Here is a 121,230-nt window from a genome sequence, read left to right as displayed (position 1 = left end):
CTCCCCCCTACACTCCTCTTTCTTTTATCAAAAGAACAAACCTTGTTCATAGTGTTCAAGATCATTGGTTTCTTTTGTTCAGATTTCAATCACGTTTGCACCTCTTTATTCTCAAGAACACAAACAAACCATTCAATGTATCAATGAACACACTACACTTCCTTTGTGGGACTCTGTCTCTTGTAGGAAATAGGGTGTTAACATGTTCTATGCTATCTTTGTGTGTGTTTGTGTGCTGCACAAACACACTGTTCAATTGAGTGGATAATTGTTTAGTACAGACCTGTAAGCTTATTTCCTTTATAAACGCTTCCTGTTTTGTTTTGTTATTACTTTTGTATTGCCCTAGTTCGTACCATTCATTCAGAGGCCAAGTCATAAAATGCAAAATTTGCAAGATTTTATGACTTGAAATTTTGCGTAAATAAGGTAGCTTTTAATACAGGTATAATAGTCATTTCCAGGGGGGGGGGGGCACTTCCATTAATGAGTGGATACCATGTGCGACCATGGGGTCTCGAAAAGCACCCTAAACATGTATTTTCCATATTCTGAAAATGCACCCCTTAACAAGTATTTGTGTGTTAAACCCTACCTTTAATTGGAAACAAAACAATACTCTTGGAAAGTATTCCCTGAAATGAACCCCTAAACAAGAACAGCGATATTTTTCATGTCGGGTCCATCACAGTCGTCGGTTTTACACACCACTTGGTTTAGTATGGCCCCACCTTCTACAGCTCGCACAAACTGGACTCTAAACATGTAGAGTTGGGGCGAAAAGTACATCCTTTATAAAACATTTTGTTTTATAATCCTCGCAAATTTGACCCTAAACATGTAGCTTTCCTAGCGAAATAGATACCCTTTTTTTTCATTATTTTTGTGTTTTTGACACCCTTATCACATTACGTACGTAACGTGCCCTTTCTTGAAAAAGACATCCTACTTAGTTTTCAAAGTGGGGGGGGGGGGGACTGACCATGCTAAAAATCACATTCATATGGTCATTTTTGTCTCACCTGCGAAGCAGAGTGAGACTATAGGCGCCGCTTTTCAGACGGCGGCGGCGTCAACATCAAATCTTAACCTGAGGTTAAGTTTTTGAAATGACGTCATAACTTAGAAAGTATATGGACCTAGTTAATAAAACTTGGCCATAAGGTTAATCAAGTATTACTGAACATCCTATTAGAGTTTCATGTCACATGACCAAGGTCAAAGGTCATTTAGGGTCAATGAACTTAGACCATGTTGGAGGAATCAACATCGAAATCTTAACCTGAGGTTAATTTTTTTGAAATGTCATAACTTTGAAAGTTTATGGATCTGATTCATGAAACTTGGACATAAGAGTAATCAAGTATCACTGAACATCCTGTGCGAGTTTCAGGTCACATGATCAAGGTCAAAGGTCATGTAAGGTCAGTGAACTTTGGCCATGTTGGGTTTCTTTGTTGAATAACCATCATATCTCTAAGTTTATTGGTCTAGTTCATAAAAAGTGGACATAAGAGTAACCATGTATCACTGAAAATCTTGTGTGAGTTATAGTAGTTTTCAAACCCAGCACTGCTGCTATGTTGAATCGCGTGATGCAGGTGAGACGGCCAGAGGCATTCCACTTGTCAATATGTTGTAGCTGAGGACATACTCTTTCTAATTTGATGTCTTCATTCAGTTTTAAAGGAATGGATCATCCTGAAAAATGGCGAGATATAGAGTCATGTCATTTTCGCTCATTTTGTGTGCAATCTCTAAGGGAAATTACTTTTTCTCAAAACTGTATTTTACATTCCTCTATTTCGCAAGTCATATCTCCATTTCTATTTGTTGGTTTTCTCTGAGCTTGGAGTATGTTGTAGCTGATATTGTAAGCTATCGTGGTCTCCATTTTCTGATCAGATGCCGGGATCATGCCCGTATTTCACTTGCAAAATCGGATTTGAGATCCTCTTTAATTTTATAATTTGCTTATGTGTAAAGTCTATGGGAAACAGTGAAGCTCAATTGGGAAGGCATCAGACTTGTGTCCTTAGGGTCCACGGTTCGAACCCAGGGGACAGGGTGAACATGAGAAATTGGTTTTTCTTTTTTTTTTCTTTTCAAAATTCTACAAATAGTCAATTATGACCATTCTAATGTATATACATTTGTAAAATAAAACATTGGACAATAAAAGAGATTAAAATCTCTTTTAATGTACAATATGCACATGTAAATTTACAATGTGTGTATGACCTACACTTTTTCACACTACTTTCTCATTTCCCTCTTTTTCAAGAGTATTCAACACATTCTTTTCGTAAGAGAAGTTCAGTTTTCATCATGATGATCATATTGATCTGAACAAACATGCTGATTGTCTTCGTGATCATGAAATCAGACAGATCACCTAATTCGTCCTCATGATGAATTAAAATTCTAGTTTATATTTATTTTTCAGTGCATTTTTAGGATGTAAATGATGCCATAATAACAAATACTGTTATTTAAAAAAATTGAATGTTTTAGGGTAGTTAACTCTCCTAATAAAAACAATAATAATCCGCTTTTATATAGCGCTTAATACATGGAACGACGTGTCTAAGCGCTTTACAGATATATTATTACCCCAGTCATCAGATTCAATCAGTCATTCCCGCACACATCGTGGGCACATCCTCCACTCCCAGGGGAGTATTCTCCTGATAACATCAGCCATCTGCTTTATTCAGAGTGTGTAATCTCGGTTCAGGAGATTTTAGGGATATTAATTTCGACCTCTGAAGTCTGAAGTCATGAAAGCAGAGAAGTTCTCTGGAGAGCTATCATGTTGGTTTTTTTTCCCCGGCAAACTTCGCCAGGGAAACTGTCGGTTTCTCTGAAAGTTCTCCTGTGTTCCTTTCGCACTCAACACTCTACCCATGCTGGATAGGTCCATTGCCAACTTGTCCACTCACCACTAGGTCTACCTTTAAATAGTCTATTACCATTCTGTCCATCACCATTTTGTCTATTACCATTTTGTCTCGTGTAATAACCAGTTTGTCTAATACCCATTTTCTTTTCATTCATTTTGCACAATTAACACTTTAGTTTAATTAGACCAAATGGTATAAGGACTAAATGTCTATTGGACCAACTGGATATTAGATGGAAGGCATTAGACTAAATTAAAGTAGACCATGTGGTGAGTAGACGAACTGATGATAGACCAAATGGTATTAGACAATTTGGCAATTCGACAAATGAGCATTAGACAAATTGGAAATAAACTGCTGGAAAAACTGCCAGGTTTTAGTAATGAAATGCGTGTCTGGCTGGTTGTTGGTGGTGGGTGTGGTCAAGAGGGCCATGAAAAGGACCCTAAAACTTGGCTATCCTAGCTAAAAAAGTAACCATGCATGAAATTTGTTAGATTTTATTGCGCATAGCGTCAGGGTCATTTGAAAAATAATGCTAGACTTTTTGGTGGTGGGGAGTAGCCGTCAGACACGCAGAAATAGAAATTATAAATCTCAAGTGGTCTGATTGAGTTTTCTAGCGTGATGCAAAACTCAATAGGATCAGAGCAAACGGTAATGCATTTTGTTATGTGCTTAGTTTCGAACTTCAAACCCCTTTGGACATATTTTGTTTTACTGAAACCATGATGCACAATACTTATGAATGCAGGTGTAGAAAGGTGCTAATGGATGGTGGTTGGATAGGGTTGGGGTAGGGACGTTGGAGGGGGTTGAAGGGTCGAGGGAGTACCTCATGAGGAAAGGTAAATCTAGCTTTGAAGAGAGGGGGCCCTTTTAATGAGGACGTCCCCATGTTTGTGCACATCTCTATCTGCCCATACATACAGTAGTTCCCAGGAGAAAGGAAACCAGGATTCCCATGTCTTTTTTTCTTCAAAGGCAAATGAATTTACATAATCATATAATTCAATTTTATTTTGCTGCCTATTATGTGACAGATACTTCACCCATTAATGAGCAAAACGAGTTTGAATTTTTCAAAACCAGGTTGCCCAAAAATATTGGACAAGAATACATACATGTAGTTCATGATAAGAAGAACGTGCTTATAATATTTGACAATGGGCCCATTAGCATTTCTTTTGTATTCTTCGTATTTTTATCTTATTTGTGAAATAAAGATTGAATTGAATTTGCTCACTGATCCCTAAAATGAGAAAGGATTCAGATTCAAAAGTTTTCTGCGCAAAGCATTTTTGATATGCCTCAGTAGTCAATATTGTTTATAATCTGCCATACTAGAATGATTTGCTAAGCTGTAGGTTTCAAATTAGAGATGAGATTCCACTCTTGCCATGAGTATCAATTTATAGTAAAAAACATATTCTTTGATAATAGTGAAATCTATCTCTGAAAATTGGTTTCCTTTATTGTGGGATGCACTGTATATTTTACATCATGCGCGTTGATGTCTTAAGTGATCAGGTGAATAATCAATTAATTCTTCCAGTCATCGGCACTCTAACTGCAAATCTGGATGTGTCATTTTACAATAAATTATTAGATGAAAATAAGATATGGACCAAATTTTAAACGCCTCTTTTCAGAATATTTTACTCTGAAGTGCTGCGGAGTATGACGAATGACCTCGAGTTTGATTATATGGGAACGTGGTGTAAGCCTTTTGACGATTTTTGTTGGGGTGTTTTTTAAAGCACCTTTGCTCCAGCAAAAGTGCTAATACCGGTAGTTTGAAAACAAGCACATGAACTTCCAATTTTTGTCTCACCTGCATAGCAGAGTGAGACTATAGGCGCCGCATTTCCAAAGGCGATGTCAACACCAAATTTTAACCGAAGTTTAAGTTTTTGAAATGACAGCATAACTTAGAAAGTATGTGGACCTAGGTCATGAAACTTAGCCATAAGGTTAATCAAGTATTACTGAAAAGCCTGTGCAAGTTTCAGGTCACATGACCAAGGTCAAAGGTCAATGAACTTTGGCCATTACGGGGGTATCTGTTGAATTTCCATCATAACTTAGAAAGTTTATAGATCTGATTCATGAAACTTGGGACATAAGAGTAATCAATTATCACTGAACATCCTGTGCGAGTTTCAGGTCACATGATCAAGGTCAAAGGTCATGTAAGGTCAATGAACTTTTTCAATTCAATTCAAGGTTTATTAAAAACATGAGTTGCAGCCAAATGGCTGAATTGGTCATGTATTGCAAAGTAAAAACAATTAAAAGACTCATTACATATTTCAAACATTCAAAAGCAGTAACCTTCAGAGATTGATGGTAAGTTTTTTGGAGGAGGTAACCAGGTACTGAATGTTGGATGTTTGGTTAAAGACATTGTGAAATCCAGGCTGAGTTTCTCCCTTCTGTATTCCAGAGTAGGAATTTTACATGATACTGATAGGCAAGCACTGGCATAATCTGTGTAGTTTGGGCCCAACATGATTCTACAAGCTCTTTTTGAATTTGCTCTAAACTTCTTAAGCCAGCCTGACACTTGCACGATTTTGTGTCACGCATTGGCACGACTCAAGTCGTGCCAGTGCGCAAACTATTCGTGAACTGGCGTGAAGTGTGCGTAAACATGTCGTGACACGTCGTGGCTGCGTGCCATGTCGGGACAAGAATTTTGAAATGTTCAAAATTTTGGGCACGACAAAATTTAGCGACCGGGTCGTGAACTATGCGCAAACTGTTCGTGAGCTCGTCGGGATGATGTGGGAGGATGCGTGCCAGTGCGCGCCATGCCACGACTGTCACGAATAGTTCACGAATAGTTCAGCACGACACCGTCCGAATTGCGCAAACTCCAAGGTCGCAGGTATTTTGGCAATGTGAAAGCAAATTACGGGAACTTTTAGCCCAGTGTGTCGTTGGGCGCGGCGGCGTGGGTGGCTGCTGGGCTAGTGATTTTGAATCTCGCGCCTTGCCTGCATATGAGACCATACTGCGCATGCTCGTAACTTCGGGAACTTATCCTGAAGGATGTGTTTGGGGGCGGTGTGAATGCAGGAATAATTAACAGGTATTTTTTAGCCTTAAAAAGTTCTCGTAATTTAACAGGGATTCTTGTGATTGAGGCGGTTTGAAACCACCTAAGGAGTGCTGCTTATCAGAAAAGGATGAGTGCAAAAGAACAGAGAGCACAACAAAGGATTAGGATTTTAGGTAGGCCTTTGTCAATGTATTAGATTAGTTGGCTAAGTCGCATCTTAGATTAGTTGGCTAAGATGAAGAGTGAATAGGGCTAGACATCAATTCAAGTAAAGCAGGTAATCAGGTAATCAGATTATCAAAGTATTTACCAATACATGTAGTGTATTGTAGTGAGGTCATGACCTCAGGAGGGGTATCAGAACCTGACTGCTACTGTGGCGTTACACTGATATACTCAGTGAGCCAGTACTGCCAGCAAACGCCAACGCCGAGCCCCAGGCGGCGGAAAATAACCTGGCCAACTCAGGTAACCTGAGAGGGTAGTGGGATCCTGATGGAGAAAATGCCATCTAAAGGCGGAGGAATCATAATTGATCAACGGCATCCACAACTCACCAACATGCAACTGTGGCCAGCATGGTGAGTCAAGGCCACACCCCCTCAAGACTATGGCAGCACAAAGAAAGAAATGGCCCTCAGTCCCCAGCAGCTCTGGATTGCCCAGCTACGGGAGCGGCTGTGGTAAGGAAGGAGCAGAGGGTGCTAAGAATCTCTGGGCTAGGACAGGCTCCTTAAAGGATGTGACCATCTGTACATATAATGTACGTTCCCTTTTAGGAGAGGATAGGCTATATGAGCTGGAAAAAGAACTAGGCAACGTCATATGGGACATAGTCGGATTATGTGAGGTTAGACGCCGTGGGGAACATCTACAACAACTAAAAAGTGGATATTTGCTGTACACAAGGGGAAAGGAGGAAAGTAGCATAGGAGGGGTGGGTTTCCTTATTCACAAGACCATAGCATCCAATGTAATTAGCTACAAGAGCACTTCAGACAGAGTATCCCAGATTATCCTAAAAATCTCTAAGAAACAAACCATGAAAATCATCCAAGTATACCTTCCAACTTCTAGCCATGCTGACGAAGAGGTTGATATGGTCTATGAGGAAATTGCTAAACTACTTGATGAAGACAAAGCAAATTTTACTATAGTTATGGGAGATTTCAATGCTAAAGTTGGGTAAAAGGGAAGATAATAGTGAGATGATGCTAGGTAAATTTGGAATAGGCACTAGGAATGATAGGGGAGATCGTCTACTGGAATTTGCTTTAAGCAGAGGTCTTAAGGTAATGAACTCTTTCTTCAAGAAAAAGGAACATCGAAAATGGACTTGGCAAAGCCCAAATGGCACTACCAGGAACGAAATCGATTTTATTCTAACAAACAGACCGGACATCATTACAGACGTTTCCGTGCTAAATCGTTTCAATACTGGAAGTGACCACAGGCTTGTGAGAGCTAAAATGCATGTCGATTTCAAGCTAAAAAGAAGTAAACTAATAAGGAAGAAGAATGCCAGCCTAAATGTGGACAAACTTAAACAAGGTAGGGATGAGTTTCAACTACAGCTAATGAACAGATTCCAAGTGCTTCAGGATGAAGTACACCAGGAAGATATAAATGATATCTACAATAAATTTTCTCACACTGTCAAAACTTGTGCTCTTGAGATAGCAGGTATGAGGGAAAATCAAACAACACACAAGATCACAAAGGAGACACTCGATCTGATGGGAAAAAGGAGACAGATGATGGTATCAACACAGAAAGATAGCATGAGTATACAGAATTGTGTAAAACAATATGAAAATGTATGAAAAGTGCAATTCGCAGCTTCAACATAAAGAAAGTCCAAGAGACCATAACAAATAATAGCAGCTATAAAGCAACCAAACGTAAACTCTCCAGTGGGAAATCACAACTGATAGCTATTAAAGGGGAGGATGGAAGTGTTATTCATGACAGAGACCAGATAATTAATCATGTGAAGATTTTCTTTCAACACTTGTACTCCAGCAAGGTCCATGTTGATGCACCAATCATTGCTCTAGATGCAGATGAGGACATAACACCAGTAGGAGTAGATGAGGTTGCTAAAGCCTTACAAGAAATGAAGCGTGGTAAAGCACCAGGCAGTGATGAGGTGCTGGTGGATGTCCTTAAAGATGGAGGCGATGTCATCCTAGAACAGCTGGCCAAGCTGTTTACACTCTGTTTAGTAAAAACACAAACACCAGACAGCTGGAACAATGCAATCATAATCAAGAAAGGAGACATAAATCCTGGACTTTTCAAATCACAACTTAAAACATTTCTTTTTAATGAAGCACTCAACTAGGCCTTTCCAAATACTTATGCCATACATGTATGTAACTGATTAATGTTGATGTTGCCAATTGTTATTCTAAGTAATTCCTTATATTGTATAATTCTTATTTTTGTAAAGTGCATTGAGAGTCCTTTCAGGTCTGAAATGCGCTATATAAGAACTACATTATTATTATTATTATTATAAAGGATATTAAAAACTATAGGCCAATTAGCTTACTTTCAAACACCTACAAATTATTTACAAAAGTTCTAACAAACAGAATCACTGGAACTCTAGATTTTAATCAACCGAGGGAACAAGCCGGATTCAGAAGTGGTTTCTCTACTACAGACCATCTTCACACACTAAACTAATTATTAGAGAAGACTTGCGAATACAGACAACCCTTGTGTGTGGCATTTGTAGACTTTGCACAAGCTTTTGATAGTGTAGAATTTCAGGCAGTAATAACAGCCTTACAGGTACATGTACAAGGTGTGCACCATAGCTACATTAAACTAATTCAGGAAATGTATAGCCAAGCAACTGCAACCATTCACCTGCACAAAGACAGTGACGAATTCCCCATTAACAGAGGAGTGCGACAGGGAGATACCATTTCACCCAAAATGTTCAACGCTGCACTGGAGGAAATAATACGTAAAATAGACTGGGAAAGTACAGGGCTAAACATTGATGGCGAGTGTCTCCATCACCTAAGGTTTGCCGATGATATCATCCTAATCACTGATGATGGCCTCAAGCTAGAAAATATGCTTAACGATCTCAACACTGAAAGTAACAAAGTAGGGCTGAAGATCAACATGAAAAAGACAAAAGTAATGTTCAACAAATTTGCTATGGAGCAAAGAATCATAATGGATAATTCTGAAATCGAGAGAGTAGATCATTATATCTGCCTTGGGCAACATGTCAGAATGGATCATGAACAACTGGAAGAAGTTAAAAGGAGGACAAGAGCTGGATGGATTGCTTTTGGGAATTTCAATGACATTATGAAGAGCAATATGCCAATTTGCCTTAAAAGAAAAGTCTTTAATCAATGTGTTATACCGGCAATGACCTATGGTTCTGAAACCTGGTCTGTAACAAAGAAAATGGAACAGAAATTAAAAACCTCTCAACACAGTATGGAACGTATAATGCTAGGGATATCAAAACGTGACAGGAAAACCATACAATGGATTAGGAGCCAGACTAAAGTAATAGACCTAATCAAAGCAATTAAATCAATGAAATGGAGATGGGCTGGCCACCTTGCAAGATCACATGATAATAGGTGGACCAAACGCATCACAGAATGGAGACCATGGCTAGGATCACAAAATCGGGGTAGACAAAAATTGAGATGGAGCTCACAAAATTCATTGGTATAAATTGGATTGCGTCAGCACAAGACAAGCACCTTGGCACCAACTTCAGGAGGCCTTCGCCCTGCAGTGGGCTGAACATGGCTGATATGATGATGATGATGTAGTGAGTTTATATAGCAGTATGGCTGCTATCCAGTACTGGTAGAGTCTTTTACCATGAAAATGAAATCATCAAATATACTCCAATTTCACACAGTAATTCACAATAAATGGTCCTGTCAGTTCCATTATATCACTATAAAACTGGTAGCATAATCAATCTCTAAAGGGCACACATGAGTATTACAGACCCCCATTCACTCACATGTTATATCATAGCTCATCAAAAAATCATTAAAAATCAATCCCTCAATAGATTTTGCTTTAATTCACCGACATTAGTCATAATTAACAGTACATTAAGACTTGATATGTTAATCAGGTACTTGCCCAGCTCAATCAAAAGTTAAATGGCCTGAAATAAGACTAACCATAATTTCGGCCAGTTCATCGCCAGAAAAACCAGAACTGTATTGTGGGTAATAATGATTAAAATGAAATACAAAAGTGCAGTCTAGCCTTCTCAAACGCCTTGATTATGAAAGAGTATGAACATAGCATTATGTCTATCGTTTTTCTTTTGATATACAAACATTTGATCTATTTTTAATGAATTATTTTAATCAATAAAGTCATGTGATCTTTACTTACGCCTGTCCGGCATGCTTTGCGCGCGGTTGAATTTACTCTCATGTGCCCTAAAGTCAGCAGATCACGATGTAATTGACAATTCAATTGGAGCTCTCTAAAGGGCAACCTGACAGTTGGGTGCACACTCAGTAAATATGGCCAAGTTTGGGCATTTGTTGAATTAACATAACTTTGAAAGTCTTTTGGTCTAGTTCATAAAATGTGTCATGGACATGGACAAGAGTAATCAGGTATCACTGAACCTCCTGTACGAATTGCAGGTCACATGACCAAGGTCAAAGGTCAATGAACTTTGGCCATGTGGGGGGTATCTGTTGAATTACCATCATAACTGAAAGTTTATGGATCTGATTTATGAAACATGGACATAAGAGTAATCAAGTATTCTTGAACGTTTCGTCCGAGTTTCAGGTAACATGGCCAAAATCAAAGGTCATTTAAGCTAAGATAATGTCAATTTACTAAATGCCGCTTTTATGACGTCATAATGACCTTTTGTCCTTGAACTTGTTTCATATACGCATGACATGATACGTCCCCATATCTGATACTAGTATTACATTTTGAAAAAAATTGATAAGGAGTTTTTGGAGATTTAAGGGAACCAGAAAAGGGTGGAAAAAAGAGAAATTTGTACGAAATTAATAGTTGAATATATTACTGGCCAAAAATGAATGAATGAATTTATTTATTATCCAATGCAATGATAATACCAATTTACAAGTTTACAGACAATAATTTATGAATACATAAAAAAGCAAGGATAATAGGAACCAGAAAATAGCATGAATGCTAGTCAAGTCTGGCCCCTTCTAGTCTAGATAGATAGAAACATGTTATTAAATGAAAATCGTGAGTCTACTAATACATTCTAGCAATTACTACATAACAATTTAACAAAATTAGCATTTACATACATTTACATTTACATATGAAAGATATCTAAATGATAACAAAACTGCCATATAGATTGTATCAAAATTCATTTTTCCAACAGATGTTCGACAATAGCTTTACGAAAACTTGATCTTGATGGTTTCTTTCTGATTTTGGTTGGTAGCTCATTCCAAGAAGTTGTGCCTACATAAGATAAACACTCCTTTCCCAAAATACATTCCTTTATTGAACAGTCCTAAATTCTGGAACTCCCTTCCGAATGATATGTTAAAGACAGTGTCTCTTTAAATGCATTCAAACGTAAACTCAAACTTATCCTGTTTCAATCATTCCTATTATTCTTCACAACGGAACTAAAACTTCATTATCTTGATTTTCATCCTCACATTTTTAATTTTTACTGTTTTACCTTATTTTATATTGTTCAGTTATATCATCTTAATTATTTCACCAGATCAAGCTGGTTTGTTGTCAGCCCTTCCCATTCTAACTTTTCCTCCTTTTTCCCATTTACTTAATATGTTCTTATCTTCTCTTGTCCTGTCCTGTCTCTTGTTTTGGCTTGTCTTCTATACTATGTCTTGTCATTCCCTCTCTCTTTATTCTTCTGTCTAAAATGTGCAATCCTTCATAGCGGAGACCTCTGTGTGAATAGCATTGCATTTGGTCGGTGATTCATTCATCTGTACATCAGTCTGATTTCGACCTTTTTGTTCCTTTTTTTTTCTTTCCTGTATATTTATGCATTTCTGAATGAGTGACTGAGTCAACAATATTTTTATCTTTTACTTTACAAGCTTTGCTTTTAGTGGACCCCCTCATTTCCATTTACAAAGTAAGAATGTTCATCTGTAAAATTGCATCTGATTTATATTATTTTGTATTATGTTTTGAATGGAAATGAAATAAAGAATAGAATTGAATAGTAGATCTGTCAGTTGACAGATCACCTAAAAAAAGAAAAGAGAAAAAATTCTACTGAGCTAGAACGCAAAGCCTTTGCGTTACGCTGCGTATTGACCTCTTATCAGATCATATGTGTTGTGCTACGTTTGCCTCTATTCAGTCAACAGAATGTAGTTGGCTTGGCTGGTATACCGTCTGCCTTTCGAACCAAAGGTTGTGGGTTTGAGTCCAACCCGGGCAGACGACTGAATGAAGCCTGCATTGTGTGTAAACCTCTCTCTCTCCTGTTCCATCCCTCAGATCTGATGTTAATAAGCCCTGCATAGAGGAGAGTCATTACCTTTGCACAATAAGAATCTGCTGCACTATTGATATAAATAGGGAAACCAAGGTGTAGGTGATGCCAAAGAAATAATAATGATAATAACTGGACCAAATTGCAAAGGTATAAAGCCAGGTTTAGGCATGCTTGCAGTGCTATCCAAATTTATAATAATGTTAAACATGCAATAGGTCAAGGCAATTATGAGTTCACTCATGATAGCTTATCCACCAAAATTAATATCTGTCTGTAGATTCTTCTTTAGCCTGGAGTGTAGAAACTAGGCACAGCCCTACATGACCTTGTGACTTTCAGACTGAGTACTACATACTTTCCAAAACAGTATGTCTGCATAGAAAAGGAAACCCAATTTTGAAAGTACAGGCAGTGGCATGTCAAGTTGGCTCTGTTCCCATTATTTTATATCTGCATTGCATGCTTGCTATTTAAAATCAATTTCAGAGGAATTTTGCAATGAAAAAAGGATTTCCTCCCTAATAGGGTGATTACACTATCCTCCCCTCTCTCTCTCTGTCTCTGCATGAATAGTATTTTCAGCCTAGTACAATACAACTTGTGTATCAATGGTTTTAAGGAAAGCAAAAACTTATACTGTGTTTACACAGTGACACGGCTCGGGGGTTCGACACGCGAGCCGTGCTCAACACGGCAATTTTATGCTGTGTAAACGCGATCAGTGTGATCCGCGAGCCGTGTCGAACACGGCTTTTTTGATCCGCCAAAATCCTAGGTTTCAACCCGCGAGCCGAGTCAGACTCGGCAATTTTTTCGTGTGTAAACAGAAAGCCGTGTCGAACTCTCTTGACCAGGTCACTGCGCGCGCTTTCACTTTTGGCATTGTTGTTGTTCGCACGGACAAGATTCGATTCCGGCGGTGAATTTCCCGCGTTTAATTTGGGACGTCATAATTCTTCTTCCGATCGAGATCCGCGAGCCGTGTTGAACTCGCCTTTTTATATGTACGTATAAACGCGATCTCTGATCCCTTCTTCGCAGTGTTCAACCCGGCTCGCGGATTCAACACCCGAGCCGAGTCATTGTGTAAACACGGTATTAGTTGTAAAAATAGAAGAAAAAATATTGGTGAAGGTTAGAGGAAAATCCATGAAAGATTATAATTCAGAATTTAAAGTTTTGATTTGTTACAACATAAATGAGCAAAAAATGCCCTATGTGTTAAATATTATTTTAATGGTTCCTGATGCTTTATTGTTTTATTTTCTTTGAAGGAGTGGGTGTGAAGTCATTTGTGTATTGATAAACTGAACATACAATAAAAAACATTTTCAATTTTCTGAGAAAATGACATACAATACGATATGTTGGAAAACTACATGACATCACAAATCAAATAATTAAATTCAAATGTTTTTTTTCTGTGATGGATTTCCCTTCACCAGTATTTTTGTCTCACCTGCATAGCAGAGTGAGACTACAGGCCCCGCTTTACCTGCATAGCAGAGTGAGACTATAGGCCCAGCTTTACCTGCACAGCAGAGTGAGACTATATGCCCCGCTTTTCTGACAGCGGCGGTGTCATCAAGTCATAACCAAAGGTTAAGTTTTGAAAGTATATGGACCTAGTTCATGAAACATGGACATAAGGTTAATCAAGTATTACAGAGCATCCTGCCAATGAACTTAGGTCATGTTGGGGGAGTCAATATTTAAATCTAGCTTGTTAAATACCGGTACTCTTGAAAAACAAGAAATACAAATTTTGCGAATAGGTATACATGTGATAGTGTTATATGGATAAAAAAGGGGGATTCTAATATCTTTTATTGTGCAATATTTTAACTTTTATGCCTTGTAATGGTCATAAAGGACCATGTGCGAAATGTTGAAAGGAAAAAAAAATTACTCATGTTCACCCTTGGGCTCGAACCTGTGCACATGAACGCTCGAGACGCCTTACCGATTAAGTTACTGTATTTCCCATAGACTTTACACGTAGGCAAACTACTTGAATCTCAAACTCTATTTATGCAAGTTAAGTACGGGTATGATTACGGCATCTGATTGGAAAATGGAGTAACACTTGCAATAGTGCAAAATCTCAGCTATAACATACTCAAAGCTCAGCGAAAACTTACAAGAAATAGTGGAGGTATGGCTCACGAAATAGAGGACTGTAGAATCCAGTTTTGACAAAAAAAATCATTTCCCATAGAGATTACAAGCAAAATGAGCAAATAAGACATGACTCTATTAATTACCATTTTTGTCTTGCCCACCAGAGGTGAAGGAGAGACTTAGGGATCCAAATGTCGTCCGTCGTTTGTCGGCGGCCGTTCGTCACAAACCTAATTATGATACGTAACTCCACAACCGTAAGTTTCTTTTCGACCAAACTTGGATGGTAGGTGGGCTTCAGGGACCTGCATGTCATGCTGCAGTCGGAGGTCACATGTGTGGTCAAAGGTCATTTTCAGGTCAACGTTAATGTTTACATGCAAGACTCTTATGACACTTAACTCCGCAACCATAAGTCGTTTTTTACCAAACTTGGATGGTAGATGTACTTAGGGGACCTGTATGTTATGCTGCAGTCTGAGGTCACATGGTAAGGTCAAAGGTCATTTTTAGGTCAATGTTAAAGTTTACATGCAAGACTGTCTTATGACACCTAACTCTGCAACCGAAAGTCGGTTTTCAACCAAACTTGGATGGTAGATGGACTTGGGTGACCTGCATATTATGCTGCAGTCTGAGGTCACATGGTAAGGTCAAAGGTCATTTTCAGGTCAACGTTAAAGTTTACATGCAAGACTCTCTTATGACACCTAACTCTGCAACAGTAATAACATGGATGGTAGATTTACTTAGGCTACCTGCATGGTTTGCTGCAGTGGGAGGTCACATGGTAAGGTCAAAGGTCATTTTCAGGTCAACATTAAAGTTTACGTGCAATGCTCTCATGACAAATGTTATTCCATCGCAGTCATTTCACAATGAAGTTTCGATACAAATCTGTTGCCTGCCCTCGCAAATCCTGATATTTCTGGTTATTTTCATAAATGGGTGAGACACAAAATCGCTTTCGCTTTCTAGATGATCTGTGCTAGATACAAATGTAATAATCAGTCTAATAGTGGAAGTGTATAAAGAAAGTGTCAAATCATTTCTTCGCTAATTTTTGAGCTAATTTATGATTTTAGGTGTACTTTCATCACACATGACAAGTGGTATAGTAAACTTTCCATGTACATGTACTTATTTATCAGGGATTTATAATTCCCCTGGGACAGTAATAACTCAGCCCCAGAAAGAAAAATATAATATGAAGTAAAACTTTTGAAAAAAGTGACATATTAGCTATTTTATGTACAGTATTTGAGTACAGGGAAGAGTAGTCCTTGCCTGATATCACTATGACATCACATATGTGGCCAATTTGAATTCTCGATGGGTATAGTGATTACCAGTTTTTACAACTTTAAAAAAATTCATAACTTTCTTATATTTTTTGTCAGATTTTATTCAAACTTTCACCTATTAACTTGTCTAATTATTCTTTTCCCCCTGAAAACAAGTTTATATTTGGGTTGGATTCTTTTTAAAGCTTGTGTATAGTTTTGGTAAATCCACCAAAATGCACCTATCACTATTCCAGTTCATTGCTAGCTAATATGAATGGATATGCCCTATAACAGTTATGATGTGGAGGATATGAAATGAAAATGTGTTTTACAGGATAAATTTTGCGATTTTACATGGAAATTTAACTTGATCGGGTCACCCTATCAAATCAAAATATCTGTGTGTTTTTGTCTTTCAATTAAATCCTATTCCAAATCATGGAATGGGCTGAAACTTTTAAGATATGTTCTTTGTCTGTAACTTTTGGATATCTAATCACTAAATTTATAAGATAAGTGCTTGAATGCCCATTTTTGTCTCACCTGCGAAGCAAAGTGAGACTATAGGCGCCGCTTTTCCGACGGCGACGGCGGCGGCGTCAACATCAAATCTTAACCTGAGGTTAAGTTTTTGAAATGACATCATAACTTAGAAAGTATATGGACCTAGTTAATAAAACTTGGCCATAAGGTTAATCAAGTATTACTGAACATCCTATTAGAGTTTCATGTCACATGACCAAGGTCAAAGGTCATTTAGGGTCAATGAACTTAGACCATGTTGGAGGAATCAACATCGAAATCTTAACCTGAGGTTAAGTTTTTGAAATGTCATCATAACTTAGAAAATATATAGACCTAGTTCATGAAACTTGGACATAAGGTTAATCAAGTATCACTGAACATCCTGCACGAGTTTCACGTCACATGACCAAGGTCAAAGGTCATTTAGGGTCAATGAACTTTGGCCGAATTGGGGATATCTGTTGAATTCCCATCATAACTTTGAAAGTTTACGGATCTGATTCATGAAACTTGGACATAATAGTAATCAAGCATCACTGAACATTTTGTGCAAGTTTCAGGTCACATGATCAAGGTCAAAGGTCATTTAGGGTCAATGAACTTTGGCCGAATTGGGGATATCTGTTGAATTCCCATCATAACTTTGAAAGTTTATGGATCTTATTCATGAAACTTGGACATAATAGTAATCAAGCATCACTGAACATTTTGTGCAAGTTTCAGGTCTCATGATTAAGGTCAAAGGTCATTTAGGGTCAATGAACTTTGGCCGAATCAGGGGTATCTGTTGAATTACCATCATAACTTTGAAAGTTTATTGGTCTAGTTCATTAAACTTGGACATTAGAGTAATCAAGTATCACTGAACATCCTGTGCGTGTTTCAGGTCACATGTCCAAGGTCAAAGGTCAATGAACTTTAGCCGAATTGGGTGTATCTGTTGAATTACCATCATAACTTTGAAAGTTTATGGATCTGATTCATGAAACTTGTACATAAGAGTAATCAAGTATCACTGAACATCCTGTTCCAGTTTCAGGTCACATGATCAAGGTCAAAGGTCATGTAAGGTCAATGAACTTTGGCCATGTTGGGGTTTTTTGTTGAATAACCATCATATCTCTGTAAGTTTATTGGTCTAGTTCATAAAAAGAGGACATAAGAGTAACCATGTATCACTGAACATCTTGTGCGAGTTAGAGTAGTATGCAAAGTCAGCACTGCTGCTATATTGAACCGCGTGATGCAGGTGAGACGGCCAGAGGCATTCCACTTGTTTAGATTTAAAACAAGCATCGCCGAGAGAGGGCGCTATATATCCAAGATTTGAATATTTGAAATTTTCTCAGAGAAGTGCAGTTGGAAAAATATCTAACAGTCTCTACGCTTCAGTAAGACTGTCATATTAGATGATATTCGATTATCAATCACATTATTGACCCTTTACCAAAGCTATACACAGTCTTTGAATTATTATCTTTTTTTGCATTGGACTCCTCTCTCAGTTGTGCTTATAGGGGTAGGCCTACACTATACTAGTATTATAAGGTTCTTTGTTAACAAAACACGAAAAGTAAAAGAAATTGATCACAAATAGTGATAGACTGTGAGTACAATTTCTTTCATTTCAGATAAATTCATGCATTTTTAAGTTAGTTTTAATTTTGCAACTTACTGACAAAATTTTGCAAATCTTTTTCTCCTTTGATCTTCTCATAGAAGTTGAAGTTAATGCATTGCATGCATAAGTTAGGATTAACCTGTTCCTTTAAGGTATTCAGAGAGGTATCCCTCCTGTTTCTTACTCACTTTTTAAGTAGCCTCATTGAAGCAAACTGAGACCTTTTTGTAACCTGTCTCTATAAATACAAGTTCTAATATACATGTCCATGTATGCTTATTAGTTACTAGAAATGGGGCCAGAATTTAAAAGTAAAATAAATGGGTGATATGCTTGCCACCTGACAGTGATTTTTGCATTGTCCATTCAAGTAATTATCACAGTTTTACATAGTTATATGTATTTATTTGAGTTATATGACAGTATTTATTTGAGTTATATGTTGGTATTTATTTGAGTTATATGGCAGTATTTATTTGAGTTATATGTCGGTATTTATTTGCGTTATATGTCGGTATTTATTTGAGTTATATGACAGTATTTATTTGAGTTATATGACAGTATTTATTTGAGTTATATGACAGTATTTATTTGAGTTATATATTGGTATTTATTTGAGTTATATGTCAGTATTTATTTGAGTTATATGACAGTATTTATTTGAGTTATATGACAGTATTTATTTGAGTTATATGACAGTATTTATTTGAGTTATATGTTGGTATTTATTTGAGTTATATGACAGTATTTATTTGAGTTATATGTTGGTATTTATTTCAGTTATATGATGTCATATAACTGAAATAAATACCGACATATAACTCAAATAAAAACCAATATATAACTCAAATAAATACTGTCATATAACTCAAATAAATACTCAAGTATTACTCAAATAAATACCAACATATAACTCAAATAAATACTGACATATAACTCAAATAAATACTGTCATACAACTCAAATAAATACTGACATATAACTCAAATAAATACTGTCATATAACTCAAATAAATACTGTCATATAACTCAAATAATAATTTGAGTATTTATTTGAGTTAATATGACAGTATTTATTTGAGTTATATGACAGTATTTATTTGATACAAATCCCGATCAGTGTTTATTTCATTTTTTGTAGAAGTCTTCTTTTAGTAGGGTTGCTTCATCAGTTATTGGTATTCTTTTGTCTTTTGAGACCCAATAACAATACAAACATTACAAACATGAAAAGTAAAGATCTATGTTGAGTTAATATAAACAATTCAAGCAGGTATGAAAAGAAGATGAATTTAAAGGCTATTGTAACATCAAAATGAATGAACGAATGAGGAATCTGACTGGGCATTTCTTTAAAGAGTAAATTATTGCAAACTATGGATACACCAGTATAAAAAGAAAAACTTTATTTACCTATTTTTGTTTTGACTTTGGACAAAATTATACCTGTGCTTTGTGCACTGTGTGTATACATTTTATGTACAATTTGGAATTGTTTGAAAAAAAATTAACAAGTAGGATGAATTTTGATTTAGAAAAACAAAACATGTCATTTTATATTTCAAATAATTCCATGTACCATGGATGGGAACTCATTTTAGTGCATTTAGATTATTTTTGGTTGGAGTTCTCAGACTGGTTACACAGGAGTTCTCCGGTCACTCTTTTTGTTGCTTAATTACATCTTTATATTATTTAGGACAAAAAGTCAACAAAGCATCACAACAATATTCAAATAAAGGTGAAATTAATGCATTTATAGCAAGGAGTTGTATTCCTTCCAGAGGTAGATATGACCAAGTAATGCTAACCTTCACCCTATTTGTTTTACTTGTTCATACTTCTTTCCAATTTGAATTTGGACCTAGCCTATTGGTGTAGGCCTGTGATGCTATTCAAGTTTAATGCCAATATTTTTATTTCAAGTTAATTCAGTTTTCTGTGCATTTAACTCTTCATGCGTTACGTTCGCATTATTGCACATCCGTAGGCATGTTTCGTTTGCATTTTTGCACAACCACACATTTCCCATATATAGACGTCCCCTGTCCCATTGTTTTTTGAACAATTGCATGCCCCGTACGGCCCGTAGCGTGCCTAGCTACAATGTATAGCCTGGCGTTTGTGTATACGATACATGTGTACCGATTGATCGCGCGTGCGACATTAGTTTAGCGTTCAACAGATTATCGCAGTTTACAAATTACAGAATCGTTTAGTTTTCCTTGAAAATTAGTACTTATATCGCGTTTATTTTATTGAAAAATCAATACATCCTGATCACAGTCAGGAAGTTCATTGAAAAAGGAGAGGATAAAATCAATAAAACCCTCCTCACAAACAATACCATGGCCAGGTTTATTGTTAGGAGTCTGTGACTCATGGCACGAATGTAAATGAGACCCTTTCAATGGACTACAGTACCTTGACCAGGTAAAAATTTACTCATTTATTTTCCACTATATATGGGCTACTTTTATCAGATTATCATGATTTTGGTATCAATACAAAGCTTATGTAACGAACAGTCCGAGTGGATAAATAAAAATCATGCCACTAACACAAGAACCAAAGTAAAAGGGGGGCTAAATTTTGTTGGAAGTATTAGGAGAAAGCATTTAGAAAATGTAATTTACTATACATTTCTCCATAATTTATCCAATAAATTCATATACGATAAGAAAGCCCAGGAAACACTACAAGTTTGCTACACAACATTTTCTTTCAAAATGATCAGATAAAAAGTTATGGCACTCTAAATAACAGTGTATTTTATTTCGAACGGTGTACGTTCGATCTAATGTGAGAAGCCCGCCCCGCGCATGCGCCTTGCCACTTTCGCTACGTTTTTGTGTTTGCCACAACACTTAAAATTTTTACGGAGCTGGTTCAGTTCGAAATGTGCATTCCCTAACAATGCCACGGCATCTTGTTGGGTTTCATTCAGCTCAGGCACGTCCTTTAAGGAGTTCATAAGAGCAGTAATCCCTTTAACTAAAGGCCTCGGGCACCTCTGAATTTTCATATCAAGTGTACGGGCATGAGGACGCAGATTATCCCAAACCAACGGGTTAACTCGAGGAACTAGCAGGTGAGTGGAGTTAGCAGGTCTCATATACTTCTCGCATGTCCCTGCCAAATATTTTTCCTCGAGTGGGTGTGTAAGAAGAAAATCAACACTTCGTGCATGCTCAGATCCGAGAACGTCGCCTACTTCAGCAGAGACAGCGAACCTAGAAGCGAACCCAATTTCTTCCTGACCTTCATCAGTTTGCAGGGTATTTGCATCAGTTACATGTTTATTCAGTCTTCGTTTCTTGGCAACTTCTAGTATCCCATAATTAGTAACCATCTGGAATAAAATTATTGGAAATGGTTTTTTGACTGATTTGAGTAGGTATGGGTGTCAACATTTACCAAAAAAATTAGGAAGAATACGGGTTGGGGAAAGTGCTTTTTTTCAAGGTCAAAGGTCAATGACCTTTTTAAATATACTGTATCATGGTATCTCCCAGATAAAATACTTCCAAGTTGGTGATCATGGTGTCAAAATGCACAGATTCTTACAAGAAGATCAAATAAAATCAAATCAAGTACATACAATGCTTATTCACCGATGAAATTCAAGGTCAAAGCCTTTCAAAGGTCAATGACCTTTTTTACACTATATACCATATACGGTATAGTGGTATCTCTGAGATGAAAAGGCACAGGTTGGTGATCTTGGTGTCAAAATGCAGAGGTTCTTACAGGAAGATCAAATGAAATAAAATTAAGTCCCTAGAATGCACATTAACCAAAAACATTCAAGGTCAAAGCCTTTCAAAGGTCATCGACCTTTTTAAAAACTATACCATATACGGTATAATGGTATATCTGAGATGAAAAGGCACATCTTGGTGTCAAAATGCACAGATTTTTACACGAAGATCAAATCAAGTACCCACAATGCTTATTCACCAATGAAATTCAAGGCCAAAGCCTTTCAAAGGTCAATGACCCTTTTACATTATATACCATATACGGTACAATGGTATCTCTGAGATGAAAAGGCGCAGGTTGGTGATCTTGGTGTCAAAAATTCACAGATTCTTACAAGAAGATCAAATAAAATCAAATAAGGTACCTACAATGCTCATTTACCAATGAAATTCAAGGTCAAAGCCTTTCAAAGGTCAATGACCTTTTTACATTATATACGGTATAATGGTATCTCTGAGATGAAAAGTCGCAGGTTGGTGATTTGGTGTCAAAAAGCAATTTTTGCAAGAAGATGAAAAGGCACAAAATAATCATAAAGAATTAACCTTCACCTTTGATATCCAGAGTCAAAGGTTAAAAGTTAATAAATGTTTATACATCCATGCATGATTCCCCCCCCCAAAAAAAAAGATAGTAATTCATAATTATTATATTCACATCTTATTTGTGAATTATAGAAAGAAAGATACCTATTTGTAATGAAAACTTGGATGTTAAATAATTTCACTCTGAAATAAGGATAAATAATGGCGGCCATGGAAAATATATTTAAGGGTTAGAAGTCAATCAACTATATCAATAACGTCAGGGAATTTAAGTAGATAGGTCGATAACTTGATAACTTCATTGTATATAGTGATTCTGATGGGAAAAAGACTGACCTGCATGGAAAAGGAACACAAATTTAATAGTTGATTCCTTGACCAATGATGACGTCAAAATACAAGTTCGAGGTGAAATCGATATCAAACAGCACTTTTTAATATATATTGTAGTAATGCATTGCCAAAAGTGTAAAAAAAATCATGTATGATATAATCTAAAATGGTGAAGTTGTCTAAAGTAGGAGCATTTACATATGCATTTCATAAATCTAAATCAAGGTACTAATTTTTCTGTAGCAATAGGTCACTAACCTCAATTGCTACAATCAATACTATAAACTATAACTTAATCTGTAAATGGAAAGGATAGGCCTAACCCTAATGGCATGCATCATCTAAGAACATTTTCATATAGCCAGGGGCAATGATGATGAATTGAAATAAGGCAATCATTAGAGATGCAGCTTTTGTCATAGTAAATGAAGTTAAGTGTCTCAACTTCAGCAAAGAGTAATTAAACTTTTGAAAACCTTCTGACATTTTCAGGACTTTGATCTGGCCCATTCAATGAAAGCCTAATAACGTTCTGTCAAGGGATATCAGACCAGGGTCTATATTATTGCTGATATGTTGCATAGCTTGATTCTCAAGAACTGGACGTGGTGCTGTAGGAGTTTTGTTAGGTCATTGGATGTGTACTTTTAAGATATTATCTCCTTTTGAATTTCATTATCATATCATATGCCTAATTTGTGCATGATAACACTCAGTTATTGTGGACCAAATAATGATCCTTGTACAAACTGATACCTAGTAGAAATAGCATCATGGGTGACGTACGGCAGAGAGTAGGTATGAAGTTTTGTCCTGCAACATTAGCATCTCAAGAGATTCTGGCAGCTCGCAATGAGAGGTAATTAATAATAATACGGGAATTCATCTTTGTTGAAGTTGATATACATGCAGCTCTAATGATGGCCTTCACTTCATCATCATCCTTCTGCTGTTTGGAAATGCTCTCAGATGATGCTAGCTGTGACATGAGAGTTAGACCTATCCTACCCATTTTCAGAAGATTCTTGTACAAATCTTTGCATTTTGGCACCAAGATCACTAACCTGCGGTGTTTATCTCAAAGATACCATTATTATTATCTAATGTCAAAAAGGACATTGACCTTTGTCTTTGAATTTTAAGGGTGAATGTGCATTGTCGATACTTAATTTCATTTTATTTGATCTTCCTGTAAGAATCTGTGTATTCTGACACCAAGAACACCAACCTGCGCCGTTTTATCTTCGAGATACCAGTATATAATATGGTATATAATGTATAAAAGGTCATTGACCTTTGGCCTTAAATTTTATGGGTGAATATGCATTCTATGTCCTTAATTTTATTTTATTTGATCTTCTGATCAGAATCTGTGCATTTTGACACCATGATCACCAACCTGTGCCTTTTCATCTCAGAGATACCATTATACAGTATGATATATATAATGTAAAAAGGTCATTGACCTTTTGAAAGCTTTGACCTTGAATTGTATTGGTGAATGTCCATTCTAGGTACTCACATTCATTCTATTGTACCTTCTTGTAAGAATCTGTACATTTTGACACCATGATCACTAGCCTGTACCTTATCATCTCAGAGATACCATTATACAGTATGGTATATAATGTAAAAAAGGTCATTGACCTTTGAAAGGCTTTGACCTTGAATTTCATCGGTGAATGTGCATGCTAGGTACTTAATTCTATTTTATTTGATATTTTGGTAAAAATTTGTGCATTTTGACACCATTATCAACAACCTGCGCCTTTCCAATCTCAGAGATATCATTATACGGTATATATGAAAAGGTCATTAACCTTTGACCTTGAAAAAAACACTTTCCCCAACCCGTATTCCTCCTAACTTTTTTTTGGTAAATGTTGACACCCATACCTACTCAAATCAGTTGAAAAACCATTTCCAATAATTTTATTCCAGATTGGCTATTTTGAGGTCTAATTTAGGGATACTATTCAACCTGCTGATCTGGAGCAATGTCAACCGGCTGCATAGTTTCAGAGGATGCTTAAGTAGGAGGGTCTGGGTACCCCATCTCTATATGTACGTCCATTTGAGTAGATCTATCATAATCATAATCATGTTCTCCATAGTCTGCATGTTCATAAACATCCCCATAATCATATTCTTCAGGGTCATAATCATGCGTATGATCCCGCTCAAACCTGTGAGTACGTGCACCACCAGGCCTACATGTAGACTTTTGTTTATCACTCTGAGTCTGAGGTTTTGTTTGTGACTGTGAGCACAAAGTCTCTAACATAGACTTGATCTCTATCCGCTCCTCCCGGGAGCGTTTCAACTGCTCAAGTTTTCCCATCCTGCTTATAAACCGCAGGTTTATACAAACAGCAGGCTCACCAGTTTTCCTCTTTGTGCAGGGGCCCGCAGGCTCCACTTTCTCTGAATCCTTCATGATGTTTTGGTCGAAAAAGGAGAAATTTTCTGAACTTTTGTAGGTCCACAGATCTTCAAAAGTGTTATGGCAAACGCAAAAACGTAGCGAAAGTGGCAAGGCGCATGCGTGGGGCGGGCTTCTCACATTAGCTCTTCACTACACCTACTTCATAAAATGGAGATCAAACTTCAAACAGGTAAGTTTTCGTTTAATCTCTTCATTATACCGCGTAGAGGGGATCACTGCTAAAATAATGCAACACACAGGGGGTTTACAGGTGAATGTTCTGTTACCCACTCCCGTCCTTGTAAATAATAATTCAAGGCAGATTCAGTTTCATCACTCCTCTGACTACTAAAAAACAGACCTTCATCATTTGTGTGTAGCATCTCTTGGCATTTTGGATAGCACAATTGGACTTCGTTCCATGGGACTAATTTTTCAAGTGCCTAGTACCCGTCTGAAAACTTAAGGGGATAAAATGTTAGTTGCTCCTAGCCTTTTAGAATTCTTTACCATTCCAACTTAATGATTGTTACAATGATGAGACCTTCAAATGTGAACTGATGAAGACCCATACTTTCTGAATAATCTGTGACATATTAGGGAGCTGGTGCCTTTGAATGTTTTTTTTATAGATCAATAAACAGCACTGTACAAATGCTGTCCATCATCATCATTCCCAAATTCATAATAGTCTTCCAGGTTTCAATACATATCTCAATACATGATGGGTTGGGTTCAGTTTATGAATGTGACTTATGATGGGTACTGACATACTGTATTATAATAGTGACAGGTTGATGTCCAAAATAGTGTTGTCATGGTGATGGTTGCCAGATTCCTTGATTCTCCTGCTCTTAGAAGTAGCTGGAATGTAGCTTCCCAGTTTGGCTAGTAGTTGATCCATGCTGTACTCCTATGCTGATTGAACAGCTTGCAACTTTATTTGCATGTTGGTGACTGAAGCTTGAATACCTGAGTTGATATCAATAAAAGAAGTATAACCAGAACAGAAGACAGGGTTGAATATAATATCCAATATAATACTGAAGATAGCTTGTTGTTTACAGGTGAATAAGAATACAATGTCGAGAATTCAAACTTGGAAAGAATATTCATCATGATTTTCAGAAGTGGAAATTGAAATAAAGAGCACAAAATTTAGGTTCCAAAAATGGGTTTCATCAGTACAGGAAAGTTCAATAATCAAAGTAAAAATCTTCTGAGATGATAAGTGTACAAAAGAAATCAATCTACTGGTTCCCAAAGTTTTCCAGAAATAAGCATATTCACATGTTGTTTTTGTCTCACCTGCATAGCAGAGTGAGACTATAGGCGCCGCTTTTCCGACGGCAGCGGCGGGGTCAACATCAAATCTTAACCTGAGGTTAAGTTTTTGAAATGACATAACTTAGAAAGTATATGGACCTAGTTCATGAAACTTGGCCATAAGGTTAATCAAGTATTACTGAACATCCTTTTAGAGTTTCATGTCACATGACCAAGGTCAAAGGTCATTTAGGGTCAATGAACTTAGACCATGTTGGAGGAATCAACATCAAAATCTTAACCTGAGGTTAAGTTTTTGAAATGCCATCATAACTTAGAAAATATATAGACCTAGTTCATGAAACTTGGACATAAGGTTAATCAAGTATCACTGAACATCCTGCATGAGTTTTATGTCACATGACCAAGGTCAAAGGTCATTTAGGGTCAATGAACTTTGGCCGAATTGGGGGTATCTGTTGAATTACCATCATAACTTTGAAAGTTTATGGATTTGATTCATGAAACTTGGACATAATAGTAATCAAGCATCACTGAACATTTTGTGCAAGTTTCAGGTCTCATGATTAAGGTCAAAGGTCAATGAACTTTGGCCATGTTGGGTTTTTTGTTGAATAACCATATCTCTGTAAGTTTATTGGTCTAGTCCATAAAAAGTGGACATAAGAGTAACCATGTATCACTGAACATCTTGTGCCTCTGCCATTTTTACCTCTGCTATTTTTACCTCTGCCATTATTACCTCTGCCATTATTACCTCTGCCATTATTGCCTTTGCCATTTTTACCTCTGCCATTATACCTCTGCCATTTTTACCTTTGCAATTTTTACCTCTGCCATTTTTACCTTTGCCATTTTTACCTCTGTCATTTTTACCTTTGCCATTTTTACCCGGCACCCATTCTTCTTGGCACTCTTATCAGCGAACAAGATTCTTAGAAGTAGATATTTACTGGTCACTTTCTCGCCAAGATAGATTGGCTTTTGGACCACAACTGCATCTGGGAAGTTGAGTTTGTTGAGGATCATTTTGGTTTGGTCAAAACCTCATCAGAATAAGGGAGTTTATGAAGAATTACATTACATTCCCTCTCTGCCTGATCCTTACTCTCTTCCATGTACTTCTTACCTTTCTCCTCAACAAGTGCCTCAATGTTTTCTACCTTTGTAGAAGATTTCTCCAACATCATGACATGAGAAGTAAGAGCATCAATTTTCTTAACCAATTCTCCAATCAGACTTTTCACCACTTCAACAGAAGGATCCAAAACGGCTTTCTTTGTGTTTTTCTCAAGATATAAAATGCTATAATAATAATAATACTCAATATTTATAACGCGCTTTTCCCAAATGGCCCAAAGCGCTCACACTTTCAGTTAATATATTTATACAAACAAAAATCAGAATGCTTTGGAATAGTGTAAAAATGGGGTCCTCTCTGCGGCACATACCCACCACACATTACATACTGAGTGACCACCCCATCACAAAATAAAGTTTCATCACCAAGACAAGCACCCCCCCCCCCCCCCCCGACCAAAAAATAAAACTTGAAGGAAAATGAAACCTTTGGAACAAGATAGCTTGTGTGAAAACAGAAAAATCAAAGAAAAAGATCTACGAAAGTTTGAGAAAATTGAATAAATAATAAAAAAAGTTACAAGAATTTGACGTTTAGATCATTATTGTAATGTAGATCCTCTCTTTGACAATGCAAAAAAAGATGTGTGATATCACATGTGAACAACTTTCCAATTGCTTTTTTATATATTTCACTTAAAATGCCTCTTTTATCACATCAGTAGATCATGAATTATTTCTATTTTTCAATGATGATGAAATAAATATGCTACACCTATTTTTTATTCAAAATTTACAGATTTTCAAAGAATATATTTTGAATAAAGAGTTTGTATCACCATAAGAAAGAGCAAAAAGAGACATTTGGAGGTATCTTATAGTCCATCAAAGGGAAAGTACACATGTGACATCACACATATCTGTCGCATTGCCAATTGGAGGATCTCCATAGTATTAGTGATCGCAGTATTTAAATACTCATCACTTTTTCATTATTTGTTAGATTTTTCTCAAACTTTCTTTGATTTTTCTCTTTCCACACAAGCCCACTTGTTCCAAGGGTTCCATTCCCCTTTAAAGGCCAGGAAAGAGTGATATATTATATCATTTTGTGAATAATATGCCAAAATCTATCCAAAATTACATTTTAGTTTTAAAAAAGCTCAAAATTTTTGCCTGCTTGCTCGTATCTTTTTCAAACTTTTGTTCATCCACCATATCTGGCCCCCTGTTTGGCTCACTGACTGGTGATTTGTGGAAGGCACAGCTCAGCTGGCATTTGCAAGTTTACTGTCATTAACAATACACAGGGCCCAAGTTTTTTACTTCAGTTATTGGCTATTATTAAAATCTATTTTTGTACATTCCCATTAGCTTGAAGCACTGAAAATTTGGTTAATTTCCATTGGCTAAAATGCATTGACCCGTTGATCTTCATGATATTTGGTATTATTTGTTTTTATATGTTAATGAAAATTTTAATCATTTAGAAGTGGTTTTAAATGAGAAATGGAGTGGAGTTGTGCATTTGTTTCTTGTAAGGTTCATTCACTTAGAGAGCTTCGAGTGAATTTTTTCAGTGTAAAAGTGTAACATTTTCAAGAACTAAAGACTCTAATAATTCACTCCTTTTTGTCTCACCTGCATAGCAGAGTGAGACTATAGGCGCCGCTTTTCCGACGGTGGCGGCGGCGTCAACATCAAATCTTAACCTGAGGTTAAGTTTTTGAAATGACATCATTACTTAGAAAGTATAATGACCTAGTTCATGAAACTTGGACATAAGGTTAATCAAGTATCACTGAACATCCTGCATGAGTTTTATGTCACATGACCAAGGTCAAAGGTCATTTAGGGTCAATGAACTTTGGCCGAATTGGGGGTATCTGTTGAATTACCATCATAACTTTGAAAGTTTATGGATTTGATTCATGAAACTTGGACATAATAGTAATCAAGCATCACTGAACATTTTGTGCAAGTTTCAGGTCTCATGATTAAGGTCAAAGGTCAATGAACTTTGGCCATGTTGGGGTTTTTTGTTGAATAACCATATCTCTGTAAGTTTATTGGTCTAGTCCATAAAAAGTGGACATAAGAGTAACCATGTATCACTGAACATCTTGTGCAAGTTAGAGTACTTTTCAAAGTCAGCACTGCTGCTATATTGAACTGCGTGATGCAGGTGAGACGGCCAGAGGCATTCCACTTGTTTTCTTTTAATTATACAATTTTTTCAATTTTTACAGATTTGACAATTAGGACCAACATGACTGAATCATTAATGTTAAAAGAATGGTAATTTCACATGTTCAGTGAGGAATAAAACTCTGTTTCACAGGACAATGAGGAGAAAATTATAATGTTTCATATACAGTATACATGTAATAAAATACAAAAGAAATGGGTGATGTCATCAGTCCTTTCATTTACATCCGGACCAGGATGTGCATACATGTCATGTAAACTATTTTGTGAAATTAAGTGAAAATTTAAAAATGTCACTTTCTTATCTTACATCTGATTTTGATGTAATTTTCAGCATTCTTGTTGGATTTTTGTCTTTTTATTCAAATCAGCTTGTAGTGGGGTTGGATCTGTCCTTTAAGAAAAGTAAAGAAAAGAAAACAATTGTAATGGTGAAAAACAAAGTTTGGTAGCACTCAGCTTATAAAAAAGGCCAATCGTCTTGATGCATTCAAATTGTGTTCATTCCCTTGAATCCACAAATATTCAATTTTCACAAATGTTCAAAAAGAAATCATTATTTTGTCAAAACTAAAGGCACACTTCTGTTTTTGACGGAAACTACAGGACCATTTACTATTACTCTCAAAGAAAATTCTATACCTGTCATATCCTTTGTAAGGTTGCATTAGGGTAATTTGTACTGTATTATAGTAACCTTTCCAGATTAACTGTTTAACACTTATATAATATAGGATATTTATATTGCGCACATTTCCACCTTGTTAGGTGCTCAAGGCGCTCTTATATTACCCGGCTAAGCTAGGCGTTCATAGCGCATGTGTTGATAGTGTCGATTGATTGATCAATCAATCAGTATACCTGTCATATCAAAATAGAGCAACTATAAAGTGCAAAGGTTCATGGCAGAGAGACATAATATTCCATCTTGTCAGTGAGAAGAATGTTAGATGTTGTTCCTCCAGTCTAAAGCCAGAAGGTAATTATTTTCACAGTTGGATACAAGGCCCTTCTTTTTCTCCTTGGAATGTGTAGAATGGAGCTACCCAGGAATCTGTGATGGTTTATTTTCAATTGATCTAAAAGAAACTCGTCTATTATCATTTGGTCTACCATCGTCCACTATCCACATGATCTTATCTCTATTACGTCCACTCACCAAATCAGTTGTCCAATAGCCATTGAGTCCATATATAATTTGGTCCACTTGGACTAAGTGTGAATTGGGCAAAGTGAATGAAAATAAATGGATATAAGACCAACCAGCTATGAGATAAAATGGTCATAAACGAACTGATGAGATGAAGTGATGATTGGGCCAAGGTCAACGGACATTTAGGGTCAATGAACTTAGACCATGTTGGGGAATCATCGAAATCTTAACCAAGGTTCAGTTTTTGAAATGCCATCATTGAAGGACAAGTCCACCCCAACAAAAAGTGGCTTTTCATAAAAAGAGAAAAATCCAACAAGCAGAACACTGAAAATTTCATCAAAATCAGATGTAAAATAATACCTCTTTCAGACTGGCCTCTTCACTCTTAAAACAAACATGTACATTTATATGGAATTGATATTGTTGACAATTCAATGACCATTTGGGGTCCAAAAGACCTTCAAAAACAACTTTGTAATATCTAGATATTTCCACTACCTGTATAACAGTTGTAGGCTGGTATTTATGGTGCACACCTTTGTTTCATTTTTGTCTCGCCCACCAGAGGTGAAGGCGAGACTTAGAGGCCGTTCTCATTACGCTTTCTAAAACTAGTTTACTGGAAACCGATTCAGGAAACCACTTTGGAAGATCGCTTTGCTAGCGTTCTCACTTGATCACACGAAAGTGGTTTTCAAAATCACTTCACTTAAAGCGCTCTTGTTGCTATGGAAACGCTCTCAGTGGGGTGAGATGTTTCGCGCGAAATTCGAAACTGCAGCATAGGCATTCTACACCTGTTGTGTGGAGTAGCGCGCTCAAAATGTGCGAAGATCGCTTCCAAGACCGCTTTGACTGTTCTCACTACGCGTTAAAATAGTTTCCACTAAACTAGTTTCCAGTAAACTAGTTTTAGGAACGTAGTGAGAACAACCTCTTAGGGATCCAAATGTCGTCTGTCACAAACCTGTAATGACACATAACTCCACAACCATAAGTCGCTTTTCAGCCAAACTTGGATGGTGGATGGACTTGACGGACTTGCATGTTATGGTAAGGTCAAAGGTCATTTCAGGTCAACGTTAAAGCTTACATGCAAGACTCTCTTATGACACCTAACTCCGCAACCGTATGTCGCTTTTCAACCAAACTTGGATGTTAGATGGACTTGGGGGACCTGCATGTTATGCTGCAGTCAGAGGTCATATGGTAAGGTCAAAGGTCATTTTCAGGTCAATGTTAAAGTTTACATGCAAGACTCTTAACTCCGCAACCATAAGTCGCTTTTCAACCAAACTTGGATGGTAGATTGGCTTCGGGACCTGCATGTTATGCTGCAGTCAGAGGTCATATGGTAAGGTCAAAGGTTATTTTCAGGCCAACGTTAAAGTTTACATGCATGACTCTCTTATGACACCTAACTCCGCAACTGTATGTCGCTTTTCAACCAAACTTGGATGTTAGCTGGACTTGGGGGACGTGCATGTTATGCTGCAGTCGGAGGTCACATGGTAAGGTCAAAGGTCATTTTCAGGTCAATGTTAAAGTTTACATGCAAGACTCTTAACTCCGCAACCGTAAGTCGCTTTTCAACCAAACTTGGATGGTAGATGTACTTAGGCGACCTGCATGTTATGCTGCAGTCAGAGGTCATATGGTAAGGTCAAAGGTCATTTTCAGGTCAATATTAAAGTTTACATGCAAGACTCTTAACTCCGCAACCATAAGTCGCTTTTCATCTAAACTTGGATGTTAGATGGACTTGGGGGACGTGCATGTTATGCTGCAGTCGGAGGTCACATGGTAAGGTCAAAGGTCATTTTCAGGTCAATGTTAAAGTTTACATGCAAGACTCTTAACTCCGCAACCGTAAGTCGCTTTTCAACCAAACTTGGATGGTAGATGAACTTAGGTGACCTGCATGTTATGCTGCAGTCTGAGATCACATGGTAAGGTCAAAAGTCATTTCAGGTCAACGTTAAAGCTTACATGCTAGACTCTCTTATGACACCTAACTCTGCAACCGTATGTCGCTTTTCAACCAAACTTGGATGGTAGATGGGCTTGGGGGACCTGCATGTTATGCTGCAGTCGGTGGTCATATGGTAAGGTCAAAGGTCATTTTCAGGTCAATATTAAAGTTTACATGCAAGACTCTTTAACTCCGCAACCATAAGTCGCTTTTCAACCAAACTTGGATGGTAGATTGGCTTCGGGGACCTGCATGTTATGCTGCAGTCAGAGGTCATATGGTAAGGTCAAAGGTTATTTTCAGGCCAACGTTAAAGTTTACATGCAAGACTCTCTTATGACACCTAACTCCGCAACCGTATGTCGCTTTTCAACCAAACTTGGATGTTAGATGGACTTGGGGGACGTGCATGTTATGCTGCAGTCGGAGGTCACATGGTAAGGTCAAAGGTCATTTTCAGGTCAATGTTACAGTTTACATGCAAGACTCTTAACTCCGCAACCGTAATTCGCTTTTCAACCAAACTTGGATGGTAGATGTACTTAGGCGACCTGCATGTTATGCTGCAGTCTGAGGTCACATGGTAAGGTCAAAGGTCATTTCAGGTCAACGTTAAAGCTTACATGCAAGACTCTCTTATGACACCTAACTCTGCAACCGTATGTCGCTTTTCAACCAAACTTGGATGGTAGATGGACTTGGGGGACCTGCATGTTATGCTGCAGTCAGAGGTCATATGGTAAGGTCAAAGGTCATTTTCAGGTCAATATTAAAGTTTACATGCAAGACTCTTAACTCCGCAACCATAAGTCGCTTTTCAACCAAACATGGATGGTAGATTGGCTTCGGGGACCTGCATGTTATGCTGCAGTCAGAGGTCATATGGTAAGGTCAAAGGTTATTTTCAGGCCAACGTTAAAGTTTACATGCAAGACTCTCTTATGACACCTAACTCCGCAACCGTATGTCGCTTTTCAACCAAACTTGGATGTTAGATGGACTTGGGGGACGTGCATGTTATGCTGCAGTCGGAGGTCACATGGTAAGGTCAAAGGTCATTTTCAGGTCAATGTTAAAGTTTACATGCAAGACTCTTAACTCTGCAACCGTAAGTCGCTTTTCAACCAAACTTGGATGGTAGATGTACTTAGGCGACCTGCATGTTATGCTGCAGTCGGAGGTCACATGGTAAGGTCAAAGGTCATTTTCAGGTCAACGTTAAAGTTTACGTGCAAGGCTCTTATGACAACTGATATTCAATCCCACTCATTTCACAATGAAGTTTCGATATAATCCTCTTGCGTGCCCTCACAAATCATATTTCTGGTTATTTTCATAAGTGGGCGAGACACAATATTGCTTTTGCCTTGTCTTTAGATTTGGTAATTTATTCATTAAATGGTTTTATTGATTATACTTTTGTTCTTATAATCCTAGTAACGTATTACTTATCAGAATATTAAGAGTTTAGAAACATCTGTATGAAGCACCTTGATATGTAGTTTCCAGTAAACTAGTTTTAGGAACGTAGTGAGAACAGCCTCTTAGGGATCCAAATGTCGTCCGTCACAAACCTGTAATGACACATAACTCCACAACCATAAGTCGCTTTTCAGCCAAACTTGGATGGTGGATAGACTTAGGGGACCTGCATGTTATGCTGCAGTCAGAGGTTACATGGTAAGGTCAAAGGTCATTTTCAGGTCAACGTTGAAGTTTACATGCAATACTCTCTTTCTCCGCAACCATAAGTCACTTTCAACCACACTTGGATGGTAGATGGGCTTGGGGGACGTGCATGCTAGGGTCATTGTCGTCATGATAATTGTATTTAATTGTCAAATTTCTGTGTGAGCTCTATATATCGGAATTACGGATGACGAGATGGGTTTGGGGGATACATGTGCTCGGCTGCGCGACCCGCCGAACATCTCTAGTTAAAATATCCCAATAACATCTTTGTGCTTCCCAAATTATTTGTGTAATGTCATATGAAAATGTGCTATGGGACACATTAAAACATTGTAACTTTAACTTATGTTTCTGTGTAATTGGACTTGTATTGTGACCCATTGTCAGAAAACTACTCTGTATTGATCTCCCAAGTATACCTACATGTATGTTTGAAATTCTTTCACTGCCGTCTTAATTTTCAAAATTGCTACATTTTTTTTATTACAGGTTAAAACACATGTCATTTTCAACCGAGTGGGCAAGTGTGGGAGTAGATCTGTTCTGAATTTACTTCAAAGTTTAGCAAGAGACAACCATTTCTACCTCATATCATCTCTGACTTACAATGAAAAACGTCTGACATCAAAAAATCGGGTAAGATGAATTTTGGAGGAAAGGTTAAAACTTAATTTAGTGTGGGTTTGTAAAGCTCCCATGATTTCATATTTCAAACCCATAGTGCTTGAATAAGTTTCATTTTGACTTTTTCAATTAAAATTGATCTTTTAAGTTCACTCATGTTTAGGAACTCTTTGAAAATTAAGATCAATGTAGGCCTACATACTTGGGGATTAAAATGGGTCTGACCCATCATGACAAGGGAGTCTCCAAACTTTAACTGAATTCCATTTAACTGATTCAAAAAACTAGATTGCTTCACTAGTATTTTGATCATGATCTTCTGTTTCCATAAGCAGATAATGTAAAGCAATCTTGTTGCTATTAAAGGGAACATTTTCGGTGTGATCAAATGGCCAAATGTTTCCACAAAATTTGAAAAACATATGTGTGATTATGCAAAGTCAGCTAAGTACCTACATGTAGGATCTTTAAAAAAAGTTTAAAATGTTGAGTAAAGTTTACATTTACAATACATTTTCTTTATATACCATAAAGGAATTCAAAATAAACTTTTTGTATAGTGTTTCACCACGTACTTTTCCAAAGCCCTGTGGCAGCAGTCAGCGAGCCACCAACCTAATTGGCCTTGTTACAAAAAAAATTACAATTTGATTACAAATATGACTGAATTTATTTTTTGATTACTAGTAGTTTCTCTGGCCTGTGTTTTGAGCAAGAATGCTCCCAATTTGCAATTATTTTCATTTAGCATTTACTGATAGTTTTTATCTTGTGGAATACCTGAAGCACTGTATGAGTGCAAGCAGATCTCTGTCCTACCAGCCCTGTCAGTGCAACATTGTTTCATGAATTATTTAATGAAAGGGTGAGGTAAGATTTTGCAAGCTCAAAGGATATCTCAAAGCCAAATAGCCTGCCCTCAAATTTGAGGTACAAGGTATTTTCTGATCAGGAATTTAACAGTGATATACCTCAGTTAGAAAATACTGGGTATTTATTTATTTACTGGGTATGTGAAAGCTAAATACTTGTACTAACCCCAGAAGAAAATGTAGGGTTGAAAATAACAAGTTTATTTAAGGGTAGAAAATAGATGAAGTTCTAAATCAGCAAACTCAATCATTAGTCATCAAAACAAAGGGGAAATGAAGTGAAACTAGGAGACACAAAGAAATGAAACTGAAGTCGAAGAAATCTGGTGTTGTGTCTGTGTGTGTATGTTTATTAAAAATCACTTCTCTTCTTATACCATAGGCCTTTCTGCTCCACATCAAATTTTTCCTGAATGATTACTAAATATTTTATTCATCAATTACAAATTATGCCTTCAGTGCTAATTAGGAATCCTTTACTTATTTGTATACACTATGTATGATTTTTTTTTAATATGACACATTTGTATTATAATGTGCATATTACATAACTGTAAATATTTTTTTTGTACAAAAGAACAATTAAGTTGCTATAAACATGTAATTACAATATCAGAGGGGCCTACATTATACAAGCTCTGCTTTTCAGTTGGCCCTCTATCCCTTTCAATTATTTAGAATTAGATATAAATTTGATAATTGTCTATTGTAATGTTATAATATAATCAATTTTTGTAATATATACTTCAAATGTGATTATCTGTAACTATGTCCATAATTGTTTCATAATTGTAAATATAAAACTGAAAGTGGAAAGTAAAATAATTGAATTGAATTTGCTCGCGTACAACAAGATAAGTAGGCGTTGTACAATTTACTATAATAAATAGTGAACATTCCATCATACAATATTACCGGACTATTTGAACCCCAAATATACAATTATCCCTCGTGCAAGTCTATTTCACCTCGGCCGAACTCGGCCTTCGGCATCTGTGAAATAAACCTGCACTCGGGCTAATTTTATATTTACTTCAATAACTCCATACATCTACTTGATTTGCTAGTTCAGCCCTCTGGACTGCCATACCCGAAAAGAACTCCCAAGAATTAAAAAGCGCGAGCGCGCCCTCTCCCGTTCAGGCTTACTACCCATGAACACCGCGCAATTAGAGTCCATCTTCCTCTTTTGCTTTCGGCAAGCCATCTGTCAAGACGTGCTCAGATAAGTCTCCTAAAGCTCAAATCTTTTTTTGATCTTTGGTATATTCTTTTTGCTTATCAGTTGTGCATTCTCCCTTTTAAATTCAATCTTTCCGTTTGTGTGTTAGATTGTGTTCAGAATTTACACCCGGCGCGACTTTTTAGCGTGTTTTTTGGTGACACTTAAATTGTTTTCCTAACGTTTGGGTTCTTCACGCTGAAACACGTTCCACGGCGGTGGGTCCTTCGAACCCCCCCCCCCTCGTCGCGCCGCTTCGCTAGCGCGTTCGCGAGGCACCGGGTTTAGTCTGCCTACGTGGCAGCAAGCCTTCTCCTCCTGCCACAGTTATTGTTCTTCATGTTCAAAGTGTGGTGGTTTTTGGTGCCGTTTTTTGAATTAAATTCTAGACAGCCTTTACACTTTGTTGTTGTGGGTGTTCTTGTTATTTCTTTTGCAGGTTGGGATCTCCAACTCTGTTTTTTTCCTTGCTTTCCGGAATTGATTATTAAGATTTTCGGTTGATTATTGATTGATTAATTCTTCAATTCCTTTTTCCTTCTGTTCTGAATAAATTTCTTGATTGATATTTTATTCACAGGCGGATCTTAAAGCTCAATTCCTTTTCCTTTCTGTTCTGAATAAATTTCTTGATTGATATTTTTTATTCACAGGCGGATCTTAAGCTCAATTCCTGTTCCTTTCTGCTCTGAATAAATTTTCTTGATTAATATTTTATTCACAGACGGAACTTAAAGCCCTTTTTTTCTCTACTGGGATTGTTTAATTCGACTTACACAATTATAACTTGGTTGATTGGTTATTCAATCCCCCCCCAAAAAAAAAAAAAAAAAAAATTTTTTTTTGCAGGTGGGGTCTTCTTCCTGTTAGAAATTTTTTTTTTGACCTTTCCCAGAATTGTTTTCTTAATTCAATTCCCTCTCCCCTCCTAGTCTTATATTTTTTACTTCGACAGGCGGGCTCTACGATTCTTCTTTGAGGTTTTACTGTGTCGTTCTTCCTCTTGGAATCGTTACTAGAGACGTTCCTCCTTCCTCCTGTTCTGAATTTCTTTACCTTTCCACAGGAGGTTACGTTTTTCCTCTTGGAAATTATCGTAAAAATTCTCAATCCTTTTTCTTTGATTTCTTATAGGAGGAGAGAAAGACCACTCCGGTCTCCAAAGCGAGATCTTTGTAATAATAACAAAAAAAAAAAAAAAAAAAATTCTTGTTTTTTTCTTTTTTCAGGGTAGAGAGAGGCACCGATGAGTGGGACTAACACAGCCCCAGAGGACCTGGTGCCCTCCACGGGGACCGTCCCGATTGCAAGTTTTCAGAAATCGGCGGCTTCCCCCGGCGGCGGTGAGTATGAGGGTGCGTCGATCAGCATTCCGAATTTGCGGTCGGATGCTAAGAGTAGGAAGGCCGAGACTGTGGTGCCACGGTCTCGGACAAAGAAAAAAGTGGTAGCCAAGGCTTCCAAGCCTAAACCAGGTTCTGCCGCCGCAGCACCCAAAGGGCTATGCGACCCACCGGCTACCGGGTCACCAGAAGTCCGGAGGGAGAGTGCGGTTCTCTCCCCCCGGCACAGGTCAGGCTCTCTGTCGTATAAGTCGTCCTCCGTTGATAGCATCGGCAGAGATCGCCCAGCCCCTGACCGCGAGAGGCGTCACACATCAGACTGTGACCACAATCTGACCCCGTCAGATTCGGGTGAAGTTTCGTTGTTGGCGGCCGCCCTGCCAGGGGCGGCAAATCGTAAGAGACCACCCGTGCCTCTTGTGCCTTCTTCTGCTCCGGCCACGCCGGCGGAGCCCGCAAAAAAGAAGAAGAAGAGGTCGAAGGAGAGGTTGGCCAGCCCTGCTGCCACGGGCATTCCTCCTTCAGACCCTTGTGTCGGTGGTCAGATGTCACAGCTATTCATGCTGCTACATTCTGCTTTCGAGCGGTGCGGGTTCGCCCCACCCTCGACCTCTACTCACCCCGCTGGTGCCCCCGAGCATCAAGCGAGACAAGTGAGAGACAACCACCAGACACCCGGGGAATCCTCGAGCGATTCTGTTGAATCACTCGAGACCACCCCGGCGCATACTGGACTCCCTTGCCTCCCTGAGAGCCGGCCGAGAGGCCGTACGGCTCCTGCGGCTCTCGGAGCTCCTCCAGGGGAGGAAACTTGTCATGGCGACAACCTCCCGGATCAGAGGGAGCGAGACTCCCTTTACGAGGAGTCTCTCGAAGGCGAGGATAACCCTCCCGCGGTCGACTCTTCAGTAAGCGCTCAGGCGCTGCTTGAGAAGTATCTACCTCACATCTACCCTCCGAGCGGGGGTATTGATGAAGCAGGGGAGTCCTTATTTTTCGCCCCGCCGCTTCAGGCGTCGAAAGGCATTAGGCTGACCAAGGACTTCAAGTCGGCCTTTGAGAATGCTGCCGCTCTAGCCAGCTCCCCACTGGTTAAGGGCAAAACACAGAAGTCTTATGGAAAAGAGTTTACTTTTGCCCAGGAGGACCAAGAGGCATTTTTTAAGCCTAAATCGTTCTCCCCAGAACTCGATCGTATCGGGGCGAGGTTGGGGGGCCGTTTTTCCTCCAACCAGCACGCCACGTCGGAAAGGCAGGACGTAGCATATGAGTGTCAAACCCGCTCGGCCCTTCGCCTGACGGCTTACCTCGGGGCCCTAATGGCTCTCAGAGCTCAATCGGCTGATTTGGGGGTGTCGGAGGGTGACGGGGTCGCCTTAGACGAAGCGTTACTTTCTCTGATTGGCGACTTATGGATGCAATTATCCTTTTCTGCGTCCCTCGTAACCAATGCCCGGCGGGAGAGGGTGCTTGGCAAACTCGGCATCCCGCCCAAGGAAATCACTAACTTCCTCCCGGGCATTCCCCAAGGCAGCAAGTTCCTCTTCGGGGGCGTAGCGGCCTCCCTCCTCAAGGAGGAGGTCGACGGTCGCAAGCAGGCGTCAGAACTTATTAAGGAGCTCAGACCCAAGCGCCCGGCGGCTCCCACGACGAGGAAGCCTCCAGCTCCGAGGGTGCAAACCCACCCCCGCTCTGCTGCTGCCCGGAGGCGCCGGGCTCCGGCACCGCCGCCTCGAAACTTTCAAGTCTCTCGAGACCAGCGAGAAGTCAGAGGCAGAGGCAGGGGAAGAGGGGGGCGACCCAATTCGAGGGCGCCGCCCAAACCGAAGCAGTCGGTTTGACATGCTGCCCCGAGCGCTGGGCAAGGTAGGCGGGCGTCTCCGTCATTTTCTCCCGGCTTGGGAGGAAATCACGGAAGACGCATACATCTTATCCGTCGTGCGAAACGGCTTCTTTATAGAAATAGAAGCCTTCCCGCACGGCGCGATTCGCATCGCCTCACCGCCTTCCTCCACCCTCCACCATCAGTACATTGCGGCCGAAATCGCCGCACTGGTGGAGAAGGACGCGATAGAGAGGGTGACAGACAACCCCAATCTTTGTCTATCCCCGATTTTCGTCATTCCCAAGCGCTCGGGCAAATTGAGAATGATTCTCAACATGAAGAGAATCAATACGTTCATTCCGACCGAACATTTCCGGATGGAAACGTTAGCCACGATCCTCCCCTCACTGGAGGCGTCGGACCTGGCCGTGTCTCTGGATTTACGCGACGCGTACTTCCACATTCCTATCCATCCAGCTTCACGAGATCTGCTGGGTTTTCAATTCGACGGTGTGACTTACCGATTCCGGGCCCTCCCGTTCGGGCTGCGACCGGCGCCCCGAGTGTTTACTCGCATAGTCACCACCGTGGCAGCCTATTTGAGAAGCCAAGGCCTGCGACTCTTCGTCTATCTAGACGACTGGCTTCTTGTCGCAGACTCAGAGGCAAAGTTGCAAGCTCACCTCTCCTTGCTACTACGGGTGACTCAGAACCTCGGGTTCATGATCAACTGGGAGAAATCGGAGCTCACTCCTTCCCGCGTTCCCACGTATTTGGGCGCGAGGATAGATATACCGAACCAGCTCGCGCGGCCCAGCCCAGACAGGGTGCGGTCGATCACGTCTCTCGCCCACTCCCTAAGGGGGCGCAGTCACGTGAAAGCCCGCGTCTGGCTTCAGTTACTAGGTTATATGGCCAGTCTAGTAGACATAATGCAAGATTGTCGTCTCTACATGAGGCCCTTCCAAAGACATCTTCTCCGCTACTACAGCCCCGGGGTAGACTCACTGCAGTCTCGGATTCCTCTGCCACTGGCTATCCGTCGCAGTTTAGCGCCCTGGACTCGCCCAGCATTCGTGGCTCAGGGCAAGCCACTACAGACTCCCCTCCCGTCAGCCTCAGTGACCACCGACGCCTCGCTCTCCGGTTGGGGTGGCCACTGCGAGGGGGAGATGGTGTCCGGAGATTGGGCTTATCCAGGCGCTCTCCCTCACATCAATGTGTTGGAGATGCAAGCGGTGTCCAACGCACTTCGCCACTTTCAGCACAAGCTAATCGGGCGGACAGTGCTGGTCCGTACGGACAACAGGTCTGTGGCAGCATACATAAACAAGCAAGGGGGCACACGGTCGGATTCTCTCGACGCGTTGGCTGCGGGTCTCTGGAAGTGGTGTCGTGCAGCAGAGATTGTCCCGATTGCCTCGTACATACCGGGCAGGGACAACCTCATAGCCGACTTCCTCTCTCGGGGGTGTTGCCTCCCCTCCGAGTGGGCACTAAACCCAGAGATCTTCAGGTCGATTCTCCACCGCTGGGGGCCGCTGGACATCGACCTATTCGCAACAGCGCTGAACCGGAAGCTCCCAGTCTTCTGCTCTCGAGTAAACGAGACGGAAGCGTCACATCTCGATGCTTTCTCAATGAACTGGGGACATCAGAGGTGCTATGCCTTCCCGCCTTTCTCCCTGATCCCGCAAGTCCTCCGGAAGGTGAAGGCGGACAGGGCGTGGGTACTTCTCATAGCACCCAACTGGCCGGGAAGGGCGTGGTTCCCTCAACTACTGGAATTATTAGTGGGGGATCCTCTCACTCTACCTCCGACAAGTCAGTTAGTTTCCCAGCCCCTCTCGGGAATCAGGCATCCGCGGCCGGAGTCACTACACTTGACTGCGTGGCCGCTCTCGGGGAGGATGCCCGGGCCCTAGGTCTGTCGGATCGGGCAGCCAAGTTTGTTTCGGAAAGCAGGCGTGCTTCCACGTTGGACTTATACAACTCCAGACTTGGCATTTTTTCAGAGTGGTGCAGTCAACGCTCACTCGATCTTCGCTCTGCTTCGATTGCATCGATCGCAGATTTTCTGGTTGACCTTTTTGATAAAGGCAAAGCGATCGCAACTATCAGGGGCTATCGGTCCGCGATTGCAGCGACGCACCGCGGTTTCGCGGACGGCTCTTCAGTATCTAACTCGTCAGTCATTACGGATTTATTAAAATCTTTTTTCGTGAAGCGTCCACCAGTCAAATCCTTAGCCCCGTCGTGGAGTTTGTCTGCAGTTCTTAAGGCCCTTGCAAAACCGCCCTTTGAGCCCCTAGCGGAGGCTTCTCTCCATAACTTAGCTATCAAAACAGCGTTTTTAATGGCTATCGCTTCGGGCCAAAGGCGAAGTTCTCTCCATGCCCTGTGTGTTTCACCGGGACACATTCGCTGGGAGAGACGGGGTGTTAGGTTAATTCCGACCCCCTCGTTCATCGCAAAGAATCAAACCATGTCCTCTGGTTCAGTTGAAGTCTTTCTGGCCCCTCTGTCTAGTTTTTCGTCTATTTCAGAGGATAGATTGTGGTGTCCCGTGAGGGCGTTAAAGTGGTACTTGGATCGCACTAAATCGTCTAGGAGTTCAGATCAATTATTTGTAATTTCACGTGAACCCTTTTCAGCAGCATCCCGCGACACCATCTCTAGATGGATTGTTGAGGCCATCAACTCAGCGGGCGCGGGTGCGTTGTTGTCTGATACAACCAGACCTAAGGCCCATGATACTAGGGGCATTAGTTCGTCATGGGCCCTTTTTCAGGGCATTCCTCTCGAGGACATTTTGAGGGCCGCCTTTTGGCGCTCAACTAACTCCTTCACTTCTTTCTACTTGAAGGACATTCCGTCCAGCGAGGCGAGATTTGCTGCTTCGGCGCTTAAAGCAGCTGCGGCTTTTTCCCCCTCTCCCTAATTTTCGTGGTTTTTGTTTTTTAAATTTTCTTAGGCTTACAATTGAAAACATGCCTCCCTACGGTTTGAGTCCATGTTGGTCTAGCAAATCAAGTAGATGTATGGAGTTATTGAAGTAAATTATGAAAATACTTACCTGATTTTCTTATTTACGAGATAACTCATACATCTACTTGATACCCTCCCACCGACCCTCCGCCTTGCGTAGCAACATGTTTCAACGTATGGGCTTGCAAAAGTTGAGGAAGATGGACGCTAATTGCGCGGTGTTCATGGGTAGTAAGCCTGAACGGGAGAGGGCGCGCTCGCGCTTTTTAATTCTTGGGAGTTCTTTTCGGGTATGGCAGTCCAGAGGGCTGAACTAGCAAATCAAGTAGATGTATGAGTTATCTCGTAAATAAGAAAATCAGGTAAGTATTTTCATAATTTGTCGTATATATAATCTGGTATATTGTACAATATTTATATATATATACACACACACACACATCCGACATTGAGGTGTCCCGTATTTGGACTGTCCAAATCCGGTCACCCTGGCTGGTTGAATTTGTTTCTAGTATACAGAAAATCGAATTTTTAATTTTTAAAAATATAATTTTAAATATAAATGTAAATATAATTTTTAATATAAATTTAAATGTTATTGTCTTTTTTTCAGGAGAAACTTGTATCAATACTCAGCAGTGTAAAGAGTCCATTCATCTACCAGAGACATCTTCACTTTGTCAACTTTAGACAGTGAGTACTGATCTGTAATTTATTATTGAGAATGATAGAATTTTAGCATTCTTGACTTTTTAGGTGGTCTGTCTCTGACGATCACCTCTTAATTTCGTCAGAATTTTCTATATTTATTTTTCGCACCTATGTTTGTCGCCAACTTTTCTCCTAATTTGCTACATCAATTTTGCTGAATTTTTTGTCATAAAGTCTATGATAGAGACGCCACACTTAGCTTTTAAAGGTCATCTGGTCATGATGACATCATCTACATGCCATTTTGTAATATTCTTTATTTGATCATATATCTACATAACAGATCATTAATAATCAGTCATATTTACATCATACAAACTTTAGGTCAAAGGCCAAATGTCGATGCCATCAAAGGTCATGCAAAGTCATGTGCACGTCAAAATTGAAAAATGCTCAAAATCGTCTATAATTACTTTACGTTTCAGGCCATTCTAAGCATTTCAATATTTTGCACACGTATGTGCACACGTTTTCGTGCTTAACGACATTACGCAGCATAAATTTGTTGTTTTTCTATATCTATCTATTGATGATATAAATCTGATTAAATTGATACCTCGATCAGCTCTCGAAGATTGTTAATGAGGGAGTGAGTACCCATTAAAGTTTGCAGCACGTGTGCGCGCGAGTTCTTTCCATAAGCTCTATATGGGCAAAAACGTGCCTATTGAAAATTCACTGTAGCTCTTCAGAACGAATGGGGGCCCCCAATATTTTTTTTTATATTTTGATAGAGTATGAATCATACATATGATTTCATGTCTCATTGGACCCTAACGTATATTATGACTTCATCAAAATGGCGTCGGAAGTCAAAATATCCATTTTGCGTGTAACAACGTCATAATAATTATGCAAATTTGGCTCATTCTCCTTGAATATTGATCAATTATCGCCCAATTGTAGCTGAGGTCTTACTCTGAGTTATTGCCTTTAATAAATGGATCATTCTTAAAAATTGCAAATAATAAAGGCAAGTCATTTTTCCTTTTTTTGCGTGTATTATCTCTATGGGACATGAATTTTTCTCAAAACTAGATTCTACATTCCTCTATTTCGTGAGCCTTATCTCCATTTTTTCTTGTCATTTATTCCTGAGCTTTTAGTATGTCATAGCTGAGTTTCTAAGCTTTTGCTAGTGTTGCCTTCATTTTCCAATCAGGTGCCGGGATCATGCCCGTATTTCACTTGCATTATTGGATTTGATATTCTTGTATTTTGCATACGTGTAAAGGTAAAGTCTATGGGAAAAAAAGACTTTGCACTTCTGTGCTATATGAAGGCATTTCTATAGGATTTTAGTAGGATTCGCTAAAAATCCCTTCAAATTTATTACATTTGTGGGTAAATAGTCATTACATTTGTGGGCGATCAAAAATTATTACATTCGTGGGTAAAGTGCATTACATTTGTGGGTGCAAAAGGGGGAAGCTGCACATAAAATCACAATCCTATGGTCATATTTTTACGTTTATGTTTGAAAAAAGGTAGGGGCTGAAGTCCTCCCCCCCCCAACTTCCGCAGCCATACCCTAAAATGTTTTGTCCTTGTCAAACTGCATCGGGAAAATGTCCCCATCCCCTTGTTGAACCAGCACGATTTTATGTTGTGAGGGGACGGTATCACGAGTATGATATACTGTTGAAACTGTCCCCACTGCGTACAAAGTGAACTGTGTATCCCATAGCGTGGGGACTGCATCACGAGTATACTATACTGTTGAAACTGTCCCCACCGCCGTGAAAATCAAACTTGATTTCCCATTGAGTGGGGACTGTATCACGAGTATATAATAGGGAGAACCCTAGTGTTTATATACAGTGTGTTTCATTTGTGTGTGTCATCATTTTGCTACAGAGCTGTGCGAGAGTTGGGGACTGTGTTCTGGAGAAAGGAAGTGATTTTCATGCGTTCTGGTAGGTGTGATTCTAATAATCCCCACTTTTGGATTTGGGGACTCACGATTATGCCGCTAATTACACCCAAACTCTTAGGATTAATTTTATTGACATTCCTGAAGAACAGAAGCAAATTGGAGAATTTTTTGCCTACTTTCACTTGGGTTGATCGGATTCGAACATTTTCTCTTTTGTGAGTGAGCTGGCCTGGCGCTAACCCAGGGAGATCCGGGGCCGGAGCTAGCTTGGAGCTGGCTGGCTCTGCGTCCCTTGCTACACAAAGGCAATTTTCACAGGAATCCCTCAGCTCTCAGAGACTTTAAACAGGCCATATATAAGTCTTTACAGGGCCAGGCAAGCTCATCTACCACTACTGCAGCCCCTTCCCCCTCTGGTCAATAAAGGTATTTTCATGTTGAATGCAGTTTTATGAATCATGTTATGTTTTACTGTATTGCCTGAACTTGAAGCTTGACTTGAACTTTTGTCAAGGACAATTCATGAAATCTCTCTAATGTGCATTTAAATCTATGTGCCAAAAGTTTTGATGGTTTAGACAGCTGTCAGATACTATCAAATGTTTTTTTTAATGTGTTTTGCTACCCAAAACTCCCGTCCGTTGGACATTTTGCCGCGCGCGCGCTTCCTCACAAAATCATACCTCTGCGAAATCTTCTGGATTCTATCATCCCAATGTTGGCAGCTCTGCTAATGTCTATCTGTCTATCAAATATGTATTTATCTGTTCATATATATTTCTATATCTATCTATCTGTCTATTTAAAGATATGATTTATCTACCTTTCTTCTATTAATCTATCCACTTATCATTTATCTCTCCATCCATCTATTCATCTTTCTTATGTGTATCTGTTTAAATCTGTATGTCTATATGACTGTCTATTTATCTTTCAATCCAATATCAACTCAGTTGTTTAAATCATTATGTCTGTTTATCTATTAGTATTTATCTTTCTCCGATCATCTTCAAATTTGGCATGAAGTTTGAGTATGGTATAGCGAAGCCCCCTATTGATTTTGGTGTGGGCGGAGACATCATTGCCATGATAACAAAGGTGGAAATAGCAGAGATTTCCTTGTGAGTGCTCTACTGGCTGCATTTCTTCAATTATCTTCAAGGTACATTATGGTAGAAAAGTCGCCTAATGATTTTGAAGTGGGTGGAAACATGGTTGCCATGGCAACCATATTTTTGTGGAAAATTTGGTAAAACCTCCTTTTTTTCCAGTTTGTCATACCAAATGGCATACAGAAGCAATATTAGAAGGTGATGCGAAGATGCCTATAATTTTTTGGTGGGGGAGGGGTCTTAGGGTTAGGTTTGCAAATATATCCAGATTACTCTATAATTGTATTCCCCAACAGGTGATACTGGACAATACGTTAGGTTCTGCAGAGTCACGCTGCTGCATCATATTATTGTCATCAAATTTGGTACCCATAGGCAAAATGTTGGCAGGGTCATTGTTGACATAATAATTGTATTTCTTTGTCAAATTTCTTTGTGAGCTCTATATATTGCAAGGACAGATGACGCGGTGGGTTCGGGGATACATGTGCGGGTCGGCCGCGGGACCTGCCGAGCATCTCTAGTTGTTTATTGGTATAAAAATTACATGTAGGTCAGCCGCTGGGGTAAGTTAAAATCACTCTCACGATAAATAGAAATATATTCACATGTATTCAACGGAGATTGTGCAAAGTAAGCTATTTAGCGATTTCACAATGCTCAACCCAGTCTGGCCGCATCACTTGCTGAAGAACATGACATTGATTCACAAAAACGTCATCAGCTTAGAACCTACAGACGGGAAACTTGGCTAAGACTCGAGCTAATCTGGTTATTATGAGGACTATTTTCGAAATATCAGAGAATGAAGCTTGTCCTATGATATTTTAGGCAGTCAGACACGATGAAAAGTTTCTATATGCCTGATCCAATTACATTTCCCAAAGTGTAATACTTGATAACGGAGTATGCTTGAAATACAGTGTAGATGATTTATTGAAACTTAATGTTCGCTCATCATTGACACAACCTACCAGGCAATTATGGGAAGTCATCAATAACCTTGGTCCCTGGTATTGCTCGAAGACGAAGAACCCACAGGGAAGTGTCGACCTCGGAATCCTCGGATGTCTTATGATAGAACGCCCTCTACTGTTGAGTTACTACAACCTAGTCACACTAGAATACTGCCCTCTTGTTGAATTTGCGGTTACAACCCGATCCTCCCGTTGATGGCTCTCAAACTGCTCAAGATGCTTCTACGCCGGACATTCATCTAGATCCTGTAACCCCCTTCTCATTATCAACAATTTAACCTAAATAATCACCCCGTCCCCAGTATAGTAGACTTGTTAAGAGGTTGAACGCTGCATTTTTTAGTACAAATGTCCCACTTGGCACAAATGTTCCTTGAGTCAAAAGAAAAAGATCCAAAGAGACACGCTGTATCTATGCAAATAAGCAAGTAATTTGCATAAATTTGCACATTATGTCGATATGTAAAAACAAGTAATTCAGAATATATTTTTCACCAGAACTGCCCTAAAATTGGAAATAAAGACTTAGGGTAAGACAGGGAAGAAAATTGGCATAAAATAATTGGGATATCCTTGTTTATTATTACCTAATTTACATAAATTATGCAAATTATAATTCAAAACAGAGAGTATTTTTTCAAGAATCCTGAACTGTTTTATAAATAACAGCAATTAATACAAAATGTCAACATTCTACATGAAAGAGAATATATTAGCGAAAACATCGATATGCTTCATGACAGTATTAGTGTCTTAATTTGCTTAGAAATAGGGCAAATATGTCGAAATGTATGACGTAATATTGCGCTATAAAACGAGATCAAAACAACCTCTATGTAACAGTCACACTCACGAATCGGACAATAAAGCGATCAATGGTATGTCATTCGAGATAACACAATCTCAACACAATAGCTTCCATCGGCTTCTCGTATCGCTTTTGTCGGTGTGTCTGCCACACCGTAATCTATGACACGTACGGGCAAAATGCATTTCGGTATCGGTAAAACACTATAAATTTTGTTTTATTTGTTTCTAATTCGTTTCTCTTGGAAAATTTACAGGAGACATTGCTTTGCAGGTTACTGCTTTAATGAAGCTCTGGCACATGAATCATGACGAATGTACCCCACCTCAATCCATATATTAACTTTGTTAAAATGTATATCTTTTGGAGACCCCAAAGTGGCAAAACTGCATCTCCCCGGCATTCCCGCTACTTTACAAAACCAGTTTGACTTGTATTATAAACTTGGAAAACACAGATGTATGGGACATCAGACAACATGATTCCTGAAAAAAGTTTTTTTTAATTTTTGTTTATTTAAGCCCACGGGAGCCCCCCGAATTTACCCCATCCCCTCTCCGTATTTTGACTTTAAATAAAAAAAAATATCATGTTTTAAAGCCATCGGCAAGGCAAATTGCGTTTTTTGGTATAATAAAGCAACTTTTATATCTATATTTTTATATTTATATTCATCTTTATTGATATTGTTATAATTATTATTACTATTATTATTACTATTATTATTATTATTATTATTCGGCCGTTTGTAATAGTGCTCTAGCACAGTAAAGGCTACAACCCAACAGGAGCATGCCTAGGATATCCTTTCCCTTTTTGGTTTTATGTATTAAAAAATAGTTTATTGTCTTCAGAACTCTTAAAAGATTACTTTTGTTTGTATTGATACCTTGGAATAGATTGAGGAGCAGGGTTGGCGATTTTTTTTATTTTTTTAAAAAAATAAAAAAAATCGGATTTATTTGATTTAAATCAGATTTTTTTTATTTAAATCAGATTTTTTTGATTTTTTTGATTTTTTAAAAGTTCCTTCGAAAAAAAGGGTAATTATCCCCCCCCCCCTTACTCTTACAATGACATCAATATTGATGTTATACATTTCACCCCTAATATTGTTCTTAACCACATATTTTGTAATTAAAATCCAGTAAAAATGGACAATTAAAGATAAATTTGAGGAATCATGTATCTGAACTTAATTCTATCATACATAGGCCTATGAAGGAATATTCCATAGGGAATTCCCAGTGAGTAGAGAAATTCCCCTCTGGGATTTTTCATTCAAATATTTAAAAAATCCAAGAGAAAAAAATCCCTTATCAAAACTGCCAACAAACCCTTTGCCAATTACTAGTATTCATGTATATTGTAAGAGAAATAATTCAAATCAATGATTTTTTTCATTTAGTCACAGCTTTACAATAGTCAAAGAGAGACTACAACTGTATATGTTTAGGATCTTTTTGATAAAAAGCTCTTCTCTTGCTACAGATATAGATGCAAAACTCTCAGTTTTGGAGAACAATATAGGAGATAGCTTAGTCAAAGGGTGACTATACTACATTTTGTTACTGTGATTTTTTTTTTTACATTAATCTACAATTTTCATTCCCATATTCTCTACAAAAAAAATCTGTTTGATCCATGAAGTATGAAAAAGAATCTACTTACTTTTAACTTAAAGGATAAAAACTGCTTAAATTACAACATATGTATTACAAAAAGAAGTATTTTATTTTAAATGAGACACAGCTTACAACTGCCAATGATTGTAACTGAAGTACCTGCATCTTAACATTAAAATGCAGTGTTAAATGTTTATTCTGAGTTTTGCAAATTGTTGTTATAGAGCTCTTTCCATTATTACATGCAGATACAAAACTTCCATTATTTGTAGCACTGAACATAAAATGGGCTGCAGTGACTTAAAAGGTTTATAAGAGAAAGCTTATGACTGTAATACATTATGATAATGTGATTTTTATAGTTATGTTATTTAAAACATCAAATGTATGATAAATGTAACAATACGAAATAAGAGGCATGTTAAATATGTTGATTACATGCAGGTATCATTTTTTATTTTACATGACAGAAGTAGTTATGTGTAGGCGAAGGATCAAAACTGGAAAACTGCCAACAAACCTTTTCTCATTGACTTTTATATATTATATATCTTTTTTACAAACTGCTCTCTGAAAAGTTGGATTATGTGAAAACTTTATGTTAAGAAAGAAATTGACTAATAATAACTGACAAAGAATGTAAAATTTCAGAAGAAAAACTCGACATAATTTACAAAAAATGAGTCCCTATTGACAACATAAATCTGTAGTTTTTAAGGAATTACGAATTTTATTAATTTGATTTTAATTTGTTTTAAGTAGATATGAAGACTTTGTTGATCTTTTATTGATATAAAGTTAATTCAAAGTTTTTTCAGTTGACTTGAAGAATTAAAACTGCATTGAACAAATACTTTGTCCATGATTTGTACATGTTTCAATGGAAGTGATTTAAATCAATGATTTTTGTCTCACCTGCGAAGCAAAGTGAGACTATAGGCGCCGCTTTTCCGACGGCGGCGGCGGCGGCGTCAACATCAAATCTTAACCTGAGGTTAAGTTTTTGAAATGACGTCATAACTTAGAAAGTATATGGACCAAGTTAATAAAACTTGGCCATAAGGTTAATCAAGTATTACTGAACATCCTATTAGAGTTTCATGTCACATGACCAAGGTCAAAGGTCATTTAGGGTCAATGAACTTAGACCATGTTGGAGGAATCAACATCGAAATCTTAACCTGAGGTTAAGTTTTTGAAATGTCATAACTTAGAAAATATATGGACCTAGTTCATGAAACTTGGACATAAGGTTAATCAAGTATCACTGAACATCCTGCATGAGTTTCACGTCACATGACCAAGGTCAAAGGTCATTTAGGGTCAATGAACTTTGGCCGAATTATATATATTTAGAATATCATCTAAATGAAGCCCTCATCTGGAAAAGGGCACTTATTAAAGGCAGCATCTACCGTACATTATATAGAGGAGGCCTTGGCACTGGGAAGAGGGGGCTGAAGCTTGTTTAATTTCTTGGGACCAAAATTTTACATTAAACCTTTTTTGATTTTCAAATTTACATCAATAAATTTTATGGGCAAATAAACAAAGAGGATTACACTACGAAATGAAGTTTTTTGGGTAACGTTTCTTTTTTTTGGTCACATCTGCCGGAATTCCGGGGGTGCTATCTATCGAGAATAATACATGCATCACCCCCCCCCCCTCTTCCGAAAAAATCTTGCGGGTGCTTCAGCCCCCGCTTTCAAGTACCAGGGCCTCTATATAATGTAGATGCTGCCTTTAATAAGTGCCCTTTTCCAGATGAGGGCTTCATTTAGACGATATTGTAAATATATATTGTCAAAACAAAATAAAGGGTTGGGCAACTACCGTCATGTACACGAATTTATTTTATGCAATATAAGACAATGCCTTCTATGTTTTTTTTTCAAGAGGAGAAAGTAAAGAGGCTTTACTGTGTGTAGTAGACATGTATCTTTCTTCCAAATGGGCTCTGAAAATATTTAAATTTAACATAGAGTGGAAGCAATAACGGGGTTTGAGTATTATAGAGCTTACGTGTGGCTTCTTTTTCAATGTACTACAGCTCTTCTACATGTCAAATGTAGAGTATTTTCTCCTCAATCTATTCCAAGATATCAATACTATCAAAAGTAATCTTTTAAGAGTTCTAAAGACAAACTATTTTTAAATACATAAAACCAAAAGGGAAAAGGGTATTCTAGGCATGCTCCTGTTGGGTTATAGCCTTTACTGTGCTAGAGCATTATTACAAACTGCAGAACAATAATAATGATAACATTAATAATAATACTAGAATTTAATTCGTCATGCGGACGAATTAGGTGGTCTGTCATGATTTGTCATTCAGTGCCGTCTGATGTATGAAATAAATCATTTAGATATCATTGATAATCTTGATCGTAGACATCCTAAGAATAAGTTTTGACCATTACTAAATGTGATTATTGATGTGGTGATGACAATCGTCAGACATACATCTTCAAACAGATACATACAAGATAGATGATTATACCTCACGGATCAACACGGCAATGCCGGCATGATCCGGGGAGGTCCGGGATAGTTTTGCCCCAGATGACTGTGAACACGGCATCAACACCGCAGCTTCACACGGATCTACACGGATCATGCCGGCAGAGCACGTCGTCAACACGGACCAATACGTCAGCAACACGGACCTACACGTCAGCTACACGGAGCAACACGGACCTACACGTCAGCAATACGGACGAACACGTCAAATGCGTTATCCATTGAGCTAGCATATTCCCCATAGAGATTACACGTAAGCAAATTTGAGAATTACAATTCCAATTTTGCAAGCGAAATACGGGCATGATCCCGGCATCTGATCAAAAAATGGAGGGCATATTTTCGGAAGCTTAGAATCTCGGCTACAACATACTAAAAGCTCAGGGAAAACTGACAAGAAACAATGGAGATATAGCTCACGAAATAGACCAATGTCGAATCTAGTTTTGAGAAAAGGTCATGTCCCATAGAGATTACACGCAAAATACATGTGATATGAAAAAAAGTAATTATAATCTGTTTTATCTTGCTAAATTTAAACTTTTATACCTTTAAATTATCATAAAGGATCATGTAAGAAGTGGCAAAAAGAAAAAAAAAGGGGAAAAAAAATTCATCTTGTTCACCCCAGGACTCGAACCCGCGCCCTTTAAGAAGCAGTCAAAGCCACGATATTCCCCATAGAGAATACACGTAAGCAATTTTGAGAATTATAAGTCCAATTTTGCAAGTGGAATACGGGCATGATCTCGGCATCTGATCAAAAAATGAAGGGCACACTTGCGAAAAGCTTAGAATCTCAGCTACAACATACTAAAAGCTCAGGGAAAGCTGACAAGAAAAAATGGAGATATGGCTCACGAAATAGAGGAATGTCGAATCTGGTTTTGAGAAAAAGTCATGTCCCATAGAGATTACACGCAAAATGAGGAAAAATGACATGCCTCTTTTCATCGCTGTTTTACGCAATGATACATTTCTCAAAACGAATATTCATGTTGACTGAGGAGAAAGAGTACATTCTTAACTACAACATATCGAAATCTGGGCGAAAAACGATATATATTCGAGAAGTTACAACCAAATTTGCATAAATTTGATGACGTCATTTTTGAAAAAATGAAATTTTTAGTTTAGGCGCCATTTTGATGACGTCACGATATAATTTAGGGACATTGATGACATGAAATCAAATCTACAACTCATACTCTATCGATATATGAAAAAAAAATTGGGGGTCAATGGACTATTTAAAGAGCTACAGTGAATTTTCAATAGGCATGTTTTTGCCCATATATGGCCTATAGTGAGAGCTCGCGCGCACACGTGCTGCAGACTTTAACGGGTGTTAATTTCGTCATTAATGGTCGTAGAGAGCTAAATTTGGTATCAAATTGCTCAGAATTATATTATCAATGCAATGATGTAAAAAAAACGGTGTTTCTGAGTTTCGTTAAGGTGTAACGCGCGGAAACGCGCGCGCATACGTGCGCGCGCGCAAATTTTTCAAATGCTTTAAATGACCTGAAACGTACTCTCGTTTGGTAAAAAAGTGATTTTGAGCATTTTTTAATTTTGACGCACGCGTACGCGCGCGTCGTGACCTTCAGGTGACCTTTGATGACATGATTTGATGACCCTTGACCTGAACTTAATGTGATGTTAATTTGATTGATTTTTGATAATTGATATTGGAGATATGATTGATAATGTGATTTTACAAAATGGCGCCTAGATGACGTCATCATGACCTGATGACCTTGAAAAGCTTCACTGCACGTGTCCATGACAGATCCTATAAATGACATGAAATTCAATAAAATTGATCAAGTCGATTTTGAGATAACTTGGCGACAAAAAAATCGTTAAAAATAAATAAATAAAAATAAGAAAATTCTGACGAAATTAAGAGGTGATCTGTCATAAATGACAGACCACCTAATTAATAATATAGATAAATATGAAATATAGATATAAAAGTTGCTTTATCATACCAAAAACGCAATTTGCCTTGCCGTTGGCTTTTAAACACGATATTTTTTTATTTAGTGTCGAAATACAGAGAGGGGATGGAGTAAATTCGGAGGGCTCCCGTGGGCGTAGGCTTATAAACAAAAAAAAAACTATCTTCAGGAAACATGTTAACTGATGTCTCATATATCTGTCTTTTCCAAGTCGATAATACAAGTCAAACTGGTGTGTAAAGTAGCGGGAATGCCGCGGGGGAATGCAGTTTTGCCACTTCGTGGTCACCAAAAGACTTTATATATTTTAACAAAGTTAATATATGGATTGAGGTGGGGTACATTCGTCATGATTCATGTGCCAGAGCTTCATTAAAGCAGTAACCTGCAAAGCAATGTCTCCTGTAAATTTTCCAAGAGAAACAAATAAAACAAATGGTGTTTTACCGATACCGAAATGCATTTGCCCGTATGTACCATAGATCACGGTGTGGCAGACACACCAAAAAAGCGATACGAGAAGCCGATTTAAGCTATTGTATTGGTATTGTGTTATCTCGAATGACATACCATTGGTCGCTTTATTGTCCGATTCATGAGTGTGACTGTTACATAAAGGTTGTTTTGGTCTCGTTTTAGCGCAATATCACGTCTTACAAATTAAGACACTAATACTGCCATGAAGCAAATCGATGTTTTCGCTAATATATTCTCTTTCATGTAGAATGTTGACATTTTGTATTAATTGCTGTTATTTATAAAACAGTTCAGGATTCTTGAAAAAATACTCTGTTTTGAATTATAATTTGCATAATTTATGTAAATTAGGTAATAATAAACAAGGATATCCCAATTATTTTATGACAATTTTCTTCCCTGTCTTACCCCAAGTCTTTATTTCCAATTTTAGGGCAGTTCTGGTGAAATATATATTCTGAATTACTTGTTTTTACATATCGACATAATATGCAAATTTATGCAAATTACTTGCTTATTTGCATAGATACAGCGTGTCTCTTTGGATGAATCTTTTTCTTTTGACTCAAGGAACATTTGTGCCAAGTGGGACATTGTACTCAAAAATGCAGCGTTCACCCCTTTTTTTGCAGTTAACAAGTCTACTAGTAGGGAAAAAACACTGTCGAATATTGCTCTACTGTCCTTTAATGCCAGAAGTATTAGGCATAAGACTGTCTCCTTGCAATCTTACTTGCAAACTAACCCAATTGATATTATTTCAATAAGTGAAACCTGGCTAGATAATGAATACAATTCTAGTGAGTTAGGACTTCCTGATGACTATTGCTTTTTCCGTGATGATAGGAATAACCAAGTAGGGGGAGGTGTTCTCCTTTCGGCTTGATCTCGTCTCCTTCCAAAGCGTCTACTGGACATTGAGTCTCCGGATATGGAAATGGTTATTTGTGAAATAACTCTAAAGAAGAAGGTTAAATGGATTATTTGCTCAATCTACAGACCACCAAACTCTAAGGCTGAATTTTTTGATAATCTTGAAAGGGTGGTAGATAGTATGCAGGCCCAAAGTAGGAAATATCAAGGTATTCGGTGGTTTCAAACTGCCTCGATCATAAGAATCCCCGTTAAATTACGAGAAATTTTTAGGCTAAAAAATACCCATTAATTATTCCTGCATTCACACCGCCCCGAAACATACCCTTCGGGATAAGTTCCCAAAGTTATAGGAGCATGCGCAGTATGGTCTGATAAGAAGGCAAGGCGCGAGATTCAGAATCACTAGCCCAACAGCCACCCACGCCGCCGCGCCCAACGATACGCTGGGCTAAAAGTTCCCGTAAATTGCTTTCACATTGCCAAAATACCTGCGACCTTGGAAAAATCCCCGGGAAAGTTCTCGTAATTTTGCCAAGTACCTACAATTTAGCGGGTATTTTCTTTCGGGGAATTACGGGTAGTTTGCTTTCACATTACCAAAATACCTAGTATTTTCTGATCGGGGTAAATTTCCCGATCAGAGAATAACTGGAACTGATGAACTTGGAGGCGGTCTGAACCACCTATTGTCTTTGTAGGGGACTTTAATATACCGGTACTGGAAAGATGAGAACTGTAGAAATAGGGATAGACTGCTTTAGATATTTGAAACAATGAATGTGACCCAATGTGTAACCGATATAACTGGACCACAGCTAGATGACCCACGTAAAGGTTCAATAATTGGTCTTGTTTTCGCTAATCATCCTGAACTATTGTATTGATGTTACTTCAAATTGTGTCATTAGTGATCACCATGCAATATTGATTAGATTTCATGCTTGTACACCTCAATTACCAAAGTCAATTATTCAGAAGTTTTTGTGTTACCAAAAGGGGGACTATGAACATCTGAACAATCTTCTTTATTAGGCTTGCTCCCTGAGACCTATTAATGAATGACAATGATGTAAATGAAAGCTTGGAAGGGATTTTTGGACTTATATCAAGCTGCTATTAATGACTGTATACCACATAAAATCCTAAATAAGAAAAGATTTTGCCCTTGGATAACCCCCGAAATCAAGCGGCTAATTTATAAAGCTAAGAAGCTTTTCATTATTTCCAAATCGCATGTGAATGATGAAAAGGGTGTAAGGAATGAATGGTGAGCATGTACAAAGTACAAAGCAGTTCGCAATCTCGCCAAGCATGAATCTAACAAATCTTATTGGAATTATTTAAATGGGCTTTTCTCCATGCGAGATAACAGAAAACGATTCTTTGGATACATGCGCTCGCTGAGACGCAACCCAACTCCACCAATAATTTCTAGTCATAATGACAGAGTATTAAACAAGCCTGATGAGATTGCCAATTGTTTCTCTGCTTATTTTGTTTCAGTGTTTAGTTCATGCGATTCTGACAATGTTCCGGAATTACGGAGTGTATGTTATTTCCCTATTGATCCAATGAGTACCCTTGATTTCCCTGCAAGTGAAAGATTCATGAAGCTTATTGACAACCTATCATTGAACAAATCTCCAGGTATCGATGGGATTATGGCTGTTGTACTCAAGAAAGTTAAAAAAAACGATATCAGTGGTATTACAGCGTATTTTCAGAATTTCACTTTCACTAGGTCAACTTCCCATTCAATGGAAACAGTCCATTGTAATTCCAGTTCATAAGTCTGGTAATCCCTCTGATTATCGTAATTATCGTCCAGGCTGCACTCACCTCAATAGTTTGTAAGATGATGGAAACTTTTATTGACAGATCAGTAGTGTCACATGTCGATTCATATGGTTTGCTCTCTCCAAAACAACATGGTTTCACTCCCAAAAGGTCATGTGTTACCCAATTACTTAATATCACCCATGACTGGTTAACGTCCCTGGATGTACTGCCCACTCCTTTAATCAATGCCATTTTCTTCAATTTTAGCAAGGCGTTTGACCGAATGCTGCATAGTCGTCTACTAAATAAATTATCAAAAAGAATACAATATCCAGGGGGATACGTGGAAATGGATTGAATCTTTTGTTTGTGGGAGAGAGCAAACCGTTCAGTTCCGGGGCTCACGATCATGCTGGTCAAAAGTTACTTCAGGAATACCACAGGGAAGTGTATTAGGGCCAAGATTATTCAATCTGTTCTTTAATGATATCACTCATGTAGTAAAATCGCAATGTGTGCTCTTTGCGGACGACACGCTCTCATACCGTATAATACGAAATGAGTCCGATAAACAATTACTCCAAGCTGACATTTCATGTGTAATTAACTGGTGTGAATCAAACAAAATGCAACTTAATGCTGCAAAAACTAAAGTTCTTAGGATTGCACCTCGTAAGAAAAATGTTGGGCAAATAGAGTACACAATTGACGATACAATGATAGAACAAGTACATTCCGTCAAGCAGCATTCTCGCCAGAAAAAAATTCACCCATGTCGGGGACTTGTGCTGCCACTCCTGGGGGGTTCACCCCTCCGCCGCGGAAGCGACGGCCTTTTCATCAAATAGAGACGCTAAGGAAGCCCCATTACGGCATATTTTTAAGCCCACACAAATGCACATAAATGCACAGATACTTGCCGTTCAGTCCAAAGAAAGAGAAGTGCAGCTTTCCAGCTTATGAATTGTAAATATTTTCAAGAAAAGGGAAATCACGAAATGCATTCAACTTCGGAACAAAACAGCGTATAAGATTGAGGGTCATGTGATATGTAATGAAGTTGGTCAATAGAGTCAAGACGCGTCATCCAACTTAATTCGCTGAGCGCATGCGTGTGGCTTTCGTGCACATACACAAATGCAAAATATATCATGGACACTTCCTAGTGATTTACGACTGTGTGTTCCAACACCAAACAACGTAAAGGCGTATTGATTGACATGTAAGTTTTGTGTGAGTCTGTGATCTGACGTTTCACCATGGAGCATAGCCGGTTTGATGTGCGGGGCAAACAGGGGAATAGGCAACGGAATGACCGTACCGTGCCGTCATATGCCCGCAATAGCAGCCGCTAGCTAGCTGGGCGCCTTGCCACTTTCCTAGCCGTAGTAGGCCTGTAAGTGGTCTTAAGTTGGTGGGACTTCGGCGCAACCCGATAAATGAAGTTGATATCACTAAGATGAGTTCATGGAGTGTATTATTTTTTTCTGAATATTTCCATTTAATTTTTCCACACATGTCGCTGAAATTTTACGCATGGTTCCACTTGGTCTCCATTTCCGCACGCATGGTGATTGAACCATGCGTATTATACACTGGCGAGAACGCTGCCGTCAAGTACCTCGGGGTCACCTTTAATTCCAGTGTTACCTGGGATGACCTGGGATGACCAGGTTTATAATGTTATTAAAAGGGGCAAATAGAATGCTAGGTCTAGGTCGAGATTAGGTAATGGCATGTCACAAAAGGCATTATTCTGTCTCTACAAATCACTTGTGTTGCCAATCTTGGTATACGGGGTCCCGTCATGGTACGTTTTCACTAGGAAACATATTGAAGCCCTGGAAAGAGTTCAGCGAAGGGCAACGCGAGTAATCTTGAAACAAAGACAACAGGAAATGTCTTACCCACAGCGCTTACAGACCCTTTCTTGGTTTACTTTTGAATCCAGAAGGAAGTATTTAATGATTTCATTTGTAATCAAAACCTGTATAACATTGTATCATGTGAGGCGGTCAAGGACAATGTAACGATACGATCTCGCCAGAGTGAACACACAATCCTATTCCACCACATGAAAGCCAGAACCGAACGTTTGCACCAAACTGCAATACATAGATTTCCAATTATATGGTAAAGTATGCCCTCACATATCAAAGATGAAATTGTATCTGGAAACATCTCAATAGTTCTGAACCTCCTTCGTCGTGAAATTCTTTGTGATTTTTGAATAATTAGATGTCTTATTTATGATATTTCCTTCTATAATGTTTAATTTATTATTTTCCCTATTGACCAATTTCAACTAAAGAGCAAGTTTATTCATAATTTATACACTAAATCTAATCTGGCCTATTTCATTTTCAGCCTCAACATTATGTCATTTGATATATATTTATAATTCTAAATTTATGATTGCTTTAATATTTGATGCTTATCATTCTAATGCTAAAATTGTTAGATTTTGGAATGAAAAAGAATAAATGCAATCAATCAATCAATGCTTGTATAGATACATAATGATGTGATTGGGGAGGTATTGTGGGAGTTGGCTTGAGGTGACCAAGTCACATGTATAACCATTGTATTTTGCCGATTCTAAATATTTTCATTTTAGTTTTATTTTCACCATTAGTGTTATGACCTAGATGGGGTTGGGAGGTTTGGGGAGGAAGACCTGTGGGTTATGGCTATTAAGTTAGCCTTTTCCATACCCAGGCAGCCTCTCCAACTCTCATCCAGGTCTTATTTTCTCTATAGATCATGTACAAGTTTGATTGATCTTGTCTCTGATCTGTTTGTATTCTTTGTTTTTTTGAATGCCAAATAACATAATAATAATAATAAATATGATCACAGTTCAGTCATGCAGTTCACTTATAGCCCTATTCCCTTCTTCACACATCTCTCATACACCGTATACATATTTTTACATTGTAATCAATTTTATCTTTGTGATTATATACAAAGAAATATCCATTGCATAATGTTTCTTCCATAGGCCTATTCTTCTTCTGAATAAAGAAAAAAAAACACTTCCAAGAAAAAATGTAAGCTGTGCTGTTGGGAGAGTACATGTACTGTGCTTGTACAAAACTCATAAACACAATGCTATTGCATGACATCACATGAACGGGCCCTTTCTCCATGAGTTAGATTGCATTTCCAGCTCTCAGATTTGGATGGTGTTTCGTTGATTAAATTTGGTATTTTATTTTTGTTTTGTTACCTGGATGAAGCTAGAAACTATTAAAGGGTTTGAATCTTTCTATTGATGTGAAAATCTCAGTTCTTGTGATCATCTTCCTATGTCTACTTTAACAGGGATTCTTGTGATCGAAGGAGTTTGAAACAATCGAAAGGAACTTGTCTTTTAACAACCTCAAATTTTGATAGCAGGAAGAAGATTAATTACTCTTCCAGATGAGCTCATTTTCTATTTGTTCATCTTTTGAAGACTAAATTATTATTTTAGCCATTTACAGAGAACCTTCCCTATTGATTTATTGTTGGTGTTGGGATGTCTGGTTACAGTGTCATGTTAGGAGTTATTGCTTTATTAGGTGATCTGTCAATCGACAGATCAACTATTAATTTCGTACGAATTTTCTTTTTTATTTCTTTATTTCTTTTTATTTTTCTGCCCTTTTCTTGTTAGTAATAAATCTCCAAATCTACATCATCAATTATCTTCAAAATATCACCAGATATGGAGACTTATCGTGTGATGTGTATGAAAGAAGTTCATGGTCAAAAGGTCATCATGACGTCATCTAGATGCCATTTTGTAAAATCACATTATCAATCATATCTTCATTATCAATTATCAAAAATTAACAATATTTACATCACATTAACTTCAGGTCAATGGTCACCTGTCCATGTCATCAAAGGTCATGTAAAGGCCACGAAGTGCGCGTACACTCGCGTCAAAATTTTAAAATGCTCAATATCACTTTTTGACCAAAACAGAGTACGAATCAGGTCATTTTAAGCATTTCAAAAATTGTACTATAGAGCATAGGATTGTCATTTTTTATATCAATGCATTGATAATATAATTCTGAGTAATTTGATACCTTGATCAACCTTCTACGACAAGTAACGGAATTAGCCTCCATCAAAGTTTACAGCACGTGCGCACGCGCACGAACCATAGACAATATATGAGCAAAAACATGCCTAGATACAAAATTCATTATAGCTCTTTAGGTAATCCATTGACCCCCAATTTTTTTTTCATATTCAAATAGAGTATGGATGGGAGATATGATTTCATGCCACATTTGACCCTTATACCCCTTTCATAAACCCAATAATGCGGCTAATAGCAGCATAATTTGGTCGTAAAATCGGAGGAGGACCAGAGTTATCTGCATTATTTCGATGCTGCAATTATCCGCATAATAGCAGCATTGGGACAAGATTTTGACTTTATGAACGCATTTCGAAAGTAATGCGGATAATTGCCATGGAGCGGTCACAAGGTCGCCCTTTTCCAACGCAACTGCATCGGAGGGGGTGTGTGCGGTTGCCATGACGATTATCCTCCTTTTTCAGGACGGGCGCTCGTAAAAATAGTGCGGATTATTTTCGGAGTTTATGAATGCAATTTTTATTGAATTATCCGCATTACTCTTAGGCGGCTAATTGGAGAATAGGTTTATGAAAGGGTGTCAATTTCATCATGACTTCATCAAATGTCATCAAAATTTCCACTTTGCTACTTATGACGTCATCATAGTTAAATGCAAATTTGACTCTAACTCTGTAAATATTGGTCAAATTTCGCTCAGTTTTCAATATTTTGTAGCTTAGGACATACTCTTTCTTATTTGACAGCTATATTAACTTTTAAGGGAATGGATCATCTTGAAAAATGGCAAGTTATAGAGGCATGTCACTTTCGCTCATTTTGTGTGCAATCTCTATGGGAAGTGACTTTTTCTCAAAACTGGATTTTACATTCCTCTATTTCGCGAGCCATATCTCCATTTCTCTTTGTCAGTTTTCTCTGAGCTTGGAGTATGTTGTAGCTGAGACTCTAAGCTATCGCAAGTGTGGTCCTTATTTTCAGATCAGATGCGGGGATCATATACCCGTATTTCTCATGCAAAATTGGATTTGAGATAATCTCAATTTGCTTATGTGTCCTGTAAAGTCTATGGGAAATAGTGCTTATGTGTAGTCTATGGGAAATAGTGTAGCTCAGTTGATAAGGCATCATACTTGCGTCCTTAGGGTCCAGAGTTCAAGCCCAGGGGTGAACATGAGAATTTGTTTTCTTTTTTCTTCCTTTTCAACATTCTAATACAAATGGTCCTTTATGACCACTACAAGGTAAATAAGTTAAAATATTGCACAATAAAAATTAGTTTAAATAATATAAAATATCATGAGAATCAGAGACAGATCACCTAATTCGTCCTCATGACGAATTAAAGTTCTAGTTTATTTATTCATTTCCAGGCAAGAAAACATGACAGCAATAGAAACATTACAAAAGAAATGTAAAACTGAGCACCAGCCAATGCCTGGGGATCACCTATAAAAATTGAAAATTCTGTCGAGAGGTTCTCCACATTGGCTGGTGTCTACATGGAATAACACAAAATATAAACACAAAATATAAAATTTAAACATGTAATTTCAATACTTATATAAATTAATCTTCATTGTTATATGAAGAGAGAAACAAAACACAAGGTTATCGAATCAATACTTTAAAGAAAAATATGCAGATTGGGTAAAACCATAAATTTGAAAACGTCATTTTTGAAAAAATGAAATTTTTAGTTTAGGCGCCATTTTGATGACGTCATGATCAACTTGAGGGACAATGGTGACATGAAATCATATCTACAACTCATACTCTATCGAAATATGAAAAAAAAATTTGGGGTCAATGGACTATTTAAAGAGCTACAGTGAATTTTCAATAGGCATGTTTTTGCCCATATATGGCCTATAGTGAGAGCTCGCGCGCACACGTGCTGCAAACTTTAATGACAGATCCTATAGATGACATGAAATTCAAGGAAATTGACATGGTCAAATTCAAGATATCTTGGCGACAAATATATAGCCATTAAAACGAAATAAAAAAAGAAAATTCTGACAAAATTAAGAGGTGATCTGTCACAGACAGACCACCTAATAAGGTAACTCTACTGTAAACATGTAGCAATCTCTGTCTCTAATTTGATAAATGACTAATTGCCCATCACAGTGCTTTATCATCTCCCGTCTTTCACAAGTATTGCATCCATAATGAGCATTCCGTTGTCATCATGAAGATCATATTGACATGCATGAACATGGTAATGGGAAATGACTTTTTGTCAAAACTGAATTCTGCATTCCTCTATTTCCTGAGCAATATCTCCACAATTTATTGTCGGTTTTCGCTGGGCTTTGATTATGATGTAGCTGAAATTCTAAGCTTTTGCGAGTGTTCCTCCATTTTTAGATCAGATGGCGGGATCATGCCCGTTTTTTTACTTGCAAAATTGGAATTGGAATTCTCAAAATTGCTTACGTGTTTTCTCTATGGGGAATATCGTGGCTCAATGGATAACGCATTTGACTTGCTTTCTTGGGGGCGCAGGTTCGAGTCCTGGGGTAAACAAGATTTTTTTCCCATTTTTTTTTACCACCGTACATGATCCTTCATGATAATTTAATGGTATAAAAGTTAAAATTTAGCAAGATAAAACAGATTATAATTACTTTTTTTCATATCACATGTACTGTCATACATCAAAGAGACCCTTTTCACAGTGCTTTATCATCTCCCGTCTTTCACAAGTATTCCATCCATAATGAGCATTCCGTTGTCATGAAGATCATATTGATCTACATGAACATGGTAATAGTAATCATGATGGCAAGAATAAAGACAGACCACCTAATTCGTCCGCATGACGGATTAAAATCTAGTTTTTATTATAATGTACTTAAGTTTTCATCAGAAGTCAGCATTTTCATGCGTGGCTGTCGTTCCTTGCAACTTGCATGGGCAGCTACCAGCCACCTGTTTAATGAATATAAATTCAAACTTATCATGGTTCATGAAAATAGATTTTCCTATGAAAAGGGGATTGAAAAAAATGTGTTGGATTATATCTTGAACACATTTAAAAATAACTTTCAAAGTTTATAAGAAAAAAAAAACATTTTATGGAATTTATATCACATAATCATGTAATGGAGCTGCTGGTTTGTGATGCCATAAATCACTACTTAAATAACTTTGTTATGATTTGACAGATCTTCGCAATGAGTGCATTAAAATCATTAACATTCTGTTATTTTACCAATCAATTTTATCTCAGGGATAACACCCCTTTAATTACTCACTGCATGAATATGCTCCAGTTTGACATACATGTATATGCTTTTCACATTGCATTTCCTTGAAGGGATGGTCTGGGTTGAAAATATATCTAAATTGATAGAGTATAATTCACAGAGCAAATTGCTGAAAATTTCATCAATATCGGTATTATCGGATAACAAATAAGAAAGTTATTGAATATTAAAGTTTATCATTATTTTGTGAAAACAGTTATATGTACATCGTCATGGTTATTCATTAGGTGGACTTATGATATCACATCCCCACTTTCTTTTTTCTTATGTTATTGCATGAAGTCATAAATGTTTAGAGTTTTTGTCTCGCCTGCGGAGCGGCCTCCTCGTCGTCAACAATTGTGTTGTGCACCCAATAACTTTTTATAGCTTCGAGGTGGGATCATCAAATTCATACCAGAGGTCCATCTCCTGAGGCACAGGTCAAGTTTGATACCCTTTTCATAAACCTATCCTCCAATTAGCCGCCTAAGAGTAATGCGGATAATTCAATAAAAATTGCGTTCATAAACTCCGAAAATAAGCCGCATTATTTTTACGAGCGCCCGTCCTGAAAAAGGGGGATAATCGCCATGACAACTGGACACGCCCCCTCCGATGCGGTTGTGTTGGAAAAGGGTGACCTTGTGACCGCACCATGGCAATTATCCGCATAATTTGGAAATGCGTTCATAAACTCAAAATCTTGTCCCGATGCTGCTATTATGCGGATAATAGCAGCATCAGAGTAATGCGGATAACTCTTGTCCTCCTCCAATTTTACGACCAAATTATGCTGCTATTAGCCGCCTAATTCATTTTAATGGGGTTTATGAAAGGGGTATGAATATAAGTCAAATTTGAATAAGTTCAAAGGTCAATGAACTTTCCATGACTGGCACTGTGCTATATTGTACACATAATAACTTTCTATAGCTTCAAGGTGAGATCGCCAAATTCATAACAGAGGTCCGTCTCGTGAAGGTGCAGGTGAAGTTCAAATATGAGCCGAATTTGAATAAGGTCAACGGTCAATGAACTTTCCATGACTGGCACTGTGCTATATTGTACACATAATAACTTTCTATATCTTCGAGGTGGGATCACCAAATTCATACCAGAGGTCCATCTCCTGAAGGCACAGGTCTCACAGGCCTAATTCATTCCCCATAGACTCGTGTGTTAAATTGGCACTTTAAGAAATTCATAAAAAATAAGGATGAAATTCGGGGGTCGAATGTTTACTACCAGTGGATAGGATATATATCTGGCAATCCATATCTCACCAGAAAAGGGTCCCTCGACCAGCTCATTTTAAAAATAAATTAGCGTCCGGGGGAGCAGATTCATCACCTCACACAGCAATATAGCCCTTAACCATCTGCCAGTCAAAATATAGTCCAAAATTGGTGATATTTCTTCCCAATTTGGGAAAAGGAAGTTCAGTAATTACCAAAAACAGGATCAGTGTGAGATGGACAATCATATGCATACACTTTGTCAATCAGCCATATCAAAATAAAAAAAATAGCGATGGGTTGGCTCTAATGAATATCTCTTGCTTTCCGAATGTTAATAGGGAACACAAATTTTATTTCCAAATAAAAATGTACACATATATAAGTCTAGTTTACTCCGTGTGAATCTCTGATAGGACAAATATGCAAGTGAAAGTCTCTATTTATAGAAGAATTCTTGATTGACACGGCACATGAATCTCACAATGGTTTTCATGTCTTATATTGTACCATGAATCATAATCTGTCAGTTTTGATATCCTATTTTTCTTGACTTTGACTGACAGTCATGAGGAGCTATTTCATACGAAACTCAGGACTTGATATCTAAAATAAAGGGAAAAAAATAAATTTAAGGATTGATTGAAATTGATATGTGCTATGGAGTGAAGAGTTGAATGTGTTGAGTTACCCATAGTTTTTGTCATTGTAAACTGTGTGTAGCCAAAAACAAATCAAGAACAAAAATCAGTGTTGAATAGGAAGTAGCACCATCATTATGTAGATGATGCTTTTATGTGTTTGCACCATTATCATGATATCACGATTGCATCTAGTCAAAAGTAAAAGTAATCATGTTTCAAATCACAAACCTGACACATGGAAAAAGGGGAATTTGGAAAGACGTTCTGCAGAATCACATTTGAAAAAGGTCGAATAAACGTAAGAGTGATTCAGCCTACTTCTGTGTGGTTGATGTCATATTGCTCGCTGCCATTGGTATTCTTCGCTTCACATGTCTTGAAAATCAATGTTGTGTATCATTTACAACCATTCCTGGGTTGATGCGGTCGATGCGCACTTGCTCAGCCTGAAGTGAGGTAGAAACAGCGTTGGGTCTACTAAATGCTGATTATGAAGTAACCTTGAACGTGATCGATGTTTGTGTTTTTAAATGTGATTCAAGTCATGATTCTAACTTTGGTCGCATTAACGCAGCCAAAATAATTTAGGAGAGACATCATGTTGCAGTGATGTTGGAGGTTACATGATCATGTCAAAGGTCATTTGAAGTGATGTTAATGTTTGCTTGCAAAGATTCTTACGACCGTAGGTGGATCCTCTATTAGTGGAGCAAAAAAAAAAGAAAAATGGGAGAGAAAGAAAACAGAAAAAGAAGGGAAAAGAGAGGAGAAATAAAGAACAGGAAAACTAATAGGAGGAAGACAAGTGAATTATTAGGTGAGGGGAAGGAAGACTTGGAAAAAAAACTCTCATGTCAAAATATTTGCTTTGGCTTCGTGCTCGCATTGCCTGTTTGATGAGATACATATCTTGCTCAATAGGCTGTTATGGAGCTTAAGATAGCAAGTATTGAAGTCAGTCAATGTACAACAAATGTTGTAGCTCAACCAACTTTCTTTCCTGACAAGCTGGTTCGTTTCAGCAATATACAACCAGTTGGTGAAAGTGTGTCTTTCTAACTTCTGACTCTTTGCTTCTTCTCAGTAACTTAGATTAGATCTAATGGAACTGAACAATCATATTGAAGACTGAATACCCTGCAGGATATACCTGGAAGACCACAGTACTTCTCACTTATTTCCTGATTTGGTCCTCATCCCAGGTGTTTGTCTATGTTGGGTTATCTTGTAGCCAAGTCCTGAAAAATTCCTGTGTCAGTTCGGTACATTGCGGTATCTGCACTGCTCTGAATATGTCACGTGGTGATGATCGGAATTGTACTCTCCGTCCTTGCCTACTACTTGCCTCATCAGTCCCCCATAATGGCGTCAACCCCATACTGGTTTGTATCTCTGCCATCATCTGATCAATCTCTGCCATACTGCTGTCCAACTTTTCAGTCACCTCAGTCGGTGATATTGCACACCCTCTTTTTCCTCAAACATCCATTTCCTCTGAACTTCTACACCAACACTCCCACTTCTGACACCACATGCAGCTGAACTCACTTCTTTCCTGACGGGCTGATTCGTTTCGGCTGCAACATACAAATAGTTGTGTAAAGTCCTTCTTTTTCACTTCTGACTCTTTTCTCCTTCTCAGTAACTTATATATAACTCCTTTAAATGCACACCATGTTGAAGACCAAATACCCTGCATGATATTCTTGTTTTTCAGATTTTCCAGTATTTTGAGTATATCTGAGACTTACATGTAGCCATTTCAGTATTCAGTTTCTCAGTCATTTCAGTATCCACACTCACCTCAGTATTTCCAGTATTCTCAGCAATCTCAGTATGTTCAGTATTCTCAGTATTTTCAGTAATCTCAGCAATCTCAGTATGTTCAGTATTCTCAGCAATCTCAGTATGTTCAGTATTCTCAGTAATCTCAGTATGTTCAGTATTCTCAGTAATCTCAGTATGTTCAGTATTCTCAGCAATCTCAGTATGTTCAGTATTCTCAGTAATCTCAGTATGTTCGGTATTCTCAGTAATCTCAGTATGTTCAGTATTCTCAGCAATCTCAGTATGTTCAGTATTCTCAGCAATCTCAGTATGTTCAGTATTCTCAGCAATCTCAGTATGTTCAGTATTCTCAGCAATCTCAGTATGTTCAGTATTCTCAGCAATCTCAGTATTTTCAGCAATCTCAGTATGTTCAGTATTCTCAGCAATCTCAGTATGTTCAGTAATCTCAGTATGTTCAGTATTCTCAGTAATCTCAGTATGTTCAGTATTCTCAGCAATCTCAGTATTTTCAGTATTCTCAGCAATCTCAGTATGTTCAGTATTCTCAGCAATCTCAGTATGTTCAGTATTCTCAGTATGTTCAGTATTCTCAGCAATCTCAGTATGTTCAGTATTCTCAGTAATCTCAGTATGTTCAGTATTCTCAGTAATCTCAGTATGTTCAGTATTCTCAGTAATCTCAGTATGTTCAGTATTCTCAGCAATCTCAGTATGTTCAGTATTCTCAGTAATCTCAGTATGTTCAGTATTCTCAGTAATCTCAGTATGTTCAGTATTCTCAGTAATCTCAGTATGTTCAGTATTCTCAGCAATCTCAGTATGTTCAGTATTCTCAGCAATCTCAGTATGTTCAGTATTCTCAGTATGTTCAGTATTCTCAGCAATCTCAGTATGTTCAGTATTCTCAGCAATCTCAGTATGTTCAGTATTCTCAGCAATCTCAGTATGTTCAGTATTCTCAGCAATCTCAGTATGTTCAGTATTCTCAGCAATCTCAGTATGTTCAGTATTCTCAGTATGTTCAGTATTCTCAGTAATCTCAGTATGTTCAGTATTCTCAGCAATCTCAGTATTTTCAGTATTCTCAGCAATCTCAGTATGTTCAGTATTCTCAGCAATCTCAGTATGTTCAGTATTCTCAGCAATCTCAGTAATCTCAGTATTCTCAGCAATCTCAGTATGTTCAGTATTCTCAGCAATCTCAGTATGTTCAGTATTCTCAGTAATCTCAGTATGTTCAGTATTCTCAGTAATCTCAGTATGTTCAGTATTCTCAGTAATCTCAGTATGTTCAGTATTCTCAGCAATCTCAGTATGTTCAGTATTCTCAGCAATCTCAGTATGTTCAGTATTCTCAGTAATCTCAGTATGTTCAGTATTCTCAGCAATCTCAGTATGTTCAGTATTCTCAGCAATCTCAGTATTCTCAGCAATCTCAGTATGTTCAGTATTCTCAGTAATCTCAGTATGTTCAGTATTCTCAGTAATCTCAGTATGTTCAGTATTCTCAGCAATCTCAGTATGTTCAGTATTCTCAGTAATCTCAGTATGTTCAGTATTCTCAGTAATCTCAGTATGTTCAGTATTCTCAGCAATCTCAGTATGTTCAGTATTCTCAGCAATCTCAGTATGTTCAGTATTCTCAGCAATCTCAGTATGTTCAGTATTCTCAGTAATCAATGTTTTCAGTATCCTCAGTATTTTCAGTAATCTCAGTATGCTCAGTATTCTCAGTAATCTCAGTATTTTCAGTATTCTCAGTAATCTCAGTATGTTCAGTATTCTCAGCAGTAGTATTTTTAGTATTCTCAGTAATCTCAATGTTTTTGATATTCTCAGTATTTTCAGTATTCTCAGTAATCTCAGTAATCTCAGTATTTTCAGTATTCTCAGTAATCTCAATGTTTTTGATATTCTCAGTATTTCAGTAATCTTAGTGTTTTCAGTATCTTGGTAAATTAAGTTTTTCAGTAAATAAATGAAGAGGATTTAAAAGGAGAAATTACAATTTGTAAACAAATTTTTGGCATTCTATGTGTTTAAGCTGCCCAGCAAGCAGTAGACAGCAAGTTCAAATCCCACTGGCTCCAATTTTTCTTACTTATGATTTCCATTACAGATCTTTAATCATATCAACAATAAAGTAGAAACCTGAAATGATGAAAAAAATCCAAATAATATCTGATCAGTTAATAATACTCATTTTGTCGATAGGAGGCCATTCAAGGTCAATGATTATGACTGATATTTACCAGAAAGGCTCTCTCTGTTGATGTAGCATGTTGTCATGATCTTTACCTCTGCCATTTTTGCCTCTGTCATTTTTGCCTCTGCCATTTTTGCCTGTGCCATTTTGGCCTCTGCCATTTTTACCTCTGCTATTTTTACCTCTGCCATTATTACCTCTGCCATTATTACCTCTGCCATTATTGCCTTTGCCATTTTTACCTCTGCCATAATACCTCTGCCATTTTTACCTTTGCAATTTTTACCTCTGCCATTTTTACCTTTGCCATTTTTACCTCTGTCATTTTTACCTTTGCCATTTTTACCCGGCACCCATTCTTCTTGGCACTCTTATCAGCGAACAAGATTCTTAGAAGTAGATATTTACTGGTCACTTTCTCGCCAAGATAGATTGGCTTTTGGACCACAACTGCATCTGGGAAGTTGAGTTTGTTGAGGATCATTTTGGTTTGGTCAAAACCTCATCAGAATAAGGGAGTTTATGAAGAATTACATTACATTCCCTCTCTGCCTGATCCTTACTCTCTTCCATGTACTTCTTACCTTTCTCCTCAACAAGTGCCTCAATGTTTTCTACCTTTGTAGAAGATTTCTCCAACATCATGACATGAGAAGTAAGAGCATCAATTTTCTTAACCAATTCTCCAATCAGACTTTTCACCACTTCAACAGAAGGATCCAAAACGGCTTTCTTTGTGTTTTTCTCAAGATATAAAATGCTATAATAATAATAATACTCAATATTTATAACGCGCTTTTCCCAAATGGCCCAAAGCGCTCACACTTTCAGTTAATATATTTATACAAACAAAAATCAGAATGCTTTGGAATAGTGTAAAAATGGGGTCCTCTCTGCGGCACATACCCACCACACATTACATACTGAGTGACCACCCCATCACAAAATAAAGTTTCATCACCAAGACAAGCACTCCCCCCCCCCCCCCCGACCAAAAAAATAAAGCTTGAAGGAAAATGAAACCTTTGGAACAAGATAGCTTGTGTGAAAACAGAAAAATCAAAGAAAAAGATCTACGAAAGTTTGAGAAAATTGAATAAATAATAAAAAAAAGTTACAAGCATTTGACGTTTAGATCATTATTGTAATGTAGATCCTCTCTTTGACAATGCAAAAAAAGATGTGTGATATCACATGTGAACAACTTTCCAATTGCTTTTTTTATATATTTCACCTAAAATGCCTCTTTTATCACATCAGTAGATCATGAATTATTTCTATTTTTCAATGATGATGAAATAAATATGCTACACCTATTTTTTATTCAAAATTTACAGATTTTCAAAGAATATATTTTGAATAAAGAGTTTGTATCACCATAAGAAAGAGCAAAAAGAGACATTTGGAGGTATCTTATAGTCCATCAAAGGGAAAGTACACATGTGACATCACACATATCTGTCGCATTGCCAATTGGAGGATCTCCATAGTATTAGTGATCGCAGTATTTAAATACTCATCACTTTTTCATTATTTGTTAGATTTTTCTCAAACTTTCTTTGATTTTTCTCTTTCCACACAAGCCCACTTGTTCCAAGGGTTCCATTCCCCTTTAAAGGCCAGGAAAGAGTGATATATTATATCATTTTGTGAATAATATGCCAAAATCTATCCAAAATTACATTTTAGTTTTAAAAAAGCTCAAAATTTTTGCCTGCTTGCTCGTATCTTTTTTAAACTTTTGTTCATCCACCATATCTGGCCCCCTGTTTGGCTCACTGACTGGTGATTTGTGGAAGGCACAGCTCAGCTGGCATTTGCAAGTTTACTGTCATTAACAATACACAGGGCCCAAGTTTTTTACTTCAGTTATTGGCTATTATTAAAATCTATTTTTGTACATTCCCATTAGCTTGAAGCACTGAAAATTTGGTTAATTTCCATTGGCTAAAATGCATTGACCCGTTGATCTTCATGATATTTGGTATTATTTGTTTTTATATGTTAATGAAAATTTTAATCATTTAGAAGTGGTTTTAAATGAGAAATGGAGTGGAGTTGTGCATTTGTTTCTTGTAAGGTTCATTCACTTAGAGAGCTTCGAGTGAATTTTTTCAGTGTAAAAGTGTAACATTTTCAAGAACTAAAGACTCTAATAATTCACTCCTTTTTGTCTCACCTGCATAGCAGAGTGAGACTATAGGCGCCGCTTTTCCGACGGTGGCGGCGGCGTCAACATCAAATCTTAACCTGAGGTTAAGTTTTTGAAATGACATCATTACTTAGAAAGTATAATGACCTAGTTCATGAAACTTGGCCATAAGGTTAATCAAGTATTACTGAACATCCTATAGAGTTTCATGTCACATGACCAAGGTTAAAGGTCATTTAGGGTCAATGAACTTAGACCATGTTGGAGGAATCAACATCAAAATCTTAACCTGAGGTTAAGTTTTTGAAATGTCATCATAACTTAGGAAATATATGGACCTAGTTCATGAAACTTGGACATAAGATTAATCAAGTATCATTTAACATCCTGCATGATTTTTATGTCACATGACCAAGGTCAAAGGTCATGTAGGGTCAATGAACTATGGCCAAATTGGGTTTTTTTGTTGAATAACCATATCTCTGTAAGTTTATTGCAGGTGAGACGGCCAGAGGCATTCCACTTGTTTAACCCTTATGATTGAACATTTCATACCGTCAAGTAATGAGTATGTTTTATTATTTATAGATATGGCATCCAGCACCCTACCTACATCAACATTATACGAGATCCACTTGAGAGGGCAGTGTCACATTACTATTTCATCCGGTTTGGCGATGAGAGAAAGCAAGAACGCAAGTACAGTCAGAATTCAACTGACCCAAGGAGATTAATGGTGAGAGAATATCAGCCCTTAATTCCCATTAAAAAAGAAAATAATTTTTAAGCCTATAATATGTTTAATTAAAAAGAGTTAGGGGATCATCAGAAAATCTAAGTGCCAGGGGGAGGAGGGATCATGAGACTTGATTATTTATGGTTCACCTTTAAAGGCAGGCACCCTTCTTACATAGCTCTACAGGTTGTCAAATGACAAGTAAGCCACTTTATGCAAAACTAACTAATTTCTTTATATTTTTTAACAGAGTTATGAACAGTGTGTAATTCAAGATGATCCTGATTGTACTGGGAAGAAATCCTTTTATATTATTCCATTCTTCTGTGGCCATGATCCTCGGTGTAGGTAAGAATCAATCATGCATGTACATAAAAGAAATTCTATATTATTCCATTCTTCTGTCTCCAGGATCCTCAGTGCAGGTAAGAATTTGTCATAAGTGTACTTAGGAGAAATCCTTTTATATTATCCCATTTTTCTGTGGCCAGGATCCTTGGCGCAGGTAAGAATTCATCTTAGGGCCGTCTGCACCAGCCCGAGTTTTCAAATTAGCACACTATTTCTGACTCGGCAAACAATCCTGATCTGAACAGTCTCGAGATTATTTGTAATGTAGACGCAATTATCGCGCTATTTTATTAATAAATCACAGAAAATGCCTCTTCTTTATTTGTTGACTTATTTTGATTTTTTCTTCCTTTCATCTGGTAGAGATGCATGAAGTTCACCAAACTTGTACACAAAATTTTGATATTTTGACTAGAAAATTACTTTATGCAAACTCTATTCATAATCACAAATTGTCAGGAAAATGCTTGCACACAAAATAAATGGGATAAAACTATTGCATTAAAATAAAGTACATGTTTATTAACATAACAATCAGCAAACAGAATTATATCATTTGCCACCAGATGTGAAATCATTTACATCCATATGTAACATGGGTGTGAAATGTTATGATCTCCAAGTGTAATCTGCGACAGAAAAGTGATGCAATATGTTGTGGTTGAGAATAAAACAAAGTTATTGCTCTTTATAACATCATCTGACAATATACCGTATTAAATGTATTTCAAGTGGGAAAGGCTTTATTTAATATTCCAGTCCAATCTGAAGTACCTATAGCAATGCTCATTCATTCAAGTTCAGGTGTAGTAATCAGTACACATTGTAATCAACCGCTTATATTGATGTAATTCTGTTTTGCTGATTATTATGTTAATAAACATGTACTTTGATTTAATGCAATAGTTTTATCCCATTTATTTTGTGTGCAAGTAAGAAAATCACCATGTAGTTGGCACTAAAGTGCCAACTGGGCTGAAAAATCAAAATTGTGTTGAATTTCCTGAACTCTAATCATTGATGTACTAGTTTGTTACTTTTCAAGTTGATTTTTTAGCTCATCGGGCCCGAAGGGCAAGATGAGCTTATGCCGTGGCGTCCATCGTCTGTCGTCCGTCCACAATTTCAAAATGCTACTACTTCGCCATTTCAAGTCCGATTTCAATTCTGTTTGCTTTATATGATAGCACTAGCTGGGGCATTCAAAACTTCTACACAGAATTTTGAAATTCATTAAATATGCTAATTTATGCACATTTTAAAAAATTCACATAAAATGTTTCTCCTTTTTTATTTGTTGACTGATTTTGATTTTTTTTTCTTCCATCTGGTAGAGCTTCATGAGGTTCACCAATCTTCTTCGCAGAATTTTGAAATTTTGACCAGAACAATTTTTATGCTAATTTATGCGAAATTAATTTATGCATATTTTTTAAAATTCACGTAAAATGCTTCTTCTTTATTTGTTGACCTATTTTGAATTTTTTGCTTCCATCTGGTAAAGCTTCATAAGGTTCACCAATCTTCTTCACAGAATTTTCAAATTTTGACCAGAACATTTTTTATGCTAATTTATGCGAAATTAATTTAAGCATATTTTTAAAATTTCACTTAAAATGCTTTTTCTTCTTTAATTGTTGACCGATTTTCACTTTCTTCTTCCATCTTGTAGAGCTTTATGAGGTTCACCAAACTTCTACATAGAATTTTGAAATTTTCAGTAGAAAATTACTTATGCTAATTTATGCGAAATTTATTCATAAATCACAGAAAATTCCTCTTCTTTATTTGTGGACAGATTTTTATATTTTTTCTTCCATCCAGTAGAACTTCATGAGACCCACCAAACTTCTACACAGAATTTTGAAAATTTTCAGTAGAAAGTTATCTATGCTAATTTATGCAAAATGTATTCATAAATCACAGAAAATTCCTCTTCTTTATTTGTTGACAGATTTTGATTTTTTTTTTCATCCATCTGGTAGAGCTGTATGAGGTTCACCAAACTTGTACACAAAATTTTGAAATTTTGTCTGGAAAATTAATTATTCTAATTTATGCAAAATTTATTCATAAATCACAAAAAATGTTTTTTCTTTGTTGATCAATTTCAGTTTTGTTTGCTTTATATGATAGCTCGAGGTGGTGATACAGAATTTAAACATAGAATTTTGAAACTCATTGAATCTGCTATTTATTCATATATTTTCAAAACTCACAAAAATTGCTTACTTATTTGTTGATTGATTTTGGTTATTTTTGTTCCATCTGAGAGGTACCGTTCAAGTTTCTACACAGAGTTAAGAAACTTTGACTAGATAATAATTAATACTTAATTCATATGAAATTTATTCATAGATCACAAAAAATGCTTCTATGTCATTTCTTCATCAATTTCAATTCTATATCCTCAATTTATGTCACCAATATAATTCACTACAATGCCAACTGGGCTAAAATGAAAATTGTGTTAAATTGTGTTGTGAGATGCCGGATGAGCTCCACATAATTGATGTGCTAGTTTAGGAATACTACAACTAAAATTTCTTTTCACCATACTTCTCTGTGGTTGCAGGATTCCAGGGGAATGGGCTTTGAAGCGAGCCATTGAAAACGTCAAGAAACATTATGTGGCAGTAGGGATATTAGAAGAGCTTCAGGATTCTTTGCAGGTCTTAGAGAAAGTCTTGCCAAACATGTTCAAAGGAGCCTTAGATTCATTCCTAAGATTTGGTAGGTATATTTTCCAAGGGATACCATGTCATTAGTTGATCTGTTTCATTTGATTTCATCAGCTTCAACTGGGAGAAACAAAGTTTTATTTTTTTAGTAGACTTGAACTGTTCATTCGGGTATAAAGGTTATTGTAATAATCGCTTTATTTCTTATGACCAAAAGTGCCCCCCAAAATAAATAACATTGTAATATTGTTATCTGCCCGTTTCCATTGCTACATGGTGAATCATCATTTCTCCAAGCATTGCAAAAAGTTTTCACTCAAGCATAAAATTGTAGTGTAGTAGGTTTCACCATGTTTCTTTCTTGGGCAAGTGTTCACCCAAATCTTTCTTGGGCAAGTGTTCACACAAATCTTTCTTGGGCAAGTGTTCACACAAATCTTTCTTGGGCAAGTGTTCACCCAAATCTTTCTTGGGCAAGTGTTCACCCAAATCTTTCTCGGGCAAGTGTTCACCCAAATCTTTCTCGGGCAAGTGTTCACCCAAATCTTTCTCGGGCAAGTGTTCACCCAAATCTTTCTTGGGCAAGTGTTGGTCCTGAAAAGGACCATCACTTGCCCAAGAAAGAAACATGGTGTACTGTGAAACCTACTACACTATTCTTCTTCACCATGGAAACCTTCAGAAATTATAAAAAAATTATGGTTATATGAGACTAAAGCCTAGGAGTATACGTGAAAAAAATATCCCCATGTTTTGTTTTATTTAATTAGGGGAAATTTTTTAAAGTGTAAACTTTTTGTTGTAAAGGAATGATGGGGGTTGTACATGTATGTATATAAAATGGTTATGAAAAATATTCTCAAGCACTTTGAATATGCTTTTTTCACTCGTTCATTACACTCCCTCGCATAATGTAAATATTTCTAGTGGGCAGGGGTACTAGCTTCTTGGTTGGTGTAGTCTGCTGCGTACACTATGATGCAAACGATAGGCCATTTAAATTTTATTGAATAAATCAAAGTAAAACATCTCTCAAGCCCCAGAAGTCCCTCCCCTCAACAAAAAAATTAGTCTAGAACCATGCATGCCTGGCTATAAAAATTTTACTCAAATACCTGCCATTTCTTTTTCCTTTCAGAACAAATTGCGCAGAGCAACAAGTCATCAGTTGGTGTCACTAAATACAAGCAGAAGCCATCAGCCAAAACTGCCTTATATGTTCGAAATGTCTTAATGAAGTATGAATATCAGTTCTACAACTGGATTAAAGATCGCTTGCATCAGCAGATGACCAATTTAGGAATCAAGTCTTATCGTAAAAGTTATAGATGAGAGTATTATTAGATATGGAGTACTCTTGTTCATTTGCAATACTGCCAATCACTTTTTAATGTTTTTAAAAATATTTTTGTCAAATGCATTTTTTTGTCTCACGTGCATAGCAGAGTGAGACTACAGGCACCGCTTTCCGACGGCGGCGGCGTCAACACCAAATGTTAACCAAAGGTTAAGTTTTTGAAATGACAGCATAACTTACTAAGTAGACGGACCTAGTTCATGAATCTTGGCCATAAGATTGATCAAATATTACCGAACATCCTGCCTGAGTTTCAGGTCACATGACCAAGGTCAAAGGTCATTTAGGGACAATGAACTTTGGCCAAATCGGGGGTGTCTGTTTAATTACCATCATAACTTCAAAAGTTTATGGATCTGATTCATGAAACTTGGACATAATAGTGATCAAGTAGCACTTAACATCATGTGCGAGTTTCAGGTCACATGACCAAGGTCAAAGGTCAATGGACTTTGGCCATGTCGGGGGTAATTGTTGAATTACCATCATAACTCTGTCAGTGTATAGGGCTAGTTCTTAAAACTTGGAAATAAGAGTAATCAAGTATCACTGAACATCCTGTACGAGTTTCAGGTCACATGACCAAGGTCAAAGGACATTTAAGGTCATTGAATTAAAATCTTAGAGGTAATTATTAGATTGCGTCATAACTTTCAAAGTTTATAGATACAGTGTATAAAATTTGGATATATGGGTTATCAAGTATCACTGACAAGTTTTAGGTAATATGATCAAGGTCAAATGTCAATGAACGTAGTTTTGTATCATTATATGAATAGAGTTTTTTGTGAATATTTATTTTATAGTAGTTTTCAAAGTCAGCACTGCTGCTATATTGAATCATGTGATGCAGGTGAAACTGCCAGAGACTCCACTTGTTATTTACTATTAATTGTAAATTTATTGGATGAATACGCATTTGTTTATATTGTTTTGGGTTTTTAGGATGTATTTTTAGTCAATGTCCAATTGCAGAATGTTTCAACTTTCGGGTTTCTACATCTAGGGTTAAGTTTATCTTAATTTCTTTTCATCTGTTTGCATAGTGTAACTTAAGATTGGAAGAAATCATGTATCATGGAACTGGTAAAGACTTTACTAACATGAATATCAGTATGTGGGACTAGAGTGAAATTTCAGTTCAGATAATTGGTATCTTTAGGACGAGAGTGAAAAAATAAAATATCATCATTGGTTTTAACATATTTTGTAAATATCGTACTAATAATTAACATACACGAAAATCAAGTTAAAAAATTATTTGTCCAGGGGTCAAACTCAAGGTCAAAGTAAAGGTCAAAGGTCATGACCTCATAAATCGCTCCAATACATTTTTTGATGCATGTTTTGGATTTCTCGCTGAATTTTCTTTTGAGTGGCACCAGTTTCGTGAAAATTGTTCAACATGTTACGACGCAATGGCCATTGAAATATGAAGGTCACGCCCATTTTTGTCAAAACAAGGAGAAAAGGGCGGGCCGTAGCACGAGAACTGATGGACCGATTGGACTAATTTTTTTTTGTTTTGTGCTTGGGCTATTGGGAATTTCATGTGTACCAAATTACATCAAATTCTGAGAGGGTCGGGTACGAAATTGCACATTCATTGGGTGAATTGGCATGGCATGGAATGACCCTTAACTTTTTCTGTCCCTGGCATTCCAATAGTTGATATTTCTTATTTTGTATTGTTTATACTGAAATGTATTTTTGTATTTGCCGAATAATAATGATAAATAGTGTGGAACTGGGTTGCAAACAAAAATTTACATTTATTTTAATTAGTAGAGGCCTGCTACTTATTTTGTAAATCTCCATTATTTAAGAATTGGAGGCATTCATTCAGTTAATATTTCTTCTTGATTGTTCATTTTTCATAAGTTGCTTTGCATTCCCAGGAAGCCCCCCCCCCCCCCACTTAGACCTTTTATCCTTAGGTAGTTGGTCCTCTGACCATTTCATTTGCTCCTATTATATTGGCTATTAAATAATCTATCATGGAATTGATGTCCCCTTCAAAAGTGGCCTCAGTTCTTGCATTGCAATTCTCTTGGGGTAGTTATGCATATTTTCATTCATCACTGTGACTAAAATATACATTGAGTAAATTAAGTAATGAAAATGGATTTTTACTTGTGTAATTGAACGATTATTAATCAGTTATCAGTCATTGCACTGCACTAGAATTGTTATACTTGTGCTCAGGGGATGCTGGAGCCTTGAGTTTTGTTTGGGTTGTCCATCCATCTTTCCTGAATTTGTTCTCTATGTTCTCTCTTAATGGATGGAATTCGTATGTGGATCATGTATGCATATGATATGGGCGTGACAAGGTCATTATACACCTTAAAATGTTTTTTCCTCACAAAAACTCGAGAACCCTTTGACAAATCAACTTATACTTAGATCACTTATGCCTTTGACTTTGTGACTTGCTAAACTTTTCAGCACTTATCATTACCACTCCAATATGCATACATGACCCAAGTCAAACCATTCTTGAGTTATTGTGACCTGGGGGGGTGTTTCACAAAGATTAAGTATGGCTTTGAGTCGCACTTAAATACCAATTTACATACGGTATAAAAGACATCACCGCATTGGACAGATCATGCTGAGAGAATGCGCACTACTACGGATTGATACATAAGATTGAACGTTGCATATCATGTCCACGTCACCATTTAAGTGCGACTCCAAGTCTTACTTAAATCTTTTTTTTTCTTATATGGAGGTCAAAGGTGCAAGGTCACAGAGGTCAAGAACCTTTTGATGGATCAACTTTATTTGGCTGTTGTATGAATATAGGAATGACAATCATTTGGTTAATGTTATGGATATGGAGGTCAAAGAATTCATGTTTCTTGAATTCAATGTTCTAATGGCCTGATAACTTGAGAATGGTTTGACTTGTGTCATGTTGGAATGCTGAGAGGTTTCACAGGTCACAAATTCAAAGGTCATGTCCATGTCACAGAGAAAAACCTTGAAACGTGATAGCTCATTAACCATTGAAGATTAATAGAGTGTCAATCTGTTTGCTTTTGGGAACAGAAATCAATACATCTTGACATTTTAATTTTCACAATAATTCAAAACTTTTTGAAGGAATTCAAAAATAGACATGAAAAAGAACTTAACTTTGTTATTGCTTTTTGCCCTGATAATAATGCAATAAATACTTGATGATGTTTGTAAAGCTTCTGCATCATATACTGTACACATAATGATCTAATTAATTTGATGTGTGAAAGTTAAAGATCCCATTTAAGCCATCAAAGGCCTCCTATTTTCAATGAAAAGTATTAAAAATATATCAAAAAATATTACTAATTATTTTCTTATATAACTATGCCTGAGATTAAAAATGTGATGAGATGGATTTTTTGCCACAGAATAAAGTATGCAATATAAATATCTATGAGTGGCAGAGGCATCAATCTTGACCGTGCACACATCCATCCTGTTTTATGCTTTACCTGTGTGTGAACTTTATATCAACTCATTTAAGAAAATTTTTAAATAAAACAATTTTAAATTTTTTGTCATATTTGATTGCGTCAATTTCATGTATTTGTTCGTGTATCCTTATTCATTATCCAATTTATAAATTGTTTTATATTTTAAACATCAATAATAAATGTGAGGCATAAGATTTCTAGAGGACCCTGTAACACAAAGCTTAGTGATGAATATCAAATATGAAAAAGCAATTCTGATTGGTTCCTGGTCAGTAGTTTAAACCAAATGTGCATGAAACAGGGATAATGATTGGTTAGTCCATTATGTAATTGATTGGTAATCTTTGTGTTACAGAGCCCAGGACCCATAAATTTTCATGTTAATTTATCATATATGTGAGGTTTTAGAGTTGGTAAATGTTTTTTGTCTTGCCTGCAGAAATGAGATGAAGGTGCTGCATCATCAAATCTAAACCAAGGTTAGGTGCTTGAAATGACAGATTATGTTTCAAAGAAGCAAGAAGTATGTCTTGCAAAATGCAAAGTTAAGAGCAGAAGATGAAAAAAAAGGAAAGTAAAGCCCCCCCCCCAAAAAAAAATGACGACCGTAAAGAAGAATACAAGGAGGAATAAGAGGTAGAAAATGGAGAAGAGAAAGAGGAGATAAGGAAAAGAAAAAAATTTAAAAACAGTAGTAAATTAAAAAATAAATTTGAGTATACAAAAAAGAGTATGTGACTTCTTCATCAATTCTTTTATTTGCATACAGTACCGTCATTTTATCGAGATTCAAGATTTATTAAAGGTCAAGTCCACCCCAGGAAAATGCTGACTTGAGTAAATAGAGAAAAATCAAACTAGCATAGTGATGAAAATTTCATCAAAATCCAATGTAAAATGGGAAAGTTTTGACATTTTAAAGTTTGGCTTATTTTTCACAAAACAGTGATATGCACAACTAGGTAATTCAGTCAATGATGTCCATCACTCACTATTTCTTTTTTATTGTTTGAAGTATTCAATCTTTCATTTTTTATAGATTTGACAATAAGGACCAACTTGTCTGAACCATAGAGTATCAATGCTAATCCACTTGTTCAGGGAGGAATTAATCGTATCACTTGACAATGGGGATAAAATTAGAATATTTCATATAATAAAATACAAAAGAAATAGTGAGTGGATGACATCATAGTCTCATTTATAACCCGCCAGGATGTGCATATTACTGTTTTGTGAAATCAAGCGAAGCTTAAAAATGTCATAACTTTTTTATTTTACATCCGATTTTGATGAAATTTTCAGTGCTATGCTTGTTGGATTTTTCTCTTTTTATTCCAATCAACTTTTTGTTGGGGTGGACTTGTCCTTTAAAAACATATTATAAGAATCAATATTACAAAAGAATAAAGAAATGGCATTGTCAATTACATATATAAATTCAAAATCATATGGTTTGATCAAGATTACATTGCAAATGTGATTATTTATTAATAACCCTTTATTTTAAGCCTATAACACATAGCTTGTGTGTTGGTTGATCGCTTGAAGTTGATTGTGCAATGCAATCAGTGTTGACTTTAAAAACAATTTGAAATTGATAATATTTCATTTCGTTTATTTCTATTTTCAACAATTACAGTTTCTTTTCACAGACGGACCTCGCCGATCAACAGGAAAACGAAAGATATGGAAAAGTGTACGTGACATTACAAGCATGTTTGATTACAAAAAGATACAAGAGTTTGAGTGATGAAGAGTTAAATTCAATTATTATCTTGGAGACATTTTTTAAACTTATATTTGAAAGAATTAAGGTTTGGTGATTCTTTGATGTTATTATTAATAGTTTCCCAGAGTCTAGGGCCTTCGAAAGTAAAAAGTGATTTTGCAAGGATGGTCCGGGATAGTGGTAAATGGAATTCATCGGATTGACGTGTGGGATATTTGTGAAGAGTTTTGTTTTTGTTAAATGAGGAATTAAATATGGGTGGTAACATAGTATTGTTTAACTGATACATGAATTGACCTGAGTTATATTGGTACAGTGTTTTTTTAATTTTAGAATGTTATTGTTAAAAACCACAACTCATCTGTGTGAGATCTCCAGGACAAGTTGAAAATAACATGCAATGCTTTCTTTTGTAAAAGCAATATTCTATCAAGGTAGGTTGAGTGTGTATTTTCCCAAACAATTGCTCCATGATTTAAATATGGTAAAATTAATGTTGAATAAAGCATTTTTAGGGAGGAAGTTGGATGAAAAAAACTTAACTTTGTTGTAACAAATATTGCGTTAAAATTGTACGACATATAGAGTCAATGTGTGTTTTCCAAGATAATATTTAATTGGGGGGAATAGATTTGATAATGATTATAATAATCTAATATGCCACATAATTATGGCACTTGACTTTAACTGATAATTTATTAATTCATTTCCTTGTTATATCAAATAACAAATTCGTAAATGTTTCATTTAATTTGATAAAGTATTATTAGAATTAATTATCTAAGTTAATTGACCAGAAGTTATCTTGTCCAAGTAATCTGAAATGATACTCTGATTTCTGATAAATTATTAGGGCGATTCCACACTAGAACTTCAAAAATATCATAAATTTCAACATGCTTTCACATGCTTTCAATAAGTTATAAGGAGTGTAATATTTTACTATGATACCTAAATTTGAAGAAAATTATGAATTTTAACCAAAAGTGAAATCAGATAAAAATTTTTAGGGGGAACAATTGAATTTCTAATTTTCAATAAATTTGCTAATTAGATAGTCAAGTACATGCCTGCAACAATTATTGGCAAAGCACGAGAAGACTGAAAATACTGCAGGTCAATTATCATTGATGGTTCCAAATAATATCTACAACATTTTCATGATCCATAATAGGGGCAGCCCTCATATTTCCGAATCTATTTTTGGCAATGTCCCGTACGACACATGAAAATGCAAAAGTTTTTCCTACAATTTGATTTTTGATGATGCAATTTCACAATATCAGTTTCTCTATCTTTGACCCATGAGTGATCGATTTATTCCATAGGGATCTAATTACTGCCCTTCATTTGTCAATATTGTCCTATGAAAAGTTGTCCCATACGACACACAATATATGATGCATTTAATTTGGATTCAGAAACTATTAATAGTAAGCCATTTTTAATTCAAGTAATTGATTTGAAATAATAAAAAGTGCTCTTTTTATCTCCATAGAACATAAAATAGGTGATTCTAATCATTTTAATGGATTTTAAGTAGGCGTATTCTTTTATGAATCCCTTCAACTAAACTGGTGATATCCACTGGTCAGAGCAGGTTGAGTTTGCCATTGAGCATGAAAAGAAAACCTTTATAATTGATTCACCCTAGCCCGGAAGATGACTTCCTCTTGCATGCTAATGTGGAATTAGCATAAGATGAAAAAAAGGTGTACACATCAATCATCTATTTGGACTTTCCTTGATGATCAATATTTTTTATATACAGTATTGAAACTCCTTACTTTTTTCAAGCTGTAAAAAAAATGGAAAATAAGACAAACCATCTTGTTAAAAATCTGGAAAGTAAGACAAACCATATGGTTTCATAAAATGCAAAAGGGTTTGAAAAAGTAGAATCACATTTCTTTAGAAAAAAATATTTTGTGGAATTATAAGTGGCAGTTGTGACATATATTATGTATGTATACATTTTATATGAAAAATTATATTTTAGCCCCATAATTTACACAATTTCATCCATTCGTTGTTTGAATAGTGTATTTGAAATCATCAATTAATTCACTAAAATATAACTTCCAGCTCGTAAAAATGCTGTGAACCCTTGTAGACTTCATAAAAAATCATAACATATTGCTCCCGAATGTATATATTGAGGTTACTTGAGACTACTTATAAGACTTTTCATTAAAAGGAAGAATTTAGGGGCAGTGTTCCCCTTATGATTGATAAAAAGTTTATTCAGGCTGCCCAGTACAACACGCAGGCGCCTGTACAACACACAAGTGTCCTGTACGACACATTACTTTGTTTCAAATGATATATTGACAGAAATATTCAGCCAATAGCGGTTTTTGTCTCACCTGCATAGCAGAGTGAGACTATAGGCGCCGCTTTTCCGACGGCGGCGGCGGCGTCAACATCAAATCTTAACCTGAGGTTAAGTTTTTTTAATGACATCATAACTGAGAAAGTATATGGACCTAGTTCATGAAACTTGGTCATAAGGTTAATCAAGTATTACTGAACATCCTATTAGAGTTTCATGTCACATGACCAAGGTCAAAGGTCATTTAGGGTCAATGAACTTAGACCATGTTGGGGGAATCAACATCAAAATCTTAACCTGAGGTTAAGTTTTTGAAATGTCATCATAACTTAGGAAATATATGGACCTAGGTCATTAAACTTGGACATAAGGTTGATCAAGTATCACCAAACATCCTGCATGAGTTTCATTTCACGTGACCAAGGTCAAAGGTCTTTGGGGTCAATGAACTTTGGCCGATTTGGGGGTATCTATTGAATTACAATCAAAACTTTAAAAGTTTTTGGATCTGATTCATGAAACTTGAGCATAATAGTAATCAAGTATCACTGAATATCGTGTGCAAGATTCAGGTCACATGATCAAGGTCAAAGGTCATTTAGGGTCAATGAACTTTGGCCGATTTGGGGGTATTTGTTGAATTACCATCATAACTTTGAAAGTATATGTTGGTCTAGTTCACATAACTTGGACATAAGAGTAATCAAGTATCACTGAACATCCTGTGCGCATTTAAGGCCACATGACCAAGGTCAAAGGTCAATGAACTTTGGCCATAATGGGGGTATCTGTTGAATTACCATCATAACTTTGCAAGTTTATTTATCTGACTTTTGAAACTTGGACATAAGAGTAATCAAGTATCACTGAATATCCTGTGCAAGTTTCAGGTCACATGATCAAGGTCAAAGGTCATGTGAGGTCAATTAATTTTGGCAACACTGGGGGTGTTTGTTGAATTACCATCCTATCTCTGTAAGTGTATTGGTCTACTTCATAAAACGTGGAAATAAGAGTAACCAAGTATCACTGAACATCTTGTGCGAGTTATAGTAGTTTTCAAAGTCAGTACCGCTGCTATGTTGAATCGCATGATGCAGGTGAGACGGCCAGAGGCATTCCACTTGTTAGTTGGATAGGATTATCATCATCAGCCAAATAATGTGATTGAAGAAGTCAAAGAGACGTAAAGTAAGAAAGTTTGGCTTCAATTTAGAGATGTCCCGTACGACACATTTTGAGTGTCCCGTACGCCACAATGTTCTCGAAAATTGAAACTTGCTTTATTTATTCATGAATGTTTATTTAACTTTCTTTCAGAGATGTGTTTGCTCTTGGGTAATTGAATATCAATTTGAGTTCAGTTTCTATGAACATTATCTGTCCAACTCACAGACTTTAGAGTATAAACTTGAGGTTTCTAAAAAAGCCACTTTTTCTGCGTCCGTACGTCACATTAGTATTTTAAATGTGTATCATACAGGATGTGAATTCAAGTCATCTTAATTAATTAAATATGCTAATTTATGCGCATTTTTAAAAATTCACATAAAATGCTTCTTCTCTATTTGTTGACCGATTTTGATTTTTTGCTTCTGTCTGGTAGAGCTTCATGAAGTTCACCAATTTTCTACACAGAAGGTTGAAATTTTGACCAGAACAATTTTTATGCTAGTTTATGTAAAATAAATTTATGTTTTTTTTTAAATTCACATAACATGCTTCTTTTTTATTTGTTGACCGATTTTTATTTTTTTTCTTTCATCTGGTAGAGCTTCATGAGGTTCACCAATCTTGTTCGCAGAATTTTGAAATTTTGACTAGAACAATTTTTATGCTAATTTATTCGAAGTTTATTCATATTTTTAAAATTTCACATAAGATGCTTTTTCTTCTTTAATTATTGACGGATTTTGATTTTTTTTCTTCCATCTGGTAGAGCTGCATGAGGTTCACCAAACTTGTACACAAAATTTTGAAATTTTGTCTGGAAAATTATTTATTCTAATTTATGTAAAATTTATTCACAAATCACAAAAAAATGTTTTTTCTTCTTCATTTGTTGATCAATTTCAGTTTTGTTTGCTTTATATAATAGCTCGAGGTGGTGATACGACATTTAAACATAGAATTTTGAAACTCATTGAATCTGCTATTTATTCATATATTTTTAAATCTCACAAAAATTGCTTACTTATTTGGTTTGGTTATTTTCGTTCCATCTGAGAGCTACATTAGGATCACCAAGGTTCTACACAGAGTTAAGAAACTTTGACTTGATAATAATTAATACTTAATTCATGTGAAATTTATTCATAGATCACAAAAAATGCTTATGTCATTTCTTCATTAATTTCAATTCTATATCCTCATTTTATGTCACCAATATAATTCACTACAGTGTCAACTGGGCTGAAATTAAAATTGTGTTAAATTGTGTTGCGAGATGCCGGATGAGCTCCACATCATTGATGTGCTACTTTAACACTCTGGTAGTACTTGATGATCACTTATAGTTTATGGAATATTTTTGTTTTTCTTGTAAAAAAAAAACTGTCAAATGTTCTCTAAATGTCCCGTACGACACGTATGGAATCACCCATTATATCCAGGTGTAACATTCAAATGATCCTTGGGATACCACATTTACGTTGTTGAGGATGTCAAAGGTCATCTAGAGGTCAAAAAGATTTTTTTTTTAATGGTCAACTATAACTCTTATTTCTTTAATTCTGCATCAATTACGTTCATGTATGGTAATATGATCCTTGGCCTGGGTAATACCACATGTGACCCCATCAGGATGATGGGGTCAAAGGTCATCTAGGGGTGAAAATATCATTTATTTTGATAATAATAATATATGTGATTTGTAATGCGGCAAATCCACTCGGCAGAGTGCCCAAGGCGCAGTGAAAGAAGAAAGAAAGAACGAAAGAGAACAGGTACAAATATGATAGTAATCGATCGAGGAACAATTAAGAGTAAGAGGCATTGAATAGACGAGTCTTAAGGTAACGTTTAAAATTATCAATGGACGTGCATTCACGAATTGTCAGGGGAAGACCATTCCATAGAACAGGGCCAGCATGTATTGAGCAAAAGCCCGACCCCCCATGTCTTAACGGATTTAGGAATAACTAGGGAACCAGAGTTTGAAGAACGTAGGGACCTGACTGGAGTGTATTTGCTGATTAGATTAATGTTGTACTGTGGAGCAGAGCCGTTAATTGCATGGAATACAAGGAGAAGGATTTTGAAGATGATGCGATCGTTGACCTTTAACCAATGAAGGGATTTCAGAATGGATGTGATATGAACATATGATAGGGAGACCAAACGTGCTGCAGCGTTCTGGAGCTTTTGTAGTTTAGACAACTGGGTGTTGGGTAAATTGTAAAGTAAGGCATTCCCGAAGTCAAGTCGTGAAGAATCAGAGCATGAACCAATTTTTCAGTAGCAGATTTTGACAAATATTTCCTGATGAATCCAACATTGCGGATCTGATACCTTACATACCTACAAATGTTGGTTATTTGATTTGACATAGATATTCCATAATCTAAAATGAAACCTAGGTTACGACATGTCTGGGACACATTAATGGTACATCCCGAAAAAGAGACGGATGACAACTTGACCTTACTAAGTTGAGCCCTTGAACCAAATAGAAGGAACTCAGTTTTGGAGGGATTCAATTTCAATGAATGACTATTCAGCCAGGAGTGAATGTCAGCTAAACAATTCTCAAGAAGGGCAATTGCATTTGTTGCATCAGCCTGGTTAGGTTTGAATGAGAGATAGAGTTGGATGTCATCTGCATAGATATGATAATTGATATTATGACGTTGTAAGATATGTCCCAAACTAATCAAGTAAATCGAAAACAAAGTGGGCCCACCCACAGAACCCTGCGGTACACTGTGAGAGAGAGGCATACTACTAGATTTGCAGTCATTAATACAGACAATCTGCGAGTGACAGGAAAGATATGACTGAAACCATTCATATGCCTGACCCCTGACACCAAATGAACTGAGTGTATTAAGAACAGTATGATTGACGGTATCGAAAGCGGAAGACAAGTCGAGTAAGAGCATGGCTGAGATATTTCCTTTGTCCATACCCTGAAGAATAGAGTTGGACACATTGACCAGGAGAGTTTCCACACTATGGTTGGGACGATATGCAGATTGAAAGGGATCAAATAAATTGTTGTCTGAAAAATAATCAGAAAGTCTAGAAAATACAACCCTTTCAAGAATTTTGAATGAGAATGGCAGATTAGATACAGGACGATAATTTTGCAGTACCTCTGGATCAAGAGAACTTTTCTTCAGTACTGGAAGATATAGGCAACCTTCAAACAAGTCGGAACTTCAGCCTGATCAATACTCAAATTAACTATCTGTGAAATAATGGGAGCAAATGTGGTGCAACATTCTTTTAACAAAATGGTAGGAATCGGGTCTAACTGGTATGATTTAGGTGGTATTTTCCTAAGAATTGATTGAATCTCATCTGGATTGGTAGGATGCAGAGTCTCAAGCAAGGTCGCAGTGAAAGGTTGAGGACATGACTCATCTGGGTGAAGAGTGTCGCAGATAGTCTGCACTTTCGCTTGGAAGAACTGGATGAACGTCTCAGCCATAACATGCCTACTATCAGTGTGACTGGTAGAGGGGTAGACTGCTTTCGGCTCAAAAGACGGTTATATTAGCAAGAGAGAAGAGCTTGCGTGAGTCGCTACTACGGTCGTCAACGAGACCAACATAATGTGAGCGTTTCGCATTCATCAGCATGGAGTTTACCAAGTTCCTCTGAGCACACCATAGTTCTCTGTCGATGTATCGATTTTATGAAATCAGGCGAGACTCAATCATGAACCACCTTGTTTGAAGTTTGATATTGCTTAGAAAATATAGGGACATAGTTCATTTAAGCTTGGATGTAAGTGTGAACAACTATCACTGATCATTAATTGTTGTTGCTCACAAATTCGTACCACTCGTTTCAGTGTGGCTCATTCAGCACCTTTCTAAGGGACTAGCAGGTGAAACATGCCCCCTTCTTTTCTACATCCCGCTGTACTTCTATATGATTGAGCAACCTTTAACTTAAAAGTACAAGCAACTGCATTTTAATGTACATTGTTTGATATGTATGTGCAATGCACTTACGTATTTATTTCTGACCCAAGGCAATGTAATGATCACGAAAATTGCCTCTTGACTGCTTACTGAATACTCAGTGTTCTAATACATTTTGGATTTTATAATTACATTTGTATTTCACTCTTTCATGATTATGAAGTTCTTCCTCCAGTTCAACCCAAGATGCTTCACTTAAATGAACCTTCTATTATTGAAAGAGAAGTCTGCTATAAATGAGTTGTTTAATTATATTTCATCAATAAACTGCTTGGCTTTCAGTGTAAATAGGGAGTCTAACTGTACATACAAGAATGCCATCTCCCCCCCCCCACACACACGCCTTGATGAAAAATGACTAATACCCCCTGTGCTGCCACGGGTAATTTGTTGTTAGTTGTCACAATTTGCTGTTTATTTTCTGGCATAACCACCCCTCTTCTTCCGACTTCATATGTTTATTTTATATACGTTATATTTGCTGCTCATATAGACCTATTGCTTTTTATGTAGATATAATTATGAAAGTTCCACATATAGGGTAAGTGCGTCAAATGGGTGACTGATATAATTCCGATATTGAGGAAGGTTTGCTATTAATTATGAGCGATTAAAGTAATTACGTGTTACGGATAGATGAACGCGGTGATAATATTCTCCCTCAATATTGTCTGTTTAACGACATGTATTGTCATTTTCCAGTTGGACACGACCTATCCATATCGAGATACACGATAATATAGACCTTTACTGCCTTGTTTCTCATAATGCATATGCTGTTCTTTTGATCTTTGCATAATGAATCAAGTTATCTTATTTATTATTCGTCTTTGATGCAGGTCATTTATTTACCATTGTGCTTGGTGGTGGAAAACATTAGTGACCTAACGCAGAAAGTGTCCTATCGAAGAAGTTGCTATTTATGGAGTTCTTGAAGAGATTGAAATGATTAAACATTTGTGACTTTGTTCCTTGAAGACACAGACGTCATGTTTGAGATACATCATCAGTACCTACATTAACGTGATATTCGTTAAAATGTCATTCCCCATTTAAAATAGATCTAATGTCTACTTTGTGACGTTTAGGAAAAACGACATGGTCAGGTGTAAGTATTTCAATCATCTTTTTAGATTCACCTCGAACCTCGCTCCTTACCTAGTAGAATCTGAAAACATTAACCATGGATGTTACTTTAGTCGGTGATGGTTTAAAATATGTTGGCGTCATGAAAAGATCACGATTTCACCACGTTATCCGGGAAGAAGGAATGTCCCAATTTTATAAGTCTTTGGTATGACTCGGTCGAGGATCAAACCCACAATTTCACGGTTGAATAAACAGAGGTCAAAACAGTTGGATTGATTTGATATTACTTTATTGAAATCACAATGAAGGAAAGAAATTTACAAAGTCAATACAAAACATAATAAAAAATTAAGATAGGCCCAGGTCATGACGCATAACTGTCGATGCAGGGCAGTATAGTGTAAAACTTAATGTACAGTTTCGATAAAACAGGTACATAATATAGACATATAACATATTAAAAAAAAACATAAAATTTGAAATAATAACAGACAACGTTGGGGTAGATATTAGAGAGAGAAAAAAAAGAAAGAGTTATTCATTCATACACTAAGTTTACAAATATTAGGTTGGGGCCAATCTTCAAAGCGTAATATCCTGAATAATTCAAAACATGATAATACTAATAGGCCTAACATTAAAATAAAAATTATGGGTAGTGAATGTCATCGATGTCTATATAATATCTAAAACATATACATTATTGAGAAGCAATAGAAAAAGAAAGAAGGAAAGAGAAATAGGAAAAGAGATTGAATGAGGAGAGAAAAGAGGGGTATATAAAGAAAAGAAGAGAGAGGGAGAAATCGGAAATAGTGAACAGTGTGAGTTATTGCTCCAACAGATTGTAATCGCCCCAGATGGATTCATCCTTTGCACAATATATTGAAAAAGATGAAACAACCGCCATTTTACTCATATTATCTCTAATCAAAGAAAATTTTGTACTTCTGGTCTCAAGAAAATAGAAGAAAGATTTGATTTGTTGGGTGTTTTCTTTGGAAAGAAATCCCCTTGAACCAATTTCAATGGCTAGGAAATCTACTCGGTAGCCATTATTCTCGATGTCGGTAATGAAGGCAGTGTACTTTTTAGTTTTGTATTGGTCAATTGCAAGTTCAAAAGGAACTGTTAGATTAATAATCTTTTGCTACGTAAAAGATACAAAGATCTGGTCTTAAATTCGTTTGGGTGCATGACATGGGGATGGTCGAGGCCGGAGAATAACCATTTATGTTTAGGATGTCGTGAAATATTTGCAGTTCGGGTTTATCAATTGTGTTTTCTGTTGCCAGACGTACAAAGTATTTCAAAATATTGTTATGGCGCCATGTATAGCGACCTTGTGAGATAAAAGTAGGGCAGCTATTCAAGACATTGATTTAATGTTTCGAGTCCTTTACAATGTTTACATCTGTTTGTAACAGATTTACCCCATCTAACCAAATTAGCTCTAGTGTTGGTTGTGTCAGTTAAAGAATTTATGAGAAACTTTAGCACTCGTACAGGTAAATTATACATTATACTTTTCCAGATGACACAATTGTCTTCTGTTGTCAGGAGATCCAGAAACCGACCTTGAACTAATAGATTTTTTACATGTGAATGCCAAATCTCACTCACTTCTTGAGTGAGCAGTTTTTTCGCTTCAGTTTTCTTCCCTTTCAAGCTATTTTGTTCGATTTGAGAATACACAGTATCCGATTTAACAATAGTTGATTTCTTCCTAACCCATTTCTCCTCTCGTTCCAGTCGAGTATCCAAACAGTGATTTACATTTTCATCACGCTGTTCTCTCATAGTTAATAATAATAATATATCTGTAAAGCGCTTAGAAACGTCGTTCCGATGGATTAAGCGCTATATAAAAGCGGATTATTATTATTATTATTATAGTTACGTATGAAAGTGTATGACATTCTTTGTATACATCTAAGATATGAAGAATGTTTAGACCATTTGGCATAATTATGTGCAAACGCCAACGTTGCTGAGGGGGGGGGGGCATACCACACCGTTTCTTGAGATAAACAGATACAGAATCCAAAGCTAGACAATGAGAGTGGGTAATATCATTTACGGTAAGATCAAAGCGTAGTGATGGCAACAAGTATCGAGAGTAAACCTTCAGTTTATATTCGTTACGTATCAAAGAATCATCTATATTTTTCAAACGAGTTTCAAGTTGATTTGAAATATACGCATGAACGTCAGAAGAGGCAAGGTTTTTGGTTATTACAGATCCGAGAAATTTGTGAATGTCATTGCCAATCGAAGACACTTGCTCTTCCCCAACCATGAACTCCAGTTCATTGAACTTTCCAGATGTAAGAGAAAGAGAGCGACATTTTGAGGGTTTTAAAGATAATCCCATTGATTTATTGTGCTTGTCTATCTGGTTTAATAACCTTTGATGTGTTCTTTTATTATTAGATATCAGGCAAAAATCATCGGCAAAAGGTGTCATTGTGATCCGTTTTCCATTCAAATCGTAACCATAAGCCGAGTTAAGCTTAAAAAATTGAATTATTGGATCGAAACACATAATGAAAATTTAGTGGGGAGAGTGGGTCCCCTGAAAAATGCCCTTACGAAACTTAAACTCGTTTGAAATCCAATCTTTTCTTCCAGAAAGTGAGCTGTACAAATTCTTCATGTATAACTGAACAGAATTAGGAAATTTATGTCTTCGTAACATAAGATCGTGACTAACCGATCCAAAAGCATCGGCCAGATCGATGTACTGTCCTAGATTTACTTTTTGCATTGGATAGCATCACTAAATTATGTTCAGTACATCCATTTATACCTTTCAGAAAAGCCTTTTGTAAGTTACAATCAATTATATTATTATCTATCATAAGATTTTCATATCTTTCGGCTAGTATCTGGTGATAGATTTTTCCTACAACATTCGACAGTGAAATCATCCGAAAGTTGCCTGGTTGAGAAGTATCACCAGATTTGTACATTAGTGTAACTTTACTTTTAGACCAATTCGAAGGAGGAATACCAGTTTGCATCACCTTGGTGTAGAGGGTAGCTAAAAGTGGTGCGTGCAAGGTAACTTCTTTAACATACCATAGTACAGTCCATCGGGTCCTGGTGTGGAATGCGAACTCTTCTTCCGTAGAACGTTCTTCACAATTGATGGACGAATTGGAGTAGTGTCAAATTGGGGTGGGGTTGCCTGTGTACTGGGACCAGCTGTATCTGGAATCCAATTAAGATCTGAAGTTATAATTTCTGAAGGCGATTGGTAGCGGGAAGTGAAGTATTCGTCGGCGAATTCCTGGGAAAAAGAAGGCCTTGGAGTATCACTATATAGCGAACCGTTGACGAGCCTTTTACAATAGTCCCAAAATTTGAATTTACACATTTCTATCCATAAGAATGATAGAATATGAATACAATTATTTTTAGCAAGAGTATCTTCAACAATATTCATCGATCATTTCACGATATTTAATGAAACTGACAAAAATGCGATTTCTAAATATCATAGGCAAGTATTGTTTCATTTTAGAAACTGAAATTATTTTATCAACTTTTTTCATTATATTCATGACCAATTAATATGCTTCCATGATTAAAGGAGTTTAATTAAACACTCATGAGAATAGCTTTTTTGCTATCCAATTACTAACTGTGGAAGACAAATCTTGCATTTGATTTTTACCGAAATCTCGATGTCTCTAGCTTCAGTTAGCACACAATTCGAAAATTATGCAAGTTAGAAGAAGGTTAAAGGCCTTGGCCCCACTTTGTGCCGTATCGAATTATTGTATTTTTTGCGCACCTTTTGGAAAGTGTCACTCTAAAACAATGTGCACAGTTTTATGAAAAAAAAAATGTAGGCAGAAGTAACAAAAATCGTCCATATAACAAACCCTGATTTCACTCTTGTTTGATTTTTTATTTTAAACTGACTTTAGCAATGTCATTTTTCCGTAATGTTTTATCAACCTATGGGCAGAATTCTGTGCAAAAATCAAATTGATTCGTTTATTTATGGATAAGCGAGCACGCACGGGGAAATGGCATTTTCAATGTCACAGACTCATTTGAGGGGTTATAAAATGAATTATAGTGGCAAATTCTGTTTCAAATGTGTGTTAATTGCTGTTTTTTTTTTTTATAAATGAGCAAGCACGCTTGAGTACTTACGAATGAATGCTCTTTATATTGGATAAATGCATCCTTTCCCTAACAATTTGAATTTGTGGAAAAATCAGTGGTGGATCAGGAATGAGAAAATGGGTAGGGGGACCGACTGGGGAAGGGGGCCACTAACATTCCCCAATTTTAACATGCCTTTTTTTAAGTTATGGATTATACTACTAATACGATAATAGGTCACAAAAATTGTACTCACTCAGCCATAAACATACCTTATCAAAATTTTGTGTGGAGTGGCTAAATATTGATAATAAAAAGCACCATGAAACTCACCCCCCCCCCCAAAAAAAAAAAAAAAAAAAAAAACATTCGCCAAACTTTGTATTTACACAATCTGAAAAACGACTGTTGTGACTTTCAAAAATTGTCATTTTAATTCAATCTTTGATGATTAATGAATGACTCGATCGTTCAATCTCATTATTTCAGGAGTTGCTTAATGAATGTAAAAAACTACCTACGAATTATGTCTCAAAATTATTAAAATTGCGAATAAAAATAAATATAATCATCTGGACTTACTGGTTTGAAACGGAAAACAGTTTCACGTCCGATCCGGAACGCTTCTTCAATAATTTGCATTTCTTCCTGGATGAATAAGAATATACGTCAGTTCAAAAGTGACAGCACTTTGATATAGGACTTTTTTGTTGAGTGTATATTCGGCAAAGGAATTCATCATGATGACGCAAAGGTGAAAAAACACCATCTAAACCAAGGAAGTGGTGAAAGAGGATAAAGCGAAAAGGAGAGAAAGGTATGCAAGAGAGAGGATGTCGTAAAAAAGAAGGTAAAAGAAAAGTACTTCAGAGATAGGTGACTGAGAAATAGGCAAGAGAGAGGGGTTAAAGTTTGCAATGGTTTATTATTTAACAAGTCATAGTTTAAACATAATTCGAGACTATCGATTATGAGAAAATGATGGAGAAAAGATGGAAAGGAGAGAAATTGAGAGTAAAAGAACAGACAATGATAAATTGTCTTTGCAGTTGAAATCTGTTGGCCAATATAACATTCTTTTCACATTTTTGATTTCAGATTTATGCGGACATGGGCCCTGTAAATGACACTATTTGTTCGTCAGGAGTACAAGGTGAAGATAACAAGAGACTCATCTATATTTTTCAAGGTCTGGTAATCTTCATTTTTGCTAGCCTAATAATCGGTACTAACATCCTAAATCTCATAGTAATTCCTCGATTACCAGACATCAACGAGGCCAGTAAAGTATTCTACAACTGCTTGTCCTTAGCGGATATCCTTTTAGGAGTCGTTCTTCTTCCTGCACTACCATCAGCCATCGTAGGGGATTGGCCTTTTGGAGATGTCGTCTGCAAGATTTTTGGTTTCGGTATGACGCTTGTCGCCGGTCTATCTTCAGGAAGTCTGCTGCTTCTCAATTTGGATCGTTTCTTCAGCATAGCCTATCCTTTTCGCTATGTGGTCATCATGGATCGAAGAAGAGCCATTATAATCGCCACAAGTTCAGCCATCGCCGAAGCTACATTTCTCCTAGCCATGTTGTTCACAAATCCCTTAGGACCGGAAATCATACAATACTCAAATCTTGGAGGATGCATCATGACCTTCTACGAACCAAGATTCCTTGGATATTCGCTAGCAATTTTCTCAGTTTGTATTTGGTCCTTCATTCCCATCCTGTCCGTCATGTACACCAGGATCATCTGCATCAGCAGGAGACACGTGAGACGCATTCAGGTCCAGGAACTTGCAACCCGAGTTAGCACCGTTGGTAGAAGTGATGAGCCCGCCTTGATAGTGGAAGACAGGCCATTCGTGGTCAGGAAAAATGTCAACCATCGAGCAATCCGCATGACTCTCCTGGTGACGGGCACATACGTCGCAGCTTGGGCACCCTTCACAATTTGTCAGATATACATTTCCCTTATAGGAGATGTATCTGTCATCGTTAGGGCATTGGTTTGTTGGCCGTTGCTACTGAATCCTCTTTGTAATGTCATCATCTACTCGGTGACAAAACGTTCTTACAGAATTTTGGCACAGAACCTCCTGAAAGTATGTCTGCGATGTTCATTAAAAAGTTTCTGTGATGAAACTTCCAGTGACATTCTGGTATAGATGGATGTTGTTGCTTGGTATCAAAGATGGTAATTTCCGGCGGCGTGTTTGTATATTGGTTTAAATCAACTGACTCGGTACTTTCAGGAGGAATATATTCTTTGAATTTCGGAAGTTATGTGAGGCTGGTTGTATATAATAATTGTTTTAAGATTAACACAACTAAAACAAATATTGTGCTTATTCCAAGTCGTTATTAAAAAAAGGGAAAGCTGGATATAAAAGCTTAATGACGAGCAACTCAAACAAGTTAATTCTGTAAGATATTTAGGCATTGAAGTTAATGATAATCTCACATGGAATGTTCATGTCCAACATCTTTATAGGCCAATATCATTTAAGTTGCATGCTATAAGACATTTAAGTTTGACTCTTAAAACGTATTTACTGAATACTTTATATAAAACAACTATCCAGCCATGTATAGATTATGCTTGTTCTGTTTGAGTTCATTGAAAACAGGGAACTTATAATGAGACCGCAAAGACGAGAGGCACTTATCGCAATGGTTACAGGGGCTCATCCCCTTTCATTTTTTTTAACCCATAGATAAAAGAAGTATGTATTTTGTGGGAAATGAAACGACCACAGTTTTTATTGTCTCACCTGCATAGCAGAGTGAGACTATAGGCGCCGCTTTTCCGACGGTGGCGGCGGCGTCAACATCAAATCTTAACCTGAGGTTAAGTTTTTGAAATGACATCATAGCTTAGAAAGTATATAGACCTAGTTCATTAAACTTCGACATAAGGTTGATCAAGTATCACCAAACATCCTGCATGAGTTTCACGTCACATGACCAAGGTCAAAGGTCATTTATGGTCAATGAACTTTGGCCGATTTGGGGGTATCTGTTGAATTACAATCAAAACTTTAAAAATTTTTGGATCTGATTCATGAAACTTGGACATATGAGTAATCAAGTATCACTGAACATCCTGTGCGCATTTTAGGTCACATGAACAAGGTCAAAGGTCAATGAACTTTGGCCATAATGGGGGTATCTGTTGAATTACCACCATAACTTTGCAAGTTTATTGATCTGACTTTTGAAACTTGGACATAAGAGTAATCAAATATCACTGAATATCCTGTGTAAGTTTCCGGTCACATGATCAAGGTCAAAGGTCATGTGAGATCAACGAACTTTGGCCGCATTGGGGGTATTTGTTGAATTACCATCCTATCTCTGTCAGTGTATTGGTCTAATTCATAAAACGTGGAAATAAGAGTAACCGAGTATCACTGAACATCTTGTGTGAGTTGTAGTTTTCAAAGTCAGCACTGCTGCTATGTTGAATCGCGTGATGCAGGTGAAACGGCCAGAGGCATTCCACTTGTTTAAAACCTTTCTTTCTTTTTTTTTGCTTGTCAAATTTCATTCAGCTATACCCCCTTCAAAAATCCTGTATACGCCCCTGTATACATGTACTTTCAATTAGTTTGTATGCATTTTTAGTGTTGTATGATATTTTTAATGTAACAGGATCGTGTTGAAAAACAGTGCATTTTATCTGCACATATCATCCTGTATAAAGATGTTTTAATAAATGAATGAATGAATGAATAATTCTAAGACGTAATCGTAATTAGGGCTTTGACCGTTAAGGGCTTTATTTACAATATATACGCTAGTAAAAGTACATTATATGTGATCATGCGATTTACATGAAACCAATGCAGTTTTTTCAGAAAGGGAAAGATGTGTAGAGTTAGCTTGAAGCCTGGAATTCTGAACACGCAGGAAATAAAAAATCTGTATGTGATTGATTAACTAAATAAGTGAAAGCATATCAACAGAAACATGTGTGCTAGGCGCTATACAAGAACTGCGTGTTTTTATTATTATCAATATTACAATTATTACATAGTGCATCTCATCCAGGGGCCGCGGGGGGTGGGGGCGGGGGGCTTCAGCCCCTATTTTTGTCAAAACCGTGTACAAAACGTAAAAATTACCAAACATGTATGATCGAAAACCCTTCCGCGGCCCCTGTTATCATAACTTAACCAAAGTTATAACTGATAAATTACATTTTGTCTTTAAAATTTGATTAAATCGTCTTCTTTTATTCATTCATTGCAACTCCTAGAATATGTACTCCTGGCGTGAGTGGAAATGACGGTACCGAATTTTTATCATTTTGATTTTACAGAGTGACTATTACGTTACAAAATCCTAATTTTATGCCTTTTAGAATGACACACCAATCAGAAAAACAATGTTGGAATTGAAGAGCACTATTTAATTTAAGCAATTCCTGCATTTCCATGGGCCTCGTTTCATAAAAAAGTTAATATAAACAAATAATATAACATTTAAAAGTTACTGAATCTGATTGATTGATTGATAGTATGGTTTCATGACATTTTCTGCGGTGACAGTTGCTCCTCTCTAAATTCCACACACTAATCGGATGACAAAATTCAACCCTGGGCTTATAGCACTAAAATAAAATTCTATTTCAAAATTTACCCTACATTAGACGAAATTAACACAGGAGCAAGAGAACATGTTTGTCATCGAAATTGTAGATTTGTTAGACATCATGAAAAGAAGGCGTTCACTGCCATAGCAACAAACAAATTTGACACTTTCAATTTCACTCCCTACTTTGATGATCAGCCATGCATATAATAACTATCATGATAATGCATGTAGCACCAAAATTAAGATTCAAAGTGGTACACCATGCGTAAAATGAATATGTGATTTGACTAAATATAGTAAAATGAAATTTAATGAACATACTGAAAATTTCATCAATATTAGGCAAGTCATATCAAATTTATGTCAATTCAGTGTGTTGCTATTGTATGTCCTTAGTATGAATAGTCAATGAACATGCTGATAATGTCATATCCCCACTTATTTTTACAAGATCGCAAATGACGATAGTTGTACCAAGATAGGTCTACACCATTTGAAATGGGACATTTTGTGTTAAAGTGTAAGTCAGACAGAAACTATATTTGGTATTAAACATGCAGATAATACTTTCAATTATTTCTTTTTAACTTGTTTCTAATAGTACAAAGTAGAAGCTTACATGGATAATCTGTCTGTTAGTTGTAACATTGTGGGCCTACATGGATCTTCGAAAGCTTTCCATACAATCGACCACAAAATATTAATTCATAAATTAAAATCATATGGAATAAGGGGACAAGCATTATCCTGGTTTGAAGACTATTTGTAAAATCGACAACAATAGACTACGTACATTTCCAATCTGAAAACTCACAAAAACAAAATGTCAAGTGCGGCGTACCACAGGGATCAATTCTGGGACCCCTAGTTTTTATTATCAATATATGATATCATAAATTCATCCCCAATTCTAAATTTCACAATTTTTGCCGACGATACCAGTATTTTCTATTCCCATGCTAGTTTAGATACTCTAACTCATATTCTTAATTCAGAACTCTCTAAAATATCCCAATGGTTTAAAACAAACAAACTTTCACTTAATATAAGCAAAACCAATTTTATACACTTTCGAGAAGTTAATCCACACTTGCCAGCTCCGAATTTATCAATTGACGATTTACCTCTTACTGAAAAGCACTCTACAAAATTATTGGGAGTAACAATTGACTCCAATCTAACGTGGAATGAACACATATAATACACAATGTACATTGGTTCTATATAACTCCCTAGTACTTTCACATATGATGTATTGCAATATTGTATGGGGTAACTGTAGAATAACGAAAATAAACTTTCTTTTACTTCTTCAAAAATGAGCAATTCGTAACGTTACTCATTCACATTATTTTTCTGACACAGAACCTCTATTTCAGCGTTAAAATGCACTTGAAATACAGGATATTCACACTCTACAAATAGGTATATTTATGTTTAGATACACTTACAATAATCTCCCATCATTATTCCAAATCTATTCAATTTAAATTCAAATATACATGGATATCCAACCCGCCATTCTTCCGATTATCATTTACACAACCCCAAACTTCTTCTTGCTCAAAAATCAGTACGCCATCATGGACCAGATACATGGAATTCCTTACCACAATACTTCAAACAATGTCCCTCTCTTAACTCATTCAAATCATCCTTTAAAAAAATTATGACACGCAAATACCATTCTGATTAATTTATAAATATATATAAAAAGAGTTCTTCGGGTTTTGGTCAATTTTTAATTTCTATCTGATCTCATAAAGTGTTACATCAGAAAAAATTATGTATTGAAAAAGTATAGTCATAGTATCAAACTTTTCTATCATTTCAAGCTGTAATCCTGGAACCATTCAATAATTCCTAATTAATACTACCAGCACGCCCTCATATATCGACACACACTAATACATACACACACATTTCTAAATATACATTTGCACACACACAAACACACACAAACACGTGAACTGTGCTCATAATGTCCGGCATACGAGGTCCTTGCATGTAAATATCGTAATCTGTTTATAATTTATTTAAGTCAATTAATGCCCGATTTATATTTGACTTCGTTTTTCTTTTTTTTTATTTCGCTATGTTTGAGGCCGCTACCCTAGTCAAGCACTGCTTATGGTAGCGGTCTCCAGCATTTTTTTGTCTACTCAACAAAGTACAAAATATAATATTGCAAACTAATAGTACCTATATACATAGGCGGCGAAGCAGAGGATAATCTTTTGTGTTTGGGGGGGGGGACGCAACAATAGCCGTCCCCCCAAACACAAAAGATAATCCTCTGCTCCGCCGCCAATGCTTATATATAGGCCTATTTTGCGAATGAATTATTATTTGTATTTATTTTTGTAAAAGGAATGTATCACAACTTTTTTTATGTTGTACATTATGTTGGTAATAATTTCTATTGCAAAAATGCTGAAATCAAATCAGATCAGATCAAATGAAATAGGCCCACATTTTTTTTTAAATTTTATCTGTTTATTATTATATTTTATCATTTTATTCATTATTTTTCAGGGTTCTTTTCTATAGATTTTTTTTATTTTTTAGTTTTTTTTATAAATTTGTTTCGTGTTTTTGCAAACTGCAAAGCTCACAATTTGATGAAGCTTTACTGTCAGATCCGCTAGCATATTACGGTTTTTATCGTTTTCATTGGGCACGTGCCATTATTACAAGTCGATTACTGAAAAAGGAAACCATCGGAGCTTATCTCTCAATTGATAAAAATATATAGACTTGTTCAGCTTGTTCTTTGAGGCTTAAAATGTCACCTTTGTTTGAGAGGAGAGATCGAGAATGCGAAGTGATATCAACACATTGCATTATTTATACTAGAAAATCCTCATCAAATTCATCTGCTGTATATATCACATATCACTGAGAAACGCTGATCGTTTCAATCATATGTTTCGTTTTGCATCACTTTATTGTGCGAAAAGCAATAAAGGAACAGTGTAAGAATGACAACAATACATATACATTTACAGAATAAAAGAGAGCCCAGGACATGGTCACATTACTGACGCAAGCAGGGCAGATTAACATAATGTTACATTTTAACTGCATGTCTATCCAGACATGGATTCAACGAACAGTACCTTCGAAAGGGTAGATGACAAGAAACTCATCTATATTTTTCAATGTCTGGTAATCTTCATCTTTGCCATCCTCATAATTTCCACCAATATCTTAAACCTGATTGTCATCCCTCGACTACCAGACATCAACGAGGCAAGTAGAGTCTTTTATAACTATCTGTCAACTGCAGACGTCCTTCTTGGATTCATTCTCCCTCCGGCGCTACCATCAGCCATCGTTGGTTATTGGCCTTTCGGAAATCTCGTATGCAAGATATTTGGATTTGGCGTGATGCTTGTGGCCTTTCTATCTTCTGGAAGTCTACTGCTTCTCAATTTGGATCGTTTCTTCAGCATAGCCATCATGGATCGGAGAAGAGCCATTATAATCGCCACAAGTTCGGACATCGCCGAAGCTACATTTCTCCTTGCCATGTTATTCGCAAATCCCTTAGGACCGGAAATCATACAATACTCAAATCTAGGAGGATGCATCATTGTTTTCTCTGAACCAAAGTTTCTCGGATATTCGCTAGCCATCTTCTCAGTTTGTATTCCCACCTTAGTGATCGTGTACGCCAGAATAATCTGTATAAGCAAGAGACACGTGAGACGCATTCAGGTCCAGGAACTTGCAACCCGAGTTAGCACCGTTGGTAGAAGTGATGAGCCCGCATTGATAGTGGAAGACAGGCCATTCGTGGTCAGGAAAAATGTCAACCATCGAGCAATCCGCATGACTCTCCTGGTGACGGGCACATACGTCGCAGCTTGGGCACCCTTCACAATTTTTCAGATATACATTTCCCTTATAGGAGATGTATCTGTCATCGTTAGGGCATTGGTTTGTTGGCCGTTGCTACTGAATCCTCTTTGTAATGTCATCATCTACTCGGTGACAAAACGTTCTTACAGAATTTTGGCACGAAAACTGTTGAAAGCTTGCCTGCGATGTTCTCTAGTAGATCTTCAAATCGCAAATTCTCATGACATTCTTGTATAGAAAACTTTTGTCATGCAAGCTAGCCTTAGGCCATCTCCCACGAATTCAGATTTTTTTTCATTAGGCCTACTTGTAATGATAGACAAAAATACTCTAGTACATGGATTTCAAAAAGTCAAACATTGCAAATGTCAATGTGGGAGTGCATAGAATAGGCTACAAACTTCGCAGACATGGACCCGTGATTTAAAATTAGCTTTCAAGTTTAGACAAGCTCGATCCTGGGTCAAGTTTAAGAAAACACCTTATCAATTTCAACGAAATGACAGTTACAGTCGTAACATATTCTTCTAATCAATCATCATTAGTAATTCCACTACAGACACGTTGTCATTGATGAGACTGGTGCCTGATGCGATCTTGATTATTATATCACCGGTTATCTGCTTTGACAATCTACAATAAGTATTAGACATAGGATGATTACATGTCTGGTGTTGGCGTTGGTGTTTTGGATTGCTTCCCCTAGCTCTAAAAATTATTCTGATTTTATAAAACTGGTCGAGATCACATTACGGACATCTCATCAACTAGTGACTTTTCAGAACCGTCTTCATTTTATGTTTGGTGTTATACTCGTGTAACTGACCCAACATCAACACCAAAAGGTCAATCTGAAGTTGAAATCACCTATAGTATGTTGATAACAGGAATGATACCACATATGGTGGGGATGGTTCATATTATTTTATTTCAGGATTTTTTGAAGGAGAAAAAAAGGGAAGTAATAAAAAAAGAAGAATAAAGCGAGAAGAAATATGAGAATAAAAAGATGGGGGTCAATGTCTTGGCACCCATCTGTTAAAATACCCGGTGCCGCACTTTTCTTTTGACAAAACTTCGTGATTGGCTATAGAATAGTGGCAAAGAAAATGTTTCCGTAAGCTTTAATGTCGCAGAATTTCGTAATCTTTTGTTTGGATTTTGTGTTGGATATTACGATCTATCGTTCTCATTTCATTGTTGAAAGAAAACCTAAGTTTGCCACTAAGAATTATTTCAATGGAAATTAATAAAATGAAACATTAGAAGACTTCTCCACTCCTTTCATCATACATCATTTTCTATTTTATTCTCTTTCTCCCTTTCTTTTTCTCCTCTCTCTTAACCATGTTCTTTCATATTTTAGAGAGATATGAAATAAATGAATATGAACGAGATATGAAATTAATGAAAAATAAATTTGATTTTGAATCTCATTTGTAAGGTGTATGCCTACATATTTTGAGCCTATATAAATGTGTACTTCGTATTGTATTTTATTGAAACTTGAATCATAGTCAAAAGTGACTCTGTATATTTCAACCTGTGATCTGCCATGAGTGGTATATTCAATAAATACAATATTATTACTATAAATACTGCTACACTACCATGACTAGTACTTAATATCAAATAAAGACTGAACATCGAATATTTACCATGTTAGCTCATTCAAGTAAATGTAAATTATTGTTTTTTACTTAACCCGAGACTAAATGACGAAATGTTTCTTCAAAGTTACATGTATGATTTGCCATTTTGTTTTGTATCGGTCCGTTTAACAAGTGCAATTTATTATATTAATTGACTGATCACAAGCAGTTGACGAACGAAAAATTATCATGATTGGTTTTTGGCTCTGTTGGCTGATTAATTTTTCACACACGCCTGCACCACACTCCCACTCAGATAGATAAACACACGCCTGCACCACACTCCCACTCAGATAGATAAACACACGCCTGCACCACACTCCCACTCAGATAGATAAACACACGCCTGCACCACACTCCCACTCAGATAGATAAACACACGCCTGCACCACACTCCCACTCAGATAGATAAACACACACCTGCACCACACTCCCACCCAGATAGATAAACACACGCCTGCACCACACTCCCACCCAGATAGATAAACACACGCCTGCACCACACTCCCACTCAGATAGATAAACACACGCCTGCACCACACTCCCACCCAGATAGATAAACACACGCCTGCACCACACTCCCACTCAGATAGATAAACACACGCCTGCACCACACTCACTCAGATAGATAAACACACGCCTGCACCACACTCCCACTCAGATAGATAAACACACGCCTGCACCACACTCCCACTCAGATAGATAAACACACGCCAGCACCACACTCCCACTCGGATAGATAAACACACGCCTGCAGATAGATAAACACACGCCTGCACCACACTCCCACTCAGATAGATAAACACACACCTGCACCACACTCCCACTCAGATAGATAAACACACGCGTGTACCACACTCCCACTCAGATAGATAAACACACGCCTGCACCACACTCACTCAGATAGACACGGTGTTGATTGAACCTCACAGAATAAGAATCATATCAAGCGCAAGTAAGGATTGGGAGCTTTAATTTGATTGGTTGAAAATCAAGTTGAATGTGATTTTAGATATGTGTCTGATAATATCACTGAGCCCTGCGATCTGCTGTGAACTGTACCTGCGTTTCAACTAAATGAATAAGTGTTTGGTACCGCAAAATCGGTTATTTCGGTTTTATTATTATATTATTTTGCTCTTAACATTTAATAGTGATTAACCCCTGTTCAGACTGTCACCCGGGACATCCCCGGAAAATCGACATTCTGGACGTACAGTCTGGAGGATTGTCCCCCGTCTCCCGGTTCTATCCCCCGGGTTTTTCGAAGGAGGTCGCGCACCTGTTTTAATCATAAGTGCGCATGTGCGGAATGTAGTGTCAAGAGAACTGCTTCAGCTCAGTATTGTACTATACTAGCGCTCGGCTAGCTGAAGGTAATTGTATTTCCCGCGTTATCATAACCATGCCGATGACCTAGCCCACTCATCCCCGGTGCCAATCTCCCAGACACCGGGAGATGTATGCCCGGTCGGTCGTATTAAAGAGATAAGATTTCTCTTCCCATTCACCCGGGTGATGGGGGACAGTCTGAGCAGGGAGTTTGTCCGTTTTAAGGCTATTTTACGAATGTGTCTGATTACAATCTTGAGCAATTTTTTATTAGACTAATATGAGCATAATCCTCTAATTAGCTCAGGCCTAATTAATTCTCTTTAAAATGAGACCATGCGTGTTATGATCATGTCATCACGAAAAGAGAAGGATTCAAAAGTGTTGGATGAGGTCTGAATTGAAAAGCTGCAAAACGAGCAGAAATAAGATAATCCCGACCTCTCGTAAGAAAACGCGAACGCTTATCTACGACGGTAGTTGATTTTGGAAGACTTTTGGGCCCGTCGTAAAAGGCTGTCCTGCAATTTATATTACGTGACATGGGGATTTTGTTTAGCTTTCGGTTCCTCCCAGAGCTCAAGAGGCCACCCGGGGGGCCCACTTCCATTGACGAGTGGATACCAGGCGCGACCACGCGTAAAAAGGGAAAGAGTGGACAAGTACGTTACGTATAGGGTGTAAAAAACGATGTTTAAAATACTGAAAAGGGGATTCATTTCCAATACAAGTCTTGTAGGGTTCCACAAGCCAAAATCTTGTTAAGGGATGCATTTTCATAATCTGGCAAGACTTGCTTCCCTTGTTTAGGGTACTTTTCGAAACCCCATGGCCGCGCCTGGTATCCAATCGTCAATGGAAGTGGTTCCCCCGAAATTTTGAATCTAATCACCAATTTCGAGGGAAAGTAATATACAGTGCGTCCCAGAAAAAACGAAACCGAGATTTAGCGATCATTTATCATTACTTAATCATAAATAAAATAGACAAATGACCTACCAATTTAAAGCTTAGAATCTCCTCTTTCATCTGATATTACTTAAATTATTTCTCATTCACGCATGAGTGAGCAAAAACAATTTGAAAAAAAGATACCAAAAACTCATTTGGAGGGGGGTATCTGGGTTTCAAAAGGAAAACCACATTTTTGAAAAGTTCAATATCTCCTCTTTAATTTGATACCTAAATTACAGAAAATGGTCAAGAAATAACAAAGTTCTGGTCATTTGAAATAAGGATTGAATTTCAATAATTTCATAAAATTAAGAGGTTCTCCAGGCTGGCTTTCAAACTCACTCAACACTCTGTTTTGTTGACGATCAGCCATGCATTAAATCTTTTGTTCACCATGCGAAAACTTCTGTGGGAAACCGGTGAAAACACGTTTATCTCATGAAATTATGGAAATACAAGCCTTATTCCAAATGACCAGAACTTTTTTATTTCTTGACCATTTTCTGTAATTTAGGCACCAAATTAAAGAGCAGATATTGAACTTTTCAGAAATGTGGTTTTCTCTTTGAAACCCAGATACTCCCCGCCAAATGAGTTTTTGGTATCGTTTCTTCAAATTGTTTTTGCTCACTCATGCGTGAATGAGAAATAATCTAAGTAATATCAGATAAAAGAGGAGATTCTCAGCTGTAAAATGGTAGGTCATTTGTCTATTCTATTTATGATTAAGTTATGATAAATGATCGCTAAATCTCGGTTTCGTTTATTCTGGGACGCACTGTATAATAACCATTACATTGTGTGCTGGAGGCATATCGTTTGTGTAGGAGGAGCAGTAAGAGTGGAAAAACGTAAAGTCGGGCGAGTTTCAGACGAATAAGCCTATTGCATAATGTTGTGTATATATCAGCGCATGCGAATTGGTTCATCTGGAGAGGTGATCTGACCCATGAAATCAATTGCCAGTGCAGGGCGGATCCAGCCTTCGACAATGGGGAGGGGGAGCCGGATTTTTTTTCAGCCAAATTTTCCCCGATCGGCCACGTACTCGAAGATGATTTTTGGTTTCTTTGGAGGGATGGTCCTAATTCACTTCTTAGCTTTAGTATTTTAAATCAACATAAATATATGATATCATAATCCTTATTTATATAATGCGAGTGCGAAGCGCGAGCTAAATTTTTTTCAAAATTTTGTGTATTTTTTCCTAAATTTTTTACATTCTAGGCAATGTTTGTGTTCCTAAAAAAGATGTGAATGCAACTAAATAATTACTAAGAACGTGAAGCGCGAGCAGAAATAAACTGATAGAAAAGGTCCCTGTTAAAAACTGCATGCAGCGAGCCATGAACACGTTATATATTTTCAAAATCAAATAATGCGAGCGCGAAGCTCGAGCTGAAATTTTTCGATATTTTTACCTAAAGAATGGAAATTCTAAGCACTTTTTGTAACCTAAACAATTGATGCGAGCGCGAACCGCGTGCGGAAAATTTAGAGGTTTACACCTACTGAACGAGACACTCTATTCATGTTTTGTGAATCATGAAAAGAATGAGTAATATGGGATCTTCGTACATTAATAATGCGAGCACAAAATTTTTGATGATTTAAATTAAGAGAACAATTTGAGTATCTGTATAATAATAATAATAATAATAATAATGCTCAACTCTTGTATAGCGCATCACACATAGCATAGCATGTCCCTATGCGCTTGAAGAAGAAATAGTGAAAGGTAAGAATAAAGTAATCAAGATATTTAGATTGGATCATTAGTCCAAAGTTGGTATTTTATGCACTGAAAAGACATGTTTTGAGGGATCTCCTGAATGTACATAAATCACTTTGATATCTCATTGAATTAGGTAAAGCATTCCAGAGGACAGCAGAGGCATGGGTAAAAGCACGCTCACCATATGACTTTGTAAAGACAGAGGGAACAACAAATAATGCTTTTGAGCTTGATCTAAGATTTCGGGATGGCTGGTAATATGATACTAAATCGAGTACATAGGACGGGGCAATAAAAAAAACAGTTGTGTGCAAAAACCAGAAGCTTGAATACAATCCGGGAGCGGACAGGGAGCCAATGTAATTCTCTGAGATCTGGAGTAATTTATTCATACTTGCGTGTTCGTGTTACTAATCTCGCAGCTGAATTTTGAATGGTTTGCAGTTTTTTAATTTGTTTAATAGGTAATCCTGAAAGGAGACTATTGCAGAAATCAATGTGACATAAAACAAAAGCATGTACCAATTTTTCAGTGGTGGGTTTGTCCAAGAATTCACGAAGTTTACCAATTTTGTATAAGGCATATGATGCAGAGCGATATTTTGGGGATATAAATTCATTGAATGTCAATTTATCATCAAATATAACTCCTAGATTTCTACAAGAAGTACTTGCGCGTATGTCTATTCCATCAAGTTTTAATATCTGGATTGATTCTGTTTCTCGAAAACGTGAGGAAATGTGTAAAAACTCTGTTTTTTCACCGTTTAGTTTGAGGCTATTGATCTTTGACCATTCTTTAATCTCTTGAATACATTGTGTAATTTCAGCAGTGGGGTCAGAATCCTTAAACTTTTTAAGGGTAACATACAGTTGTGTATCATCCGCATAAAACATTTTTTGTATATTGAACTTATCAATTATTGACTCAAGTGGGGAGTGTACAGTGTAAATAAGATCGGCCGCAGTACAGATCCCTGAGGAACACCTTGAGTTAAAGAGTGGAAAGTTGATTTCTCACTCCCAATGACGACACGATGGCTTCGACCTAAAAGATATGAATGAAACCATTGTAGAGCCATATCACGTATCCCAAATCTATACTCTAAACGTTTCAGGAGAATGTCGTGTTCAATGGTGTCAAAAGCTGACGAAAAGTCTAGTAATATAAGAATAACTTCTTCACCTCTGTCTAATGATATCAAAATATCGTTTGTTACCATAAGAAGAGCCGTTTCTACACCATAGTATTGGCGATAACCTGATTGAAATTTGGCATGTAAATTATATTCGTTAAGATAAGCTTGTAATTGAGAAGCAGCTAATTTTTCCAAGATCTTGGCAAAGAATCTTAGATTTGAAATAGGGCGATAATTTTTAAGCTCTTCCTTGTTCAGAGAATTTCCTTTTAATTTGGGAACGATGTTAGCACACTTAAATTTACTAGGGAAGCAACCAGATATAAATGATTCAGTTGTGATTTCTGTCATTATAGGAACAAGCTCAGGTAGCAATTGCTTAAGAAATGATGTCGGAATGGGGTCAAGATCACAAGTTGATGTAGAGGACTGCATGATTACCCTATACGTACTTCTTCATCTGACACTGTTTTGAAGTGTGTAAATGATGACTTGCAGTTGGAAAGCTCCTCACCAAAACAGTTGCCACTCGGCGAAAATGTAGCCGAAGATGTAACCTTTAGCTGATCGGTTATGCTTGTTACTTTCTCTTTGAAGAAATTAACGAAACATTCAGCTACCGAGTCACAGTTATTTATACTAGGAATGACTGAAGAAGTGGTAGGCTACGTTAACCGTTCAATCATCTTGAATAGTTCACGCGGAGTGCAGTCTCTAAGCTGGTTTCGATGATACAAACTCTTTGCAGATATCAGCTTGTTACTGTAGTGATGGGCTGCCTTTCGGAAACGCTCCCGATCGATCTCCAAACCACGTGGGAAAGCTTTGTGTTCTAATACCCTAAGTTCACGTTTAAGTTCTCACAGGTAATCACCATACCAAGGAGATTCAGGTCGGCTTGTAATGACGCGTGTTTTAAAACAGAAACTAGTGCTCAGAAGCCCCACCAACGGCCCCGAACTAGAATGTGAACGAGGCAACGTTAATGTTCGGTCCTAAATGGAATTCGCTGGTGGCCTCATCCAAATCACCACCGGGGCATGCTTATCTAGGAGTGTAGAAAGCGTAGACTCAAACCGGTCAAACCTGTCCATCTATGGTGTCCGAGGGGGTAGAGTATAGCTCAGACACAAGAATGTCTTGACGAAATGCCTCAATATCAATATTTTGGATTTTGCGAGTTCTGATCTGTACCTTTTGGGGCTTTGGTTTACGAATTAATGTTCAAAGAGCAAGTGACGGCTACATGATCGGATGGTAGATAACCTTCTTTTGATACATTACTAATGAAGGCCTCATTTGCTCGTGTAAGAACGAGATCTAATGTATGTCCATTTTTATTTGTTGGGAAATGGACGTGTTGCTGAAGGTTAAAAGCTGCAATATCATTCAGGAAGTTGACAGAGTTTGAGTCCGTGGCAATGTCCACGTGATAATTAAAATCACCAACAATCAGCAACCGATGCGTTGAAGATACAAGCTGCTCCATAAGTGTAGAAAATTCTTGAAGAAAAAGCTGATCAGTAGACTGTCCAGAAGCGGTTCGTTGTGGGCGATACACGACCAGAAGTCGAACCGGAACATGTCCATGAGCAGTAACTAGTACATCCATGTATTCAAATGATGTGAAGATATTAGCTGATTTAAACTCCTTGACTTTGAAGGATTGATGTATACAATACAGCTACACCACCTCCTAGACGACCCTCTCTTGGCTGATGATGTACGATATAGCTCTGGAGGGTGGATGATATCTGTGCTAGTGGGATGTCATCGCGATGATCACCTGTGAACCACGTCTCTGTTATAGCTGCGATGTCGACTCGATTGTTGATCATGAGGTCACATAACATATGAGTCTTATTATTCAGTGATCTGGCGTTCCACAGGGCTAGGGTCACTGAATCTTTTGTGACTTCATTAGATGTCTGGGATTCAGGTAGCTCTTGATGCGCTCGTCGTCTACATCTTCCCCCTTTTCGACATCTTCTTGTTCGACCTCTACAAATACCCATATCATTTAATGTGGACCTTATGGTAGAAGATACATTGTATTGCTTACAATTTAATTGGTACAGGGTATTGATGTCATACTTAATTCTAGTGGTACACATCTTAGATATATCATTTGTATAATTACTGCTGGCATAAGTAGCTTCATTATTTTTAGAGGTTGGACCTGGGTTCAGATGTACGTCCCCACACTGAATAAAACTTAACTGAAAAGCTTTACTGAAAAAAAAAATTAGAAGAAATTAAAACCAGTACAAGAGCACAGCCCTGAACCGTAAAGGTATTATGAATGAATGCCATTTGTATGAGGTTACGTAACCTATTGTGTTTAATTCAATACCTTTAAATTTTCCTTCACAAAATAAGGGAACAGTATGAATGGGTACACTTCACCTAACACTCTAAATAGAAAGTGGATAGTGTCTTGAACCTGTGCTGTACAGTATGGCTACTACTTACAAACTGAGAATGCAGACAGTCAAAAATAGTTCACACAAATACAGAAAATCCATCAAAAAATATCATTTCCAACTGATCCTGCATGATGAGTGACACATAATGAACAAATCAGTCACAAAATCAAAAGTAACATAGAACTCAGGTCCAACCAAATCGAGGAGAAAGGTGGAGCAGCTGTGACGCGCCCCAACTCTCTCCTTTACATGCGCGCGTGTGTTTCATATTTAGACCTAAAATCTTGGCATTCGTACATTTTTTATCATGAAAATCAAAGCGAGCGCGAAGCGCGAGCTTAATCTTTATATTTGATATTCCGATCTGAAAAGAGTTAAGACGTAGGACAGGGACATCCTTAGGAAATGTCGTCATATTTAAATGATGATTATCTTCCAATCAGTATTCCTCTTGCTAAGCGCGAGATGAAACAAAAGGTGCAATTTATTTATTAGATTAATATCTTATTCATCAATGCCTAATGAGGTCGCGAAGTATTGCTTGAAAACACCTTTTCAAGCACCTTTGTAATTATGAATGGGATGCAAAAGTTAATATATTTTAAACCATTAATGCGAGAGCAATTTGGGAGCCTCAATTGTTTTTATACACTACCATGATAAGGGGATTTTAAGTATATAGTTTGTTGTATAATCAGTATTTATACATACATAACTCGCCATTCAAAATGCAAGCGTGCATCGCTAGCTGATACGTTTTTACAATCAGACCTGAAAAGGCATATTTTGAAAAATTTATGGAAATCACGAAAATACCTGGTAAATCAAAGTTTGCGAGCGCGCAGCGCGAGCAGAAAATTTCCATTTTTAGACCATGAAACTGACATTTTACAGAGTACTTTTTAAAAATCGAATTCTAATTCACAAAAAAATAATGAAAGTTCGATTTCCCAGATGAAATATGTCTTGTATAATGACTTCCAAACTTGATATTTAAACTCCAAGATACGAAAATCACCTAACAGGCAATGCGAGCGCGAAGCGCTTGAATTTTTTTTTTATATAGTCACATAAAATATTATTTATATTTTCCAAGTCTTCTCCTCATTATTTTGTTCACTCGCCTTTTTCCTTTTTTTTACTCCGCCAATAGGGTAGGGGGCCTGGGCCTCTTGGGGCCCCCTGGATCCGCCTATGCCCTCATGTTTTACCTCAAAATAATAATAATAATAATAATTAACATTTATATAGCGCTTAATACAACAGTTTCTAAGCGCATTGGAAAGAAGAAAAGTAGCAAAATACAGTGAAGGAGAACAGAATATGGAATTAAGAGGACTGCTTAATGAGGTAAGATTTGAGGAGTGTTTTGAAAGATTCGACAGTGGATGCATTACGGATGGAGATGGGGAGATTGTTCCAGAGTTTAGGGGCAAGAGCAGAAAAAGCACGATCGCTATAACGGGTAAAAGTGCGGGGTCCCAGAGATAGTCGAAGGTGAGCAGTAGAAGATCGGAGACGTTGAGTTGCAGATGATGAGGGACAGAGAGAGATAAGATTTTGAAGGTAGGATAGGGCGACACCATGGAAGATTTTATAGACAAGGAGAAGGAGCTTGAAAATAATTCTATCATGAACCTGAAGTCAATGGAGGAAGTAGAGAATATGGGTGATATGTTCAAATTTCTTTGTGAGGGTTACCAATCTAGCTGCAGTATTTTGAATTCTTTGAAGAGGGGCTGTACTAGATTGAGGTAAACCAGCAAGTAAAGCATTACAATAATCTAAATGGGATGATACAAAGGCATGTACCATATGTTCAGTAGATGCTTTATCAAGATACAATCTTAACTTCTCTATCTTACAAATACCCCGTTGAAGCCGTAATCATATTCCAAACGTTGAAGAAGAACACCATGGTCCAGCGTGTCAAACGCAACTGCATGAGTAATCCAAAAGGATAAGAACAGCATTTATCCACAGCAAGCAGAAGATCATTCTGAACCTTTAACAGGGCTGTTTCAGTAGATAGACCTTAGTCAAACGAGCGCATGAGGTTAGTGACCAGATCCACCTGAGAGGTGAGCTTGAGCGTATCAAACATGTTTAGAAATGTAACAACTACCCCTCATATAAGATCTGCACTGAGTTTCCCCCCTCGCGGAACCCTCACGTAAGACAATCCCAAGGCGAGAGTTGTTCTTCCATATCTGGGAGTAGCCTCTCACAAGATTCAGAGGATTTTGAGAGAAGTCGACATTGATGTTCGTCATAGTTCCTCAAATCAGCTTCAAACTGCCCTCATCAACCATAAGGACAAGCGCAACTCCAAGGACCTCCCTGGAGTTTACCGAATTCCTTGTGAATGCGGTAAAGTTTACATCGGAGAGACGGGTCCTTTCTTTAACACTCGGATTAAGGAACAAAAGGCCCATGGTAGGAGAGACGAGAGGGACAAGTCTGCAATCAACGATCATGCTCATACGCATGATCACCGAATCCTTTGGGATAAGAGTAGACTAGTCACCTGTGTCCCCCACTGGCATCAGCGGATCGAGAGTCAGAGAAGCGTTGGAGATTGAGCAGGGACGTGAGAAGGAGACAGTTCCTCAAGACAGCGGCCTCCAACTTAGCAATATCTGGCTTACCGTTCTAGACAAAGAGGCTATAATTTGCCTAATTGCACTGCAGTGCACGGGCGGAAGTGGTGGCTTTTGTCATTACTAATCCTAGCGGGAATGATAACTGACGGCGTTTCCGGTCGTCGCTGGTTTTGCGCGTCCGCATATGTGGATGTCATGTGACTTATCTAGCCAATCAGACACATGTACCCTGCGAGATACCGTGAAAACCGCATACATTCGTAATTCCGAAGCTTCGTTATTCCCAAGGTTCGGATATTCCGAATGTTCGTTATTCCGAAGGTTCGTTAGTCCGAAAACGAAGTGAAGTTCGTAATTCAGAAGGTTCGTTAATCCGAAAAAGAAATGAGGTTCGTATTTCCGAAGGTTCGTTAGTCCGAAAACTAAATGATTAACAAACCTTAATTCGTTTTCGGACTAACGAACCTTCGGAACAACGAACCTTATTTCGTTTTCAAAATGTTCGGATTAACGAACCATATTACGTTTTCGGATTAACGAACATCGAGGTTTAGTCACTTTACATGTTTTGGATTTACGAACCTTCGGAATTACGAAGTGTAACCGTGCAGACGGCACTTCGACATAGTATATAAGGCCTGCTTTTACAAACTTTTCTCATTCTCCTGAGGACGACAAGAACACACTTGTCGAACGTCGAGATTGGGTGGTTCTTTTCAGGACCAACACTTGCCCAAGAAAGATACATGGTGTACCGTGAAACACTATTCTTCTTCGCCATGGAAACCTTCAGAAGTTTGGGGTAAAAAGGACATCCTTTATAAAACATTTTCATTTTATTTTATCATCCCGCAAATTTGAACCTAAACACGTAGCTTTCCTATCGAAATAAATACCCCTTTTTCATTATTTTTGTGTTTTTACACCCTTATCACGTTACGTATACGTAACGCACCCTATCATGAAAAAGACATCCTTCTTACTAGTCGATTTGACAGTCTCATAGGCTCAATACACCAACCTAGAAATGTTCTTTCCGATGAAGTTTTTTTCTTGGTTCGTGATCCTATGGGGTCCTAGAACAAATTCAGCTTGGTTGCCCAAAGTTGCCGTTTGGGCAATTTAGCTAATTTGCATAAATCCAAAATGGCCGCCAGATGCCATCTTGAAAACCTAACTTTTGAACCCTGTCCACAAAATGATGAGTAATAACTCGTTTTAGGGGTTTAGAGATGTGTAGAACCGATTTTTATTATCATTTTTGCAATATAAGGTCATCTTCAGGTCAAATCCAAGATGGCCGCCAACCGCCATCTTGAAAAATTACTTTCTCAGGCTTAAACGTGTTAGAACTAATGTAAAGGGATTTCAGTAAGAATACTCATTTCTTTTATTAATTCTCAAATTTTTGTGATCCTATGAGGTCCTAGAACAAATTCAGCTTGGTTGCCCAAAGTTGCCGTTTGGGCAATTTAGCTAATTTGCATAAATCCAAAATGGCCGCCAGATGCCATCTTGAAAACCTAACTTTTGATCCCCTTGCCCCAGAATGACGAGTAATACCTCTGTTTAGGGGGTTTTGGGGTTGCAGAATCTCTTTCTGCTTTCTATTTTGCAATATAATGTTATCTTCAGGTCAAATCCAAGATGGCCGCCATATGACGCCATCTTGAAATATCAACTTTTGAACCCTTTGCCCCCGAATCATGAATAATAACTCTATTCGTGAGTCATTTGGTATGTTGATTCAATTCATGCTGTAATTTTGCATAAAGGATAATCTTCAGATCAAATCCAAGATGGCCGCCAACCGCCATCTTGAAAAATTACTTTCCCAGGCTTAAACGTGTTAGAACTAATGTAAAGGGATTTCAGTAAGAATACTCATTTCTTTTATTAATTCTCAAATTTTTGTCCCAGAATCATGAATAATCCCTCTTTTCGTGAGTTATTTGGTATGTTGATTCCATTTCTGTTAATAATTTTGCAATATAGGATCATCTCCAGGTCAAAATAATCCAACATGACCACTAAACGCCATATTAAGAAAAAATAACTACTTCCGATACTATTGTATCTTGAAGAAGTGCTCTTCCTAATAAGGCTGTTGTTATGTATTGGAGCTCATGTAAGGGGATTTCAGTGAGAATGATTCGTTTCTTTTAATCACTCAATTTTTAGTTCGAGGTCAAGTCATGTCCAGGGGCGTCGATCCATTTTTCAGATGGGGGGGGGGGCAAAATCATGAATCAATTTTCCAAAGGCGCTCGATCACACAAAACAAATAATCTCACACACACATATGCCTATATATATATATGTATACGTGTGTGTGTGTATATATACATATCTCACCGGCAGATTAATGCGAGCGCGAAGCGCAAGCTGAAAATTTTGATATTTCGATCTAAAAAAAATTGAGTTTAATGGACGTTTTTAATAAAGAACAAGATATATATATCCAACAAAAGATTATTGCAAATCGAAGTGGGAGTTCTTTTGAGGTTTAAAGCTGAAAACGGGACCATATTCACCTATTTAATCATGGAAAGTATGGGGGTTTTTTACAGAAATGATGCGAGCGCGAAGCGCGAGCTGAAATTTTTGATATTCCAATCTGAAATGTGGACATTTTGAGCACGATTTTAGACGAAGAACGAGTTGTGTATCTCAATCTCGCTTGCTGATTTCTGTGTAACATTACAATCTTATTTTATTTTTAGCACATGCGGAATTATTGGGGGGGGGGCAAAATGATATGTTTGCCCCCCCCCCAATATTTTCATTGGTGGGGCGATTGCCCCCCTGCCCCCCCCCCCCCATAATCGAAGCCTCTGGTCATGTCTGAGATGGTCAGATGGTTGATAGATTTCGTCATTAACCGCTTACTTTAGAATGAAACCATTCAAGGTTTAGGCTATGATTTCGGGAGTTTTAATCCTTTTTTATTTATGTGCAACCATACTTTTCCAGTGAAATTACTTTAAAGTATTATTTGAATTAAAACGTGATTTCTTCGTATTTTTTTTTCAAAAAAATTAGTTGAATTATTAACTTCCTTTATAATTATCATTGGACTTTTCCTCCTGACAAGAGCCATTGACTTGGTCAGCAGGAGTGCACTCTTTAGCCTCCTGCAGAAAATAGGCTCCCCCAAGACTGTTCCACGGTCAGGATGTTCTCATTCGTGAATGTTTTACGGAAACGATGTCGCCCCTGCCTCTCAAGAAGTGGGAATGCAAGACCTATTCATACATAACAGCTGCCCTGTCCTGTGCATGTAAGGGGTTTGGATCATCCATCAGCCTTTGTGACAGTCAGAAATCCTGATACACTCAAGACATCGACTGTCCTCCAGATATGTATAGCAACAGCACACACTCGTCTGTTTGTGGTGGACTCCTCACCTACCTTGGACCGACTTTATGTCTCTTGCCTCCTTTCACAGGACAAGCATGTAAGCATTAGGATTGTAAAATCTGTCACAGTCATGGCCAAGCTCCTGCACGGAAGTAAGTCCTGGAAAACGAATGCCGACCAAAAAAATTGGCTAAACACCTTCCATGTCAGCTGCCTCGGACGTATCATGCACGTTAAATGGCAGGACGAAGTGAAAAAACAGAGGCCCTTTAGCATACGTGCTGGCATCAAAAGCTTATTCTCGCTCCTTAGTCAAAGGCACGTCAGGTGGTTGGGGCATGTTTGCCGCATGAAACCTTGGCGAATCCCTTCTTGGATTCGCCAAGGTAAGGTGAGCTGTGTGATTGGTCTCACCCCATCGGTAGATCACACCTCCGTTATAAAGACGCCTCCAAGCGTGACATAAAAACTTGCCGCATAGACACTAACACTAACACATTCTATGGAGAGCTAATAAGTACATGGGTCAAGACGCCAGAAAATAATCGGAATGCTAAATTGGCAGACCAAATGCCTAGAAAGAAGGCTAGGGCAGCATCTCTACATAACCGTGTCTCAGCGCCACCCTCCTTCATCTGTAAAAAATTGCTCTAGAGACTGCCACTCTACAGTGCAGCTCTATAGTCACTCTCGAAAATGTAAGGCCTAGCGCTACACCATCGTCTTTTAAGGCGAACTGATGCCTACCAATCATTGGACACATTGATTTAGAAAAAAATATTGATAAAACACTTTCAAATTCAAATAAGACCCTAAAAGCGACCTTAAAAAAATACACTTGAAATGGATTATAGCCCAAACCTAAAGAGGATTCATTCTAAGTTGAGCAATTAATGTTGAAATCTGACATCTAAGATATAACTTCACCTTGACCTTGAACTTGAGAATTAATAAAAGAAATGAGTATTCTTACTGAAATCCTTTTACATTAGTTCTAACACGTATAAGTCTCGGACAGTAATTTTTCAAGATGACGGTTGGCGGCCATCTTGGATTTGATCTGAAGATTATCCTTTGTGCAAAATAACTGCATGAATTGAA

At 37.3% G+C, this 121,230-nt stretch overlaps 3 protein-coding genes across 3 annotated transcripts; all 3 read left to right on the top strand.

Annotated features, from left to right (window-relative positions):
• Nucleotides 1-34,944: 34,944 nt before the first annotated feature.
• LOC121413063 (uronyl 2-sulfotransferase-like) lies at nucleotides 34,945-82,140 on the top strand (the record flags this gene model as incomplete). Its single annotated transcript, XM_041605824.1, has 6 exons — nucleotides 34,945-35,118; nucleotides 43,970-44,049; nucleotides 74,054-74,201; nucleotides 74,452-74,549; nucleotides 77,128-77,285; nucleotides 78,372-82,140. Coding segments are annotated over 6 exons (852 nt in total), but the record flags the coding sequence as incomplete, so codon positions are not given.
• A 9,500-nt stretch (nucleotides 82,141-91,640) lies between these two features.
• Nucleotides 91,641-99,242, top strand: LOC121412748 (beta-3 adrenergic receptor-like). The gene is made up of 2 exons (XM_041605517.1): nucleotides 91,641-92,373; nucleotides 97,572-99,242. The coding sequence occupies exon 2, from the start codon at nucleotides 97,584-97,586 to the stop codon at nucleotides 98,631-98,633; it is 1,050 nt and encodes a 349-aa protein (XP_041461451.1). The 5' UTR covers nucleotides 91,641-92,373; nucleotides 97,572-97,583; the 3' UTR covers nucleotides 98,634-99,242.
• A 4,921-nt stretch (nucleotides 99,243-104,163) lies between these two features.
• Nucleotides 104,164-105,165, top strand: LOC121413062 (beta-3 adrenergic receptor-like). The gene has a single exon (XM_041605823.1). It carries the CDS (start codon nucleotides 104,164-104,166, stop codon nucleotides 105,163-105,165), a length of 1,002 nt encoding a protein of 333 aa, XP_041461757.1.
• The last annotated feature ends 16,065 nt before the right edge of the window (nucleotides 105,166-121,230 follow it).

This window comes from Lytechinus variegatus, chromosome 4 (genome assembly GCF_018143015.1).
Source record: "Lytechinus variegatus isolate NC3 chromosome 4, Lvar_3.0, whole genome shotgun sequence".
In the NCBI taxonomy this organism is placed as follows: domain Eukaryota; kingdom Metazoa; phylum Echinodermata; class Echinoidea; order Temnopleuroida; family Toxopneustidae; genus Lytechinus; species Lytechinus variegatus.
The sequence above is the reverse complement of the archived record's forward strand: the minus strand, read 5'-3'. Positions and strand labels throughout refer to the sequence as shown.

What these genes read in the sequence shown, in the direction of transcription:
- LOC121412748 (XM_041605517.1), top strand. Translation starts at nt 97,584, where the DNA reads ATGGGCCCTGTAAATGACACTATTTGTTCGTCAGGAGTACAAGGTGAA.
- LOC121413062 (XM_041605823.1), top strand. Translation starts at nt 104,164, where the DNA reads ATGGATTCAACGAACAGTACCTTCGAAAGGGTAGATGACAAGAAACTC.